We start from the raw sequence: 144,179 nt of genomic DNA, 5'->3' as shown, positions 1-144,179 counted from the left end.
GAAATCCGCCATACCCCTCCTTGAAAATTCAACCAACCGAAAATTCCTTCATTGAAAATTTATCACGCATAAAATCCCACCACGAAAATTACCCCCAGAAAGTTTCCTACAAAAAATTCCACCTGGAAAGCTTTCCTTAGTCTATTTTTATTTGAAAAAAGACGTGATTTTTCATTGTTTTTGATTGTTTCTCAAATAGGGTTAGATATCTCTCCCTCCATTTGTCCCACGGAAAATTCCCTCATGGAAAATTTATCGCGCAGAAAATTCCACAACGAGAACTTCTTGTGCGAAAAATCCCTTCTTCCTCCTACACGGAAAACTCCCCATGAAAATTAAAATTCTACCAGAAATTTCCCAGGGACAATTACCCCCATGCATCTCCTTAAAACTGAGTCACCAAAGAAAAAGCAAGACAAATAAAAAAAAAAATTTATAGGGCTTCTGACTAATTACCCCGAGTGAAATTTATCATGGAAAGTTCATCCCTGGAAACATCCTTTCCAATGGAAAATTCTCCTTGTGAACCACCACCCCCCCCCAGAAAATCCTTCTCGCCGAAATCCTTCAAAATGCCTGTATACATCACAATAACAAATCCTATATATATAAACAATAGGCAAACTTTATAACTTACAACCCTTTCCCCAGGGGCCGCAGAAGGTTTCGTCATACCCAGAAGAAAAGTTATTTGACCTTACTGGACATTTCAACGGTGCATCCGTGATCTTTCTTCTGGCAAAAACCACAGAATTCCACATTGTTGCAGATAGGAGCTTGAACCTCTGCAGTAGGGTTCTCTGATTTTCTGAATTTGATGGTGTGATTTTGATGATGATTCCTTGACTTTTTAAAGGCGTTTCTCCTCTTTTTTGAAAATCCCACAGATTTTCTCAAGCTCATAGCATGTCTTCAGATGTAAAATAAGTAAAATGTCTATAGGTGCATGTCTTTAGGTCTCACCACAGTCCGCGGGAGAGGCCTGTAAATTCTGAAAATCGCCCATTGTTTACGTGTAGTATTTTTTACACGGAGGTGTGCAGACATTTCCGGGGGAGGTGTGCTTGGAGTGGATTTTTATGGGGAGATATTTTTGGGGCGAAGGATATTTCTGGGGGTGAACATTCCAGGGAATATGTTACACTGGGGTATTTGACAGAATCCCTATACGAAATTCTTTTAATTGTCTTACATTCTCTTTGCCAAATTTTTCATGGAAAAATTCTCCGGGTGAATTTTCCAGGGGATTTTTTCCCGCGTTTTGTGTTTTCTGGGAAATAATTTCTGCAGAAAGGGGCATTTCTTGAGTGATTGAGAAACCAATTAGAGACTAAAGTCTTATTCAAATGAAAGAATACCAAGGAAAATTTTTCAGGGTGAATCGTTCGAAAGCAATTTTTCATGGAGGGGGGGGGATTTTCAGTAAGGATGGAACTGTCTGGAGAGAACTTGAAAGGAGGGGAGGTGGACTTTACACTGGATGAAATTTCCATGGAAGAGTTTTAGATTTATCAGCATTATTTGAAAAACGAACAGAAATTATTCTATATATGAAGGGTTGCACTCTCCTCAATACCTTACTCTTTACTCTGAAACTTGAATGTTTAATGAAAATGAAACATGGGGGTCGTTTAATTAGAATAGGAAGCTTTTTTAAAGTGCTAACAGCTTCAGCGTAAGGAGCAAGGTATTGAGGAGGGGCAATCCTTCATATACGGAATAAATCTGCCAAAATTAATATACAAATTTTGCTTTAATTTTTCATGTACGGAGAGCCAAATTCGAACCTGCATTAGTTGTAAAACGTTCAGGAATTAAACAAAAAAAGAAATATTTTTTAACTGAAAGTAAGGAACAATATTAAAAATAAAACAAACAAAAATTCTTCCGTATATGAAAGAGGCTGTCCCCTCCTTAATGTCTAGCTGTTTACGCTGAATTTTTTATTGTTTTAAAAAGTAGAGTTTTGACAAAGAGTCAAAGCTTAGCTTAAAGAGCGAGGCGTTGAGGAGGGGACAGCCCTTTTCATATACCGAATAATTTCTATTCGTTTTTAGTTTTAATGTCACTCCTTACGATCGGTTTTAAAAACTTTTTTTTCATTTAATGGTACTTACGATTCAACTGTGACCGGAAAAAAAATAATTGTAGGAATGGTTTAATGAGCATCAAAACTCTATCCGAAAACTCATTATATTAAATAAAGGTCTGAAATTTTTTTTTTTCTGGTCGAATATCTTCTTCACTTCTCCAGCTGTTTGGCAGTTAGGATTAGCTATTGTGATTTCCAATGACAAAGGTCTTTTGACAATAAACAAAAAAGAAAACAGATTTAAAGAGAAAACATATTTTTTTTTAGATTTGGCAGTCAATAAATATATAAGAAATAGACGTACAGACACAAACTTATTATTTCTGAGAAGGGGGAATAATAAAAACATGTCTTAATTGATAATTTGAACAAGGAGTACAAGGAAATTTCTAAAAATCTAGGATTTCAGAGGGGACAGACCCTGATACCCCTTTGTATATGCCACTCCAATGATCGTCACTATTTATTCAATTTACGGCGATATTTAATTATTTAATCCATTGAAAAAAACATTAATTCCTCAATAAATTATTCCCGGTTTAATTACTTAAGAACCAAAGGTAAGTGAAAAGTTTCAATTTATCCTTGTCGATAGCTTATTTTATAACTAAAATTATAATAAGGTTTCTTTTATTTTTTTTTTTAATTTGATTCTGTTTTACTTTTGTTCTCGATTAAATCAATCATACATCTGACCGAGTACTCATATTCTCCCCCATGTTATTTTTTTAATATTCTAGCTCTTTGATGTTAATTCGGTTTTATATTCTTTTTATCCTTATTAATGTCGCACTGTTTTTACATTTTCACTATTTTTTCGCTAGCGCTGATGTCCTCATCTTGCTTTTATAGGCCAAATATCCCTGACAAGTTTTTCTTCTTTAAATTTCAATGACCAAACTTTTCGTTTATTAGTTGTTCTTATATGAAGTTTTAATATATATATATATATATATATATATATATATATATATATATATATATATATATATATATATATCAGGCATGGCTCATCTGTTTCGTAAGAAAGATCGACATACTCTATGTACGGCTTATTTCAGATATTGAAAATTCCTTCCTAGATGGCACCGAAACAAAAAAATAATTGCTGGATTTGGTTTAATTAATGTGCCTTCTCGGATTCGGTCTTCCAGTGATGATTTATGTAAAAAGACTATCAACTTTATTCACGTTTATGACCCTCTGCAGCCTTTTTTCCTAATTGATACTGGTTAATTAGTCCATGTTGTCTTTTGTTAGTTTGATTTTTTTTTCTTCGCTGTTTATTGTTCTTGTTTTTGTTTAGTTATAATGCTCCGTAATTTGTGTTTTTTATACTTTTACGGGTAATAAAGTTCATTCGTTCATTCATTCATATATATATATATATATATATATATATATATATATATATATATATATATATATATATATATATATATATATATATATATATATATATATATATATATATATATATATATATATATATATATATATATATATATATATATATATAAAAATAAGTTGTCTGTCTGTCTGTCTGTGGATCAGGTGACGTCATGTTTCTGTGTTGACTGATGTCATGAAATTAGTTGTCGTCATTTTTGCTTTGACGGTGACGTCATTCAAGATATTTAAGACATTTGTTCACGGAAAAATGTTTAATTGTAAAATGAGGGGACGCCGGGGGCACAGGCAGGATATATAAATGACGACCGGGACACAGGGATTGTTCGAATAGAAATTACAGACCGGGACACCGGGACACAAATGACGACCGGAACACCGGGACACAGGGAATATAAATGACGACCGGGACACTCAAAGAGAAATTACAAACTGGGACACCGGGACACAAATGACGACCGGGACACAGGGAATGTAAATGACGACCGGGACACAGGGACACATCATTAGAATAATGAGGTATAGATCTGAATACGGATTGTTTTTCCCATGGACAATTATATGTTGCATGTTCAAGAGTCAGTAAACCTGACAATCTATTTATATACACAGACAATGGTACAGCGAAGAATGTTGTATATTAGCATGTTTTACGTAGTTAAAAACATATATTTATATCTATCTCTATTCACAGGTGGGACACAGGGACACAACTACAATGGCGCGTAACTAATATGGCGCGTAGCGACCTACGCGCGCGGGGGGGGCTTGGGGGGCGCGAAGCGCCACCCCAACAGCTAGTATATATATATATATATATATATATATATAAGTTGTCTGTGTGTCTGTCGACTGACGTCACGTTTGTGTGTCGACTGACGTCATGTTGGTCGACTGACGTCATTATAAGGATTGAGCTGTATGTCGTCATGAAGTTGTTTGTCGTCTGACGTCATGTTTGTCGACTGACGAAATTACAGACCGGGACACTGGGACACAAATGACGACCGGGACACTGGGAATATAAATGACGACCGGGACACATCATATACCAATTCAAAAACGAATGTATTCAAGCCGAAGTAGCTGAGCTGGTAAAGCGTTATGTTCCAGGTCCGAGAGTTTCCAGGTTCGAACCTTGGCTTTAGCATTAATACAAAAGAAGAAGAAAACTAAAAAAGGTAAAAACTACAAAAAAACTAAAAAGAAAATACTAAAATACTAAAAAAGCTAAAAAACTAAAAAAAAAGGTAAAAAACCAGCTAGTATAAAACCAACAGCTAGTATATATATAAAAATAAGTTGTCTGTCTGTCTGTGGATCAGGTGACGTCATGTTTCTGTGTCGGCTGACGTCATGAAATTAGTTGTCGTCATTTTTGCTTTGACGGTGACGTCATTAACGGTATTTAAGACATTTGTTCATGGAAAAATGTTTAATTGTAAAATGACTGAAGAACCTACACTGGCAACAGCCGAGGAAGCTGCTCAAAGAGTTTATGCCAAAAAACTTGCTGCTGATAGAGAAAGTAAGAAAAGAAAGCGTTCCGAGGAATCACAAGAACAGCAAGAAAACAGGCTTGCAGCTGATTGAGAAAGTAAGAAAAGAAAGCGTGCCGGGGAATCACAAGAACAGCAAGAAAACAGGCTTGCAGCTAAAGAACGCAAAACCGCGCACTTAGATGAAAATCCACCTGGACAGCGAGAGTCAAAACATATCAAAACTGAAAATGATAGCGATGATGATTGGGTTTGGGATTTTGACTTGGATAAGGTCATCAATGCCTACCAGATTTAAGTTAAAAAAACAAAGGTTCGTCGATATGTACTTCATAGTGACGCTGAAAAATAAAGAAGAAAAAGAAAACTGAAAAAAGAAAAAAGGTAAAAAAAACTAAAAAAAAACTAAAAAGAAAAAACACTCAAAGAGAAATTACAGACCGGGACACAAATGACGACCGAGACAGAGGGAATAAAAGTGACGACCGGGAACCTCAAAGAGAAATTACAGACTGGGACACCCGGACACAAATCACGACCGGGACACAGGGAATATAAATGACGACCGGGACACCGGGACACAGGGAATACAAATGACGACCGGGACACTCAAAGAGAAATTATAAACTGGGACACCGGGACACAAATGACGACCGGGACACAGGGAATATAAATGACGACCGGGACACAGGGACACATCATTAGAATAATGAGGTATAGATCTGAATTCGGATTGTTTTTCCCATGGACAATTATATGTTGCATGTTCAAGAGTCAGTAAACCTGACAATCTATTTATATGCACAGACAATGGGACAGCGAAGAATATTGTATATTCGCATGTTTTACGTAGTTAAAAACATATATTTATATCTATCTCTATTCACAGGTGGGACACAGGGACACAACTACAATGGCGCGTAACTAATATGGCGCGTAACGACTTACGCGCGCGGGGGGGGCTTGGGGGGGGCGCGAAGCGCCCCACCAACAGCTAGTATATATATATATATATATATATATATATATATATATATATATATATATATATATATATATATATATATATACAAAGTGCTCCTGAATGATGTAGCCCTAATTGGTGTATAGTATGTTAAGTTAGGCTGTTTTTGAGTCTGGTGGTGCTCAAAACAAAGATAAACAGTTTAGAAATTTTCCATCTCACCTTTTGTTAATTCTTCTAAACATATGCTCCGCAAATGCTAAGAAGATCGCAGGTAGATACTAGACTGATGGATACTAAACGATGAACGATTCCCCTCCCCCCACTCAGAGTACTTTAAAACACTTCGTAGTAACAAACAGTGAGCAAGAAGTGACTCGCACCTATAGTAACCAAAAAACAGAATTTTGATAACAACTGATCCATCGAAAGAATGGACTTAGCATGCTGATTTAAATATACATAGGTCATTTAGTTTAATGTTACCAATTAAAAGCTAGGAGCCTGAAAAACGATTTGCTTAATTTTCGAAAAAAGGATGAAACACCCTCCAGAAAGGCAAGCAACGTTAATAAAAATCATGAATTTGGTCAGGGCGTATCAGAGAAATCTATTTTGCAGAGGCTTCAAGCTCGCATCTGCAAAAATATGGAACTTTCCATTTCTTCCCAGAAGTAAGATTACGGATATGTAATTTTTTTTTCCAAGAGGAGATCCTATTAAATTGATGGTCCCATTCGAATAGAAAATAAAAGATGTACTATCCTTTTTAAGTGATCACAAGGATTATGTCAAGGAAATGTGGCGTTTTCTGCAATTTTGTGGCACCAGACTATGATTTTGCCTCAAAGGGGACCAAGTTTTTAACGACCAAAAAGTTTGAGATAGTCAACTGATTTAAAAGTATAAAAAAAAACTGTGTGTTAAGCTTCCCAGTTGCAGAGAAAGTAATGCCACATGGTGGCTCATGCTTTCCTGAAAAGCAACGTAGTCTATACAAGAAAAATGGTATTTTTTCAAAATTCTTTAAGAACATCTGCTGAAACACAAGGGCCATTGAATTAGACTTTAGCATAACTTTAGCATATACAAGTGAGGAGTTCAGAAGAGGGCAACTCACCTCATAAACGGAATAATTTCTATTTGTTTTAAGGTTTAACGTTGTTCCTTACTTTCAACTTTGTAAACTTGTCTTTTAAAATTTAACCTCACTGAAATTACTCATAGCCACAGAAAATACCGTTAGTGTAACAAAAAGTTGGAACAAAACATTTGAGTTTTTTTGGAATTACACACCAAACAATACAAGCAACGTTTAGCAAATTTTTGATGCGAGTTTTCCTTACTGCTTACTCAGGCTGTAGCAGTCGGGAAACATTTTTACCCCCTACTGGAGGAATTTCTTTCAGTTTATAACTTGTTTTCAAAAGTACGAAATAGACTTACTTCGGTTTTGGGACCGGCAATTTTAGAGTGTAGGTTTTAATTTGAAGAAAGGAATGAATTTTATCATTAATTAGAGTGTTACTTTATTATCAGGTTATTTAGATCAATCAGAATAATAATTAATATACAAGGTTGATTATTTAGGATTAGATTCATTTGACTATTCATCAAAAATTATAATTAATTTTTAGCATATTTATTATCAAATCGTAAAAATTGGCAAATTCAAATCTATAATGTGGAATCTACAACCTCTGGTTACCGCACTGTCGTCGATACGACCATTGAGAAAAGGATGTTTCATAAAAGGAATTAATGCAATAAAAAAAAATCTGAAATATTGAGGTAAAATTCCAAATCAAAGCTAAAAACATTTATTTTTTGTCAGGTTTTATCTAAGAATTTTGGTGGGATGACTTTGGGGGAAAAGGGCATGGGAGGTTGACTATTTGCCCTCCATTCTTTTTAATCACTTTAAAAGGGCAATATAACTCTCAATTTCCATTAGAAAGAACACTCTCCCGATATTTTAGGAACAAGGATTTGATAGGATTACCCCTGGAAAAAAACCAATAAATATGCTTATGTGATATTTCCTCTGGCAAAAAAATATAATATTTAATATTTTGGAGACGGTAGCTTGAAACCTCAGCAGTAGGGTTCTCTAATATGTTGAATATGATGGTGTGATTTTCATTGCAATTACATGGTTTTTTTTTCTTTGGGGGGGGGGTCCTCCTTTTTTGAAAGTCAGGCAAACATTCTTAGACTCGTTGCTTTTGATGGGTAACAATAAATGTAAAGAATTTTATACATTATGAATCAGCACAATTTTTTTCAGAGATTCGGTTATTATTGAGCTGAGTCGCCCCATATCTCACATCTGTTTATTTTTAAAGCGTAATTATGCAGAAACTTTTTAAGAAAAAGTTATTGCTTGGAGTAATAATATGATTTTGTGTTCTAGATAACGTCTACATAAAACTACTTCCCAAAGGTCATACACACGACCCAAACGTCGCAAATTTCAAATTTCAGCTTATATTTTAATGACTTTCCAATTATTATTTTTTTAAATAATTATAATTAATAATAAAAAATAAATGAACATAATTACACCTAGTTATTTGCCCTATGGTAATCTACTCATCACTCTGATTAGTTTGAATTGATTTAAATCCTAAAATACTAGGGCCTTTTAATTAGAATGATAAGACACTTTTTTAGAAGTACTAAAAACTTTAGTGTGAAGAGCGAGGTATTGAGGGGGGGAGTATAACTATCCTCATATACGGAATTATTTCTGTTCATTTTTAGTTTTAATGTTGCTCCTTCTTTTTGGTTGAAGAAACGTGTTTATTTAATTTAATACGAGTGTAGAAAGACCTGTTTGGTATGATACCCGAGGAGAAGAAAGATCTCCTCAGACAGTCTATTTTGGATAATTATGCTTTATTTTGAAAAGGAAATACAATAAATTAGGTCCTTTTCTCAAAGCATTGCTCAACAAAAGTAAAATTTGGTTTAAAGAGACTGGTTTTAGGGGTAGCAGGTCTCCTCAAATTTTGGTTGACCCTTGGTGTGCTTTGAAAAACGAACAGAAAAAAAAAATCTAAAATGAAACTAAACACCGAGATTAAAATTTAAAACGAGCAAATATTATCCTGTTTGGCACGGTGCTGCCACCTTTTCGACACCTGACCTTTAAGCTAAAGTTCAGGTTTTGTCGCAATTCTTAAAAAACAATACGCAAAGTTTGTTGAATTCGAATAAGAAATATTTCTCAAGAACTGTAAAATTTTATTAGAAAAGGAGGGTGAATCTAACTCACTTAAGGGGTAATTTATGTTTGTTTTAAGTTTTAATGTCACTCTTTGCTTTCATTGGAGAAAAAATGTTATCATTTACTCTAAGGAGTAATTTTTCTTAATTAGTTCCTGCATAAATATACTTTAAATATAAATAGATAAAAGATATTATAAATGTAGTTAAAGAGCAAACATGGAACTAGATAATACTTGCTATTCAACATCTTTTACTTGTATGCTACATCCAATCGTCTTTTACTTGTTCAAGATCGTTTTAAGTCGTATAAATAAAAAGACAAGTTTTTTTAACTGCAAGTAAGGAGAGACATTAAAATTTAAAACGAACAGAAATTATTCCGTATATAAAAGGGGCTGTCTTCACCTCAACGCATCGCTCTTTACGCTAAAGTTTGACTCTTTGTCACAACTCTACTTTTTCGAACAATAAAAAACTTTAGCGTAAAGAGCGAGGCGTTGAGGAGGGGACAACCCCTTTCATATAAACAATTTCTGTTCGTTTTAAGTTTTAATGTCGCTCCTTACTTGCAGTTAAAAAACTTGTTTTTTTTATTTAATTTCTGGACGTTTTTGAATTAATGCGTGTTTTGATTTTGGCTCACGGCATATGAATAATTAAAACGAAGTTTGCACTTTAATCTTTTTGCTAAATAGCTTTCTCGTAGTTTTGATCTTAAGATTTTGATAAGACAAAGGGGTGGGGGAGGAGGTCTATTTTCCCTCCAATTGTTGGTTACTTAAAAATGCAACTAGAATTTTTATTGTTTTTTAACGAACGTTTTTGTTGGTAATAAATATACGTAACTTACGAATCAACTTACGTAATGAGCCACTATATTTGTGTATTTTTATTCCGTATCTGAGGGATTCGCCCCTTCATCAATACCTCGCTCTTTACACTAGAGCTTCAATTTTGTCCTAATTCTTTAAGAATGACCCCCTGAATCACAAAGGCCGTTGAATAAATAGTTGAAATTACTAAAAATACTTTAGCATAAAGAGCAAGGTATTGTGAAGGAGAGTAACCCCCTTATATACGTAATATTTTCTGTTTGTTTCAAGTTTTAATGCTGCTTTTTACTTCCAGTTGAATTTTTTTTTTTTTTTTTTTCCCATTGTTCTTTTTTTTAATAATGCTAGAAAATCCTACGCCCCTTCATTGAAATTCTCTTCCCTCATGATAAATTCCTCCATGGAAAGATCCTCCCATGTAACCCCCTCCCCCGACCCACCCCCACCCCAACGCAACAAAAATCTTCCTGAAAACGTCTATACACTTCATAATAATCATTACTGTATATAAACAATGGTCAAAGTTTGTGACTTGCAGCCCCTCCCCCGGGAACTGTGGGGGATGAAGTCGTCCCCAAAGACATATTTATTGAGTTTTCGACTAAGTTGAACAGAATGTCTATCTTGCAATTTTGATCCAGTGACTTTGGTGAAAACATGTGAGTAGGAGGGGGCCTAGGTGCCCTCCAATTTTTTGGGTCACTTAAAAAGGGCACTAGAACTTTTAATTTCCGATAGAATGAGCCCTCTTGAGACGTTCTAGGACTACTGGGTCGATACGATCACCCTGGGAAAAAAAAACAAACAAACTAATAAACACGCATCCGTGATCTGTCTTTTGGCATAAAATGCAAAATTCCACATTTTTGTAGATAGGAGGTTGAAACTACTACAGGAGGGGTTTTCTGATACGCTGAATCTAACGGTGTGATTTTTGTTAAGATTCTGTGACTTTTAGATGGTGTTTCCCCTATTTTCTAAAATAAGGCAAATTTTTTCAGGCTCGTAACTTTTGATGGGTGAGACTAAACTTGATGAAACTTATATATTCAAAATCAGCATTAAAACATAATTCTTTTGATGCAACAATTGGTATCAAAATTTCGTTTTTTAGAGTTTCGGTAGTTCCTTACCACGAACTATTTGATACCTACTCTTGTTTAGGTCAATGTCTTCTTCTGAATGGAATACTGTAATAACAAAATGTGTCCATCTCCTATTGGATAGAAGGAGACAATTAGAGCCGTTTGTGGGTTAAATTTTATATTTAGAGTACGGGGCTGTCATTCAATTTTTTGTTCTGGTGCAAGGCCCACGACAGCCTAAATTGAACGCCTCTTATTTTCTGACCTTTAAATACTTGTCGAATCCATATCAAACTCGTTTTAAAGCTTCCTAAATCAACATTAGAAAATTTATACTTCAATTTAGGGCTGAACACAAAACTAATATTTGAGGGGGATAGGGGCACCAACTAAGCTTAGGCTCCTCCGTTTGATTTTTCCCCTTCACTCCTATAAATAGTGCAACCCTTCGACCATCTTGGAAGTAACCCAAAGGCTACCCCCGGGTTCCATGTTGCTTCGTTACGTCGAAAACCTGCAATAAAAGTCCTTAGAATCGTAACATAAATATTGCCCAGGCGGTAACACTGTTAGAGGTATCATCATCAGAATGACGCTGAAAAATGAACTTAAAGGAGTGTTCCAAATAGACTCGATTGTGTAGGTTCTTTAAATTATCACTAAATATCGTAGATTCCTACAATACATATTTTCATAACAATACTAATTCTTTGGAATTTTTCATATCATTCCCCAAACATGATGTAATTTTGAAACCATAATTGATAGCTCAGAAGTTAAAACTAATAGCTAAATTATGAAGTGTTTCAATTAGCTATCCGTTATAATAAAGATAAAGGAGAAAATGTGTTCAGGAAACTTTTTGTGCTTTGGCATATACTTGAAGTCTTTTTTGAAGCCTTGTTTATTTAAAAACTTGTTTTAATTTACTTTTTTTAGTTTCTTATTGTTCTGATTAAACGACCCTTGTGTTTCAGGAGTTGTTCTTAAAGAATTGGGACAAAATTCATGCTTAAGTGTAAAGAGTGAGGTGTCGAGGAGGGGGCAACACCCCTCATATAGGTAATAACCATTAAAGGCCAACCCAAGTCACTATATTTGTGTTTTGAAACTCATATACATATTTTTTTCATTCTTCTATTTAGGTAAACTCCCGTACAAACATACGAAGCTAAAGTCAAACAGTTCGTGGTAATGGTCCTAGAATGTCGCAAGAGGGCTCATTCTAACGGAAATGAAAAGTTCCAGTGCCCTTTTTAAGTGACCAAAAAAATTAGAGGGCACCTAGGCCCCTCCCACGCTCATTTTTTCCCAAAGTCTACGGATCAGAATTTGAGATAGCCGTTTTGTTCAGCATAGTCAAAAACCATAATAACTATGTCTTTGGGAATGACTTATTACCCCACAGTCCCCAGGGGAGGGGCTGCAAGTTACAAATTTGATCAGTATTTACATACAGTAATGGTTATTGGGAAGTGTACAGACGTTTTCAGGGGGATTTTTTTGGTTTGGGGGTGGTTGAGGGGAGGGGGATGTGTGGTATGATCTTTCCTTGGAGGAATATGTCATGGGGGAAGAAAATTCAATGAAGGGGGCGCAGGATTTTCTATCATTACTATTGAAAAAACAATGAAAAAATAAACGTGTAAAAGTTTTTTCAACTGAAAGTAAGAAGCAGCATTAAAACTTAAAACAAACAGAAATTTTTATGCATATGAGGGGTTCTTCTCCTCCTAAATACCTCGATCTTTATGATAAAGTATTTTTAGTAATTTCAACTATTTATTCTACGGGTTTTTTGATTCAGGGGTCATTGTTAAAGAGTTGAGACAAAACTTAAGCTTTAGTGTAAAGAGCGAGGTATTAACGATGGGATATCGTTAATAAAAATAAATAATCGCTAATAAAAATGTTTGTTAAAAATTAAAAGTTCTAGTTGCCTTTTTAAGTATTCAAAAAATTGGAGGGCAACTAGGCCTCCTCCCCCGTCCCTTATTTCTAAAAATCGTCTGATCAAAACTAAGAGAAAGCCATCTAGCCAAAAAAAGAATTAATATGCAAATTTCATTTTAGTAATTTATGTGCGGAGAGCCAATATCAAGCATGCATTAATTCAAAAACGTTCAGAAATTAAATTAAAAAATCTAGTTTTTTTAACTGAAAGTAAGGAGCGACATTAAAAATTAAAACGAACAGAAATTACTCGGTGTATGAAAGGGGATGTTCCCTTCTCAACGCCCCACTCTTTACGCTAAAGTTTTTTACTGTTTAATAAAGTAGAATTGAGAGGAAGAGTCAAACTTTAGCGTAAAGAGTGGGGCGTAAAGAAGGGAAAAGCCCCTTTAATACACCGAGTAATTTCTGTTTTTTTTTTTAGTTTTAATGTCGCTGCTTACTTTCAGTTAAAAAAACTAGTTTTTTTAATTTAATTCAATCTAATGCTTTGACGCAATAACTTTATATTGTTAAAAATTTGGAGCCATCAATTGAACTCATTAAATTTTTGAACTTGCATTTTTTGAAATTGGTTTATATTCCCTTTGCCATTAATAATATGATATGCTGCGAAATAGCGCAGCCTAAGCAAAGAGCGACGTGGGTGTGTATTATGTTTTTTTTTTTTTTTTGGGGGGGGTCTGATCATGACAATTCGTATAGAAGGAGTTGTCTTAGAGACCCCGAAAGGGCCTCATTCAATTGAGAATTGAAAGTTCTAGTGCCCTTCTTAAGAATCGAAATTGACTGGAGTTCTACCAGCCCCCACTCCCCACGCCAATGATTTCCCCAAAGACATCCAACCAAAATTTTGGGATATCTATTAACTCGAGCATAGTTAAAAGGTCCATTAATTATGTCTTTGAGGATTATAATCCCCCCCAGACCTCAACGAAAGGGTTATAAGTTATTCTAGGTGCCTATTATTAACATAATAAGGTTTATATGGAAGGGGTTATCCGAAGGGGTACTTCGGATGGGGATCATTTAATTGGAAATATGAAACTATAGTGATTTTTTAAGATCAGAGGTAATTGGAGGGCTTCCAGACCCCCTCCCAACCGGAATAATTTCCCAAAGTAAACATCCAATGAACATCCATTTTCTTCAGCTTTGTTGAAAGGTCTAGTATCTATGTTTTTGGGATGTCAAACCCCCAATAGGAAATTCGTTCATTGTTTAATTGTAGCATAAGCTATTATGAAAAGTATGTGTGTTTGACCTTTACTTTCCACAAAGATAAAGGGCATTCAAATGAACCTTTCAGAAAATGTTGAGGGGAGTGTTTAACTAAATAAATAAAAAATTATGTGTATACAAGTTTTCAAAAGGTTGTAACTCGGGATTAACGAATAGAACAGAAATTACAATAAATGACCGAGTCAAATTTAAAACGTGCAAAAATTAATGGGAATGGGGCTAACAATCTCCACGTCTTGTCAAGACCAGAACATAATTGGCACTTTACTGAAAAGAAAATATATTTAAATTTTTTTACTTTTTTTACTATAATAAAAAAATATTGTTAAGACTCTAAGGATGTGTATTAAACTGACAATCCACCTTCATATTTTTTTCAGTGAAGTGTAAATTTTGTTCTGGTCCTGAGAAGGCATTGGGGTTGTCAGCCCTACTTATATTAATTTCTGCTTGTTTCGAGTTTGATTCGGTTGTAACTTCTGTTTGTTTTGGGTTTCATTTATTTATTGATGGTAATTTGTGGTAGTTTTACATTTGGAAGATTATTTCACTTTACTTCTGCTCATTTTTGGTTTAATGAAGCTCTTTACTCCTCTTTGAAAAACTCATTTTGTGGAAAAGGTTTTGTTAAATTGATCTAAGAAGCCGAGTTAGTTGGTAACATGTTCTACTTCCTCGCCCTCTCTGGAAAAACGAAAATATACAAAAGAAAATTTATGAAATCTATATAACTTCTAGAAGAGGCCATTTTTACTCTTGTGGCTGATAATTGTGTTTTCTGTGATATTGTGAATCTCATTTATCTACAAAGAATTATTATTTAAAGCTTTTTTTTAATAACTTTTTAATGGAAACAAATACTATTTTTATTTTTATTTGGTACTATTTTTTTATTTGACGTGATTAAATAAAAGGTTGGATCAGTTCAAGCACTTTTATGTTCAAGCCCTGACGTAAAGTTTTTTTTGGAAAGTTTACCCTCCAAATCTTCCTTCCCATTGAAAAATCATCCCGTGGAAAATTCCCTCTCCCCTAAGAAAATCCCCCCCCCCAAATACCTGTATATATCCCACAAATAATATTTTACTAAACAATGAGAAAATTTCGTTGCTTAAAGCCCTTTCTCTAGAGCCTGTGCTCTAGAGGTGCTCTGGGTCATGTCATCCCCAGAGGCACAGAAAGTGGACCTTTCAACTGCAGTGTCAAAATATCTATCTCAAAAATTGTGTTTGGATGACTTTGGGGAGAACGGGTTTGGGAGGGGGCCTAGTTGTCCTCCAATCGTTTGGTCACTTAAAAAGGGCACTAGGACTTACTTTCGTTTGAATGAACCCTTTCCTTATCTTCTAGGATCATTGGCTCGACGCAATCACTCCTGAAAAAAAGAAAAAAAAAGACGCATCCGTGATCTTACTTCTGGCAAAATACATACAAAATCCACATTTCTGCACATGGGAACTTCGAGCCCCTGACAGTACGGTTATCTGATATGCTGAATCTGATGGTGCAAGTTTCGTTAAGATTCCTTTAACTTTTTAGGGATCCAACTTTTCAGAAAATCACAGAAGTTTTGTTGATCTCCGAGCTTTTGATGGGTAACATTTAACTTAATGAACTTTATATGTTTGGAATCAGCATGAAAATATATATATATATTTTTTTTATCAGAATTCCATTTTTAAAGTCTCAGTAACTATTGGGCCGAGTCGCTCCTTACTTACTGTTCGTTACCATGGACTGTTTGCTGTTAGTTCAGTATCCGTCTCCACTCAAGGGTTTACCATGCTGTGCTACGGTAGATTCAGGTCTGCTGCAAGTTTAGCAAGGTTGGGTGTAAAACAACCCAGCAATAAAAACGTAAATTCGACAAAAATATAAAAACGTAAATTCGAATTCAGAGTTTTATTTACCAATAAATACAAAATGGAAATAAAAAACTCTTATTCCCCCTTGCAAGGCTTCTTGGCAAGGGATGCAAGGGGGATACAAAAAAAATACAATATAAGCAACAACCAAAAAAGAGAACAATAGATAATTAACATATAAGATGAAAAAGATAACATACCTGATGCCTGGGAGTCAAAACGCTGAGAAGACAATCCTACACCATGAATAAACACTCAGGGGACATAAACTCCTCAGAGGAAAAGGAAAAGGAGAAAAAAGGAAAAACTGGAAAAGGAAAAGAAAAAGAAGGAGGAAATAAAACAACAACGAAACAAAAGCAAAATGATATTATGTTTGATTCATTACTAAATGATCCCTAAGAATCTGGTAGATCTTTATCTTTACTCGAAGTAATAACATGAAGGGGGTTAGGATGGCATCAGACTTAGAAAAGACTGAATCTTATGCAGATTTCAATCCACTGATTTGAACAGGATTATCCCTGCCCATTGACCGAAGCTCTATAGTACAATAAGTATTATAATTTGTTGCAAAATTTTTGTCTAAAATATAAACAGAAAGCCAAAATCCTGATTCTTAAGAAGAGAGACCAAAAATAAATAAATTTCAACTAAAAACGAGCAGAAATTAATTTAAATTATTATTTAATTATTTATTAATTAATTATTATTAATTAATTAATTAATTATTGGATATTTAAACGAAACTTTTTTCCACAAAAGAAGTTTTTCAAAGAAGATCAAAGAGCTACATTAAACCAAAGACAAGCATTAATAAAATTTGTTATTTTAGAAGCTAAAGGTATACAGAAGATTAAAAACGGGTGGCCAAATCAATTTCGGTAAAGGGTGACATATTTTTCTTCATTAAAGGAAAGAAATCCCAATATTACGACGCTGCTAAGTAATCCACTTGTTCCTTCCTTATCAAACACCTTTATTTGCAAATGGAATCAGATGAAAAAGCCAGATTGGAATATTAGCAGAGCAGATTACACCCTTCAAACTTTAGACTATCAACTAACCCAAATGTTATGTCAGTGAAGCAGGGGGTCGTTTTCATTTTCCCATTGTTCCCAGCTGGAGATCCATTCATATCCACTTGTCCTATTCCCCTCAAACCCCCTCTTGCGTCAATTCAATCATCTACGTCCCATTTCGACCATCTGACCCTCCACTACTTAGTGTAATCCCGGGGCGATAAGTTACTGATAGAAGGTGCAGCTAGGAAACGCGTTGTAGTAAATCTAAAGTATAACATCTGGCACAGTTTGATCCATTGATTTAATTTGAATAGCTTTACTTGAGCAACTAGACTGGAACAGATTCTTAGCCCTTTTCTGTTAATTGCTACTTATGACAACGTCGTTTCTTATTTATGCCTTATTAAATCTGAATATATTTGGTATCAACGTTGTTATCTAAAAACTAAGCAGAATTTTTTTCAGTTGTTGAAATCTGGTTTAAAAAGGAAAGGATAGAAATGTAAGAATTACGTAAAACATAAATTTACTGCCATTGGAATATTACTCATACTGCCGCCAAATCTTAAGAAAAAAGTAAATAAACAAAAATATTCTAGTTCTGAAGTTTAACTTTCTTTCAATTTTGCTCCTTGTTTAAGTTACTATTTTTTAACTTTTTTCTCGCCGTAGAAAATCTCCCTCCCCCCTGAGAAACTACTCCCCCTCCAAAATAACAACAACAACATATTTCCCAATAACAAATGCTATATGTGAAAGATGGACAAATTTCGAAACTTACAGCCCTATCTTAAGGGACTAAGGGGGCTATGCAATATCCAAAGGCACAGTTATCAGACCTTTTAACTATGCTGAATCAAATGGCCATTTTCGGCTTAAATAATACTTTAATATTTTCTCTTTTAAATCATTGAAATGTCTTCAACTTAAATCTTCTTGACACCCTGAAAACCATCCTTTCCTTGACCTTTTATGAAATAATTGGTTTCTTTATTTCTGAATTTGATAAAACAAAGTTCTATCAAGCTTCAAAAAATCCGTTATTAGTTTGATCAAACCTCGCTCAGGCACGTATAGTTGAGGGGGGGGGCTCATACTCCGCTAAAATTCAATTTCGTTTGAAAATTTTCCGTTGATTCTTGAATCTTCTGCATAATTTACCTTTTTTGAGGTCTTTTTCAAACTCGACCTTCTAAAATCCCCCCCCCCTACAAAATCTTTGTGCAAGTTTCCAATTTTATGCATCCGTTTCGCAGCTTAAAGCTTGTTTTGTATGACATATCTTGGAACACGTAGGCTACACTGTCGATTAACCCTTACTATCGCATATCAAGTGGATGTTGAGGGGGCAGCTGCTCCCCTGTCGTAAGAAGTTATTCTTAATCATTTTAGGTTTTGACCTCTTTACATACTTTCACAGAAAGCTTGGTTTTCATAGAGAAATGGGACACTTCAAAATAAATAGGGAAATTCAATGGCAATATCTTTTGGGATGAATTTTTTTCTTATAAAAAAAATATTGTTCTTGGCGAGTATTGAATGTGAAGATTCAAGGCCAAAAGATTCTTAAGAAAATGGTTGGATTACTACGAGACTTGTTGGCAAATTACAGTTAGTGCATTACTTATGATACTGGAAGACCAAGTTCAAATTTAGCCTCGGCCTTTGTACGAAAGGGGGAAATATAAGGTTATTTAAACTTCGTCATCAGGACGTCTATCAGACCTGGCAATCGAACCCCAACCAAACTTCGACATAAAGGGGGGTTAGTGTACTGGTTGTGACTTTGGGGTCTATTGTTATTCTGAGCTCGTTCGAAGATGAAACGGGAGATGGTACAAAACTTCGTTTTGTCACTAAATCCACCAGAATGTCACAGCTCAACCAATATTAGTGGAAAGTTAGATTAGGTTCCTAGTTGTGGCGTAAGGGAATTTGCCTCCCTCTTGGGATATGCGACGAGAGGTGGTTCTAAAGTGATTGTCTTCAAGGCAATTGCCAAAAGTAGTTGTTGGATATTATGTGTTTGACTTTTTGTTCTGATTCTTTAGGAAAAACCTAGTTAAACACAAGGGCCGTTAAATTTGAATTAGAAACAGTTCTAAAGGACTTCAGACTTAGCGTTAAGAGCAATTTCTGTTTGCTTTAAGTTTTAATGTTGCTCTTTACTTTCAGTTGATTTATTTTTTTTTAATCTAGTAGGATGTAGGCGTAAGTGGTCTCCTTGTATCTTTTCGGGAATTCGTGCCTGAAACAAACTTTGCGAGGTGGGAGCTCCCCTAAGATTTTTTCAGGGGCATTCATCCCGCATTGGTTGCTGGATATTAACAAAATTTCATGGGAAGTAGGAGCTAGTCTTCTATTTATCCCTTCTGGATATCTTGACCTTTTTTGTGTCCGTGCTCGGTCGGACTTCAATCGAGAAAGAGCTAAATTATTGTCAGCAGCATCCATCAGAATAGCCTATAGAAACTCTAATTAATTTGGTAGAGATCAGCAGCTACAAATATTTTTGTGCCTAAAAGGGCTCATATCTATTACCCCTATTTCCGTTTTTGCTCTACAATTGCGGCAAACATTGCAGAGTTTATGAAAAGCTCCTGGGGCCTTGGCACTGCAGATCTAGTTACTATCACTATTGGTAGCATTTATTAACGAAAATATTTTTATTATCTTCACCATCATCTTCATTACCATCACCACCATCGACAATCAACATTATTGCAATCGTTCTTTTCGATTATATTCAGTGGGCTTTTATAAAATCAGTCATCCGATTGAAACTTAAATCAACATTAAGGGTTAGGGTACATGATTCTAATGAATCATGAAACCTTATCTAGATTCCAAAGTCAAACATGTGTCGCCATTTGAGGGGAATAAAAATCAGTTCCTCTTGTTTGAAAATTGCTTCTATTGTACAAAGGCTTATAAAATTGATTTTCTTTTTCTACTTCCGTATCATTTGTTTTTTAATCAGTTCTATGACGATCAGAAAGGAGATTGTAAATTGGAACCGTAGTGTTGTTTTTTCTATTATGTCAACGATCAGTTGCCTAACCTGGTGAAATGGGACTAGTTAGTTCGGCCAACTCTTTTCCCCACAAAAAAGGGGGAAGGTGTATATTAAACATAGGATGCAATTAATAATGGGATCAGTAGCCTCATCAAGTTCAGCACATCTTAACTACAGAACCCTAGAGCAGGTTTCAAGCCTCTATTTATAAAATGAGAAATCTAGAATTTTTACTACCCAAACAACCAAAAGAAAGTTATCCAGATTCCCCCCCTCCCAATAGCTGGAACGTCACTAGGTAGTTCTGTACATAAGCTTATGAGGCTTCAACTGAAGCAAGTGAGTCAAATGAAGCTCGTTTGGAATAGTTATATTGTGCCACAAATTGACCAGGCACAAAATAGCAGTGTTGGCACGGAGAGGACCAAATTGCTACACAGCCACAGCAGGCATTCTTAAATTATCAATAGATTCAAGCAATTGAACTACGTTCCCTTGATTTTTTTTGTAATGTAGACTATTTAATAAATAATTTAATAATTCATTCAATCAAAATGGTTAGACTCATTTATTTAACCAATGAAAAAAGTAAACATTAGCATTCTTTTTGACATCCTTGACTCACTCACTTTTTAGCCCTTAACAGTAGAAGTATACATTCTAATTTCTGATCGAATCAGCCCCTTTCCAAGTTTCTAACAGCACACCTTCAATGCAATACTTTAGGAAAAAGTAGTTTAGCCTTGCTTATTCGTAGATCCAATAAAAAAGGTAGCAGTAGTATTCCTCCTTTTACTTTAGTTTTCAAAAGGTTCATCTGTATTTTCATTGCTTCCATATAGACTTAACGCGCACCCTTAAAAAAAGCTCGCGGATTTTAAAAAGCGTTTGACATCTGCATTTAATCTTTGTCTAAGGCGTATTAAATTTTCAAAGTGGCTTAGTAGTTTTGACAGACATGTAAGGTTGAGAAATGGACAGCTGGAAGTCTCACCCCTTCCTCTCTCTTTCCGACAGACTAAGATGAAAGTTATGTCTCTATTACTGAATAATTTAGTCGCTTTAAAGCTGTGAAATTTTGATTTGTTTCAAGGTGACATTACCTAACTTAGATATCATAATAGGTTAAAAATGCATAAGAACATTCAGCAGTGCCAATTTAGAAAAATGTTGGGGGGGGGGCAAAGATTTTAGATTTCATCTTTCAAATGAAGACATGAGAAATGTATTTTCTAAAATCTAGGAGGGGAGTAATTTCTTTTTCTTTTCTTTTCTGATTATTTATGCTGATAATTCAAGTTGTATAAAATATTCAGTATATAAAGGGGTTGCCTCCTCCTTAATACCTTACTCTTTACGCTAAAGTTTGACTATTTGTTCCAATTTCTTAAGAACGACTCCTGAAACACAAGGGTCGTATAATTAGAAGAAGTATTTTTTTCAAAAGTGTTAAAAAACTTTAACATGAAGAAAAAGGTAGGGTATTGATGAGGGAGCCAATCCCTTCATATGCAGAATATATTCTATTTGATTCGAGTTTTAATATTGCTCCTTGCTTTCAGTTGAAAACTTTTTATTTAATGAAATAGGAAGTAGCGGTTAGTCTTTAATTTGAAAGCTATTGATCAGGCTTCAGTTTGTTGCCGTCGAAAGTATGAAGTTGGGGGCTATCTAGAAGTGCCATCATAAGTTTAGCTATGATTCTTGAAAACCAAATAAGATCCTCACCAACGAGTGAGGAAAATCAGATTGTTAATTGGAATGGATGGCTAAGAAAAAATAATTGAAACAGGATAGACTTGCCTCTCTATCAATTAGCATGTAACAATACTGTCCTAAATTAAACTTTCTTGCCACCTGTTGGGTGTTAATCACCGAGTTCTAACCAATTATTATTCCAACCAATAATCATTTTGCCGATCGCCAGATCGACAGGGCAGAACTATGCGAGTTCTGGTGTATTACCGAGATCTAAATTTAGTTACTTTGAACTATGTGACATGTTTTCTGAGGATTAATGTTTAAATGTTTTCTGAAATATAGTGATTACTAGGCGAAATATAAGAAGAAGTGGCCAAGAAATAGTAGAAAAATATATTATATCTATATAATAATATAAATTACTTTCTTTATTATGAAAGCCTCTTTCAATGCATAACTAAAGCGGGCCCTAGACGGTCAATCATTTTGATCAAAAACCTCCGTCAATCCATTGACTCAAGCATGATTGACCGTCTAGGAACCTGTTTGACGCTTGAGTAAAGTGTCGACGGTGATTGGTAGAAAGTTTGAATGACTCAATCATTTTGGTCAATAGAAGTGTGTGTTAGATTAGCTTTGGTCGAGACTGATGACTGACTGAAGAGTCGATTGAAGATTGATTGAAGCACACGTTAATCTATTGGTGGAAATGTTTGATCAAAATGATTGACCGTCTGTGGCCTCCTTAAAACCCTCTAGAGCCTCCCTACCCAATGAAGAAGATTGTCTTAAAACACCATGCACCCTAAATGATGATGGTTCAAGCAATCTCCTTGTATTTTGTATTTGCTTGTAACATGCATTTAATACACAGGTCTAATTGATCTTAGATTAGAAAAATACACATTGCTCATTAGGTTACGGGGAATATATTTACAGTTCTAGAAAGCACTCTACCGACGATGAACCTAAATTTATATCATGATTCTAAAAGCAATTTTACCAACTATTAGAGTAGGCTGCAAGAGTCTAAAGTTATTAGGCTCACGTAAAATAAATGAAAAAACAAAACAAGTTTTTCGACTGAAAGCAAGTAGCAATATCCGAATTTAAACGAACAAAAATTATTCAGTGTTTTAGGGGGGCTGCCCCATCCTCAACGCTCTGTCTGTATGCTATAGTCTTAAAACTTTAAAAACACTTCAAATTCAAAGACCTTTGCGTTTCAGGAATCATTTTTAAAGAATTGGGATTATAATTCTAGAGTACAGACGAGGAAGTTTTGGATGGGATAGCCACCATCGCATATTGAATAATTTCTATTCGTTTTAAGTTCTAATGTTGCTCCTTACTCAGCTGAAAAAACTTGCTAGCATTTTTTTTTTTTATTTCATTTCTAACCGTCTCTCAAACCATGCCAGGAAATTCCGCCACCCGTGTAAAATCTCCCCTGGAAATTGTTTAGAAAAATATCTTATTAGTGGAATATTCCCCCATGGAGAATCCCCAGCATACTCTTCCCCTCCAAAAATCAGTATATATCCCGATAAATAATACTATATGTAGAGATAGGTCAATTGCATGACTTACAGTTTTTCAACAGGGGTTATAGGGGTTCATGTGTTCCCCACAGGCATGGTTACTGAACATTTCAACTATGCTGAACCAAATGGGCATACCAGAATTTTGACCGGATGTCTTATTGGGAAAAGGGGTGTGGATTGGGGGCTAATTGCCCTCCAATCTTTTTGATCACTTAGAAAAAGCACTAGCAATTTTAATTTGTGCTCGGATTCACCCTCTCCCTGTCTTCGAGCATTATTCGTTTGATACTATCACCACTGAAAAAAAGAAGAAAAAACACGAATCCTTGACCTTTCTTCTGGCCAAAAACGCAAAATTCCGCATTTTTGTAGTTAGGAGCTTGAAAACTCTACTACAGGGTCCTTGGACATGCTGAATCTAATGCTGTGATTTTTAATGGGGGTAGTCTTGGGACTTCCCCCTTTTTTGAAAATCAGGCACATTTTCTGAATCTCGTTGCTTTTGACACAAAAGTTAAACTTAATGAACGTTATATGTTGGGAATTAGCATAAGAACAATTTTTTGGAGTATTAGTTATTACCAACATTCTTTGTTTTAGAGTTTCAGTTTCTATTAGGCCAAGTCGCTGCTTACTTATAATTCATTACAACGACCTGTTTGATTAGCGGCAATGAACTTAAGTAGCCATGAAAATAGATACTTTACGCCTGAAGACTTAGGAGCAACCTAATTAGAGATTTATCTTAAAGAGCCTTTTGATCTTATCTCCCCTTTGCTGCTTTGTTCCAGCTTCTCGCATATATTTTTAACGCTTTAAAAAACATTTTCTGTTAATTAGCAAAAAAACACCTAATCTATATTTGCATAGACTTTCATATCAGATTTTTGTAGAGGAGTTTCTATATCACTTTCCACTCCCAAAATTGTAGGATTTCAAATTTTCTCTAATTTTGCTTTTAATATTGTGTCCTGTTCAAATTTGAGACACATACAAATTGAAAACTCTGCTGACGTGCCTGCATCATCATCATCATCTTTTCCTTATCGTTTGGTCATCGATTTTAACCAAACCGAAATCCCTGCTTACATGCCTACTTTTGGTCATCGATTCGTTGGTTCAAAATGCCTGTGGTTCATATCATTATCCTATACTGCTATACTTGGCATAAAATATCTGATACACTTATTTTGTTCTATGTTGAATAATCTTGATGAGGAGGTCGATCTTATTTTGGATAGAAAAGAGATACCAGACTTAGAAACAATAAATAATAGTTCAAGTAGGAATAAATCCTTTTATTAGACCGTGGATGAACAATCAAAAAATATCCAGCAAATTTTTTGATTGTTTCGTCACTGTCTAATAAAATGATTTATCCCTATTCGAATTATCATTTATCGTCATTGAAAGGCAGTGTGGTCTTCGAAATTACCTAGTTAGAAACGAATAAACAAGACGCATCTTAGGCAGTTGTAGCGGAGCGGATGTTTTTATTGAAATTCTTAATGCTAGAACATCTCCTTCAAGGTCTTGAAAAAGAAAAGTGAAAATAAATAAAAAAGAAAAAATAGAGTGAAATTACTGATAATAGCTTCAATTAAAAATTCAATAAAAAAGCAAATTTTTTCAACTGAAAGTAAGAAGCAACATTAAAACTTAAAACGAATAGAAATTATTAGGTATACGAAGGAGGTTGCCCCCTCCTCAATAGCTCACTCTTTACGCTAAAGTTTTTTAGTACTTTAAAAAAGCTTCTTATTGTTCTAATTAAACAGCCCTTGTGTTTCAGGAGTCATTCTTAAAGGATTGGGACAAAATTTAAATTTGTCTCCTCACCCGAAAATGTATGCATATATCGCAATAACAAATACTATGGGTAAACAATGGGTAAACTTTATAACTTATAGACCTTTCCCCTGGGGCTATAAGAGGGGAGGTGATTATGTTATGCCCAAAGGCATAGTTATTGGGCCTTTCAACTATGATGAACAAAATGGCTATCCCAAATTTTAATCAGACGATTTTAGGAAAAAAGTGGCGGGGGAAGTAGCCTAGTCGCCCTCCAATTTTTCGTCACTTAGAAAGGGTACTAGAACTTTTCCCGTCCAAATGAGCTCTCTTTTGATATCTTAGGGCCACTGGGTTAATATAATCACCCCTGGAAAAAAAGAAAGAAAAAAAAGAAATAAACACGCATCCGTGATCTTTCTTCTGGCAAAAAAAAAAAATCCGCATTTTTGCAGATAGGAGTTTGAAATCTATACAGTAGGGTTCTCTGATGCGCTGAATCTGATATTGTGATTTTTATTCAGCTCACCTGACTTTTAGGGGGTGTTTCTCCCTCTTTTCGAAAATCTAGAAAATTTTCTTAGGCTTGTAAACTTTGATGGCTATGACCAAACTTAATGAAATTTAAACTTAATGCATAAAAATTGGATTCTTTTATATATCTATTTGTACCAAAATCCTTATTTAAAACCGTTTTTAGAGTTTCGGTTACTATTGATCCGGGTCGCTCCTTAGTTACAGTTTGTCACCACTAACTGTTTGAGCCGCAATTTTTTCAAATTTTTCAATTGGTTGTTATTACGTGTATGAGGGAGTTGCCCCCTCCTCAGCACCTCGCTCTTTACGCTAAAGTATTTGTGAACTTGTAAAAAGCTTATTATTCTAATTAAACGGTCTTTGTCTGTTAGGACTCATTCTTAAATAATTTGAACAGAAAATCAAATATTAGCGTAAAGAGTGAGACACTGAAAAGTGCTGAGATACTGGGTCCATACGATTACCCCTGGAAAAAAAACAACAACAACAAAAACAAATAAACATGCATTCGTCATCTTTCTTCTGGCAAAAAATACCAAATTCCACATTTTTACAGATAGCAGCTCGAAACCTAATCAGTGGAGTTCTCTGATCCTCTAAATCTGATGGTGTGGTTTTCATTAAGATTCTGTGACTTTCAGGGGGTGTTTTCCTCTTATTTTTGAAAATAAGGCAAATTTTTTCAGGCTCTTAACTTGTGATGGGGAGAACTAAACTTGATGAAACTTATATATTTAAAATCGGCATGAAAATAAAATTCTTTAATGTATCTCTTTGTATCAAAATTTCGCGTTTTAGATTTTCGGTTATTATTGAGCCGTGTTCGTTACCACGAACTGTTTGATAGGCTTTTGTAGGTATTTTTACCTATATTGCCTACCCTATCTATGCGCGTGTTTGATTACAATCTTCTCTCGGCCTCAAATATCAGACATGGAGTTTTGGCACACACAAACACAGACGTAGGCCTACTTGAAGACTAGGGAAATATATTTAGCATTTGGATTCTTCAATTCCTTTTTTGTCAATTCATGCCAATAAATTTTATTGGCATATAAATTTTATGCCAATTTCGGAACATTATATCCATGTACTTCTCATAGGAAAGCAAATTTGACTAACAAAATATACAATATGACTACATTGACAAAATATTTCTGAAAATTGTCAATGGGCCACAAGTTGTTATTGTTTTTTAAGTATCTTTATCTAAGCCACCATCAAGGAAAAAATATTCTGAACAATAAAATCAAGGCCATTCTAAGAGAGGAGGTTTCTGGGAATGACCCCCTCCCTAAACAGAATTCCGTAATTTTCAGCATTTTCGTAAAAACGTAACGAAAATGCACATAAACAAATTTACGATGTGTTTTTAAGTGTTTTTTGTGCCACCCCCCCAAAAAAAACTCCCCCCTTGAATGAAAACCTTGGATACGTTCTTGAGTATAACATTGTCGGAGTGTAGACGTTAATAAATTATTCATTATGCTCATTCGCCTTATAAACACTATGCATGTTTGATTAACTCATTGTATTCTCAATACAATTCAACGATGACGTCATTTGATAAATCTTCATCTTTCTGTATTCTCAATTTGGGCATAACATTTTCTATTAGAACCAAACATTTCCCTTCCACAAATTTAACTCACACGTAGATTAAGTTTACTTTTACCCATCAAAGGCTACTAGCCTGATAAAAATTCGCCTCATTTCCAGAAAAGGGAGAAACACCCCCTAAAAGTCACACAATCTTAATGGAAATTACATCATCGGATTCAGCGTATTAGAGAACCTTACTGTAGAGGTTTCAAGCACCTATATGCAAAAATGTGGAGTTTTGTATTTTTTTGCCAGAAGATAGATTACACACGCATGTTTATTTTATTCATTTTTTTTTGTTTTCCTTAGGGATGGTCCTATCGACCCAGTGGTCCTAGAATATTGGAAGAGTACTTATTCACACGTATATTAATAGCTCCAGTGCCCTTTTTTAAGTGACGAAAAAATTGGAGGGCAACTGGGCCCCTTCCCCGCTCCTTTTTATCTCAAAATCGTCCGATCAAAATTTTGAGATATCCACTTTGTTTAAGATAGTTGAAAAGCCGATTAACTCTGCCTTTGGAGATAACACAACCCCCCAGAGCCCCCTGGGGAAGGGTTTATAAGTTATGAAATTTACCCCTTGTTTATATATAGTATTTGTTATTGGAAAGCATACATACATTTTTCGGGTGTGGGGGGGGCGAATTTTCTGCTCGGATGATTTTTCACCGGGAAAATTTTCTATGGGGAGGAAAGTTTCAAGGGAGTGAAATTTTCAGGGGAAATTTTACACTGGGGAATTCACCAGAGTTTCTATACAAAATTCTTCTTGTGTCTTGCTTTCTCTCTGCCGACTTAATTCTACGCAGGGAGATGTCAAGGGTAATTGTCCAAGGAAAATTTTCACCAGGATTGGATTGTCTAGAAGATATATCTTTGGGGAAGAAGGATTTTTCCATGTAGGTCAAGCCAAATTTCCAGGTATTATTTAAACAACAATCGCAAATTATCTATTAAAAACAAGTTTTTTTTTTCAACTGAAAGCATGGAGCAACATTAAAACTTACGAACAGAAATTATTACTTATATGAGGGGGTTTGCCCCTTCCTCAACACCTCACTCTTTGCGCTAGCACTTTCGTACCACGATTTTTCCTGTTGTTTTGGACGAAATAATGAAGATTCTGAAAAAAAGTAAGAGGAATAAACAAAAATGCAAAGCGACTTTTTCCCGTGTTTGTTTTCGAAAGATTGACGCAAAGTTGATAGTAACCTTAACCGCGTTTGTGTGCGACCGCTTTTTGCCATCTTTAATTCGAAAGATTGGCGCTAAGCTTGAAATAAACAGACGAAAAATTTTGCCTAGAACTAATCCAAATCCACTTAAACGGACCATGCGCGTGTTGCGGCCACAGAACGCGCAATTTTTTTTACTGTAGCACCGAAATCCGTTGTGTAGAATTTAAATTTGGAAAATTTTAGCGCTTTAGGAACTGACCGTGGTGGCAACCCTGTGGTTAACCCATAAACAATTTACCAGTAGCATGGGCTATTTTTTAGCTGCAATACAATTAATCAAATCAAACCCATTTACGCTATTGCAAAGCCTAAGCGAGTAGGAACCGAATTCTACCTTTGGCAGATAATTTTACTATTGCCAACTTATTCTTTCCTAGACAAGGGTGTCAACTCACGAAAAATTAGAGAGGGACAAGGTTTCAAAGCTTTTCAAAATGAGATAATAAAAAAAAATATTTCTAAAAAATCAGCAGGGAAGGGGCGTTTTTCATGTTTTTTTAATGAAAAATGTTATTTTTCAGAACCCCGGGAGAGAGGGGGGAATATATTTGTCCCCATTCTCGACCAATTGGCATCTCTGTTCCTGGATGCCTACCTAAAAGGACTTTTTCATTAAAATGTTTTCCAAGATCCTTAATTTCCCTTTTTGTTTAAGAAGTCACTTTCATGCTTACGCCATCTAAAAGACACCACCTTCTGTCAGAATTAAACTTACTTCTCTGTTGGTTTGTTGCAGTTCGCTATCTAACATATCCCAACTGTAACTTGCTAACTGATTAGGACCAAGACATTCAGTTCACATATTATTTTCATTTTGTTCAAAATACATTCCAGTGTAACACAAATACATAAAACATTTCAACAGCAATACGTCAACTAAATAAGATAGGGAGTAAAAAAGAGATAATTCTTGAAAGTTGCACAGGGTAGCTTATTCCTGAGGTAGAGTAGGTTACTTGACTTGTCTAAGTAGCCTACATAAAACGCATTCAAAGAGTTGAACCGCACATGTGACAATATCGAAGGTACAATACCTATCTTCCAAACGTTCTTCAACTATATTCAGAAACAGGGTTGCCAAAACTTTTTTTTTCCCAAAGAATTAGTAAAAGTGATCATTTAAGCATCCTTTCAAAAACTGGTGATCCTAAAACTGACAGGTCAACTTGACTCAAACTCAAACTCCAGAATATTAATTCTAGCTCAATGCTTGCATTGTTCAGGAAGTCAGAGACGTGTTTCACCATAGTTAAGTTTTTGAAAGATAAGGAAAACATTACGCTATCCCAACTGGGGAAACTCACATAAATATTAAGAAAATAAGGGCCAGCAAAACACAAGCACAGATTTTACAACACGAAAACAAAAATCAAAACCAATGAGGATTTTGTCGAAAAAAAAGCAAACGCTTATTTTTTTAAAAAGTGGCCTGATTACATCTTAAGCCATTCCAGTATCACCCAAGGCGAAAAAGTATAAAAAGCACTAAAAGTGCCCCTTCGGCAACCCTGTTGAGAAATGGTTACAGTTCGGACGCAACACAGCGCCAATGCAAATTTTAATAATAAAAAAAATAGTTTGAATAAGAGCTTTTTAGCTTGTCTATCTATAACTCTTTATTACATTAATATTTCACAATTTTGTGTAGTGCTAATTCAGCATACTCAGACCAGACTTCACACTGTGATACATATTTGGGCAAATGACACAAAATTGGTCGTTTAACTTATATGCTTCACGGGCTTGACTCCCCATGGAGGCTATCATCACTTTCAAGAAGTCCATGATAGTTATCATGACTTTCCAACATTGTCCTTTGTAAAGGTAAGAGTTGAGGTGGACATCCATACAGTTGTGCTGAGTCGCTAAGTGGAGCACCATAGGATATCATTCCAAGGTCAGTTTGAGGACGTGTCATATCATAACCGTGCATCTAAAAATTAAAAAAGGAATAGACTCCCAACTGAAATCCAAAGAACGTTCACAACTACTTGTAAAAGTAGAAAGACTTATAAATTTTGATGCAATCCCTTCATTCCCGGGCATTGGGCCTTGTAGGGATATCATGGTGAATTTGTTCAAATTTGTTGTTGTTATGGTTGCAAAAAGTATATTGAACTACAAACACTGAATAAAACCACTCGTGATAAAAACATTCACTTTTATTTGGGCTATCTATTTTGCAAGGGGTATAAGACTCAAATAAAGGCAACTTTTCAATATCGAAATTTTATTTCCATTCAAAGAAGTATTAAACCAAATCCACTGGGTTTTTATCCTTTTAAGTACTTTTTTAAAGCAACCTTTAAATAGCTCTAAATAAGATTATCAGCCATTTCCAAAATGAGAGACTAAAAACATCAAAACATGGTCAAGGGACTCAAGTAAGCACAACTTTCCAAAATAAATGATATTATTCCCATTCAGTGTAATAGTGAACCTAGCCTACATGATTTTACGTTGATTGCTCTTTATTTCATACGAGAATGCTTGTTAACCATATATATATATATATATATATATATGAATGCTTGTATGCATATATATTTCCTTATTATTTCATTGGAGTCTATTTTATCTACAGGTCTACATAATTAATTTAGTCTATTCAATCTATAAGTCTATTTAGTTTTGTTTTCTATAGTTTTTCATTTTATTTATATTTTCCTCTCTTCTCCTTTTTGCTCTTCTCTCTGTGAGTAAGTGATTATTTTTTTTTCTTCTCTGAGTAAGTGGCTCGTTCATTTTCCCCTTTTTTACAGGCCAAAGAGCCTTTGGGGAAATAGTAAAATGTAATATTGTATGTGTGTTTCGTGATGAATAAATCTTATCTTATCTTAACCCGATAGAAAAACTGACTGATAACTCAAAAGATGCTATGTTACACTACTTGAACCACTTAGATCTGAACCTCATTCCTTTGAGTCTTTTTTATTTCTAGGTTGACTCCTGATGTGTTTGGACGTTTTTTTTTTAAAGTTTTTAAGCATTTAACAGCTTAAAGTTCGAAAATGCTGGACAAGAAACAAATTAAAAAATGGACTCTATGCAAGAGTGAAGGGAGAAAATGGCACTAGCATGCAAGCTAGCTTAATACGCATATAATGTGCTAAATTACATGAGAAAAAAACAACTATTTTTCTTCTTTAGTAATTAAGACAGCTAAGTACTTGAACGAGACCTAGACCCTACTCAAGGGTCAAACATAAAGGCCTTGACCCAAAGGCTTACGGTACCTTTAGCATAAGCTATCAAGTTGCCAATAGGGGGTCATTTCACAAAATTTTTGGGGACTAGGGAAATATGCTTCTCAAAATATAGGAGGGAGGGGCTCTGGCTTAAATAAAAAACATATTTTGTAAAATTTTGAAAATTTTGGAGTCTAGGGGTGAAGTTTCTCCCTTCCCTCCCAATTAGCACCTCCGATCGACCACCTTATATTCTTTGAAAAACAATGTTAGAATTTAGATGTCTTTGGGAGCATTGTTATGCTTTATCTTGTTAGTTTAATTTTGTGAGTTGGTCACTCTTTACCAATAATTTAAAGCGATGCTTTTCCATTTAATATGGATTTTTAGGGTTACTTTCTGGTCAAAGAAAAATAGAGCCAAATGTAAGAAATTAAAATTCTGTCACTTTGTTACAAGGGTGCATCCAGAATTTTGGTTCGGTTGTTTCCTCGGGGGGGGGGTTACGAAAAGAATAAGAAACATATCAAAATGTTCCTGACTTTTGTATGTATGTATTTTGTTACATTTTTATGAGTCGCAATAAACTTCGTGAATGGTGGGTCAAACTCCTTTACACCCCTTTCCTCCACCTTGATAGGCCTTGCATCGTGAATCTAAATTCAGAAAGTTGCCTTTTATATAAATTCCGCTTTATTATTCTAACTTTATTCTATTTAATGCCCTCCATTTTAATTAAATCCTCTGGGTTAATCCGATTTTCAATAATTACCTGATTTATTAGAAGCTGGTAATCTGGAAACTCAAAAAACTCTTGTGCTAAATTTGATTTTAAGTTATTTACCTGATTTATTAGATGCTGGTAAGCTGGAGTGCTGGGATCAAGTCGGTCAAGATCTGCATTTAGGGCAAACTCAGAAAGAGCCTTCCATGGAGGTTGGTAGCTGTGTACTTCAATTGGGTTTATATCAAGAGGACTGCCATGCCGAACAGGACTCGTTGCAACAAGAGGAACACCACTCAGAGATGTAAAGCCGAGTTTCCTACCCTCCTGAAATACAATGTAATACAGCAATGCAATATAGTATTTAAATACACAGCTAAAATCTGTCATGATGCTTAAGCTCAACGTAATTTTAAAATTTCACTTTCGAAGAAACTTTAAATCAGTATTTCAACAGGATTTCTGCAATGTTACCAGGCTTGTTTAAATTAAGAACTTGTCCATCATCCAAAATCTGGACTGGAATGGATGTCCAAATTGTCGAATTATAATAGGTGTTCACTATCACAATAGAGTTCTTGAGCATGATTTACATCACAGACAAGTTTTATTTTTAATGAAAAGAATTTTGGAATTATTTTTCTCTTTTTTGATTATAATTTCTAAGTTTCTTTCAATTTTTCGGATCTCACTTTATTTCTAAATAATGATTCTTCAATCTCGTTCGAGAAAATCTACCAAAGCGTGTCTGCCCTTCTTGTAAGGCTATGATCACAAGGCTACTCTGTTCGTTTCGCGGGAATCTTTGACTGCTGCGTGTATTTTAAATATACATTCTAATGACAAAAAACACAACCCTTTTGCTGCCTTAACTGAATGGGGAGGGGTTGAAGAACTATGAGACATGGAGAAAGAGCTACTGGTGCCATCTGTCACTACTCCTTATCAAATTTAATGTCAAGACTGGCCTTGTAGCATCATTTCCGATGATTAATAACTCTTTGGTAAAATCATTCTATAATATCTGAAACCTGCCCAATACAGTGGCTATTAATAAAGACGAAAATATGTGCTTTTTGGGTGACGGTTCATCTTTAAGGTGACATACTTCCCATCACAAAGCCGCAAAGAACCAAAGCATTGCAACAAAAAAAGTGCTGTATAAGCGAAGATTATTGAGAAAGTGCTCAATCATGTACATTCTTTGACAATTATTGTTGAGGTCTTCTTTCAAGGATCAACTAATTAGGTTTACATGTAGTACACAGAGACAGCCGCCACTGCGAAAAAAGGAAATGATTTCTATCAGTATTATAAAATATTGTTTGTTTTTCTACTCTTCTCAGCGTTATTATTCTGTTGCAACATTCAGGTGATGGATAGGTGAATGATCCGCAAAAATAAAGTTTCGTTTCCAGAAAAATGGCTATGACTTTTATCTGGCAACTAAGCTCTACAAAAGAACAAAAACCATCGTAATCTATAGCCATATCTTCGTAAGACTTTTTAGTAAAGTTGATGTAAAAGTCGAGTGCGCGTCACTTGGAGTCTTAGAGAAAAGCCTTCTCTACTATTACTGCTATTGTGAAGTCATAGGAACAGGTCATCTGTGACATAAGCGTAGGGAATGGGGTAGCTGCCCCCTAGAACTTATGAGTCATCTTAGGCCTCGAGTCATGCTGACACTTAGGGAGGAGGGAATTTTTAATTAATCCCTGAGACTCTACAGTTTTCTAAGGGTGCCATTCACTTTTATAGTTTTTTCCCTCCCTTCATAAAGTCTTACCTTTGCTGGTTATAAATTTTGATCTTATGTAGTCAAGTGTGACTAGATAGGGCAAATGATGAAATGGCTTGGACATACTTAAGAACGATCAAGACAGAGAATACCCCTTTTCATTTGCTAAAAATTAATCACCAAGACTGTAACTGTAACTTCAATTATAATTAATCTCTTAAATCTTGCGAGAAGGTCGAAAAGCTGAGAGTTTTGGGTTTTTCAAATATATTTTATGAGGAAAAATTATAGCCCCAGGTCGCTATAGTTTAAAGCCAATATTTTACTAGTCCACCATTTACGGGTGACGGTTATAATTTTGTTGTAATTTTTTTATAACAAAAATTTGATTATAAATTTTAAATTTGGCTATAAATTTTGATCTTATGTGCTCAAATGTGACTAAATAAGACAAATGATGACATGGCTTGAACATACTTAAGAACAATCAAGACAGAGAATACCCCTTTTCATTGGCTAAAAATTATTCACCAAGACTGCAACTGTAACTTCAAGCATAGTTAATCTCCTAATTTTGCGAGAAGGGCGAAAAGCTGATAGTTTTGGGTTTTTCATATATATTTTATGAGGGAAAATTATAGCCCCAGGCCGCTATAGTTTAAAACCAATATTTTACTAATCCACCATTTACGTAGGCTTTGTTATTGTCCTTAGAATTGTGGATGTTAAATTTCTTCATCATTTTTGTTGGAACTGTTATCAACAATTGTTGGTAGTACAAATAAAATTTTTCACTGGTCTTCAAGATGATAAACGCTATTTTGATATCTAAATTCAAAATTTCAGCTATTTTTGGGGCCTGGAGTCATGCTGACATTTAGTGGGGAGGGAATTTTTAATTCATCCCTGAGACCCTACAGTTTTTTAAGGCTGCCATTCACTTTTATAGTTTTTCTTCGTCTTGCGATTTCCCTATTTTAAAATAGGAAATACGATTATTCAGTTATTGTTGGTAGTTTTCTCATTATTTATTATCATTAAAAAAACAAGTTTTTTTAACGGAAAGTAATGAGCGAAATCAAAACTTAAAACGAACAGAAATTAATTCGTATACAAAAGGGGCTGCTTCCTCATCAACGCCCCGCTCTTTACGCTAAAGTTTGGCTCTTTCTCTTAACTCTACTTTTTAAAACAGTAAAAAACTTTAGCGTAAAGAGCGGGGTATTGATGAGGAAGCTGCCTATTTTTCTACCTTCAGAGACCGACACAGGAACCATGAAATTAACCTTAAAAAAAACAAAACTTTACTTTCGGTTCGAACTTCTAAATATACTTTCAAGAATGAACTATAAAATTTTACGAGCGTCAAGAAAAGCACAAGTTTGGGATTCTAAATAGCTCAGAAGAAAGACCACTTGCGCAAAAATTAATTAAAGTGTAAATTGGTCTGGTTGTTGCCTTTTCAAGTAGGCCGTATCACAAGAAAAAACACCTCCTTAACGATAAAAGCAAATTCACTTATTTTGTAATTTTTAAAAAGAGCAGCTCACTTCAAACTGCTTCAATTGATTCTCGATGAAGTGAACAACACCATAACCGTCTGCATCATTAATAAAGGAGTCATCAAACATGGCAACGTAGAGTATATAATAACCTTTCCTCCTAGCTTGTCATGGTGACATAAAAAGGTACCGACACAAAAGAACAGACTGCGGTGATCTTCAAATTAGTAGTCATGCCTGACGCACTGTGACGTACGAGCGACAACCCAAAACACATCCTTGGGCAGAAACTTATCTGATCTTCTAATATCCTCTCTCCCTAGCTAAATGTCTGTCCTTTTTGTGTGAATATGTCCTTCCTTTAATCAGGCGGTTGTAAATGTGCCAATAGCAGTTGTTGCTGTTTGGAACACTAAATTACTGATGAATCATTTTAGCGAATATATATTCCTATGATCAGTCCTCTTTTTGTAAGTCAAAAATAGGCTTATGATATCTACTTAAAGAAAAAACAAAATACTGTAGATAAAACAATAATTGGAATTTAATATTTATTAGTAAAGCGAAAATAGCTGACTTGAACACTGTCCTGTAGGTAATGCGGGTGTAAAAACAAGGGCACTAGCATTCCCCTTGTCTACTGATTTTAATATTTCCCAATATTTTATATGAAGTTCCCTTATTATATGTATTTTCATTCTGAAAAAAATGGTACCTGGGCTAGGATTCAAGTTAGGATCCTTCATTATCGGTGTCTCGTAGTGAAATGAGTCAATTTTTCGTCGTGAAAATGAGTCAATTTTTATTCCCCAGAGTAGAAAATATCATGTGCCAACACAAAAAATATGTAAACCAAATGTCTTTAGTACATCTATGAACAAAACATTTGTTCATTCTTACGATTTATGTTTGACTACTTGGAAAATGTCACTTTTCAGTTTAATGCAAAAGCTAATTAAATCCACTCTTATTTGCTTTGGTTAATTGTTCTGAGCCTTGATTAGAGATTTATTATAATTTTAGATCACAAATGGCTCTAATTTGATTATTACTGGCAAGGTTGCATCCAAAAGTGGGGTGTTTGACACCCCTCCCCCCGTCCTAAAAAATGCTTGTCTGACTCGTAAGAACGTAACAAAAATGCAAATAAAGAAAATTTGGATGCATTAAAAAAAAAATTGTACCTCCTTCCCGAACAAAATCATGGATATTGCCCTGATTACTGGTATTGGAAAACAAAAATCATAAGTAACCAATTTTGTTTTTGTTCAAGCAGCAGCATTACCTTTAATCGAAATTGTTGATTACTCTAAGCTTGCTTTTAGTATTATGTAGTTCGAGACTTTTTCGAGCTTCTACAGAAAACACCCAGCCCCCTAAAGTCTTTCGTGATCAATATAAAAAATTTAAAGGTATGTTACAAGCTTAGACAATCCAGTTCTTTGGAAGGCTTAAATTACTATATTCTGCACATAACTCTGCTAGCAGCTCTAGTTCGTCTGAAATAAAGGCCTCAAGAAGAATTGGTCAAAAGATTAATATTCGGAAAAAGAGGAACCATAAACCCTCCTGGATAAGCTTAAGCTGGGTTTCATCACCCTTCTGGTGGAAGTACTCCAAGTTTTACGGATGCCTATGCTTCCCATAAGTACGGATATGCACAGCTCTAAATAAATGAGAAGCATTCTGGCTGACACTCCCACTCCAGTAAATCTTGACCATCACTATCACCTGCCATTCTTTATGCTCCTAGTTTCATTTTCGTTAGTGGTTACGCCTCTTCATACGGTCTTTTTCATTTAACAATAGCTTTTATATTTTAGCCTATATGTTCGTTACAAACAAACCACCCCCGTTTGTCATAACTGTGCAAACCTGTCCTTTTGTCAGAAAAATCAGAGTAAACTAAATTTATTGATTTCGGAGGTACAAAGCCAAACAGAGGACAAAAAGAATCATTCGACTTTGATCTGTCAATCTTCTATTAATTTTCTGCTAATAACAGATGTACAGAGGAGGGTGCTTTTCAAAATACAGGGCAAAGCGTCGGAATCAAAGAGGATCTTTTCTTTAGTTATAGGGCTTTTATTATCTTGTCTGACAATAATGCACAAGAAGATCGAGTTTTCAGTAGGACAGCCACAAAAAAGGAAGTTCAGGGAAGGGGGGTTTAAATATCTTCTTAAAATCTGGATATGTGTATGCATACATAGAAGGTTGGAACAATTTTTAAATGTTGTACGTGTCATGCAAATAGGGCTTTTGAGATATATGTAAAGATTGAGCAATTAGCCTACAACCCAATCAATCATATCCTTAATTTTCTGTCTTAAAAAAGGAAAAAAAAAGACTAAAAACTTCTATATTATACGCACTGTTTGAATTCATTTCAGTCATGAGAACGACCATTTTGCTAAAATAACTTTGCATTAGTATACCACAAGAAGTGGTATAGCCTACTGCCACGTGGTGACGTTATTGTTAACGTCATTAACAATTTTGAAAGCTAAAAACACACTGCTTTGACATACAGCAAAATTTGGAGATTGACCCATGCTTAAACTTCTATCTGATAGAATGCTATTACAAGCATATATAGGGGGGGGGGGGTTTGGACTAGTGAATATACCCCAAATTTCATGATTCCTATAGTTCTCTCCATATTTCCATCGAGACTGACACATTTTCTGTTTTTTGCCGATCTCTGCCTCCCTTCTCCAAGATATAGTACCCCCAGGAAAAAATTGCCTACTTTCTCGGCTACAGTACACGAATTTTTTGTTGGGGCCCTAAATTTGAAAACCTGAAAACCTGGACCCATTGAAATTTGAAAACCTAAAATTTGGAACCCAGAAAAATGGAAATTTATGCTGAAATATTAGGAAGTTATAAGGAATATTTCTTGAATTTAGATTGAAAGTAAAGGGTCCTGTAAGGGTGTATAAAAAGCTATGTTTGGACACATTAATAAAATTTTGATGACTGGCTAAGTATAGCTGTCTTTCCTTTGCTGTTCAAAAAGGAGCATAAGTTTTTCGCAAATTATAATTTAAACCATTCAGAGGCCATAAATTAGATAAGATTCGTTACTGATTTTGTTCTTAACTCACCAATCATTTGGTGACAACTATATCAAAGATTTTTTAGTGTTTTTTTTTTTTTTATGTGCTCGAGCATAGAGTATGTTTCTAAATGTGCCTTAGAATAGATGTATTCAAAATGACTAATGTACAAAATATAATTTTTTTATGACAAGAAGGCCTCATCACTTTGTTGTATTAATACATACTTTAATGAAATAAATCAAACGCTTTCAGGCTAATATTTCAAAAATATGTAAAAGGAAGAATTTCGTCTGATTGGCTTCTAAAAGGTATATTCGATGCTAACAACAGTAGCACTTTTAAACAGCGCCACATAAGCAATTATTTCGACAAAACTAAATTAAATGGACAACACCCAAGTCCTCCAAATTATTAATTGACAGAATATTAACGACAATTGAAGTTCGTATGTACTTATATATACAAAATATGAATCGTGTATGTGCTCGTAATGTGCTTGAATATATAAGTGCATTCCAAAGCCATGTACCAAAAAAGGATGCAGTTTAAGAATTGAGCAAAATTTTAAGCCAAAAGTGAATTTGTATATTTCATATATGCTTGTATATACAAAACATGCATCGTGCATGTGAACTCGTAATATGCTTGGACTGACAATCGTATTCCAAAGCCAATTACAAAAAAGAATACAGTCTAAGAATTAAGCAAATGTTTTGGGCCTATAGTGAATTTAGGCTAGCTCAAACCTTCTACATCCTTTATCTCATGAACTGTAACAAGATATCTGCTTTTGGTAGACGATGATGTGACGGTTGTATAATGATCGATTTAGTTGCGAATATAGTTGTCAACTTGTGTATCCGTCATTTGATTTGAGAGATGTCAGTCTTTGCAACCAGTCTGTTTGCAAAGGTTTGAAACTAATCTTTGGGGATTAACTTCTTGATTATTTATCACCGTGTATCTTTTACAGAGATCAAGATGATTCGGCTAGTCAGCCAGTCAAAACATAATCCTTTAAGTTAAGTTGCCGACCAACGGTTCTGTCAAAACGAATAATCTGACTGATCCTCTCTTTCCTCTTGTTTTCTTCGGAACCGTTTTGCATCAGGACATCAAATCTTTACCCTCCTGCACATTGACGTTCAAGGCCCTTGCGCAGGGAGGGGGCCTTGGGAACTGGGGCTGGATTCAAAGCTTTGATGCTTCTAGATCCATGTGTTTTTGTTACTCAGGAGGGAGGGTCAATCTTCCTTAAGAAAATAATCTCTATGATGACAATTTTTATTTTATCGCAAAATAACATCCATTATGATAATAATTTAAGAATCAAACATTTTCACATTGGGGGTATTAAGTAGGTAGGGGTATTAAAAAGAGTTTTAAATGTAATCATTCATGTGCAATGTTAGGCTCAAGGTAGTCGGGACAAAACCTAAATAGCCCACTTGCATGCTTTGTGATTTCTGAGGTGAGATTTGTGTGGCAGCGGGGTGTACCTGGCACTTTGAAGGTAAATCAAATCAGCCCAGTTTTTGTTGAGAAAAGAAATTGCTCTGATAATTTATCGCACCCCTGGCATTGTGCATCTCTAGGCCCGGGCCTAGTGGGCCCTTTTGATAAATCCTGGCCTGCCCATGCCGCTTCCAAATCTTGAGATTTTTACTGTACTTTCTATTGAATACAGCTTTCTATAATTTGCTACTTGTCCAAATATGTGTTTCTCCTTCATAGTCATCTCCGTGGAAAGAATTCTTGCGTCTGGGTCTGAGAGGATCAGTCAATTTTTAAAACTTCACAGGATAGCAAAAACAGAGTTTTTGTGAACTGAAAACAGTTCATGGAAACAGTTTTCTCGAAGATTTGAAGAAGAAAATACATGCAAACTTTACGGTATATAAAAGAATAAGGTGCGGGTATCCTCCTTCTAAGAAACAAGAAGACATTGGAAATGAATAAAATTTGTAAAATGAAGATAATTGTCATTTAGCAAGTGATAAAAAAAGCTCCAGGAAATGCTTGTTAGCCCCCTATTCTGACAAATTTACTGGACGAGCTCACAATAATATGGCTTCATTATATTACACAACCATTACAAAGGCCTATAATAGGGTAGATACTTCTTTCATTACACTTTTTTTTATCTTTAATTAAACTCAAAGAGAGAAATGTAAGATGAGTTAGAGAGAAATTTTAGAAGAGTTAAAATGTTAGTGAAAGAAGAAATATAACATTCAAAATTTGTTATTAAGCGTCAATTATAGAGCTTACATTTTCATTCTTATTACTTATTACTTGTAACATGCAAACATTACAGTATGTAATTCTTATTACCATATATTACCATTGCCATATAACCATTTTTATTACCATAAAAAAAAACATAAAAGGTGGAAAATAAGCCTAAAAACTATTTGTATATAATTCATCAGCTACGGTGGAAGCCTTTGAAACGAAACAATAAACAAGAATTAAATTCCAAACATATTACGATTTAACTTTAGTTAAGTTTAAATTAATTAGAAATTAAATTAAATCAAGAATTTTCAATGGATTGTGAATGAAAAAAACTAAATTTTCAAGAAGCTTTCCCATCTAATGAGGCAGATATACTTTTCAATTATATCTAATTTGATGAAGTTCCTACAATTATATCTAACAGAAGCAACGTTTTTCACTCCTTTTATAATTCGGTCTCCGTATTTATCAGGGATTAATTTCCAAAGCATTTATTTAGTAGCATAAACAATCATGTTGTACTATCGGGGTCTTTGACGGCGTCAATTTTCATAAAACAATAGAACAATTCATACTCAAATGACAGGAACAGTAATTAGTCAACAAGGCTACTGATAAAATAAATCCTGTCTTTATATTTAGACAAATATGAACTTTAGGAAAAAAGAAATCAGTTAATCTATCTTCTAATTGACAGTTGTTGCCTTTTTCATATCTTTATCCTACAATTTCTTAAAAAAAATAATCAAGAATTGATGGCGTCACCAGTCTGGCGATGGGATAGCTATATAAACGTGAAGATATCCATATGAAACAGAAATTACTAATATAATCCAGTCTTATTCATTCTCCTGTGTTAATAAGACAGGACAGTCCTTATATATATATATAATAAAAAAACTAGTTTTTTTTAACTGAAAGTAAGGAGCGACATTAAAACTTAAAACAAACAGAAATTACTCCGTATATGAAATGGGTTTTCCCCTCCGCAATCCCTCGCTCTTTACGCTAAAGTTTATAATTGTTTTAAAAATTTGAATTGTGGCAAAGATTTAAACTTTAGCGTAAAGTCATAGAAGAGCGTTCTATGACTTTTAAGGGGTGTTTCCCCCTATTTTCCAAAATAAGGTAAATTTTCTCAGGCTCGTAACTTTTGATGACAAAGACTAAATTTGATGAAACTTATATATCTAAAATCAGCATGAAAATCCGATTCTTTTGATGTATCTTTTAGCATCAATATTCCGATTTTTAGAGTTTCGTCCCCAAAGACATAGTTATAAGGGTTTTTGACTACGTTGAATAGAATGGTTATCTCAGAATTTTGATCCGGTGACTTTGGGAAAATAATTAGCGTGGGAGGGGGCCTAGGTGACCTCCAATTTTTTTGGTCACTGAGAAAGGGCACTAGAACTTTTATTTCCGTTAGAATGAGCCCTCTCGCAAGATTCTAGGACCACTGGGTCGATACGATCACCCCTGGAAAAAAAAACAAAAAAAAACAAATAAACACGCATCCGTGATCTGCCTGCCTTCTGCCAAAAAATACAAAATTCCACATTTTTGTAGATAGGAGCTTGAAACTTCTACAATAGGGTTCTCTGATACGCTGAATCTGATGGTGTGATTTTCGTTAAGATTCTATGACTTTTAGGGGGGTGTTACCCCCATTTTTCAAAATAAGGTAAATTTTCTCAGGCTCGTAACTTTTGATGACAAAGACTAAATTTTCTGATTTAGTCTTTCCCCTATTTTCTAAAATAAGGCAAATTTTTGCAGGCTCGTAACTTTTGATGGGTAAGTCTAAACTTAAAGAAATTTATATATTTAAAATCAGCATGAAAATGCAATTCTTTTGATGTAACTATTGTTATAAAAATTCAGTTTTTTAGAGTTTTGGTTACTATTGAGCCAGGTCGCTCCTTACTACAGTTCGTTACCACGAACTGTTTGATATATATATATATAAATGTCAATCGAACTGTCAATTGAAAAATATTCATCTTTATTTGTGTATATATGTCTATTCATAGGCCTATATATCTTCATCGACGTATCTATATCAGAAACAAGTCTAGATGGAACTATACAATCATAATATGACTTTTTACATTCAATAAGAAAGAGTAATGAGAGTAAAGCACCCACATTTTTTGTGCAATAATTATAATATCGGTTTTCTTTATAAAAAAAAAGAATTCTGGATACATTGTTTTACATTGTTTGCAAAAATTTTATAGTACATAATCATGTGTTCCTTTCAAGGTATTGTAGTAGTAATAATAATTAATTCTATTGCCCAATAAAAACATGAAAATGTTACACTGTGGAGTACAAAGAAAAAGAACAAAAAATTACAATATACACCACATATACATCACAACTTACACAATTGCAATGAAAAACTGTGATTTGGATCAAACAAATTGCGAAAAGCTACCGTAGTTTCCGACACGCCGGGACTCGGGTCAGCTATCGTATATTTGCGGTAAATCATTTGATTACGATCCCAAATCGGAATTCCCAACAAAAATTTCGAATAATTGGAAAAAAACACTATGAATCGTTTTATTTTTTTGTTACCCTTCTCCGTAAATAGCCCCCAAAAGTCACTTAAGATAATATGTGTGGGATCACAAACGAATTATAAAGGCGGCCGAACACAGTACGGTTATAGAGAGCTGCAGCTCTTATAAGAGATCCAAGATCCATTTGTGCTTCTAATCTTAGAATTAAACTCTCAATAAGTGCAGCATGAGTACTTTTCAAATCTGACGAAATCGACAAACCTAGATAAACGCATAGTAAGCACAAACGATGCGGCCGATAATAACTATAATTACCAGAAAATTTCACTACTTCGCTCTTACTCGCTATACAATACAAGCATATACAAGCATATTATTAAGTTGAAATTGTATAATTGTCTTCAGTTCGAGATAACGACCTACTCAAATTTACAACGTTTTTATTTACCATATCGATATCTGCCTCCATCCAAATCAATTTTCTCATCTTTCCCGGCCTCCCTTTCTAAATAAAGACATATATCATAGCTTGCCAAACTTGCTTTATAGTATATATCAGAGAAAAGACTTAAGGGATAGAACACTTTTCCAATATTGCTAATGAAATTAGGCAAAGCCACGCGACCAGAGAGGAGACAGCCAGTCCAGCCGCAAACAGAACTAATCGTCATAATTAAATAAAAGAACGAATGAGCTGTTTTGAATTGAACGCCAAAACTGTTGATTCAGATAATGATTGATTCGGCCAATTCCAAGGGGATTGTTACTGGATTAGTATAGAATTTTGCCTCTGTAATTTATGTTCTTCTGGTTAAGGATGAATTTACTTTCTAAGAAATAGGCTCTATGTTCAGTACACACATAGAGATTGTCCTGGTATTAAAAATCCCGTACGAAATCAAATGGAGCTTAAAACTTATTCAAACAATTTTTTAAATAAGGATTGTTATAGTTGTTAAAAAAGCAATAAAAAGCGTTAGGATATGACACTTTGATTTTTTTTTTAAAGCGTGCCTAAATAATGCGAATACTTAAAATTCTTCTTGAATTTAGCTCATTTTTAGCTGAAATCAGTGAATTTACCTCTAAGACAAAATTTGGGCAGTGGGTTCACACATTAAGAGTCTTTTTGGTTGTTTAAAAAAAAAGCGTTCTTGCGAAGCATATGTTTCCTAAAATTTTCAAATGATTCCGTTATTGCCTCACTCAAAGCTGTATCCATGGGGAGGGCTAGGGGATTTGACCCCCCCCCCCAAAAAAAAATGCTTGTCTGTCTTGTAAAAAAGTAACACAAATGCATATAGCCAAAATTTTTATGCGTTTTTGAAGTTATTTTTTGTTAACTCCTCCCTCCCCGAATAAAATCATTTCGTAACCCCCTACCCCCTAAGAGATCATGGATATGGCCCTAACCTCACTGTATTATGATGTATCAAAGATTAGACATATGACCAAAAAACCATAATTGCAGGTGGATCACACGTGATCCACATGGCTGCCTTGGTCGAAAACTGATTTACGGTAATTAAAAGAATTGCGAGGAGTATGTCCTCAGGTAAATATTACCATTGGAATCCTGGTCCTAATCCTTATTAAATAGGGATTTTGGTATCAAAACCAAATTGTATTTTGCATATAAAATTATATTAAGAAAAACTAATTTCGGCAAGATTGCAACCAAGTTCTTAATCATGCAGATTAGGTAAAGAGGTACGCTGGTTAATAGTTATATTTCTCTCAAGCTCATAAATCCTTGGCTATTTTCCTCTGAAATTCATATTTATTCCCCTTTCAACCCCGGCACGGAAGAATACTGGGAGTAATTTGGTACCGTGCTTTACGGAGCTTCCCAGTAATTAATCTTTCCTTCTTCTTTTTCTAAAGTTTAAATCGCATTTGAATCATCAAAATCTGTTCTTAATTTTAGTTATATTTTGATTTTTACTCCTTTCTATCCTTTTTAATTTAAGTGTTTGACAAATTTTTCTTTTTCAGCTTCATTTCCATTAATTCTCCCTCTCCACTAGGTGTTATCTTGTCCACCCTTATTTCACGAATGTCACCGATATTATCCTTAGATGTCTATCAAACGCATTCTCCTCCTCCACCCCAATGCACTCAAATTTGTATTCTTTATTCCCAATCGTGTAGTTGCAATTGTCTTTAAAACATAATATTGTGTTATTTTAATCTCATGTTCCCCATGTCATTATTCTACTAATGAAACTTTGCTATTGTGTTTGATAATTTTTTTATAATTAACTAGTACATTTGATCCATACTATTTGCAGTTCAGAAGATGCACAAATCCATTATTTATTGTCATATAAAATCATTTTCAAAACAAAAAATTTATTTTATTAGATAAGCCGTGGCAATGAACCACAAACAAGGAGTGACTCGGGGTAATGGTAACCGAAACTCTAAAAGAAGGAAATTTAATAACAATTAAATAACCAAACGAATTAGCTTTTTATGCCGACTCTAAATATAAAACTTTCATTAAATTTGGAGTTGACTGTCAAAAGTTACGACCCTCAAAAAAATTTGCCTGATCTTTGAGAAAAGAGAGGAAAATCATGCTTGAGAATTCTGTGGTTTCAGGCTCATATCTAGAAAAATATGGGATTTTGCATTTGTTCCCAAAGGAAAGATCATAGATGTGTCTTTATTTTTATTGTTTTTCTTCTCGTAGGTGATCATATTAAACCAATAGTCCTAGAAGACTTGGAAAAGGGGTATTCGAACGAAAATTCAAAGTTTTGGGCCCTGTCTAAGTGGCCAAAGAGAAAGTGCCATGAGAAAGTGGCGTTTTCTTCCATTGTATGGCACAAAACTACGGTTTGCCCCTAAGAGGACCAAGCTATTTGCGATTGAAAATTGTGACAAAGCTAGTCAATTTAAAAGCATCGGGAAACTACACATTTAAGTTGCCAGTTAAAGAGGAATTAATGCTGCAATATCAAGCAGTCTATAAAAATGGATAATTTTTATCCATAAATAAAAATATAATCCATACTATAAAATATAACCCATAAATATCGAAAGTAAAACAGTTCAAAATAGGGATGATACCTTTTTATTGACAGTGAATAGATATAAAATTATTTAACTGGATATTTCGAACAACTATACAGTGATCATCATCAGCATGTTTTACTACTGATGATGAACACTGTATATGTGTTCGAAATATCCAGTTAAATAATTCCATATCTATTCACTGTCAATAAAAAGGTATCATTCCTATTTTGAACTGTTTTACTTTCGTCATGGAAAGGCAGTGTGGTCTTCGAAGTTATCTATATCCATAAATATAATCCCTAACTATATAATCCATACTATAAAAGACAAATGGATAATTTTTATTCCTAGTTATTTATTTTATCTTATTTACTATAGGAATGCTTATTTCAATGATAAGCTGATTCACTTGATTGGTCAGAAAACTATGTATAATGATGTATAGTCGCACATCAGATATTACGAGGAAGATGGATAGAGTCTCTGTGTAAGGGGTGGCAGATACATCAAAGAGAACATTCCAATGCCCAAATTTCGTAACTTTCCTTGACCCTCAGATAAATATAAAAAAAGATATAAAGGGAGGGGTAGGAATTATCTCTCCTCTCCCTTCATTTAGCTTGAATAAGCCTGGAAGCTATCAACCTCCCTCTTTACACTAAATTTTACACTGCTTCAAAATACTGGTCATTCCAGCTCAACAACCCTTGTGTTTGAGTGGCCATTCTTTATGAATTAGGACAAAAGTCAAACTTTTGCGTAAAGAGACCGGGGTCAGCCCCCCCTCATATAACGAATAATTTATTTTCGACTTGAGTTTGAATGGTGCTCTTAACTTTCATTGAGAAAATTTGTTTTGTTTGTTAGTTTTTTTTTTTTTTTTTTTTTTTTTTTGTTTTTTTTTTTTTTTTTTTTTTTTTTAATGAAATGTCTACGCAATCTAAAACGAAGAACTGTTGTGTGTTGTTCTGCATAAAGATGATTTGGAGAAACAAATCTAGAATTAAAATGTATTTTTCTTCCAAGTCTTTGCTCAGTGGGTACATTCACAGAGGCCTGCTTTTCCTCGTGGCATGTGGGGACACTAAATAACATTGGAGCCAAATATAATGTTTTATCTCTAACACAAGCCACGATTTATATACTAGGCTAAAAAGGGGCGCACGTAGCTTCTTCTCTAGGAGGGTAGCCGATTCTGTGATGAAAGGGCGGGGGGGCTGAAATTATATTGGAAGTTCACAAGATTTTACATTGCCGGTAAGTTCTATCATAACTATGAAATCTTTCTTAATAAGTAATCACCAAAACTCATAAATCATCAATAAGCTTCAGCATTAATTTTCTTTGATTAGAGCTAAAACTTTCCAAGACATTATGGATAATTGCTTCCGGTTTGACTTTTATTCTGTCATTCCAGATGTTTATTTCCAGCTATTCCAACTATCTAGCTTTTATCAACTGCTTTTTTAGCCATCTACCTTTTTTCAAGTGCTTTTTCAACTATCTGCTTTTTCAGTCACATTACGCGTAAATTTGAAGTTCTGAGGGGGGCGGGGGAGCTGTCCCCTACCCCCCTTTCGTACACCTATGTGGCTAAAATATAAAAGGGATTAATGACCTATATCCTGTAAGTAACTGACCAAAAGAAGCCACGTAAACCAAGGTTACAAATATTGCGTATCTACAAGATCTCAGGAATGACTTTAGGTATCGAGTGGAGATTTTCAGGGAGTGTCGAGGAGAGGGGATGGAAAAATACCTTGAATTTTTATTTTGGGGTAAGCAGAGGTAAATAGAAAGAGACCATATAGCACGAACCATCTAAACAGTGGGGAAGGTATAAAAATAAAGCCTCTAATTTGACAACAATTTTGAATGCTATGAGCCCCTTTTGGACTAGAATATAATCTTGGAGAGCGAGAGATGTAGACCACAAGTAGGTATGTTTATCTAAGGATTCTAAGCTATCAAAACAGGGCATCTGCATTGTCTCTGAAACAGCCTCGAAGGTTTAATATCTTGTGTCACCTTTGTGCCTACCCAAAGCCAAATCGCGCATTTCTTACTACACCGTCACTAGGATGGATTATTATGGTTTAATTTATAGGAAGTTTCTTGCTTAAATCATGTAAGAAGCCATTGCTGCGAAATATTTAAGAAGTTTACGAAGAAAAAAGAAAGAACGTAAAATGAAAGAAGACAGAAGGCGATTAGACCCCTTTATCCAGAACAGTACTATGTTTTTAAAGACCCAAAAAATAGAAAAGGCCAAAATTTAGTATCGGGTTGCATTTAAGTGCGTGCTAATCTGAAAATGCGAGTCATACGGTCTGGTAATCATAATCCTCCTCTTACGTTCAATTTCATGTATTCCCGGTGGCCCTTAAGCTCCCTAGTCTCAAGAGACGGCATGCGGTAGATGTTATACAACGATAACCATTGAAAGCACAATATGACCTATTATTTATGGCATTTCAGTTGTTGTTTGCTTGACATCAAAAGAGAACTTTTCGGGATTAGGAGATCTTTTTCCCTCTGTGACTTCAAATGAGCAGAGTGGAACATCACCTGTTCAGTTAATGAGGGACTTCCACGCAAAGTCTAATGGTGCAATTAAAGCGCGATGCTTGTGTCTGTTGAAGCTAATGGCCATAATATCTTGATTGATTTTTAAATTAAGCGTGATCAGTTATTTGTCCGGTTAGCTAGAAGCATACCTGGAAACAAGAGGAGGTGGGTAGAGAATCGTTTGGGCCAAAGGTTGGTATAATAATGCGCCCGCTAACAGGGAAATAAAAAATGGGTCTAAAGTGGAACTACTTAAAGTTTTTGAGTTATTCATAAAACTGTGTGCCCTTTTAGTTTGAACTAAACAGCAAAATGCAACTAGACCAATGACGAGAAATATTTTTACAGCGTGTACACAAAGAGGTAATATCCCGCGGGGTAGGTAGTCAGCTCTTCTTTTTGCTATCTTTCTCCAGTAAGGGGAATACTGAGCAAGTTCACGCGGTCCTTGTGTATTATTCAGCACACACGAGAAGAATTTGGATCTGCAAATCAGATAATAACTGGTTTATACCTGTCAGTACTCGAAGAAAATTAGCGTAGGATCAGTTGAAATCTACATTGTAGGTACTTTTTTAATAAATATTTAATATATAGAGATGGTATTTTGGTTGGGTTAGGTTATTTTAGACTAATCTAGGTATAATACGTTCTAGTTTTAATATAATGCGCTCTCTTTGGCCCCTCTGCCATAATTCTTAGTTGTAGTTTTCATAATTTTGTTACTATTCATTGTGATTGATATAACTTCACTTCTCGAGTGTATACTGAATAATACACAATTACCGTTCACACAAACCAAATTGTTCATGATCCTGCGATGTGTTTTCGTTTTCTCCTGTGCTAAAAAAACCGCACACAGACTCTTGGTAGGATCCTAAAGGTTCGGGATCCTAAAGGTATATATACTATATTTTATATATATACGTATACATATATATATATGTATATGTATATGTATATACGTATACATGTATACGTGTGTACATATATATATATATATATATATATATATATATATATATATATATATATATATATATATATATATATATATATATATATATATATATATATATATATATATATATATATATATATATATATATGTGTGTATATGTTTATACGTATATATGTATATGTATATACTAGGATCCTTGGTGTGCATGACCGAGTTTATAATAGGACAAACAAGCTTGGGAACTGCAATTAAACATTTGCAGTTCACTCATGCAAAAATAGCATGTTCTGGAATACGATAGCCACTGTCCAGTTGTGAGAGTCATTGAAGCGAAACCCTCTCGTGCTAACACTGAATAAGATACACTATTCATCAATTTTAGAAGTCTAATTGCAACGGTTGCTACAAAACGCTGTCGATTAGCTGATGGATGTTTTCCACCACAGATCATTTCTTTAAATGAATGCATTTTGCAGAATTGAAACCCCAAATCGATTTTTCGCATTTCATTCGGATAATGTACTCCCTCAATTTGTGTGACTTTGTCCACACTGTTTTGTGATTGATTGTGGAATAAATTTGATTCCATTCTACGTCCGATCATTAATTTCAGTGGCAGTTGTATAATGTCGATGATTTGACTCAACATCTGCATTTGTTCCACTTTAGGCCTTTTCAATTTCAATTTTATGAAAATAAACTTCAAGCTACAATTTACCTTTGTAGTTTCACAATGTTTCTTTTTATTTTATTTTTTTTTAACTCAGTATGTTTTTAGAAAGTTTTCTAATCCTGATCCCAGAAATTTAAATTGTCCTAATAATATGACTTTTATCAGCTTCTTAATACTTAAAGCTCTAATAAGTGAAAATGATTAGATATCTCTATTATGAGCAAGTTTTGCTAAAATCAGTTGCCAATTAGAAACAATTTTATATTTGAAAGCATCTTTGAAAATTGGGATTCCCTGATAAATTGTTTTATATGAATTTCTATAAAAATATGCATTGTCAATTAATAATATTTAGACATTTTCAATCATTATTATATTAATGAAAGCTCTATGTTTTTGCAAACAATTGGAGAAGCTGAACCGCACACAGCCAAATGGATACAGTACAATGGACAAAGAGGGTTTAAACCTTCCATTTATCTCATTTTTTGGAAAGTTAAATTGGAAAAACATAGACATTTTCAGGGCTTATTAGTAAATATCTGCATTGTTGTACATTTTAAAGTGTGTTCACACGACCTTGATAAGGGAGGAAATCAAATCAATATATCTAAAGGTTAAAAAGATGACGATTTACGTTTCGCAAAATGATGACATCTAGCTTCTCAGCTCCCCTTACTTCACCGTTTTGTGCGCATAAATATATTCTGCATCCTTAGCTGGGGACAAAAAACTATTCAAAACAGCTACTTAAACAGGTCCCAATCCCTCCCGTAAACACAAGTGGCTCCTGACATGCATTTCCATAGGTAAAAGGGTGCAAGGCACCAGATAGATTTAGCAATATTTCCCTGATTTCTTTTATTTTATGAAATTTGGGCTTTTTTTTATTTTTCGAATTTGGAACCTCTCAGGAAATCAAAAATCCACCTAAATAAAGCTGTAGGATTTTAGGCTAAAACTGGAAACTTTTTATATGGTAATAGCTAGTATATGACATGTTTCAAACTAAATGACCGGACATTTTTCGGCGTAGATTTACCAAATCAGCACTGAAGTGAAAAGAAAATGACAGAAATTCGAGCTTGAAAATTTTTCTAGTTTTCGGTGCCGATTTACAGACGCGGCCCCAAATTTCATCGTCATCATTAAAAAAGATTCTTCCCGAGTTGTTCCAATCCTTAATCGTTTCTTTTTGTCCAGCAGAAAAACCGAAAGAACTGAGTTGGGATCAATCATGTAACTATTGAGAAACTGCAGTTGACTATTGGTCTCCATCACGCTTATTTTTTTCAAAATTTCGCCACTGTACTGCTATCGCCACTGTACTGAATGCCACTGTGGCATTCCGTACTGAATGCCGCTATACTGCTATCGTTTGCCACTTAGCTGCCGAAAAAAGTTACAGGTGACCGGTCCTTAAATTCAGTGAAAGTCATCACGGAAACAGTAAAACATCACGTAAGGGTTTCCCAATGACCTAACTCCAGATTGTATTATTGCAACTTTATATTTTTAAATGCATACTAAGCATTTATTTGAGGATATTTGGCATAAACTCCCATCTCTGTCCACAATCTCTTTTTCTCCTTTTAGTAGTCAGGTGAATACAAGAAGCGCGTGGATAAGAATTATGTTGTCTAACCATTGGCCTAGAGAAAGAGCCTTTAATATTAAATGACACCTTTCATGATAATTATCTTGTGGTTTCAACCTAGCTTGACAGAAAACTAATTTCTATTCGTTGAATAAGCGAGATTTTTATTTAAATAAGGCGTGGTCGATGAACATTGAAAGACGTTCAACCGAAATTGTTGCCTTATATCCGGCATTGCTGATATGATCTTTATCATTCAAATTGACTGAAATGAAGGTAGGAAACAATACGTGATCGACATGTACCTCGTCAGAACGGCTGTCGTAAACTAGAGATAAGTCAAGGAGCTACGCACTTGCCTTCTGCGACGTACAAGATTTTATGATTCCCAGAAGTGCTTTCATCACCGACTTCTTGATTCATAAAACCACCTCTAAGCCTGCATCTGTTTCGACATCTCTGCACCAAGCCCTGCCTCAATATGTGTAGTATGTATGAATTTATACAGTGAGCAACCCCTTCAAATAACTAAGTATGTTTTCTGGCAGTAAGTTTAGCAAATGTTTTAACAAGTTAGATTCTTGGTTGATCTGATTAAGTGGAAACTTGTTTTAAGCGAGGTTTTACGTTTTACCAGTTCTACAAATTGACTATGATTTATTAGAGCCCAAAGGGCATCAAAATAAAAACTTTTTTGTCTCCTGGACACATCTTAGGGTTATTAATTCCCAAAACCCCGAATTGGCTGTTTCATAATTATCAAACTCTTAGGAAAGCACTAAAATTCTGCCAGTGTTGCGACATGAAAATAATTCTGTAAGTTTGACATTCAACTGTAAAAATTAATCACTAATATTGATGATTCTCAAAGACAACTGCGCCTTCAAAGGAAAACTACAACTTCTAAAGCTGTTTGGTTTCATAGGTTTTAGTTTGATTCTTTTGCTTGTTCTTAACCTCATTTCCTTTTTTTTTAAATTTGGTACCTGCTACTACGAAAGTTTTTTTCAACAAAATTGAGCTCTCGATTCTTCTATTTTTTTTTTTTTTTTTTTTTGTATGTGGTAATTAACGATTCCACGGTTCCAACGATTTTATTTTCCCTGTCATTTATACATTGAATACTTTTAACTATAGAGTTTTACTTTCATTTTTACTGCTGTGATTTTATCAAAACATTTATAGGTCTTTTTTCCGTTTAATTTACTCGCAAAAATAGTTGTGAAATGGCGTTTTGATCAAGAAATTTTGGTACTTATGTCATAGTCACGACACTCAAGTTCTGTCGAAAAGGGAAGTTTGGTTAACGTTAATGAATTAAAACAAAAAAAAGGGAGGCCGCCCAGACCGAATTATATTAACTAACCTAATCAAAATACCAACTAAATATTTAATTTTAAAAAAGCTACAATGTAGTTTCCCACCAAGCCGAAGCTATTATTGAAGCTAATAATTAATTATATAATATAAAGACCATGAAAATCAGTTATTGTCTCATGTTCACGATAGAAGATCTTGAGTGAGTTGACTATAAGACAAAAGTACCGATTTTTTTTTCTGTGGATGCATAATAGGTCTATTTTTCATAGCAGTAAATAGTTTATTTTTCCAGCTTTTAATAACATTAAAAAAAGAAAGATAACACCGTCCTCCCGCTCTCTCTCTATGTCTTTTAACATAACACCTCGCAAGTTTCAAGTGACCTCAGCTAGGAGACACTTTGCAGAGATCACAAAATTAATGCACCTCCACTCCAACTGCTCTACTTTAATAAAAATTGTGACTACCTTTTATAATGAAAATCTAGACCCTTCAATTTGTTGACTTAAATAACAGTTTTATCAGGAGTCAAGAGAAAAATTTGCCTGAATAAAATTTTCAAATATTTGCTATTAAAAATATTTCTATATTTTTCAAATATATATCCTCCCCAATGAATCCAAAATCGAACAGTCAGAGCAGCAACATCTGGTAAGTATGTTACAATCCCTCTGTAGCTATTAAGTGAGGGCCTGATGTATGCAAATGTATTTATCATCCTCCATCAGAGGAGCAGTGAAAGGCCATACATAGCAGAGTTAAGTCGATGAAGTACAAATCGCCAAAGTGTAGCTTACCAGGACTAGCTGCAGCAGGCAATTATCCGTAAGAAGTACCTAAACGAGGTTGAACGACCTCTTAGTAGAGGATATCCCAAAACAACCTTATCTCGGTTGCTTTAAGAGATGGCGTTATAAATATTAAATAGAAAAAAGGTGATTTCTAGGACAAGCAGCATTTCATTAGGAGGTGAAACTGAGAAGCCTGATACAAAAAAAGGAGGTTGCTTAAGTTCGGAAAATCCTAGGCTACTTCCAAATAAATTATTATGACCTTGTACAAATTGTGTACCGGTCTGGGCATAATTCTTGCAGGACCTAGCAACTAACTTAGAAATTCAGGCAATAAAAGCTTACCTTATCTTGCTGCTGGATTTGCTTCATAAGGATTTGTCTCTTTTTGTCTTTACATCTTTTATTCTGGAACCAGACTCGTATCACCCGAGGACTAAGACCAGTCATTTCAACAAGCTGCTCCTTCATAAGAGCATCAGGACGGGGGTTTGCTGCATAAGAAAAAAGAAGACAAATGAATTTTTAAAACTGGAAACAAGACTACTAAATTCAAGGTCAAGCAGATAAAAAATTAAAAGCGGAAAGCAGAGCCACCAATCAAGGGATTTAAAAATTTTTGCTTTTTAGTATTTTAATGCATCTAGATGCAGGATGTTTTGAATTATAGTCCAAGGAACAAGATTGCTTATTTCAACAGTCTGGTCGTTCGTAAGAACATCAAGATGGGCGTCTGTGGCACTAAAAATATAATGCAAACACCTAAGTACAATTAAAATCTCGATTCCTAAGTTAATAACCAATATAAAAGCATGTAGGACGGGGTTGAGAAATCCCTACAAGTTAAAAGCAGGAGATTTAGCATTTATAATTTTTTAACATTTAAGAGTCTCCTGACATTAGATTTTTCAACTTACTACCCGAGTTGTACTAGAGGTCTGCCATTTCAACGAATTTGAGCACAGGAGTTTGCTGCATAGAAGAAAGAATACAAATAAATAAAAAGAACTTGAAACAAAGCTAGAAAATGGACAATAATTCATTAAAATTAAGTGGGGAAAAGGAAAGAAATTTTTCCAAGCCCCAAAACAGGGAAGTTGTAAATTTCTTTTTTTAAATGTTTTAATTAGGTTAAAATAGAAGCACAGAGTTCTTCTATTTATCTTTTTCGAAAGTAGGACGAACGCTTAAAATCAATAGATTTTTGATAGACTCGAAAAAAAAAATCGGTAAATGTTTTTCTATATGTGGACTCGGACACGTTTTGAGAACCAAAAAAATCATTCTTCTCGCCTGCTGTAATAAGCAAAATACGGCCTGTGTTCTATTTCTTTATATACCCGCACACCTGTTTAAATTGGCGCATAGAATTTTTAATCAAAACTCAACGAAGGTTAATAGATCAACAAGCTTCAATACAACTAGATCAACTTTAAATCTAATTTTTGAATTTTTAACCTGTGTGTGGGTCAGAAAAATAAACCATGTCTGAGATTTAGTATTCCTATTGCTTGCATCCCTTGCAGACCCATGACTCGCTGACGCAACCTTTACAAGCATCATATTAGTTTCAGGATTGCCGAAAGGGGGGGCATCCTCTATAGATTTGCATGCGCCCTAAACATTCGGAAAACTGCCTTTTCGGTATTTAAGTTTTTTTTTGTATTTTAAGTGAAAAATGGCTCTTTGTTGTATATATACTAAAAATACTAATAATAAAACAAGAATTTCTCCCTTCTTAGATTAAAAAAACACATTTCACTCCCCATCTCCCCCTTGAAATTTTATGAATCGGTGTAATTGCACTGTATAAGAGAATGTAAAACTTAAATTAATTTTGCAGTGTCGGAACATATCCAGTAAAGCCACTTCCATTTCCACACCATGTCCCATTTTTGGCATACCCACAACTCTGTTGAAATTGATATATAACGCATTTAAAAAAAAATGAAACAAAAGTTAATATACCATTAACCATATACCATATAACATATAATAATATACCATATATGATATAACAAGGACGACTGTAGATATCTAATTTTGTTATTATCATCTGTAGGTGTTGCATGGGGAGGCACCACAAATTGGGTCAAAAACTTAGTATGAAACCTTGGTGCATCGGAGGGTGGAGTATTTGTTCCCTGTTTTTCCAGAGCAATATTGTACATAGATAATTTTGGGTACCCGTTTGACTGACCGTCTTTCAAACTATAAGCTACACGGAAAATTTGATTCTATTCCGTTTTCTAGGGCTATAATGAGAGAAAGGTTGAGATGGCTGGGACATTTTGCGGATGAAGGATGACAGATTGCCAAATATCGTCCTTTTCAGCCATCCACCTAAGGCCACAATGGGACTTCTTGAGAGGGGATAAAGAGCGAAGCTCATAATATATTGGAATGGAGGTGGAGAGTGCGTAGTTGGGCTGACCTCAGGTTGTTTGGTGCTGAAGTGATTTATTAGCAGTAGTATTACAGGAGAAATTGCATAGATTTAGAAATTTCAAACAGCAAAGGTCCAAAAATCCTCTTAAGTATGTTCCTGTCGTAGCTTAAAAGCACAAACTGTCTTTTAGATTAGTTTTATCATGTATTTCTAGCTTTATTTTGTAAGCCAAAGTAGATCCCCTTATTTCTATCAGGAAGAAATCATGTTATGTCCTTGGCTTCACATTCCTTTCTGTCATTATCATGTTAATCGGACATGTTAAATGCGCCTATTCGGAGTCTATGAACGTTGAATTCTATAAACTGACTAACTTGCCAAGTTCGTGTCTTGTACATTCAAGTCGACAGGTGATTCTTTCAATATAAAAGAGAGACCCCTGACCTTCCTTTTGTGTTCACATTGCCCCTTTTTGTCTAATTCTTTAATCCTTCTTTTATAGTTGCATGACTTGGTTTGACTTTGAAAAGATGTTTAGGAATGATTTATTCAAGTTGATCCTATATATTTATAACAGTAGTAAATTTAGGCGCCATATTAAAACTTTGCGGGCCATAGGTTTTAGCTTGAACCGGCCAGAAAATATTCAACTCTACTGATCTCTTAGGGATGGTACAAACATTTGAAAACTATCTGAGTGTAGCTTTGCCCCCTTCTTTCTCTAACCTCATGCCTCTGGTCATAACTCAGAAATTTTATAAGTAGATCTCGACTTTTACAGGCAGTTGTGCAGGAGTCTTCAGGCCCTTGCCCCCTCACATAGTGTTCGGCTTTGAAATATTTTCTCTATGACTATCTTATATTTTCTAGGCAAATAACTTTTTTGGCATTTTATAATTTTTGCCACCCTCTTTTCCCCGAGAACAATGGTCCTCCATCAAATTGGGGTCTTGTAGACTCTTCGTATAAGAAAGTGCACACTTTTACACCCTAGGTTATGTCTTAGTACCATATCCATATCCTTAGTACCATATAGAGAAGGTTATGTCTTAGTACCATATCTAGGGGGGCTAGAGGAATTGAGCCCCCGCCTCCCAAAATGTTTTTCCGACTCCTAAACTCGTAACGTAAATGAATACAAACAATGTTTTGCATACCCCCCCCCCCCTCGGAAAAATCCTTGATATGGCCCTACCTAGTACCCTTTCAAACTCTGGGGAAATCACTACATAGTTGTTTCAATCGATATGGAGTACCATCTGGAGACAAAAAAAGGCTCCACATTTTGAATTTCAAAGCCCTCTACTAATACTACTAGCAACAACAACTCACTGTAGGCCCAGGCTGTCTGAGGCCAACACAGCTACGAACGCTCCTTTTCCATACATTTCTATTCAAAGCATCCCACTTTTTACTATCCCAAGACGTTCTTATTTCCCTAAAAGCTTTCCATACGACTCCCCTCCCCGACTCGGGAGCGACCTTCTTTCTGTTTGACCCTAGATTGCCTGCTTTCAAAGCCTTCTCCTACTCAACATTCAAATTATGATCGGGAGCGACCTTCTTTCTGTTTGACACTAGATTGCCTGCTTTTAAAGCCTTCTCCTACTTAACATTCAAATTATGATTGGTGACATTTATTAAACTGTTGAAGCTACATTTGAACAATTAAAACAAATCTTTTCCTGGATGAATTTAGCTTACTTTCAATTTTATTTAACTTTTAAAATAGATCAGTATGCTAGTGTGAAAATACTTGTTTTTATGTGTAAGTCTTAACTTCAGTTCAAATAAGGTTTTTGAACAAGTAATCTAAAACAAATTTGAGTTTTCTCTCTGTTTTTTGAACACTTAATACTAAAAAATTTTGATTCTCAAACATTTCGCGGTAACAGACTATAATTAAGGAACGATTCGGCCCAATAGTTACCGAAACTCTAAAAAAAACAGAATTTTGGTAAAAAGAGATACATCAAAAGAATTTCTTTTTATGCTGATTCCATATATAAGATCCATTAACTTTAGTTTTACACATTCAAAATTACCACTTTTGTGAAAAAGGGAAAAACACCCCCAAAACTTAACGCAATCTGAATAAAAATCAAACAATTAGATTCAGTTTATCAGAGAATTCCACTTTAGAGGTTTCAAGCTCTTAAATATGCAAATGTGGAATTTCGAATTTTTTGCCAAAACCTACCACCAGTAGGTTCTGGCAAAAAAAGCCTCTTTGACTTGCACGAGTAAAGCCAAATAAATTTATTTTCACAAATTTCATGAAAAATCATTGACAAACACGAAAAAAACCTCTGAGAGAAGAACAAGTAAAACGTGAGATAAATCATTAGGGTAGGGGGTTGAAACTAGGTTAAGATAGCGTTTGAGTGTCTAACCTCCGTAGCAGGTCCGAAGTGTGTGTAGCTGCTTTTCGTTTAATACTGTTCGAACTCGAGTTGGTTTGCCATCATTACTAGAACCATTTTTTCGATTGGATCCATCCTTTAAGGATTTTGGACTTATCACTGTTTCTGAACAACTATCTGAAATGAAAGGTAATTATGTAAGGGCTACACTTTCCATTCGAGTAAACACTCATCTTAAACCTTATAATTAATTTTTTAAGAAGTAAGATAAGCTATTTCACCCAATTTTGAATAAGTTCACATTTTAATCAATAGATTGAAACCCTTTAATCACTAGTACATCCAGGAGGCGATTACCAGGCTCAACTCCCCTCCGCTCAAAATATTTCTTGGAGTCGTGAACTGGTCGTAAAAATGCGGGTAAAAAGCCCTTAAACCTTAAAATTGCAAGGAAGTAGTGAGTGATTCACATCTGATTTCGGTATGCCCTAGTGTACTTCCTTCCATTTTATCTGGTTTAAAGTCACTTCAAACAGTGGTGATTTTCGAGAATTCCAACAGCAAGCGATTTTTAATAAATATTGAAGTTCAGAGGGTCAATTGAAGGTCTCCAATCTTTTAACTGGTTAAATGTAAAAACAAGTTTTTTCTAACTGAAAGTACCGAACAGCATTAAAACTAAAACGAACAAAAATTAGTCCATATATGAGGAGGGCTTCCCCATCCTCCCTTTACGTTAAAGTTTGACTTTTTGTTACAATTCTTTAAAAAAGGCTGCTCAAACGCAAGGGATGTTGAATTTGATTGGGAAGTACTTTTAACGATCTTTAACACTTTAGCACAAATAGCAAAGGGTTGGGGAAGGGCCATTCCCCTTCAGTACACAACAATTTTGGTTCATTTTAGGTTTTAATGCTGCTCCTTAATTTCAATTGGAATTTTGTATATGTTTTTATTTAACAAGTATAATGAGCTAATGCGAAATAGTACATAAGAGCATAGTAACTGATAGCATTGTCCGGATGACATACTAGTTTTTCCTTTATTCCACCAAAAATTGAAGTTAAGAGTGCTTTCATGTAATACAGTAAATACCCAGCCACCTCCCCCCACTCTTATTCCGTAAATAAATTCACGGTAGTTCTCCTGATCCGGCTGTACGATTATAAACGACAACATAAATAATTTCTGAGGCAACACTGGCTAATCATGATAAAACATAAAATCTCAAAGAAAGAAAAAAAAAAACAAGGAAAACAAAAAGCCAGTGAAAAATGAATATTTGAATAATTTTTCAACTTTTTCACTGGCTGTTGTCAGTGAAAAACAGCCCGTTCAGCCCGTCAGTGAAAAACCCGGCTGTTGTTGTCCTCCTTTTTGTCCTTTCTTTGTAATTTAATGTTTTATCAACATCAACCAGATTTTTGTGGTTAGATCATCACTGAGAATGGAATTCTCATAGCATGGCCATTAATTTTAGAATTAAACCTATCAAACGGTTTGCAGTAGTGAACCATAAACAGTTTTTCTTGCAAATAGTAAATTGCTTTTAAATCTATACATTAAAAGCAATATATACATCTAAAATCTCCTTCTATCTTCCCACCATCCCTTATACCCAGGATAGGTTTCAGTGTCAAGTCTTAATGTCGCCCTTTACTTACAGTTACTACGTTTTCAAACAGTTCGTGGTAACGAACTGCAGTAAGGAGCGACCCGGCTCAATAGTAACCAAAACTCTAAAAAACAGAATTTTTATAATAACAGTTACATTAAAAGAATCATATTTCAATGTTAATTTGAAATATATAAGTTTCATCAAGTTTAAACTTACACATCAAAAGTCATGAGCCTGAGAAAATTTGCCTTATTTTAGAAAACAGGGGGAAACACCCCTTAAAAGTCATAGAATCTTAACAAAATCACACCATCAGATTTGCCGTATCGCAGAACACTACAGTAGAAGTTTCAAGCTCCTATCTACAAAAATGTGGAATTTTGTATTTTTTTGCCACAAGATATTTCACGGATGCGTGCTTATTTGTTTGTTGTTTTTTTCCCCAGGGGTGATCGTATCGACCCAGTGGTCCTAAAATGTCACAAGAGGGTTCATTCTAACAGAAATTAAAAGTTCTAGTGCCCTTTTTAAGTGACCAAAAGAACTGAACGGCCCCTAGGCCCCCTCCCACGCTCATTTTGTCCTATTTTCACCGGGATCAAAATCCTGAGATGGCCCTTTTATTCAGCATTGTCGAAAAACTAATTTTTTTCTCAGAGATGAGCTGCTTATAATGTATTTCTTTAATGAGCAGCTATCTTGTATCTCTTTCAAGTAATTTCTAAATATCTAAAGTGATCACCTTGCGACAGCGGAGTGGTTAGCGCCACGCCCGGGAAAGTCTGGGATTCAGGTTCGATCCTCCATGTCGCAAGGAAGTTCATTGTTGAAGAAGATGTTACAATTTTTTTGGGCGTATAGACTGCACTAAGCTCACTTTCTCTCAGAGATAAACTACTTAAATATTATATCCATTGACCAAGGTTCAATTGCATGTGTTGCAAGGACTTCAGAAATTGAAAATGTATAATCAAAGATATGCATTTGATTCAGCGAACAAAAGAGCTTTATTTACAGCCACTATCTTTGTATGGTATTAATTAAAAACACAGGTATTTTCAACTGAAAGTAAGGAGCAACATTAAAACTTAAAATATATAAATTATTCCGTATAGGAAAGGGGCTGTCTCCTCCTCAACGCCTCGCTGTTTACGCTAAAGTTTTTTGCTGTTTTGAAAAGTAGAGTGGTAAGAAAGAGTCAAACTTCAGCGTAAAGAGCAAGGCACTGAGGGGGAGGGGGATTCTAGCATTCAATTTTATGCAACTGCAATTGTATTTTCTACTATTTTTACAAAACGAGCAAAGTAACTAAAGGTTTTTTTTTCTTTTATAAATATAATTATTAAGCATCGTTGTTTTATGGCATCTCCGTTGTTATTACTATTTAATTTGGAATCCGGGGAAAACAATACAGATATTCTTCAGAAAGGCATCTCTCGTAATACTTTTTAGTCAAAATGATGTTTATAACCCATTCAATTGGAAAAAACCACCTTCATTCAATTGATTTTGTCCGTTTTCCTATATCTAGTTTGGTTCACAAGCAGTGGCGTAATTTTGTAAAAATCCTGGGGGGGCGTCAAGTTGGAGCCAATTTACCCAAATGAAGTGAAAATGACAGTGAAAAATGAGCCATTTAGCACCGTAAAGGCGAATATATACTAAGAAAATTCACCTGTTTCTTTGGATACTTGAATTATGCAGGCTTATCCTAGTTTGAAAATAATTTTGAAGAAACGAAATTGGAGTGTTGGGGGGTCAAACTGGGGTTGGGGAAACTGGGGTCTGGATGCAGCAGTTACCCCCCAGCTCCATAGCAAATTACGCCCTTATTTTCAAGAAATTGGTTCACGATAAACTTTAACTTTTTGAAAAATTTTCTAAGGAAACACTACGCAAACACAAGGACCATTGAACTTGAATAAGAAGTATTTTTTAAGAACTTTGACACGACGTATAAAGAGCCAGAGAGGAGGAAAGACCAGCCCCCTTCATATACGGAACAATTACTGTTCCTTTTAAGTTTTAATGTTGCTACTAAAAAAAATATTTTTCTCAATTTAATCGAAATAGAGTTATACCATAATTTGAAAATAAGTTCTCAAAATATCAGGAGCAAAGATTGGCTTACAGTACATTTCTAAAGAAAAGACTTGTTCAAGTTTGGTTTAGTGGTTTTTGGCCAAGCCACCAATTTCCGAAAAGCCAGATTGGGCAAGGGCAGATGAATCTGCCGAAAAGGCAGATGAGGCAAGGGGCATTTTTTTTGTTGACGATGGGCGCAATAAAATATTTTTCAATATCTAGGGGGGGAGGACAACTTTTATTTTGTTTTACTTTTTTCTTGAAAAGACCAAAAAATTTTAATTTCAAAATCTAAAGAGCCCACTCCAGGATTGCCACCCCTTCATAACAGCCTTCCTCTATCTTCAACTTTTCTTTTGTACACATTAGCAAATCGCAACAGTGTTTTCTGGTAGCACCTGTCTTTTATGTATATGTTTATGAGCCCTGCTTTTCAAATACTTACTTTATTTTAAGCTTCGAAGATTTATCTTACCACCTTTCCCCAGAAATGAATCATTTGGGAGTATCTTAAGCATTAGCCGTAAAGACTCCGATTCTTCTTCTAACAGCAAGTGTTTAAGTAGCAAAATTTAACCTATGAACTTTTAAAATGCTAAAGCTGTAAGAGGTTAATGCTTAAGCATCAGTTCACAACTTTTGAATTTCTAGCGTTCATGGTAAAACTGAAGAGAAAAATAAAGCTTACTCTCATATACTTCCGTTTTAAAAAGTATGTCATAGTTTCATTTTTTTTTGACGTGTTTCTTACGCCAATCAAACCTTCCCTTAAATATATTTCAAGAAGGGAATCCAAACAACCCCTTATTTTCACCTGTTGCTTTATTCGCCCTTGTTGCTCTGTCAACCTTTGAGCTGGTAAAAAGAACGCAAAACCTATACTTTTTTCTGAGTGTTTCTCCTGTGTGGAATTCTAAGCCAATAATAAGAAAGAAAATCTCTTGGAACCTTTTTTTACAACTAAACTTTATATTTCTTTACGTTAACAATTCTGAAGTAAACGAATGTTTTAAGGTGAAAATTGAAAAATATAAATATTCTTTTCCCCAAACTTTTTTTCAAAAATATTATCTTAGAGACATTCAGATTACGGCCAGAAACGATCAAAACTTGAGAATCTTCGCCAAGTAAGGCATATTTTAAAGTTAAAATCCTTTTGGTTGATAATTGCACGTGCAAAACGTGACAATTATAAGATAATATAGACACAATATGGGATTAATAAATTCAAAAAATGGGATAAATTTAAAATTACATGCTCCACTTTTTTCACAAAAAATTCCAGAGCATTATAATAACATTACATTTCTATGCTTTCCACAATATAATAACAGTTATGCATGCAGCAGCAAAATACACATACAAAAAAAAAAAAAATCTAAGTTCGAATATCCCCTGATTATCTACTACTACTACTACTACTACTACTAACAACTCATATAAGCACCAAGTCACCTAAGGTCAACACAGCTGCACACACTCTTCCCCCGTCATAATCTATTCATAACCTTCTTCTTTACACCCTTCCAAGAAATTCCAATCTTCCTTAAATCTATCTTTACGAACTCCTCCCGTCCTATTAGAGGATGACCTGCTTTTTGTTTGGCAATAGATGGTTGGCCAAATTGGTCAATCTGTCACTCTTCATCCACAGATCGTAACCCAGGCTTGTCAACCTTAGTAAGAGATTCCTTATGATACTCGATATTAAACTGCTTTACCCTTGCTTGTCATACTTGTCCCTACCCACTTCCGTATCGCAAGATATAGTAAAAATAGTATATGCTTTAACTGCTTGTATATGATAATAATCTGCTGCTAAGTTAATGAAAGAAGAAAAAGAATAAAGCTTAAAACAATTATTTGCTATACACTTAGTTAAAGAACAATTTTGTATTAAAAAGCACTAAAATAGGTAGCAAAACTAAAACTTTAACAAAACCACTAAATTTGAATTCATTCTCGAGAATCACTGAATGAAAACAAATACAGGCATAACTTTTAGAATGCCTGTCTTATTTTATAAATTTGAAACTGGGTATTATGCACGGGAGTTTGCTACCCCCTCAACCCGCACTCTTAACACTAAAGTTTCATAGCGCTTTACTGAAAGCATAAACATGATTGCGACAAATGTGTATAACGGGTAATTTAAGGTTTTTTATGTGCCGTTTGCCTTTTAAAACGTTAAAATTGAAAACTGTATTGTCTGAAGGGCTCTACAACAACGGTATGTATATACACGGAGTAATTTTCCTTCAGTTCAATACTAGCTAAATTTTAGCGTAAAGAGTGAGGGGTAGAGGCCCCCCTTTGTAGACGGAGTAATTTTTTTTTAAGTTTCGATGTCATTATTTGTTTGCATCCGAAATACCTGTTTTCTATATAATTGAAAAAAAAAGAACTAAAACAAGTTTAAAATATCCACGTCCCCTTTTCGAATTGTTCAAGTTTAAGTTAAGACATTTTAAGAAAAGGGCATTTGAATATATATTATATGTAATCATATTTGTTTCAGCCATTGTAAGATTTTTTATTTCCCTTGTGTTTAATATGAATTAAATCAGTTAAAATAATTTTTGTATGTTAACAAATACCACGATTTAATAGGCTTAGTGTTTTGGGTGTTTTTTTTTTCTATTTATCAATTGAATAGAAAATGTAGATCCGTTGATATTAGCGTGAAATCAATTCATTGTCCTTTTTAACACATGAATGTAATTGTGTCCTTTTCCGCAGCTTTATGATCTGAAAAATTCAGAATACCACAAAATTACTCGGCTGGTTAACTCTTTTGTGATGCAGCCATGCTAGAAATAAAAATATCCAAATTATGGAAATCCGGAAAAGCAAAAAGCCACATTGTGGGTGACATTAGGACACAAAAGTCAACAAGGACTGCAACCTCTATGACATTTAATACTGTAAATCCTTCATATACACACAAACATCTGTTAGCCCGCTTGAGTAAGAAGGGGGTCTCGCAAGGGCGATCACAGACGTAGCCCCCCTGTTGACTTTTTGCACTAAATTCACCCAGATTGTCTCGCTCCATTTGAGATCAGCTGCAGACCACTTGATGGCTTGTCATACTGATTATGACAGTACAGATGGCATTGATGTCATACTGAGATCTTTATCTCATTCTTGTTTTGCTGAATATCGTGTCAATCATTTTAACTTAGAGCTAATAACCCATACTTACTGACGTTTTCGGTTGACTATTACAATTCAAATTAATCAGAATTTATCATTGGAGCCACTTAAGTTGCACGCAATGGGTATTTTAAGACTATTGCAACAGTCTAATATTTTTTGGGGATTCCGACTCATGCTTGCACACTGACTTATCGAGGGGAGACCCTGGGTCTTCTTCCAATGTTTATACTTGTGCCTCCAGTCCTATTTTTCATTCTTTTTTCAATTACGTTTGTCAATTGGTCAATTATTAGCGCCCTGTTAACTTGCCCTCCCCCTAAGATTGTGCCTGAGGTCCGCCCTGTATTTGCACAATCTATGGGAGAGGGAATGGGCAGAATTCCCGTACGTACAATTTACAATAGCTTTCCTATGGTAGATAGTTACAAAATAATTTATACTTAGAGGAATCTAGGCTATAGGGCACTCCTAGCTATTTTTGTCCCAACAGACTTATGTCAAAAATTACAATTTTATATCCATCAGAAAGCCCTCCCCCAAATAAACGAAATTATTACCAATCCTCTATGTTCAGAGATGGAGGAAATCAAACAGTTCGTGGTAACAAACTGTAGAAAGGAGCGACCCGGCTCAATAGTAACCGAAACTATAAAAAATCGGAATTTTGATACCAATAGTTACATCAAAAGAATCGCATTTTAATGCTGATTTTAAATATACAAGTTTCATCAAATTTAGTCTTACTCAAAAGTTACGAGTCTGAGAAAATTTGCCTTATTTTAGTCATATTATATCAAGTCATAGAATCTTAACGAAAATCACACCATCAGATTTAGTGTATCGCAGAACACTACAGTAGAAGTTTCAAGCTCCTATCTACCAAAATGTGGAATTTTATATTTTTTGCCACAAGACAGATCACGGATGCGTGTTTATTTGTTTGTTGTTTTTCCCCAGGGGTGATCGTATCGACCCAGTGGTCCTAGAATGTCGCGAGAGGGCCCATTCTAATGGAAATTAAAAGTTATAGTGCCCTTTTTAAGTGACTATATATATATATATATATATATATATATATATATATATATATATATATATATATATATATATATATATATACATATATATATATATATATATATATATATATATATATAGATATATATATATATATATATATATATATATATATATATATATATATATATATATATATATATATATATATATATATATATATATATCTATATATATATATATATATATATATATATATATATATATATATATATATATATATAAATATATAAAACATTGAAAGCTATAACTGCTAAAAAAATTTTTCGAACTTCAGGGGGATAGATGCCCAATTGTACTTATTTAAATAAAAATTCTATGGAAGTAAATCTACGGACATTATAAAGCTTAAAAACAAGTTTAAGCTTTTTGCTCCAATCGACGCTGACTAACGACCCTCCGCTTTTAACACTATGGAATAGTTCTTCTGCATCATTGCACTCATATCCAAGTGTTAATCCAAAGGCGTCTCACCCCTACCGTGTCGTGTGATAAAAAAAAGGCGGAATTTATTGACAGTAATTGAAAGATACTGTCTCAATAAGCAAAAAAACAACCAAGTAGCATGTGTTGAAATACAATCGATCTACAAACTCCTGCATAGTTAGTTTGCAAGAAAAAGACAGCATAATATCTATAATAGGCAATGGGACACCCGCAGAGAAGTAGCTCCAGCAATTGTATTGAAGGGCAAGAGGGGTCTTCATCCGGAGAGTCAAGGGGCAAGGGCTATATAATCATTTTTCCTCCAAATTATTGGGGCAACTACCCTCCTTTCCCGACAAAACGAAGCCACTGGACACCCGAATAAAAACTTCTATTGTACAGAAACGTGACATTCTAGGGGAAGGATTATCTCGCCCTGACAGGGTTTAAGTGTTGTTGAAATATACACAAAAAAGAGGAGAAGTAGAATGGGCTCAAAAGGTCTCCTAGGAATTGCCAATACTTAAGTTGTTGGCAATTTTCCCGCAACTCCTCACTTTTTGTTTTGTAAGAAATAAGGGTTTGACGAACTACAGCTTGAAGTTGCTTGGTTTAATGAAAAAGTGTGTGATAATTTTGAAATAACATGCGATAATCAATTAAAATAAATTAAAAAAGATTTGTCCAAAGATTCGTCAGGTTTCATAGGCCGTCAAACAAGCCCTCACAGCCAGGACTGTCGTTTTGGGAGGGCAAGGGGGGCAGTTGTCCTCAATAATTGGAGAAAAACCGTGTATAGTCCATGCCCCTTGACTATCCGGATATGGAGCCCTCTTACCCCCCCCCCCTCCCCCAATAAAAATGCTAAAGCTACTTCCCTGCTCACTGCAATAAGTGTTGTAGCCTATATCTGATTCGAAGTTTCGAAAAATGATATAAATGTGTTTTGATTTTGGTCAGCTACGCTAGATTTGAAGATAGCAATATATTGAAACTTAAGAAATTGTTCTTTCGGCCAAGTATTGCAAGATATCCAACTATGGGCACAGGAACTGGCTGTTGTCCCTTCACAGAAGATTCTTGGGAAACTCATTACCCGGTGGATCCCCTATCAGTTTTGCCCCCCGCCCCTTCAACAATACTTGGCATTCAGTCAAAATGTAGCAACATTAACCTTCAAGATCTTTCGGGATTTGGTTTTTGTTATCTCCAACAAATTAGTAAATTGCTACGCGAAGACTAGGATACACCATTTTGTAGGAACATTGAGGGCATCAATAGGGGGGAGGGGTATATGTGCCCTCTCTAAACTTTTTCAGATCCACATTTAAAAGATTTTTTTATTAAAAATATGTCTTTTGTGTTTTTGTTGAAAACCTTGCAAAAAAAAAACAAAATTTTGTCTGCCAGGTCTTGAAAAACACGATGTGTCCCTGCTATATTCTCGTGACTAGACGCAACTGACATACATGCAAAGCAGGAAACTCACCGTTTAATTTTTTTTTTCGTTACTATTTTTGAATCTTCGCCTCCCCTGAAACCAACTCCTTCACACAATAATAAATAGTTGGCTTGGAGTTACATAACGAATCCAGTGACCTTATTCAAATCCACGTTTATAAAAAGATCTAAATAGTTTGCAAATAGTCTTATTTTGGTACGCCGCAAGGATAGTCATGAAATTTCGGTATGTCGCAAGGATGGTCGGGAGATTTTTCAGGAGGTGACAAGCGTCAACAAAATTTTCTGAAGAGAATTTAGAGAATAATTTTGGCTAAGAAAAAAACCCTATTAACTTAAAACTAAAAAGAAACTATGTTTTGTAAAAATTCGGTACTTTAGAAGACCAAAGATAGTTCTTTTTATAGTTGTTTTATTATAGTAACAATGTTTATTTTCAAGTTCTGTACAGAAAATATGGAGTTTTTTTATTTTATTTACAAAGGGTGCCAGATGACATTTTTAGATTGAGACTGATCTTAGAACAAAAATCGGATAGGAAGAATATACTGTTAGATTCCCCATCTGAGATATAAACCTACGCTATATACAAGATTTTGCTTGTTTTGTGAGTTTGCCATTATCTTGTGTGCCTATTATCTACTACGAATTGGTTTATAACGCTTAAATAAAGCTAATTTGAAAAAAATAATAAAACCATTTTACTTTTGTATATGGCTTATTTCTATACCCAGTGCAAACATTGTTACGCCCTCTTGGCTAAGGTGAGGATTTTGGGTCGGCTATGGTAGGAACAAGGTTTTTAGAAAAAGGTTTAGAACAAAACTAGCATCATTGTCTCTTACTTCAGATGTTTGGAGGCAGCTATGCATATAGTAAGGAAGCAAATATATCATATGCGGAAGGTTAAGGTTTTGACTCCTGCTTCGACAGAGGACGAAGCCACTCTGCTCCCTTTGCCATCGGGCAAATCGGAGTCGCCTTTGCCATCCTTGCCACTCCCTTTGCCATCGGGCAACTCCATTTACAATCCTATTAAAAATTTACCGTTTTATATTTATATGTAAAAGAAAACTTTTATTAAAAAGAATGAGTATCGTCCAGTGTTTGAGGATGCTATTCAATCATCCTAGAATCAGTTTTTATTATTACGTACAAGTCTTTATTCGATGAACAAAAAGACAAGTTTTTTACCAAAAACTAATTGAATTTTCAAGTACTTTTTTTTACTTTTCGTTAAATCAAATATCTTAAGAGCCCCATTTTTCTTTTGTTAACTAGAAAGACAGACTCCGGAATTTTCGGCTAAAAGGGTGTTGACAATCAGTTTATTTAATCGCGGTAGAAAGTTCCTCCCCTTTAAGTAAACTTTCATGTGACCACCCCATCTGTACACAAGAGTTGTTTTCTTAGCTATTAAGGATTTGCCCAGCTTATATAATAAAGGAAGCAAAACAGGCGAAAACAGTCTGTCTTAATCCTTAGCTATAAATGAAATTTCTTGAAAACTTTCGTGAAGATATTTAGATCAGAGACTCGCGCAATGGGGACCAAAGGGCCAAGATCTTCCTCAGAAATTGTAGATTTTCCCGCATTTCATGGAACTTCTTTTTGAAATTGCTGAATCAAACTTATTGTTTCCCCATCCCTTCAAAAAATCCCTATGTACGTGCCTGACTAGTTTCTCAATAATTTGTCATGATACACATCCAAGAAACATGTGAAAAATTCCAAAAGACAACCTTGCAAAAACTTATAGATTTTTCGTTGGGGGATTGAACTAGGGTGCAAGAGCGTAAATTATTTTAAAAAGGATATTTTTGGAAAAAATTCTTCTTGCGAGGCTGTTTTTTTTTACCTGGGAGAGGGGTAGAGAGGCTGAATTAGGAAGACAAGAGGGCGAGACCCAAGTGAAAAAAAAATACGAGAAACATGTCCATTATAAGAAATATGAAAAATAGGATGTTATTGTGGGTTATTATTTAGGGACAAAGGCCTAAAAGCCCCCTATTATGCTTTCTTCTTTTGAATTATTTTTTATCAAACAATCAAATAGTTACAATCCTAGTAGAACTTCATTGTCGAACTTTCAGTTGGAATCAATCTCTGCGCTTATTATCATCATGGACTACAGTATTAAAAACAGGGATCACGGATAAATAAATTTCAAAATTTTGCATCTAAAAATTTCCCAACATTTTATCAGACAACTAATTAATCACTGACGTGAAATAAAACTATGAAAAACGGAGTTACCGTTTATGTAATTAATCAAACATCCTTTTTATCTTGGATGGCGATCAATTTTCATGAACAGAGGGGGTACCGTTGACACCATTATTAAACCATCATGATGCGGCACTAAATATATACTCCTATTGATTTATTTATTGCTAGAGGGGCTTTATCTCTTCTTGTTCATCTCTCTTTGTATTTTGGTCATTATATTTAATTTATCGGTAGCTAATTGGAGTTAAAGCTTTCATCAATCATCATCATTAATCGTTTTATTAGTACTAAAACATTTTTACAAACGTAAAAAAGCTATTCGGCCGAAGAAGCTTTAGCGAGCCTATTCCTTTTTTTATATTCTAGAAAAAAGTTTCAGTGAAAATATTGGGCGTGAAAACTATTAGTAGATGTTTAGAAAACATAGTTCTATAAAATTTTTCTTTAAAGGGCTAGAAAGTCATTTACTCGAGGCTCACACATTCGTTCACAAATTAGCCATATTTACTTCTCATGACAATTTGGTAGGCCACACTAAGCAGTGTGTCACTTTTTCCGAATAATTTATTGAATAGATAAATAAAAATTTTTAGGCTGAATTCACAATTGCTATGAAAGAAAAATCCGACCTTTCTATAGTTATCCCTAAGAAGTGGAGAATATTAGCACCCGTGGCGGCAAACAGCGAAGGAGTATTTTTCCACCCCCTCCCCCTGTCAATATTTGTTATCTATATTCTGAATTTTTTTTTTTTGACATGTTCATTTAAAAATGGCCTTTTGGTGTTTTCTCTTAAAACAAACTGAAAAATAACAAAATTGCCAACCTCTAGGTTTTGAAAAACATATTTTCTACCTCATTCCTACGAGAAAGTGGTTTTCAAACTCTAGATGGACAATTTTTCTTTTTTTTTAATTTATTCAAAAGTTATTTTTCAAAATCTAGCATGTACAATTGACACTATGCCCGTCCCCCCTCAAATTTGCAAGCAAATTCACAAGTTTTAAGTCAGAATTTAAAGCTTTTAAGATATTTTATAAATTCTCGTTGGTCCTTCGTGTGGTTTTCCTAGAAAGCCAGCCTATTCCCTTTAATTAACGATAAAAAATGGAGTCGAGTGGGGAAAATTTTATTGAGAAACAGATAACATACTTGTAAGAAATGTTGTGACTCAAAAACTTTAAGTTCTTTTTACTGGCTTGACGTCACATATAAAAGAACCAATCATGCTTTGCATTTTCCTAAAATTTGAGATAGCAACAACGGCAAAATACGGTAACAGTTACAACTGGTTGGGTGATTAGGCTTTCCCTTTTGATATGCGCTTAAGCAATCATGTAACTGAATTTTTTAGGTGTTGAACCAGCATGTACGCTGAAAGTCGAAGAAGGTACAAAACCTTGTAGAACGCCGGTGAATTATATGAAAGTCATAGAAAATCACTGGAAAATCGCAAAAATCTTAAAATTCGGAAAAGCTAGGCCCAGAAGACCACCTCTACGGTGCATGTCTGTCCATCACAATAAACTTCTTTGTTTTTTATGCTTAGTGCTTTTTGAGACAGGGTTCTACTGGGTTTGGCATCCTTTGCCCAAGGGGCGGGGTTTGATTCCTCGTGTGGCTGGACCGTTTATTGTGTTGCGGAGCAACACTACTGCTTTCGTAGTTTTTTTTTTGTTTTTTTTTGTTTTTTTTCACCGTGATCAGCGACCTGTAGCTCCAAAGTGGTAAGAGTTAAAAATTTGAGATTTTTCAGAGGGAAGGGAAACGTGAAACAGAGTAAAAAAGTTCCAGAGAAGTTCCTAAAATTTCTAACAGTTTTCCATAAAAAAAATAAAACCGTTTTTTTCTTAGAAACTGCGTTCGATGTTTAGCGTCAAGTTAAGACGACCCTAGCTTCGGAAATAAACTTGTTAGAAATACAGTTATGCTGAACTCATGTAGAACTTTCATTTGTCTCTTCGAGAACCGGAGCACAAAATTCCGTAGCTCTTACAGATTTCCCGGAAATAATTCCGGAAAGGTCCATCTCGTTCCGATTTTTTTTGGAATTTTCTCAAATTTTCGATTTTGATGTTTCTTATATTTTTATCGAGTAGTGCTATGAAAAGTATGCAAGAAGAAGTAAAGTGTTCTATATACCAAGTTGCTTCGTTCTCTAAGAAATAATTTTCGAAGTTTCGACGTTCTAGAGGTAACTTCTGTTCTGGACCAGCTAGAATTTTTTTTCCAACGCGGTTCGACAGCTCTCGATCTCCTAACAACTGGAACTTACAATAGTTTCTCCGAAATAAAATTCCTTCTTTGGGTTTTTCTATTTGGAAGTTTTGTCATGCCCTTGGGGCAATTTAAATTTTTTGGTGAATTTGGTTTGTTTTTTATTTTCCTAGCTTAGACCATCAAAAGTTAAGCAGAAAACTATCAGACGTTATTTCCGTATCTCTTTCAGATTTCCCGGAAATAATTCCCGAAATGTGCGTCTCGAAACATAATACTTCGAATTGGCGTCACGTTAAGACGGCCCTAGTTTCGGAAGTAAACGTTTTAGAGATAAAATAATTATAAACTCATATAGAACTTTTATTGATGTTTTCGAAAACTGAAGCACGAAATTCCGTAGCTCTTACAGATTTCCCGGAAATAATTCCGGAAAAGTCAATCTCGTTCCGATTTTTTCAAATTTTCTTAAATTTTCGATTTTGATGTCTATTTTATTTTTATCAAGTAGTGCTATGAAAGTTATGCAAGAAGAAGTGAAGTGTTCTTTATACCAAGTTGCTTCGTTCTCTTAGAAATAATTTCCGAAGTTTCGACGTTCTAGAGGTAACTTCGGTTCTGGGCCAGCTAGAATTTTTTTTCCAACGCGGTTCGACAGATCTCGATCCCATAAGACTGGAACTTGCAATAGTTTTCCGGATATAAAATTTGTTCTGTAGGTTTTCTATTTAGAAGTGTTGTCATGTCCTCGGAGCAATTTCCAATTTTTGCCAATTTTTGTTTGTTTTATATTTTCCTAGCTTAGTCCTTCAGAAGTTAAGCAGAAAACTTTATTTTGTTTTTTCCGTATCTCTTTCAGATTTCCCGGAAATAATTCCCGAAATGTGTGTCTCGAAACATAAAACTTCGAATTGGCGTCAAGTTAAGATGGCCCTAGCTTCGGAAGTAAACGTTTTAGCTCGTTTATTTCTGGACCAGCTAAACATTTTACCAAACTCAGTTTAGTAGGAGCTCGAAATAAAACCAAATCAAAGATGCTTCAAGATAACAATCGAAGCCGCATTAGAAAAATGTCCTCTGAAGGACATAATGGAGACTGTTGCTCCGCAACTGTGTCCCGTAGGGCACAGTTGCACGTGTTGCTCCGCAACTGTGCCCTAAGGAACAGAGCACAGTTGCTGCAACACTTCCTGTTGCACAGGCAACGGAGGTCTAGTTTGATTTGAGACAGCGGTCAGTGGCGTGACTCTAAACTCAGCCGGAGTTGACCAACCTCTAAAGGGGTATCTGGAGAAATATGGGGAAGGTAAGCAGGAAGGGTGCGCAAAAGCACAGGATGGCAGGCCCCCAGCCCCTCCCTGCACTTCCTGGCTGAAGAGCCTTGAAACGGAGATCAGTACCGCCGGTTTGGATTATAAGGTTCAAGTGCGGAATCCTACCCTATCCAGGGCTCTGCATGCAATTTGCGACAAAAGATTCCTTCAAAAACAGAGTAAAACTTTTGTGTTTTGTATGGAATTATTTTTAAAATATCTTACCGAAGCGATGGAAGAACTTGCGAAATATACAAACCAATCCTCAAGATAATGACGAATTGCAGGAGTGAATACATAAGGGGCTATATCAAACTCTCGCATTAATAATCGTCCTTTTTAATACTATTAAAAGTTGAATGAAGTCCCTATTTTGACAATTTGCTTTTTGAAGATGTGCAAAATACCAATCTCCTACTTTTAAAAGCATATCCAGTTGATTTCATAGGCTTTTTCTAAAACACTAATACAAAATGAAACAGGCGCAATAGGAAACCAAATGTTCCATCCACTTTGGAAGGAATATTTTTACCCTCATCCTTGATCGAATTTCAAGATATGCCTGTGACGCATTAAGGAAGGCTTAAAAATTCGTAGAAAAACTAACTTGGTTAAAATCGTTACACAAATCATGAAGGTTTTTCCAAGTGCAGATTGGAAAATATAGTCAATTTTTTTTCACTATTAACATAATCAAAAAAAGAAGAGAAATCTGAGATAAATAGCAGACATCCAATAACCATTCCTGTGAGTCTTTTTTTAAAAACGGGATTAAAATAGTAAATGTTTTGCACTTGACAGTCCCTGAGAAAAAAGAGCCAAGTTTCAAAATTTGAAAGTACATACCCTCTTAGGTTTTATGATGTGTCATTTTCTTAAGAAAGTTTATTTTTGATGCAAATAAAGAATTCCTAATTCATTTCAAAAGTTAGCCAAGCATAAAGATTTAATGCAGCAGAAATGACTCTCCCCTTTATATTTCACACTTCCATTTCTAATCATTTTCCCTAGAATTCTCAGTCCCGCCCCTAAAACATTTGAATCCTTTTAATTCACTTTTCAAGAAGCACTCCCGAGGGAGTATCCCTTTAAGAGGGATCAGGGAGATTCTTCTTTGAGTTCCTAAAACATTAACCTAATTGATTCAGGCTGCAACTTCCCCATCGATCTCTGTATGTAAACTTGTTCGTTTTTCAAAGAAATAGAGAGGTTTGTCACTCAAAAAGACGGTAAATGTGTGAGGAGGTTTTCACTTTTTCTTATTCTTTTGGATTTGGGATTATTCTTAGGAACAAAATCAATCATATTCTTAATACTATGGATATCTATAGCTAAAAAACTTTCGTTTCATATGAATAAAATATATGCTCATAATTTTTTTTAACCAGTTTCCTTAAAACAATTAGGCGTTTTAATTGAAAAAAAAAAACGGTGTGAAGACATATCTTTCAGCTTTGAAAATGTTTTTAGGATGTTGCTTATATTTCTAGGGCTTAGAGAGGATTACCCAAGACAGCAGGGACAATTCAAAATGTGTTTTGTGACACTTGTTGTTAAGATAATATTTATAATAATATATAATTACATTTATGCATCACCCAAATACATCAAAAAGAAAAATAATGGAATATAAAACGTTAAGCAAAAAAGAGAAATTGGAAAAGACATAAACTCATCAAAAATATAAATCACACAACACCAATGAAAAAAATAACGAATTGAACCGTGGAAACACAACAAATATCGATACGCCGTCTGAGACAGCCTAAAGCCTCAATAAGGTTTGGGAGGTGTAACTTTTTCACTATTCTTCGGTTCCGAAATAGTAACGGAAATAAGAGGATTGAAAAACGCTGCTGTTATTCTTATCTATTATTGACCTTATTTAACTAAATACAATCGCCTAGTTGACTCAAGCCATATTTTTTGTATCTCATTTTGGTTTCTAATCAGTTGCTATCTTTTTTTTTCTTCCAAGACGTGTTTCAAAAATATAAAATTTGTTCGGATTTTGATATTTTAATATCAAAATTTATTTTTCTCATGTCGAAGGCCAGCCTACAATGTTTCAAACAGTTCGTGGTAACGAACTGTAGTAAGGAGCGACACGGCTCAATAGTAACCGGAATTCTAAAAAAACGAAGTTTTGAAACCAATAGTTACATAAAAAGAATCAGATTTTAATTCTGATTTTAAATATATAAGTTTCATCAAGATTAGTTATAACCATCAAAAGTTACGAGATTGAGAAAATTTGTCGTACTTTAGAAAATTGGGGGGAAATACACCCTAAAAGTCATAGAATCTTAACAAAAATCACATCATTACATTCAGCGTATCAGAGAACCCTACTGCATAAGCTTCAAGCTCCTATCTAAAAAAAATGTGGAACTTTGAATTTTTTGCCAGAAGACAGATCACGGGTCTGTGTTTATTTGTTTTTCCCGGGGGTGGTCGGATCGACCCATTGGTCCTACAATGTTGCGAGAGGGCTCATTCTAACGGAAATTAAAAGCTCTAGTATCCTTTATAAGTGACCAAAAAAATTGGAGGACACCTAGGCCCCCTCCCACGCACATTTGTTCCCCAAAGTCACCGGATCAAAATTTTGAGATAGCCATTCTTTTCAACTTAGTCGAAAACCTAATAACTTTATTTTGGGGACGACTTAATCCCCCACAGTCCCCAGGGGAGGGGCTGCAAGTTACAAATTTTGACCATTGTTTATTATAGTAATGGTTTCTATGAATTGTCCAGACCGTTTTCAGGGGGACTTTTTCGCGTTAGGGTGGGCGTGGGTCGGGGGATGGGGTTACGTGGGAGGATCTTTCCATGGAGAAATTTATCATGAGGGAAGAGAATTTCCATGAAGGGGGTGCAAGATTTTCTTCCATTATTTAAAAAAAGCAATGAGAAAATAAATATAAAGAAAATTTCACCTGTAAGCAATGAGTAGCATTAAAACTTAAAACAAACATAAAATATTACGTACATAAGGGGGTTTTCGTCCTCCACACTACCTTGCTCTTTACGCTAAAGTAATTTTAACTATTTATTCTACGGCCTTTGTGATTCAGGGGTAATTCTTAAAGATTTGGGATAAAATTCAAGATTTAATGTAAGGAGCGAGGTATTGACGAGGAAACTAGCCCCCCCCCGAGGTTACGCTTCACTCTGAAGCGTAGTATACATAATAAAAATACACAGATATAGAAGTTCGTTACGTAAGTTAATTCGTAAGGTACGTATGCTTATTACTAACAAAAACCTTTGTACAAATTCTTTTCTTTATCAAAATCATCCGATCAGAACTATGAGAAAGCCATTTAGCAAAAAAAAATTAATATACAAATTTTGTTTTAATTATTCATGTGCGGTGAGCCAAAATCAAAACACGCATTAATTCAAAAACGTTCAGAAATTAAATAAAAAAACAAGTTTTTCTTATCTGCAAGTAAGGAGCGAAATTAAAACTTAAATCGAACAGAAATTACTCCGTATATGAAAGAGGTTGTCCCCTCTGCAACGCCTAGCTCTCTACGCAAAAGTTTTTTTTTTATTGTATTAAAAAGTAGAGTTGTGACAGAGTCTACTCTGTTTTATATTCATATATATATATATATATATATATATATATATATATATATATATATATATATATATATATATATATATATATATATATATATATATATATATATATATATATCAAGTACTATATGATGTACCCAGTAAAGACTTTGAAAGATTCGATTATTTGTACTTTATACTTTAACTACCGACCATTCCTTATTAAACTTTTAAATGGACATACGCGATAACACGAGCATTTCACTGGAATTGCGCAGAAGATGTTTAAACTCGAGAATTTACATAAATATATTTTCTTTGAATGCAAAATCTTGATCACTCTGGTATATGTTATAACTATTGGTAGATGTTATAACTTCTTAACGCTTAACTTGCTTAGAAAGAAAAAACGATAATAATAAAATAAGAGCAAAACTATTCTTAAAATATTTTAGCTATTCTTAAAATATTAATTTATTTCACATTAATTAATTTATATTATTAATTATTAATTATTTAATAATATAATATTAAATTATATAAATTTATTAAATAATATAGATTTAAATAATATTTAATAATATATTATTAATTATTTAATAATCTTAATTTATCAATTTTTTAATATTAATTATTTAAAATTATTTTAAATATTAAAAAAAAAGTCGTGGTATATGTCAAAAAATTAAATGAACCAAAGTTTTTGTTAGGAATTTGACATATCCTTAAGCTGTGGTCAAATCAGGAGTTTCATCATGTCACCGGACACATGAAACATTTCTGTTTAATTCAGAGATTGTGAAATTTGTGAAAAAGGATTTTTTTTTATAATTTGAATGAAACTAAAAATTTTACAAAAAAGAATAAAACAAAAATTAATAGACTTTCTTAAATATATTTTTATGTTTCACTTCATTTATTAAATTTTCTTTAGTGACACATTCCAAAATTCAAGCCCATAAAACAGAGGTAATATGCCTTTCTAAAAAAAACAAATGTGGATAGCCCTGACCTGTTGATCATAAAAAACTCACTGAACAGTTCCAGCATTAGTATTTATATCCCTTTAGTCAGTCTAGTTTAGGAGTTTCTACCCCCTTATGTTTTTCCTTAGCGTGTATGTCGGAGAATAATATGAACTCCTAAGGGAAATGCGAGGAAGCTTTTAGGAAGATTACTTTTCCCGACATAGGAAATCTAACGAACTCTGATTGGATAGAAAAGAAAGAGGACATCGATTTGGAACAGTTCTGCGGTCGGTCAATTGTTTGGAAGAAATACTGCTGATTCTACAAGTTATATGAATAATCATGTATGCTCAATTGTCTGAACTTCCACTTCATTCTCTCTAAAGAAGTATTTCAAGTGGAAGAAATTTCAAAAATTGAAAAAAAAAGCTATGCAAAGAATTCTAAAGAACGAGAAATATTTTAAAGAATCTCAATATAAACTAATTTTCACTAATATTTAATTACTTCTAAAAACAATCTCAGGGCTAACAACGCTTTTTTAGGAGGAGGGCCAGATTTTTCCCTACAGTTTAATGTCCCTAGGCTTTAGAATACTTTTTATTGGTATTTTCATTGCAAAAATGCAAAAAAATTCTTCTCTTGGATTTAAAAAAGAAATTTATTGCAATACAGTGTTTCCATTGCAAAAATTCAAGAACTAAATTTCCTTTCCTTAGATAAAAAAAGATGCATTTATTTTAGTCTTTAAAAGAGAAATAAAACTTAAAATCTCGCCCCCCTTACACATGTCGACGAGTTGGTACCCCTTATAACTCTTTGGAATGCATAGAAAATTTCATAATGCATAGTAAAACATCAATCTATAAAATTCAGTTTATACTGTATATAAAGAAAACAAGTTTTCTTCAGTAAGGTACAAATGATGTAGTAGGTTCTTAGGAGTGTTTTGAGGGATGGGGGTGAAATTATTATTTGTGGGTATATCTCTCGGTTTAACTTTGCTTTACTATTCATATTGATTACAGTATGCTTTAGTTTGACTGCTTGTGTGAGTCCATTTTGGCTAGGACTCCTTCCTAAAACCCCAACTTTTTGTATTGAAGAACAGTAGCCTATTTGTAAAATAGTGCGTCAATGACGATAACCATCCTGAGAGAATTACTCCCTTCAATGATTTCTCAAGAATGGGGGGCCTAAATAATCGAAATGGATTTTAGGATCATAATCGCTTTCAAAATGGGTTTGTTTGAATATTTTTACAGCGATTTCCCCTGCTGACACCGACAGAGGGGAGGAGCGGGTGGCCAGAGTCTCCCCCTTGAAAATAAAAAATGGCAATTTAATCCCATTCAAATTTTGGTGTAGCACTTACCCCTTAGCAGTATTTATAATACTCTCCCTCCCCATCCCCTCACGTGTTTGTGCAGGTGAGTATGTGAACTTAGTTCATATGATTTTAAGGAAGCTACTACCCCGCAGTGCCAATATTACTGGCTTCCAAAAATATTCCTCGGAATTAAAGGTGATTAGAGACTAGATTCCAACCCCCTCTATTCCTCCTTTCCAACTTTATCTGAAGCTCACTGAATATTGAAGGGCTGGATTTAAATGTACTTTTGAGGTGTCAGGCAACCTACCAACCCCCACAAAGATCCACTCACTCTGCAGGGTAACAGTTATGTGTATTCTACACTTAAACAACATTTTTTACAAACTACGCGTATCTTTAGGAACGAATATGCCACCGGAGGTTATTATGGCCTCTGAGGCTGGGACGCTCATTATTTTCTAAATAAACTTCACATAACTGTAAATCTACTATACCAGAACTTGATCTTGATAATTTCTTAGACTATACTGCCTTTCCATTTAAGAAAATTTAGGAGAGAAAAACGGGTTTAATTTAAATCAACTACTGAACAAAAATGTTTGATTTAAATTAAACCCGTTTTCCTCCCTTAAATTTTCGTTAACTTTACCTTAAGAGTATTTTGGAACTCCTTGGACCGAAGCTTTTGTTACATGGGAGGATCTTCCCTTGGAGAAATTTTTCGTAGGGGAAGAAGCGCATAATTTTCTAGCATTATTTTAAATAATTATGAAAAAAAATTTTCAACAAAAAGTAAGGAACAGCATCAAAACTTAAAACGAATAGAGATGATTACTTATATCAGGGATCCATCTCCTGCTAAATACCACGCTCATTACGCTAAACTATTTTTAGTAATTTCAACTATTTATTCTATCGCCTTTCTGATTCAAGGGTCATTCTTAATGAATTGTGACACAATTAAAACTTTAGTGTAAAGAGCGAGGTGTTGACGAGGAGGCAAACCTCAAATATACAGAGTAAAAATATACGAATATATAAGTTTCTTACGTACGTTAGATCGTTAGATCATATTTCAATGCTGATTTTGAAAATATAAGTTTCATCAAGTTTAGTCTTACCCATCAAAAGTTACGAGCCTGAGAAAATGTTCCCTATTTTAGAAAATAGAAGGAAACACCCCCTAAAAGTCATAGAATCTTAACGAAATCACACCATCAGATTCAGCGTATCAGAGAACACTACTGTACAAGTTCCAAGCTCCTATCTACAAAAATGTGGAATTTTGTATTTTTTGCCAGAAGACAAATCATGGATGCGTGTTTATTTGTTTTTTTTTTCCAGGGCTGATCGTATCGACCCAGTGGTCCAAGAATTTTGCGAGAGGGATCATTCGAAAAGAAATGAAAAGCTCTAGTGCCCTTTTTAAGTGACAAAAAAAATTGGAGGGCACCTGGGCCCCCTTCCACACTCATTTTTTCGTAAATAACGACGAAGACCACACTGCCTTTCCATCACAAACACCAAAAACAAGAAGAACAATAGGGAATTTTTTATGACAGTGGGAAACAAATCAGAATGAATATTTCGGTCCTATGTCCAAGGACCGTGATCAGCAATACAAATAAGAAAAAACAACTTACAAGAAGATAAAATAAATAAAACTAAAATGAACAGTTTTTCAAAACATTCCCAGCATCCTTACCTCAGCAAAGTTCAACCAAGACTGATAAATAAATTGTTATGAAACGAGGCAATTCATTGAAATAAAAGAAAATGGTTTAAAAACATGTTCTTAATGCCAGCCTTGCTTTTTTTGCTGCTGATCTTATAGGTCTATTTGTGACAGGTCCTCTGTTAATATCTATTGGTTTTATATAATATTTCGTAAGGTCATTTTTAATTAAATTTGTTTAGAGCATTCAGTGAATATTCTCCTAAATCCCTATTTAAGCTAATATTTTCATTAATCTTAAGTCTGATTTCAATTGCTTCTCGAACTACTTGCTTTGTGCCTAGGTCATTGCTAATAAGGGCTAATTCTTCAATAAGTATTTTGGGGCTAGGATTTTCAGACACATTGCTCCTTAAAGCAGAATCAAAAGAAACAGAAGTAATATTAGAATTCAGAGCTTTGGTGATATCATCTTTATGTTGTTGTAGGCGTTTTTCGAAATTCTGGTGGGTTCTCCCTTATATTATACAAGAGCTGAGAGCTCTTATGGCACTTGTGACGAGGCAAGAAGAGCTAAGAGCCAAGAGATCATATGGTATGAGCTCTAATAAAATTCTATGAATCAATAGATTGATTTAAAAGGAAAATAAGAGGCTTAATGCCGGTCAGGATTTAAAATAAGAGCTTTGAGTCACGATGTCCTTCTAAATATAAAAATTCATTAAGATCCGATCACCCACTTGTAAGTTATAAATACCGAATTTTTTCTAATTCTTCCTCTCCTTTTAGCCCCCCCCCAGATGGTCGAATCTGAGAAAACGACTTTATCAAGTCAATTTGTGCAGGTCCCTGACACGCCTACCAATTTTCATCGTCCTAGCACGTCCAGAAGCACCTGACTCGCCAAATCACTGAACCCCTGCCCCCAACTCCCCCAAAGAGAGCGAATCCAGTACGGTTCCGTCAAACACGTATCAAGGACTTTTGCTTATTCTATCCATCAAGCTTCATCCCGATTCCTCTACTCCAAGTGTTTTCCAAGATTTCACCCTCCAACTGCCCCCAATGTCAAAGATCTGGTCGGGATTTGAAGTAAGAGCTCTGAGACATGAATTACTTCTAAATATCAAATTTCATTAAGATCCGATTACCTATTCGTAAGATAAAAATACCCCAATTTTCCCGTTTTCCAAGAATTCCGGTTCCCCCTCCAACTCCCCCCAATGTCTCAGGATCTGGTCGGAATTTAAAATAAGAGCTTTAAAGCACAAGATCCTTCTAAATATCAAATTTCGTTAAGATCTGGTCACCCTTTCGTAAGTTACAAATAACTCAATTTTCAAAATTATGTTCCGATCTGTTCCATTTATGTCAATCTTGTCAGACTTGTGCTTATTTTCCCCACCAAGTTTCATCCCGATCCCTCCAGTCTAGGTGTTTTCCAAGTTCTAGGTTTCACCCTCCCAACTCCCCTCCAATGTCACCAAATCCAGTCGGGATTAAAAGTAAGAGCTCTGAGAAACGATATCCTTCTAAATATCGAATTTCATTCAGATCCGATCACCCGTTCGTAAGTTAAAAATACCGCATTTTTTCTGATTTTTCAAAATGAACGCCCCCCCCCCCCCTTACTACCCCACAGAGAGCGGATCCGTCCCGGTTATGTCAATCATGTATCTAGGACTTCTGCTTATTTTTCCCACTAAGTTTCATCCCAATCCCTCCACTCTAAGTGTTTTCCAAGATTTTAGGTTTCCCCCTCCCAAATCCCCCCCCCCGGTGTCACCAGATCCGGTCAGGATTTAAAATAACAGTTCTGAGACACGATATCCTTCCAAACATCAAATTTCATCAAGACCTGTCAACCGTTCGTAAGTTAAAAATACTTCAATTTTTCTATTTTTTCCAAACTAACAGGCCCCCCACTCCCCCCAGATGATCAAATCAGGAAAAAGACTATTTCTGATTTAATCTGGTCCGGTCCCTGATACGGCTGCCAAATTTTATCGTCCTAGCTTACCTGGAAGTGCCTAAAGTAGCAAAACCGGGACCGACAGACTGACAGACCGACAGAATTTGCGATTGCTATATGTCACTTGGTTAATATCAAGTGCCATAAGAAACCAATAGATATTAACACAGAACCTATCACAAATAGACCTATAAGATCAGCAGCTAAAAAAGCTAGGCTGGCATTAAAAACGTGTTTTTAAATCATTTTCTTTCATTTCAATGAATTGCCTCGTTTCATGACAATTTATTTATCAGTCTTGGTTGAACTTTGGTGAGGTTAGGATGCTGGGACTGTTTTGAAAAACTGTTCACTTTAGTTTTATTGATTTTATCCTCTTGTAAGTTGTTTTTTCTTATTTGTATTGCTGAGGACGGCCCTTGGACATAGGGCCAAAATATTCATTCTAATTTTTGTTTCCCACAGTCTTCAAAAAACTCCCTATTGCTCTTCTTGTTTTTGGTGTTTGTATTCCCATTTTTTCTCCAAAACCGTCGGATCAAAATTCTGAGATAGCCATTTTGTTCAGCATAGTTAAAAAAAAAAACAATAAAAAAAGTATATTTAAAAAAAACAATAAAAAAAGTATAATTTTTTTCAACTGAAAGTAACGAGTAGCATTAAAACTTAAAACGAACAGAAAACTTACTCATATATGGGGCTCACCTCCCCCAAATACCTCACTCTTTACGCTAAAGTATCTTAAGTAATTTCAACTATTTATTCTACGACCTTTGTGATTCAGGGGACAAAATTTAAGCTTTAGTGTAAAAAGCGAGGTACTGACGAGTGGGCGAACCCTCTCATATACGTAATAAAAACATACGAATATAGAAGTTTGTTACGTAAGCTAATTCGTAAGTTACGTATATCTTTTACTAAAGAAAACTTTCGTAAAAAACTATAAGTTCTAGTTGCCTTTTTAAGTACCCGAAAGGGCAACTGGGCCTCCTCCCCCTCCTTTTTTCTCAAAATCATTCGATCAAAATTATGGGAAAGTCATTTAGCCAAATAAATAAATATGCAAATTTTGCTTTAATTATTCATCTGCGGAGAGCTGAAATCAACAAGTTTTTTTTAACTGAAAGTAAAGAGCGACATTAAAAATTAAAACGAACAGAAATTACCCCGTATATGAAAGGGGCTGTTCCTTCTTCAACGCCCTGCTCTTTACGCTAAAGTTTTTACTGTTTTAGAAAGTAGAGTTGAGAGAAATAGTCAAACTTTAGCGCAAAGAGCGAGGCGTTGATGAGGGAACAGCCCCTTTCATGTATGGGGCAATTTCTGTTCGTTTTCAGTTTCAATGTCGCTCCTTACTTTCAGTTAAAAAAACTTATTTTCTTTATTTGATTACTAATAAAAACGTTCGTTAAAATTAAAAGTTCTAGTTGTCTTTTTAAGTATCCAAAACATTGGAGGGCAACTAGGCCTCCTCCCCTACCCCTTTTTCTCAAAATCGTCCGATTAAAACTAAGAGAAGGCCATTTAGCAAAAAAATAGTACGCAAATTTCGTTTTAATTATTCATGTGCGAAGAGCCACAATCAAACATGTATTAATTCAAAAACGTTCAGAAATTAAACAGAACAACAATATTTTTTAACTGGAAGTAAGGAACAACATTAAAACTTAAAACGAACAGAAATTACTCCGTGTACGGAAGGGGCTGTTCCCTCCTCAACACCCCGTTCTTTACGCTAATGTTGTTTACTGTTTTTTAAAGTAGAATTGAAAGAAAGAGTCAAACTTTCAAAAAGTTAGATTGCCTAAATTGGCTTTCTCAAAAAAAGAAAAAAAGGCTTACCGTCATCTAGCCCGGAATTAGAATCATTACTACTATTGACATTTAATCCACCTGTTTCGACACTAAGGGCTGAATCCGTTCCTCGCGAGCTTCCGTTAACTTGTTTCGTTAACTGCAAACTACTAAATGTTTTATTATTGTTTGTCTCACTTCCTATAATATCCGTTTCATGGTCTTCACGACAATACAGTCCGTCACTTCGTAACGCGAATTCGTCACCAGGAACTAATTGCCGAGAACAGGAGGTACAGCGGAAACACTGAACGTGATAAACATTTGAACGTGCACGCATTACAAGGTCAGTCCTTTTAAAGATGTCACCACACTTGGCACACTTTGCTCCGAAAAATCTAGAAAATTTGGAAAATAGGATGTATTACAATAACAATATTTTTTTTTATCAACTATAAAAAAAAATGTGAGAAAATAACTAAGCAGCAAAAAAAAGAAACAAAACAACGAACATACAAAACTACCCATATGGTAACAAAACTAAACACTACAAAAAAGAAAATCAAAACACAAAACTACAGCTGTACATTGAGCCTGATTTATAGATAAAAAAAAAACTACAGAACATTTTGGAGCTGTGTTCTTGAGCAGTTTTGCTGCGCTTAGCAGAATAAGTGCATTACAATTTTTCCAACTATTTTTTTATTTCCCAAATTTTAAGCAGTCAATTCTTATATTTCCCGGATAAAGAGCTAAACCTTAAATAAATTTTTAGTAAAGAGTAGAAGAACTTATGGGAGAAGGGACTCAACTTTACCTCTAAGGAAAGAAACGAGCAGGCGCCCACGTTCAGAAATCCTGTACCCCAGGTGGCGCATGTCAAGAGCGGTGGAAGTGTGCCAAGTGCGACGGGAACAGGGCTAAGCTTCGCCCAAACTGTACCAGACTTGGCAACAGTCGATCCACATGTGGTGGAATTGTGTGGCACACTTGACGCTCTGAGATACACACCAGGTGGCAGAAAAGGGGCGCCCCTCAGAAAAAAATTAATCAGTGTTATCTAGAGTTACCTAGTAAAGTTACAAAGTTAATTATAATAGCCAAGATTTAAATTATAGCTGTACTTATTTGTTATGTCCCAATCTTTCCATTTACTTTATAACGCACCAAAGATAAAACAACCCATTTTGCCAAAAGAGTACATGTTTGTGTACATTCTTTAACCTCACAGTTCTAATCGCTTGCTTTACTTTGCTTTAGGTTGCTTTAGATTGGCGCTAGTACCTTTGTTTAAAACTCTAGTAAACTCTTGCTAGAGGTCTAAGGGTTCCTTTTACTTCACATTACTAGGAACGATTAGATAAAGCTATATTACTGATCCCCAAAAAGGCTCGTTGGCCTGTAAAGAAGTCATCTACTTTTTAACCATAAGAGGACAAAGGAAAGTCAACTGACCTTAATAATTAAGATAAATTTCTTGGAGTTGATCAATTTGCTAAGTAAAAGATAAACATAAAAATATATAGATAAAGTAAAAAATATAAAGATAAAGTAAAAGATAAACATAAAGCTTGATTGCCATTCGATGTTATTTCCAAATATAATATTACTTCCGTTCAGGACCGTATTCAGGAATTTTTTTCGTGGAAGGATTTTTTTCTTGGGGGGTGGGAAAAAAAACTTTTAAAAAACCTATGAAACTTTTTTTGGCAATTTTATTACTTTTTTACGAGTCGGACAAATATTTGGAAGGGGGCCTCAAATTCTAACGTTACTAATTAAGCAGCATGAATGCAAGCAAGGAGACCTTTTAACTTGTCCCCACAAAAAAATCTAGAGAATATTTACAATTGTTTGATTGCTTTTTGTATGTCCGCATAATACGCCTGTATCCAATTTTTTAGTTTTCTTCTGCGAATGTTTCCCTCCTTTATCTTAATATCAAGCACTGTTATTTACTACAACTTGTTTTACGCTATAATAGTATCACTTAGCCATATACAAGGGGGCAAGGCCGTATCCAGGGGGAGGGGATTTGACCCCCTTCTTCCAATGTTAGTTTGACTCGTGAAAACGTAACGAAAATGGATATAAGCGATTTTTATACGTTTTTTAACTTTTTTTGGACCCCCCGAAAAAAAAACTTATGTAAAACACCTCCCGAAAAAAAAAATCCTGAATATAGCCCTGCAACGGGGAGGCGTGGAGGGGTATCAGATCCATTCTTCAAATTTCATGTTTGTTCAGATTGACCTCCTCCTAAACGAATTTTATTCCTGTATGTGTTCTTAAAGGTAATTGGAGTTTCACGGAAGGAAATGGAGCACGGAGTTTTCAAGAGATTGGGGTAAAAGAAGAACGTGTGTGGCCGTCTTGCCTTCCGGCGAATTAATGCTGCAGTGGGTCGATCTATAGTATTAGTCATATGCACTACTTGCCGTGCCCAAATGAATTGAACTGCCTTTTAAACGGTGAACTGAATTGCCTATCAAACCTATTGAAAGAAAAAAAACTGGATCAAAAGCGTCCCAAGTCGATACATTGGGGTCAATAACCATGTCCAATTCAATTAATTCAGAACAATGGATAATTCCATTTCGTAATGGTTTCAAAAGTAACGAGTCCTCAAATAGAAAAAAAAACTTTTTATTTTATGTGCAAAAACAAATGAATGGTTTAAATTCGCACAATTCTTTTTAAAACTGTTAGCACCTGATATCAATAATGCCTTGTCATTGAACTATTTCTCCTAAGATCCTAATACTGAAGCTAACATTGAGCAGTCCTAAAATTAATACGTTGAATAAACAAATACTAACTTAAGATAATCCGTTCTGCAATATGTCTTTCCATTTCGTACATAACAGGTGCATGTCTCGTCAAGGACCTGTCGACACTCGACACATCGCAAGCATGTGGCGTGCCATTCGAGGTCGGGTGAAACTCGTAGGATGTACTGATCCGTGATTTGGTTCCCACAACCAGCACATAAACTTTGCCGCCGGAGTCCTGAAACATTAAACCTGAGTTGTTGACACAATTCCCATATCTAATGCACTACTTTTTTTAATGTAAATCATAGACTCTAGATTCTGGCGGGGAGGGAGATGGGGTCAAAGTCCTTCCTGTCAGCAGATGCTTAGTGGTTTAAACCACCGCTTAAAATGTTTTGAATCCAACGGTTGGATCCTATGTACTTCCAAAAATTTAGTACCAATGTAGCTAAGCTAAGTAAAGTGTTTTTACAGTTTTTTCTCTTTTATTCTGGCCTGATGTAAATGCACCCAAGAGGGAAGGGGGCTCAAGTTGGAGCTCCCATTCTTCTTTGAAAACCGAAAACATGTAAAAATGGTAATATTTTCTCCCCCTCGTTAATATTTTTGAAGACTGAAAGAATTTATTTTTACTGGCGTTATTGAAGTGTGTTTGAATTAATATTTGAAAGTTTTGTATTGTTTAACTTTTACTTCGAAAATACTTATTATAATAATATACCGAAAATAGTATTTCAATTTGGAATAAGAGCGAATGTATGTTATATTACCTTTATTACAATTAATTATAAATTCACTTATATTTCTAATTGCGTATATTAACAAATAATATATTAAGATACTTAATTTTCAAGATAACTTACAATAAAATTCTAATTTTATACAAGGAAATCAGGGAGCATGAATACTATCATTAAGGGGATTGGCTCAAGTCGGAAGTTTGTTTTTACTAGCAATGGCCTTTTTGACCCTTGCTTGAGAACTAATTGATCTTTACCAATCATTCTACGTTTTATTTTCCGAAATAATTTAATTTTATTTATAATTTGCTCTTTAACTAAGTGCTTTTGGAAGTCATTATGAGTTTCACAAGTAAAATTTGTCAGTATTCCTGTACAGAGCAGACAGACTGACATTCCCACTCCCGTAACACTTGGTTTTACCCATCAATTTTTTATTTAATTCATCCCCAGCCAGGCACCGCCGCAAGATTTCGTTTCAGGGGGATTTTGATACAATCCAAAACTGGCGGATTATATGAAGAATAAAAGAAAATAAAAAAAAAAAAATATTTTGAGCTGGTTATGGATCTGAAGTCCTCCCAACCACTTTCATGACTGTGTCTAATCCCTCGGAATAAATGTAGTTTATAATTTATCCAAACTCCAAGAGTAGAGCAGAGGGAACAAGGTAAATGTTCTCTGACACTTAAAGGCGCGTTTAATCTAATTAAAATCCGAGGTTTTACCGGCAATTCACCAATGGTCACATCTATTTTATTCAAACTCAGCCTCAGGAAGAAAAGGTGAACGTATCTTTAAACCATCATTGATGTATGTGTGTGTTTTTTTTGGGGGGGGGGGCAACACCAATATTCTTTTATAGTGATTGAAGTGACTGCTATTTTCAAACCCAACTAAAATTTAATTAAAATCCAATGAAAATTTCAAACGCAACTAAAATTCGTCCGGAATGAATGAAACATTCATGCTAGTGACACATCAGTCTCAGAGGACACATGGAATTCGGTGAATCTATCAACACTCTATGATTTAGCGTTGATTCTAACTGCGCTTTATTTAAGCCTGGCCCTCAGACATAAAAGTTACAATGGCTAGTCAACAAACAATTTTAAGTATAAATCCTCAAGACCAACCGCTGCAAAATCATTTTAAAAGCATTACTAGGAGTACTTAAACCCAGGCACTGTTTATTCCTTCCATACCCAAGGAAGAAGTAGAAGGTTGAAATAAATCTAACTATAACAAAGTAAAACCCCATGTCATACTCAATTGGTTGCTAGTTTATAAGGCCCGCGATCACTATGTTTGATTCAAGCTGCTCTTAAATCTGAATAATCTATAGAGCCGTGTATAGAAACAGGTATTTTTTTCAGTAATAACTGTAGAAATGGTGCAGAGGGGGGGGGTAAACTATCAAAAACCAACTTACTAGTATCAATAAGCTCCTCTTTAATCATGGTTGAGGTCATCATCATTTTGAAACACAATCAAAATTTGTCCATACTCCAGGACGATTGAAATAAATATTCCCTTGATACTACGAAATCCCACAGGGACACACTCGCAAAAAAACTCTATCGACGAAAGGTTTGACTTGCACCCCGGTTGACAGTCGGACTGATATTTGTCGGCCATGAGTCCTCTTCATCCGAGACACTTGAGGGACGGCACACATATCCGTTTAGGCTTGCGCGGTTTCAAAAGCGCCGCCCTTGGGATCATGTTATCTTAGCCGTCTTTCGGTTTCTATTGGCTAAAATCAAGGCATTAACTTTTGGGTGTGTGTGAGGGAAATCAATAAGGATATTTGGAACCAACCAGACGGAGTAATCTTTCTTATAAGGAGCTATAAACTTCTTTTAAAGTATCTTAAGTACAATATATGTGGCAGTTCAGTACAATGTCAAGAGCTTAATGGGCTGTTTTGTTCCCCAAATCTCAGCTAAAAACAGAGTATAATCAAACTAGCACGTAAATTAAACTCGACACTATATATACTTTTTTAGATTTATATCTGAATTTTGAAAATAAACTCATTGTGTTAAGTTGAATTCTGTAATTGGATATATTTTTGTAGCCCTTAGAAAGGACTGTTGACACTACTTGGGATTCAGTTTGCAGATAATAAATCCAAAATTGTATTTATGAGAAGTATTTCTTTCTTCTTGATGAATTATATTTGGATGACATCAGGGGCGTATTCTCGTCAAAATCCTTTGGGGGGAGTTAGAGAGAATTTTAGCAAGTCAAATGAAAATTACCGAATGAACCATGTATATAAAGGTTTATTAAAGAAAAACGCATTTGTTTCTGTGGATGCTTGAGTTATTTAGGCCTACCTTAGTTTTTGCCAATATTTTTAAAGAAAATAAATTTCACCCCTGCCTCATAGCAAATTATGCTTCTGGATCACATATACATTTTATGTACTAGATAAAAAGCATCTCAGAATGGTGTAAGAGCTTTTAGAATTATGTCCGAGCATTTAAAATAAAATATTTGTGCTAAGCTTAATTCCGATATTTGTGATATTTTTTTTAGCCTTTAGAAAGGATTTGTGACATACTACTTAGAATACAGCTTACAGAAAAAGCTTTCAAAATTTTATTTCAAGGAAAAGTTTCGTTCTTCCTAAGACATTTTTTGGATGACATGCACAGGTTAAGCACTAGATATGAGACACCTTAAAATGACGTTAGGGCTCTTAGATTTAAATTTGAGCTTTGTAAATAAAATATTTTTCCTGAGCTTAATTTCCATATTTTATATGTTCTTGCAGCTCGTAGAAAGGATTGCTGATACCATACTTGGAATACATTTTGTAGACAGAGCATGTTTTGGATGCCATGTACATTTTAAGCATTAAGGACGGTGTTCGTAAAGTCGTTCGCAAAGTGTATTTCCGTGAAGTTTTCACCGCTCATATGAGCCTTGTACTTTACGTGCGTTTTGAGCAGCAAACTATTCAAATTTCTAAAGCATTTCATATTTCAGACTGGAATATATTTCGGACTTGGACCCTGGACTGGAATATAGACTATCTTGAACTATCAACACCAAAGTTTCAAATTTTTTTAGTTAATTTTTTTAACTTTTTTTTTTTAGCTATTTTTAGTTAATGGTATTAAAAAATTCACATTTAGGGAAGCAGTTTATATTTGAGTGGCCTAATATAAAAGGTTTGAATTGTTCTCAGACAAGAGAAATCAGCACATCTTCAGTTTCCTGATTCCACATTTCCAAATCTGTTTTAAAGTTTTGCTTTGGAACTTTTTCCTTATTGGTCAACTTTATGAACTTTACGAAAAAAGTTAAGTAAAGTTTAACTTTAATGCTTGCTCACCTAAAGGTTTACGGAAGGTTAACGAAGCAACTTTACGAACTTTGCGAACGATTTTATTAACTTTACGAACTCCGTCTGAGCCGCCCCTTAGATATGAGGCATCCCAACATAATGTCAAGGTCATAGTAGGCAACATTTCCCTTAAAATATCACCTGAAAATAGAATGTGATCGAACAAACGAACACATACCCACCTTCTTAGATTTGAAAATGAAGTATTTTACCAAGCTTAATTCCGATACTTGATATGTTTTCATAGCCCTTAGAGAGGATTGCTGATACCATACTTGGAATACATTTTGTAGACGCAGCATGTTTTTGATGATAGACTATGAACGTTTCAAGCATTCGTTGTGAGGCATCTCAACATAACGTCAGAGCCATAATGAGCAATATTGCTCTTATAATATCACTTGAAAACAGAATGTGACCAAACCAACGTGCACCATACCTGCTTTTTAGATTTTGTGTCTGAGTTTAGAAATAAGAGAATTTGTACTAAGCTTAATTCCAACATTCGATATTTTTTCGTAGCCCATAACAACTTGGGCTCCCATTAGGGGGGACAACCCCCCTCCTCGGCTGAATGACACTGCCTTATATTTTTGTGTTTTTTTTCGAGATTTCTATTATACAACTAGGGTCCGGCTCCGTGCAAGTAAGGGAAGGTCGGTGGCGGTGGGGGGAGAATAGCAGCAGCGGTCAATCATTATTGATTGCCAACATTTTTGTTTAATAAGTCTTTCTCTAATCCCAACTTTAATTACCATCAGATTTGGGCTTATTCACGAGCTAGAAACTCCGTGAGTCGTTGGCTGGACGCCGGTCTTCTTCGTTATTCATCAAGAGAAGTAGAGATCCGGTAGAAACGAAACGGCTGTAGCATTTTAGAACCCTTGCATAATAACGAAACGAAACGGCTGTTCATAATACGTTATTGTTAAGTTATACGTTATACGTTATTGTTATTGATACGTTATACGTTATTGTTATGTGCATAATAACGTTACGAAACGGCTGTAGCATTTTAGAACCCTTGCATAATAACGAAACGAAACGGCTGTGCATAATACGTTATTGTTACGTTATACGTTATTGTTATTGATACATTATACGTTATTGTTATGTGCATAATAACGTTACGAAACGGCTGTAGCATTTTAGAACCCTTGCATAATAACGAAACGAAACGGCTGTGCATAATACATTATTGTTACGTTATACGTTATACGTTATTGTTATTGATACGTTATACGTTATTGTTATGTGCATAATAACGTTACGAAACGGCTGTAGCATTTTATAATCCTTACATAATAATTGAAATATCTAACAGCTAAGTATTCTTAACATAATTCATTATCAAAATTACCAGTTTTTTTTTATCGAGCAACCGTCACCATGGAGAAGAACTGTCACTATTTACATTACAGCTGGGTTGGTAGGAAAATCTTTCCCCTTAGCTTTCATATCATCAAGATCCAGAAGGGATATGTAAGGTGCATCCCCTTTCAATCCACATTGTTTTGATAATGAAGATCTGTGCTCTTAAACACAGGTCAACCAAATGCTTTTTAGCCATGAAGCTGGTGGCAAATTACCTTGCTCATCAGAGGTTCTAACTTCAACCCCATTCCTACCTTCACTGCCATCCTCTCACCCAGTGAATGTCGGACCACAATGGGCTATATTGCCCTTAAAATATCACATAAAAATAGGCTATATTGGTCTCAAAATCTCACTGAAAATAATGTCATGGCCATAATGGGCTATGTAGTTCTCGAAATCTCACTTAAAAATAGATTATGAGCAATCAACAAGTTATTTTCAGGGGAGTTGACAACTAAATCAGCTGAAAAATAAAGTGCCATTGGATTTGCTATTCAATTTCCAAGCACAATTGCTGTTTCTGCAAATTCCTTTCTGGGACCTTGAAACTAACACACGATTTCTGTTTTTGTTTTTTTTTTAGATTGTTTTTTTTTCTGTAAGAATTAAACGCATTATCTAGTTCACGATTTAATATCCGTTGATATCTAATAGTCATTTGTTACAAGTTCCCTCGATTTACTATTATTAACTATAATAAACTAAGTAAATTAGATTAAATTAAAAATGAAAAAAAGACAAGAAACGCTACCAAAGGCTATGATTGGAGTAGCAAAAGGAAATTTAGGAAAACTATGTTAGAAATATATAAGGTAACAAATATATATTCTAGAAAATGAAAAGGGAGAGGGAATGAGGAAAGGAATTACATCCAGGATACTTCAGTATGGATCAAATACCATAGGATACAAGATAGAAAAGAATAAGAATGTAAAACTTGCATTAGAAAAGGATTTTATATGTTTTTTTTATATTATATTGACAACTTTTGAAAAAGACTATTTTTGAAAAAAAGGCTCTGACAATAAACTAAAGTGATTTAGAACTCGGGAAAAACTTTTGGAGAAAAAAAAGATACCTATATGATTACTTAAAGATTAGAAAAAATATAAACGAAAGTGAAACATCGCCTATCCCAAAAATGAATGAAAACTAGCTGAGAAAATTGAGACATTTTTACGTCAAATGCGTAAAATACTTTTTTGACAGGTCTCAAACAATTTGAATTTTGTGACTTAATTTAAATGTTTAAATTTAACCCCCTTTTCACTATTCATTTCTGATATTTACAAAATTGCCCAAATAATTCTATGCTAATAACTTGTGCATTTACAATTAGATCAATGAAGGCAAGGTCAATGAAGGCTCATGAAGCCATGGATCGCCTATATTTTACGGACTGACTTTATCTTAAGGGATGAATATAAAACCAAGTGGCATTGCGAGTTCTGAAATTGGGAGGCTATACAGTCTAGAAAATTAAAAGTCAATTTATAATCTCAGAAGGTTTATTTGATAGCATTTTTAACCATCAACGGGCCAAAGCTGCTGTGGGGGACACATTCCTTGTGTCCCGATCGCTTTCTCTTTGAGTGTCCCGGTCGTCATTTATATTCCCTATGTCCCGGTGTCCCAGTCGTCATTTGTGTCCCGATGGCCCGGTCTGTAATTTCGTCAGTCGACAAACATGACGTCAGTCGACAAACAACTTCATGACGACATACAGCACAATCCCTATAATGACGTCAGTCGACAAGCATGACATCAGTCGACACACAAACATGACGTCAGTCGACAGACACACAAACAAACAAATTATTTATATATATATATATATATATATATATATATATATATATATATATATATATATATATATATATATATATATATATATATATATACTAGCTGTTGGGGTGGCGCTTCACGTCACCCCAACACCTAGTTGGTGGGGCACTTCGCGCCCCCTCCAAGCCCCCCCCCCGCGCACGTAAGTCGTTACGCGCCATTGTAGTTGTGCCCCTGTGTCCCACCTGTGAATATAGAAAGATATATATATATATATATATATATATATATATATATATATATATATATATATATATATATATATATATATATATATATATATATATATATATATATATATATATATATATATATATATATATATATATATATATATATATATATATATGTTTTTAACTGCGTAAAACTTGCGAATATACAACATTCTTCGATGTCCCATTGTCTGTGCATATAAATAGATTGTCAGGTTTACCGACTCTTGAACATGCAACATAAAATTGTCCATGGGAAAAACAATCCGTATTCAGATCTATACCTGATTATTCTAATGATTGCCCTTGAGCTTTGTTGATGGTGATTGCTAATCGAACATTCCCTGTGTCCCCGTCGTCATTTATATATCCCCCTGTGCCCCCGGCATCCCCCTTGTAGTTGTGTCCCTGTGTCCCGGTCGTCATTTATATTCCCAGTATCCCGGTCGTCATTTGTGTCCCAGTGTCCCATTCTGTAATTTCTCTTTGAGCGTCCCAGTCGTCATTTATATTCCCTGTGTCTCGGTGTCCCGGTCGTCATTTGTGTCTCGGTGTCCCGGTCTGTAATTTATCTTTGAGTGTCCCGGTCGTCATTTATATCTCCCGGTCGTTATTTGTGTCCCAGTGTCCCAGTCTGTAATTTCTCTTTGAGTGTCCCGGTCGTCATTTATATTCCCTGTGTCCCGGTTTTTAGTTTTCTTTTTCTCCTTTATTTTTCAGTTTTTTTGCTTTTTTTAGTTTTTTTACTTTTTCAGTTTTTAGTTTTTTTTGTTTTTTTTTATTAGTTTTTTTTTTTTTTTTCTTTTTAGTTTTTTTGTAGTTTTTACCTTTTTTTAGTTTTTTTAGTTTTTTTTCTTTTTTAGTTTTTAGTTTTTTTCCTTTTTTTTAGTTTTTTAGCTTTTTTAGTATTTTAGTATTTTCTTTTTAGTTTTTTTTTGTAGTTTTTACCTTGTTTAGTTTTTTTCTTCTTTTGTATTAATGCTAAAGCCAAGGTTCGAACCTGGAACCTCTCGGACCTGGAACATAACGTTTTACCAACTCAGCTACTTCGGCTTGAATACATTCGTTTTTGAATTGGTATATGATGTGTCCCGGTCGTCATTTATATTCCCTGTGTCCCGGTCGTCATTTGTGTCCCGGTGTCCCGGTCTGTAATTTCGTCAGTCGAAAAACATGACGTCAGACGACAAACAATTTGATGACGACATAAAGCTCAATCCTTATAATGACGTCAGTCGACTAACATGACGTCAGTCGACACACAAACATGACGTCACTTGACAGACACACAGACAACTTATCTATATATATAAAAATAAGTTGTCTGTGTGTGGATCTGTGGATCAGGTGACGTCATGTTTGTCCGCATATGACGTCTGAATTATTTCACACTAATACAAAAGAAGAAAAAAACTAAAAAAGGCAAAAACTACAAAAAAAACTAAAAAGAAAAAAAAAACTAAAAAAGCTAAAAAACTAAAAAAAAACTAAAAAAAGGTAAAAATCTAATAACTAAAAAAAAACTGAAAAAAATAAAAAAAGGCAAAAACTACAAAATATATATATATATATATATATATATATATATATATATATATATATATATATATATATATATATATATATATATATATATATATATATATCTATATTCACAGGTGGGACATAGGGACACAACTACAATGGCGCGTAACTAATATGGCGCGTAACGACTTACGCGCGCGGGGGGGCTTGGGGGGGGGGGGTTCGCGAAGCGCCCCCACCAACTAGGTGTTGGGGTGGCGCGAAGCGCCACCCCAACAGCTAGTTTATATATATATATCTATCTTCTATATATATATAAAAATAAGTTGTCTGTCTGTGGATCTGTGGATCAGGTGACGTCATGTTTCTGTGTCGGCTGACGTCATGAAATTAGTTGTCGTCATTTTTGCTTTGACGATGCTTAGTATATTGTAAAACACATTAATTTGGTTAATAATATACCATTTAAAACACCAAAATGAACATTCTGGAGTAGTCACTCGATGAGAGAGGGTGTCAGAACGGAGAATGAAGGTCCCAGGTTCAAATCCTGGTTAGGCTAAAAAAGGTAAAAAACTAAAAACTAAAAAAAAAAAAACTGAAAAAACTAAAAAAAGGCAAAAACTACAAACTAAAAACTAATAAAAAAAAAAAGCTAAAAAACTAAAAAAACTAAAAAAACTAAAAAACTAAAAACTAAAAAAAAAACTTAAAAAAAAGAAAAAAACTGAAAAATAGAAGAGAAAAAGAAAACTAATAAAATTAATAAAAATAAAAAAAAATAAAAAAGATAAAAACTAAAAAAGTAAAAAGAAAAAACGAAAAAAAACTGAAAAAGCTAAAAAAAAGGTAAAAACCAATTAAAAACTAAAAAGAAAAAAAGGAAAAAAACTAAAAAAAATTTTCATCTAAAAAACTAAAAAAAACTAAAAAAGGTAAAAACTAAAAGAACTATTGAATGTATACCGGGATGACGACCGGGACACAAGGAATATAAATGACGACCGGGACGCAGGGACACAACTACAACGGTGACGCCGGGGGCACAGGGGGGATATAAATGACGACGGGGACACAGGCAATGTTCGATTAGCAATCACCATCAACAAAGCTCAAGGGGCAACAAAGCTCACCATCAAACAAAGACGAACGGGACGCTCAAAGAGAAATTACAGACTGGAACACTGGGACACAAATGACGACCGGGATACTGGGAATATAAATGACGACCGGGACACAGGGAATGTTCAATTAGCAATCACCATCAACAAAGCTCAAGGGCAATCATTAGAATCATGAGGTATAGATCTGAATATGGATTGTTTTTCCCATGGACAATTATATGTTGCATGTTCAAGAGTCGGTAAACCTGACAATCTAAATAAATGACGACACTCAAAGAGAAAGCGACCGGGACAAAAGGAATGCTCGATTAGCAATCAACAAAGCACCGGGACACAGGGAGTATAAATGACGACCAGGACATAAGTAAAAAAAACTAAAAAAACTAAAAAAAAAGGTAAAAACTACAAAGAAACTAAAAAGAAAAAAATATATAAAATACGATGGATATATAAATGACGATGGCGACTCAGGGAATGGTCGATTAGCAATCACCATCAACAAAGCTCAAGGGCAATCATTAGAATCATGAGGTATAGATCTGAATACGGATTGTTTTCCCATGGACCATTATATGTTGCATGTTCAAGAGTCGGTAAACCTGACAATCTATTTATATGCACAGACAATGGGACAGCAAAGAATGTTGTATATTCGCAAGTTTTACGTAGTTAAAAACATATATATATATATATATATATATATATATATATATATATATATATATATATATATATATATATATATATATATATATATATATATATATATATATATATATATATCTATATTCACAGGTGAATATAGATAGCGCGGGGGGGCTTGGGGGGAGGCACGAAGCGCCCCCACCAACTAGGTGTTGGGGTGGCGCGAAGCGCCACCCCAACAGCTAGTATATATACATATATATATATATATATATATATATATATATATATATATATATATATATATATATATATATATATATATATATATATATATATGAATTTAAGACAAAGCGTGCAGCATTATGTCTGAGGGGGAGAAATCTTTCCTCATGTCGATGATGGGATGGCTTAATTTGACTAATCATACTTAATTTTCAAAAGCAAATACACTAAAAGAGCTTTTATCTCGAAACACTGCTGAGCAAAGTAGAATTTTTATTTTAAAAGTCGAATATTATGGGTGGTAGCCCTCCTCAAAGTCAGGGTGACCCTGAATACACTATGAAAAGGGGACAGCAGTCATGAGCGATTGCTCAAACACAAGAATCGGAACAAGAAGTATTTTTAAACTCCTATAAAACTTTAGTGTAGGGAGTGTGAGGCTTAGGAGGGAGCAATCTCCATCATGTAAAGAATAACTCTCATTCGTTTTAAGTCTTATCGTTTCACTTTGCTTTTGCTCGAGAAAACCATTTTTATTCATTAAGCATCTGTGGGTTTCCATTTTTTAGCTTTGGACTATAAACATTTTCATCCTTTTAATGCTATGTCTAATTGTTTGCTATTGATCAAGACAAACTAGCTCAAATAAAAAAAAATTTCTCCGGGACTTTTTTTTTATTTCCAAACTTAGTTTCTAGTATGTTTTTATGATTGCTGGGAATAAAACGTGAACGATGAACGTGTTTTTTTTGTCTGGGATATATTTTCCGCAACAGCTTTACTTTTGATGTGTTTTGAATAGATCATGATTTTGCTTAATATTCAAGAATATTTTGCTATTGTTTTTGGAATGTTTTTTCATTGCCGATAGCAAACTTTTACTGAATCACCTTACCTCAGGGGCGGATCCAGGATTTTCTTTAGGGGAGGGGGGTGCATAGTAGGTTGTTTGGATAAACTCGCGAACAGAGAGATACCCACAATTTAAAAGGAACCTCGACAATTATGCGTCGTAGGTAGGTAGTGGAAATGGTCGTGAATTTAATCCAAACGTATTGAGGGTAAAAGTTCTAATAAATCTGTTGAATTTAAAAAGGTATAAAAATATTGATACAAAAAATATTAAATTATGAAAATCATCCTGCCATAAAAAACTGTTCACCGTCTATAAAAAAAATGATATTTAATATTTTCTGCATAATTTTTTGCCGTTACGCTTCTGACCACTATAGCGAGTGAGTTAAGCTTTTTATTGTCAAAAAATAAAATTGATCTTGAACCATCTTTTGTGGTCATGCACTCTTTGTGACAATTTGTATAGGTCAAACCATTTAGCAAGTCGCCTATCTTTGTGGCATCGCTTATTAACTATGAAAGTAGTGAAGAGTAGGGATTGAGGATAAAGATACAACTTGTATATTCGTAAAAGATATATTAAACATATCTTTATACTAAAATACTTTTTTTAGAATAACTTCTATTAATATACTAAATTAAATACTAAATAAACTAAATTAAAATACTAAATACTTTTTTTAGGAATGTAACAATGAACACAGAACGAAGAGATACATAGAAGACATTTAAAACGAGGGTTTTAAGTATAGGCAATAAAGCATTAACTAATCACTGTTTCTTTTTAATTATAGTGTTTTAACAAACAGTGTTAACTTTGACGAAATCTCAAAAATTTACAAATCAAAATTTTACTTTTCGAAACAATGAAGCGTATTCTTCTACGTTTTGAGGTTCGATATATTTTGCTTAAATTACAGAATTCAGATTTTTATTAGAAAAGTCTATTTCTGTTTTTCCACTCCCGCCATATCTACTTATTACACGGTTGATGTCTACCTTAATATTTTGATGAATGTTAATAATGGCTAGTCTTGTCAGTCTAGAGTCCTGTCAGTTTAGAGCTATTCGTTAGTATATCCTCTTCTATTCATCCTAAAATACTCGAATAAAGACCAAAATAGACAGAAGAATATGAACTTTAATAAAGATGCATGTAGGTATGTATTTCAGACTAAGTATATGAGTCGAAATACTCCTTTAAAACAAATAATTATGTGTTTGTTATTTTGTATTTGCTTGGTATAGATTGGTGATTTAAATTATTAGGGTTTCAAGCTGTGGTAGATTTCTAATTAATTTCTTTTTAATCTTGAGATTTTCAGATATTCAATTCAAACGTTTAAATCTTGATACGTGTGTTGAGCACAAAAATACAAACTTAAAATATGGCTCAGATTTAGCATTAAGTAAGAAAACTGTCCTGTAAAAATCTTGATTTATAAACAACTAATCATGGGAATATAATTGGATGGCATGTATCAAAATAAGGATAAAAATCCTCTAAATATAGCAGTTTAGACAATTTTTTGGCCAAAATATGCAACGCCCATGCAAAAACATAACTATATTTTGTGACTGGTTGGCATTGAGAAGGTGAGAAATTCTGAAGTAGTATTGTAGTTGTATTCCTTTTCCGTGGTTAACTCAAGTTGTGTGAATTTCTACTTTTTATCAAAATTTTATTAGTAAATGTTTGAAAAAAATCGATGTCACTCCACTGATTCAAAATGAGAATTCAGAGACCCATCTATACCAGTTAGATAAAAAAAAATAAACGCATAATTATTTGCCATCTTTTATAAACAATTTTTCGAAAATTTAATTTTCTTACATGATTGCTTCGACCTTGGAAAGAGTGTTTCGACTCATGTACTTAGTTTTAAGTATATAATCATACGAACTTTTATTAAAGTTCTAAAGAGTTTGGCCTTTATTTTAGTTTTGTTTTAGGATGAACAGAGGAGGTGATAATTCATACAATGTATAGCTTTCATTAGATGAAAATAGGCAGTAAAGTGGCCACTATTTCCTCACCAAAATCCAAAACTTAAATGAATAATTTTCGCACTTCTCCTACATTTACTTTCTATTATACGATTACCCTAAAAAACAACAATGTTGTAAAAACCACACCGCTTCGCAAAAAAAGCAAACCCAAAAAACCAAAAAAAATAGCCAAAAAGTAATGATATCAATTTCTTCGCCTCAGTGCCATAGAAAGACTCGAAAACAAAAATTTTGACAGTAAATAGAAGTAAATGTTTCGCTTTTCAGCCCTGTTGTGACAGCACAATCTTGATATATCATTTTGACAGCCTAAGGAAGTTGAGGTTTTATATTCCCCCTCCTTCTTATTAAGAAATTAAGATTTTTGCCTCCTAGTTGACTTTTACAGTAATACGGACAGATTCCCTGGATAGATTTAAATTTAATTAAATACTTTTTGGCGGTATGCAACATTAGTAAAATCTAACAGAGACCGCACAAAGTGTTTAAAACCGTGTTTCAAACTTGTTTGCAAAAAGAAACAGCTTTAATAATCAAAAACTTATGAAAAACTCAATTATTAAAAACCCATTACAAAAAAAAAATAACTTTCGTCCCAACCCAAACCAGAGAAAAAGGTCCCAACCACAAATTCACCACCACATCAGGGAGCGCGCGCCCCCCACGCCCCCTGGATCCGCCATTCCTTATGTCTAATTATTTACCTTGCATAAGGTGTTTACATAACAAAATTGTGTAATTCGATTGCCACGGGGCTATATAGCAGCCCTTCTTGAAGATTCTGAACGGTTTCAAGTCAGCCTAACTCTCCTCCAGGTTTGAATGAGACACTTTAGAACTGCTTTTTGTCATTATTGTCCAGCCAAAACTACCCAAACGCACCCATTATCTAAATGTTCTGTTTCTCAACGAAATCCTGCTTTTCTCATATTTCCTGTTTTGTTCTGGGCGGGTAAAAAATGAGCAGTTTCCCCCTTACATCTCCATTTTTTGTTAAATATCAATCGTATTTTCTCTATTCACATTTTGGTGCGTTTACTACGCCTTGAACACACTAAGGGGTTTGCCCATGAACAGGGGCGTCAGTTTCTATGGGGCAGGGGAGGGATTCCCCCTCCCCAGACCCAAGTTCAAACCCTCGCCCAGGCCTCGGTTTGCCCCCCAGCTGAAATTCAGTTTCTGCAAAATAGCTTGTGAAAATAAAGAAAAGCTTGCATAATTCAAGCATCCAGAGAAACAAGTCAGTTTTCTTTAGTATATGTTTGCCCTTATTGTAATATATGGATCATTTTTTGGTTTTCACTGTCATTTTCACTTGATTTGGGAAATTTGGCTCCAACTTTGCTCCCCTCAGAATTTCATAAAATTAAACCATTCCCCCTGAAACAAATTCCTGCATCTGTTTGGTCTGTATACATTTAAATAAAACAGTTCGTGGTAATGAACTGAATTGAGGAGCTACTTGGGCCAATAGTAACCAAAGTTTTAAGAACAAGAGCTAAGAGCTCACATGGCACTTGTGACGAGGTCGGAAGAGCCAAGAGCTAAGAGCTCATATGTTATGAGCTCTAGCAAAATTCTAAGAATCAATAGATTGCTTTAAAAGGAAAATCAGAGGCTTAATGCCGGTCGGGATTTAAAATAAGAGCTCTGAGTCACGAGGTCCTTCTAAATATAAAAATTCATTAAGATCCGATCACCCACTCGTAAGTTATAAATACCTCAATTTTTCTAATTTTTCCTCTCCCTTTAGCCCCCCGGATGGCCGAATCAGGAAAAACGACTTTATCAAATCAATTTGTTCAGCTCCCTGGCACACCTACCAATTTTCATCGTCCTAGCACGTCCAGAGGCACCAAACTCGCCAAAGCACTGAACCCCACCACCTAACTCCACCAAAGAAAGTGGATCCAGTCCGGTTACGTCAATCACGTATCTACGACAATTATGAGCTTAAAGCGTTTTCCAAGATCCCCCCCCATGTCACTGGATCCGGTCGGGATTTAAAATAAAAGATCTGAGTTTTGAGGTCCTTCTAAATATGAAATTTCATTAAGATACGATCACTCTTTCGTAAGTTAAAAATACTTCATTTTTTCTAATTTTTTAGAATTAACCCCCCCCCCTAATCCCCCAAAGAGGGAAGATCCGTTCCGGTTATGTCAATCCCGTATCTAGGACTTGTGCTTATTTTTTCCACCAAGTTTCATCCAGATCCCTCCACTTTAAGCGTTTTCCAGGATTTAAGGTTCCCCCCACTACTCCTTCACCGGATCCAATCGGGATTTAAAATAAGAGCTCTGAGACACAATATCCTTCTAAACATCAAATTTCATTAAGATCCCATCACTCCTTCGTAACTTAAAAATACCTAATTTTTTTAATTTTTCAGAATTAACCCTCCTCCCCCAACTCCCCCAAAGAGAGTGGATCCGTTCCAGTTTTTTCAATCATGTATCTAGGACTTATGATTTTTTATTACCACCAAGTTTCATCCCGATCCCTTAACTCTAAGCGTTTTCCAAGATTTTAGCCCCCCCCCACAACTCCCCCCAATGTCACCGGATCTGGTCGGAATTTAAAATTAGACCTCTGAGACACGATATCCTTCCAAAAATCAAATTTCATTAAGATCCGATCACTCATTCGTAAATTAAAAATAACTCATTTTTTCTAATTTTTCAGAATTAAATCTCCCACCCTCCAACTCCCCCAAAGAGAGAGGATCCATTCCGGTTATGTCAATCACGTATCTAGGCCTTGTGCTTATTCCCCCCCCCCAAGTTTCATCCCGATCCCTCAACTCTAAGCGTTTTCCAAGATTTCAGGTTCGCCCTCCCCAACTCCCCCAAATGTCACCAGATCTGGTCGGGATTCAAAATAAGAGCTTTGAAACACGATATCCTTCCAAACATCAATTTTCATTAAGATCCTATCACCGGTTCGTAAGTTAAAAATACTTCATTTTTTCTATTTTTTCCGAATTAACCGACCCCCCACTCCTCCCCCAGATGGTCAAATAGCAAAAAAGACTATTTCTAATTTAATTTGGGCCGGTCCCTGATACGCCTGCCAAATTTCATCGTCCTAGCTTACCTGGAAGTGCCTAAAGTAGCAGAACCAGGACAGACAGACCGACAGACAGACATACCGACAGAATTTGCGATCGCTATATGTCACTTGGTTAATACCAAGTGCCATAAAAACTGAATCTTGATAATAACTAATCAAAGAGTTCGTGGTAATGAACTGTAAGTAAGTAACTCAATAGTAACCGAAACTCTACAAAACAAAATATTGATACCATTAGATACATCAAAGAATTAGATTTTTACGCTGATTTTAAATATACAAGTTTTATCTAGTTTAGTTCTACCAATCAAAAGTTATGAGCCTAAGAGAACTTGCCTTATTTTCAAGAAAAGGCAGAAACACCCCCTAAAAGTTATAGAATCTTAATGAAAATCACACCACCAGGTTCAGCATATCAGAAAATTTTACTGTATAGGTTTCAAGCACCTATCTGCAAAAATGCCTCCAGTTTTTGCTCCTATCTTGCTAGAAGAAAGATCACGGATGCCTGTTAATTTGTTTGTTTTTTTCCCAGGGGTGATTGTATCGACCCAGTGGTCCTAGAATGTCGCGAGAGGGTTCATTTGAACAAAGTGTCATAGGACGGAGATGTCATAAGACAAAATCTTTAATAATCACATTTATAAAAGAAAAGAAGCCTTTCGTTACTTTACTCGTTTTGTAAAAACAGTAGAAAATACAATTTCAGTAGCATAAAATTGAATGCTAGAATCCCCCTATTCCCTCAACATTTTGCTCTTTACGCTGAAGCTTGACTCTTTCTTACCTCTCTACTTTTCAAAACAACAAAAAACTTTAGCGTAAAGAGCGATGCGTTGAGAAGGAGACAGCCCCTTTCATATACGGAATAATTTATATTCGTTTTTAGTTTTAATGACGCTCCTCACTTTCAGTTGATAATACCTGTGTTTTTTAATTAATACCATACAAGGATAGTGGCAATAAATAAAGCTATTCTGTTCAAATTCGCTGAATCAAATGCATATCTTTGATTATACATTTTCAGTTCGTGAACACGTGCAATTGAACCTTGGTCCATGGATACAGTATTTAAGTAGTTTATCTCCGAGAGAAAGTGAGCTTAGTGCAGTCTATACGCCCAAAAAAAAATTGCCTACATTTTTTTTTCAGATATCGTAGTTTTCAATATTTTGGAAAAAAAATTAGAACAACTTCTTACTTCTAACGCGATTCCTTGCGACACGGAGGATCGAACCTAGATCCCTGACATTCCCGGGCGTGGCACTAACCACTCCGCTATCGCAAGGTGAACAAGTGAGATATTTTGATAGTCCATGAAAAAGATACAAAATAGCAGCTCAAGAAAAAATACATGATAAGCAGCTCATCGAGGGGTCTGGACCCTCGTCAATGCCTCGCTCTTTACACTAAAGCATGAATTTTGTCTCAAATCCTTAAGAATGACCCCTGAATTCCATGGAGGATTTCAGTTGAATTTTTTCTCTCTTTTTTCAAAATAATGCTAGAAAATCATGCGCCCCCTTCATGGATATTTTTCTTCCCTCATGAAAAATTCCAGTAACTCCCTCCCCCGAATCACCCCCACCCTAGCGTGAAAAAGTCCCCCTGAAAACATCTGTACACTTCATAATAACCATTACTATATGTAAACAATGGCTAAAGTATGCAACTTGAAGCCCCTCCCCCAGAGACTGTGGGGTATTAAGTCGTCCCCAAAGACATAGTTATTAGGTTTTTTACTAAGTTGAACAGAATGGTTATCTAAAAATTTTGATCCAGTGACTTTGGGGAAAAAATGTTTGGGGAAGGGGGCATAGGTGCCATGTAATTTTTTGGTCACTTACAAAGGGACTAGAACTTTCAATTTACGCTATAATGAGCCCTCTTGCGACATTCTAGGACCACTGGGTCGATACAATCACCCCTGGGGAAAAAAACAAATAAACACACATCCGTGATCCGTCGTGATCACGAGAGGTTTAATGTTGTTCCTTACTTTCAGCTGAAAAACTTGTTTTTTGTTTAATACATCAAAAGAATTGGCTTTTTATGCTGATTCCAAATGCACAAAGTTCATCCAGTTTAATGTTACACACCAAAAGCATCGAACCTAAATAAAAAGTTGCCTGATTTTTGAAAAAGGGTAGATCACACCACAAGATTCAGCATATCAATGAACAGTGAGCCAAGTTTTCAGGCACCTATCTACAAAAATGTTCTAGTGCCCTGTTCAAATTGACCAAAAAGAATGTTTCACGGGAAAGTGACATTTTCTACCATTTTGAAGAACCACACTACCATTTGGCCCCATGGAGAAGTAAGTTGCTATCGCTTCGAAATTCTGATATAGTCAATCGCTTTAAAAGCATCAAAAACTGCATATTTACCTTTCCAGTTTCAAAGGAAGTTATACCACACTCTGGCGCATTCATTCCAGAAAAGTCACGTAGTCCACAAAAGATAAATGGTTAATATTGACATTTATCTTAATTAAGTGAAAAACTAAGTTTTTCAAATAGTTAGTGGCAACCAACTGTAAGTAAGGAGCGATGCTCCTCAGTAGTAACCGAAGCTGTTAACAGAGTCTTGATAATAATAGACATATCAAAAGAACTAATTTTAAAGCCTTTTCAAAATTAAATTAAAAAAACTAGTTTTTTTAACTGAAAGTAAGGAGCGACATTAAAACTTAAAACGAACAGAAATTACTCCGTATATGAAATGGTTTGTCCCCTCCGCAGTCCCTCGCTCTTTACGCTAAAGTTTGACTCTTTGCCACAATTCTACTTTTTAAAACAATTAAAAACTTTAGCGTAAAGAGCGTGGGACTGCGGAGGGGACAACCCATTTCATATACGGAGTAATTTCTGTTCGTTTTAAGTTTTAATGTCGCTCCTTACTTTCAGTTAAAAAAACTAGTTTTTTTTATTTAATTTCTGAACGTTTTTGAATTAATGCATGTTTGATTTTGGCTCTCCGCACATAAATTATTGAAATGAAATTAGTATATTTTTTTTTTTTTTGGCTAAATGGCTTTCTCTTAGTTTTGATCAGACGATTTTGAGAAATAAGGGGTGGGGAAGGAGGCCTAGCTGCCCTCCAATTTTTCGGTTACTTAAAAAGGCTAGTAGAACTTTTAATATTCAACGAACGTTTTTATTAGTAAAAAATATACGTAACTTAAGAATTAACTTACGTAACAAACTTTTATATTCTTATATTTTTATTATGTGTACGAGGGGGTTTGTACCCTCGTTAATACCTCGCTCTTTACACTAAATCGTAAGTTTTGTCCCAATTCTTTAAGAATGACCCCTGAATCAAAAAGGCCGTAGAATAAATAGTTGAAATCACTAAAAATATTTTAGCATAAAGAGCGAGGTATTTATCTCCTCCTAAATACCTCGCTCTTTATGCTAAAGTATTTTTAGAACCCCTCATATGCGTAATAATCTCTGTTCGTTTTAAATTTCAATGCTATTCCTTACTTTCATTTGAAAAAACGTTTTCATGTTTATTTTTTCATTGTTTTTTTATAGTAATGCTAGAAAATCCTGCGCCCTTTTCATTGAATTTTTCTTCCCCCATGACATATTCCTCAAAGGAAAGATCCTCCCACAAAGCCCTCTCCCATCAACCCCACCCCCAAACCAAAAAATCCCCATGAAAACGTCTGTACACTTCCCAATAACCATTACTATATGTAAACATTGGTCAACTTGCAGCCCCTCCCTCAGGGATTGTGGGGGAGTAAGTCATTCCCAAAGACATAGTTATTATGGTTTTCGACTATGCTGAACAAAATGGCTATTTTAAAATTTTAATCTGTTGACTTTTGGAAAAAATGAGCATGGGAGGGGGCCTATTTGCCCTCCAATTTTTTTGGTCACGTAAAAAGGACACTAGAACTTTTCATTTCCGTTAGAATGAGCCCTCTCGCGACATTCTAGGACCACTTGGTCGATAAGATGACCCCTGGGAAAAAAAACAAATAAACACGCACCCGTGATTTGTCTTCTGGCAAGAAATACAAAATTCCACATTTTTTAGATAGGAGCTTGAAATTTTTGCTATAGAGTTCTCTGATATACCGAATGCGATAGTGTGATTTTCGTTAAGATTCTATGACTTTTAGGGGATGTTTCCCCCTTTTTTCCAAAATAGGACAAATTTTCTCAGGCTCGTAACGTTTGATGACAAAGACTAAATTAATTGAAACTTATATATTTAGAATCAGCGTAAAAATTCGATTCTTTTGATGTATCTTTTAGCATCAAAATTCCGTTTTTTAGAATTTCGTTTACTATTGAGCCGGGTCGCCCGTATTTCGGGGCTTCTGACATTATTACTCCTTTGCGGAAGTTAGGCTCAAAATTGAAAAAGGATTATATTTTTTCTCTGGGCCCCTTCCACCTCTTAGTTCGTTTATTTTCCCGTTAGTTTTCACCTGTTTTCGCTTTATAGTTGTGTTATCTCTTAGCAGTTCTTTCGTTAGTTGAGTTATGGTTGTGTATATATGTTTTATCGCTCGTATAGTTATGTTATTTTCAAATTATACTCCATAATAGAGAGGCTCCGAACACCCAGCATTGTATGTTAAGCTCTTAATTTGACGTTTTTTTCTAAAGTGACCACATTCGTCCTGCGCCTTTTTCATTGAATTTTTCCCCCATGGCATATTTCTCCAAGGAAAGATCCTCCCACATAGCCCCCTTCCTCAACCCTACCCCCAAAACCAAAAAAAATCCCCCTGAAAACGTCTGTACACTTCCCAATAACCATTATTATATGTAAACACTGGTTGAAGTTTGTAACTTGCAACCCCTCCCCCAGGGACTGTGGGGGAGTAAGTCATCCCCAAAACATAGTTATTATGATTTTCGACTATGCTAAACAAAATGGCTATCTCAAAATTTTGATCCGTTGACTTTGGGAAAAAATGAGCGTGGGAGGGGGCCTAGATGCCCTCCAATTTTTTTGGTCACTTAAAAAGGGCACTAGAACTTTTCATTTCCGTTAGAATGAGCCCTCTTGCGACATTCTAGGACGACTTGGTCGATACGATGACCCCTGGGGAAAAAACAAAAAAAAAAAAAACAAAAAAAAAAACAAACAAATAAACACGCACCCGTGATTTGTCTTCTGGCAAAAAATACAAAATTCCACATTTTTGTAGATAGGAGCTTGAAACTTCTACAGTAGGGTTCTCTGATACGCTGAATCTGATGGTGTCATTTTCGTTAAGATCCTACGACTTTTAGGGGGTGTTTCCCCCTATTTTCCTAAATAAGGCAAATTTTCTCAGGTTCTTAACTTTTGATGGCTAAGACTAAACTTGATGAAATTTATATATTTAAAATCAGCCTTAAAATGCGATTCTTTTGATGTAGCCATTGATATCAAAATTCAATTTTTTAGAGTTTTGGTTCCTATTGAGCCGGATCGCTCCTTACTACAGTTCGTTACCACGAACTGTTTGATATAATAAATTCTTGAAGTTTAATGCTATCCATCAAAAGCTACGATCCTGAGAAACCTTGCCTAATTTTGAAAAAGGGAGAAGTACTCCTAAGAAATCAAGTGATCTAAACAAAAACCACACCATGAGATTTAGAATATAAAAGAACCCTATTTTAGAAATTTCAAGCTCCTATGTACAAAAATGTGGAATTTTGAATTGTGCCAAAAGCAAGATCACGGATGCGTGTTTATTTGTTTTTTTCCTTTGGCTGATCATATCAAACCAGTGAGTAGAAGATAGGGGAAGAGCTGATTTGATCGGAAATCAAAACTTCTAGAGCCCTTTTTAAGTGACCAAAATATTGGAGGGCAGCTACCCTCCTCCCACCCCTTTTTTGCCCAAAATTGTTCGATCAAATTTTGAGATAGCCATATTCTTCAATATGGTCGAATTATCTAATAACTATATCTTTGAGGATGGCTGGACCCCCACAGCCCCCGGGGAAGTGCCCCAAGCTATGAACTTTGCCCATTGCTTACGTATAGCATTGGCTATTGGGAAGTATAAAGATTTATTGTTGTTGTTTTTTTTTGGGGGGGGGGGGTCTGGTGGGGTACTTACATAGAAGGACCTTTCCATGGAAGATTTTTCGTGGGGAAAGGGAATTTTCCATGGGAGGCGAGCTGAATTTCCCAGCATTAATTAAAAAAAAAAAAAAAACATTTTTTTTTCAACTGAAAGTAAGGAGCAACATTGAAACTTAGAAAATACAGAAATTACTCCGGATGTGAGGAGGTTCCCCCCTCCTCAGTACCTTACTCTTTACGCTAAAGTGTATTTTGAATTTGTAAAAAACGTATTATTCTAATTAAGCAGTCCTTGTGTATCAGGAGTCATTCTTAAATAATGGGAACAAAAAGTCAAACTTTAGCGTAGAGAACGAGGTATTGAGGAGGGGGTAACCCCTCATATACAACATAATTTGTGTTTTTTTTAAGTTTTAATGTTGCTCCTTACGTTCAGTTGAAAAAACTGAACCTCGCTTTTTACGCTCAACCTCGCTTTTTACGCTAAATTTTGACTTTTTGCACAGTTTTTTAAAGAAGACTGCTCAAACACAAGGGCAGTCAAATCTGAATGAGAAGTGTTTTTAAAGAGCCTTAAGACTTTAACGCAGAGAGTTAGGGATGGGGAGGGGCAGTTCCCCTTAAATACGGAATAGTTTATGCTCATTTTAAGTTTTAATGTTGCTTATTTCCGTTGAAAATCTGTTTTATTTAATTTCTGATCTTTTTCCAAATAGTGCTTGGAAATACACCTCTCTCTTCCATTTAGAATTCCCCTCCCACGAAAAAATTCTATTTCCACATAGATCCCCCCCCCAGGAATTTCCCAACGGACAACTCGACCAGCTATACATACTTGACCAGGATAGCACTTATATATTTAACATACAGCTTTTCAGCCGAATGCGAAGTTTTTAAAGATAAAAAGCTAAAATATAACAGTAAAATCCTTTAAAAAGAGGCAAGATTACAGCAGGTGAGGAAGGGCAAGTAAACCCTTCCTTAGGTCATCAAAGGGCACATTTATTCATAAGATTTTTAACATAAGACTTTTTAAAACTAGATTACGAAGATATTAAATGTATTGACGGCACAGAGTCTTTAAGCCCAAGGGGCGGCCAATTTCTGAAATCATTTGCATCATATGGTTTGTAAGTCCTGTGGCAAGAGGTTGGCAAGGAATGGAGTTTGCCCTGGGTGGCGAAAAAATTTGTGGCATGGCAGAAGCTTGATACGTATTGTGGGACATAGTTTACTCTGATATTAAAGCCGGTTAAACAGGGTGAGCAGCCCCTCGCTTAGGTCATCAGTGGTAGCTTTGTTCAAACGATTTTTAACATAAGATCTAAAAAATTATGAGTACAATCAAAGCTTTAGTAATTTGAGATTTCACTTCAACAATTTGTAATTGTCTCTGAAGAGGTGTTTGAATCGAATATTACAACGGATATCTAGACTGATGAGCCATAATCTTAAAAAGTCGATTGCTTGTCGCTAAAATAAAAAAAAAAAAAAAAAGCCCATAAGGCGAAGGCAAACGATTAAAATTTTTTAAAAAGCTGTTCAGTTATGGCCCTCACTTTTTTTCGTATCCCCAAACCCGGTTAACTCTGTTAACCCAACTGTTATATTTAATCATAAAGTTCTTACAAAGTGGACAGGAGAAGTGACAAATATAAAATTAAAGACGTTTTTCCCGGATTTAGAAAAATAAAGATTTGGGACCCTACACATTGATCAAACTTGTAATAAATATCAATAAAAAAAAAAAAAAAAGAGTATCCATTATAAGATCTCCAGATAAATCAATCTGGGAAGTTCTAAATAACTTTGCCTCTTCTCTTAAAAATCAGACCAAAATATTCCTCTCGTATGTTTAAACTAAATATGAAAAAGAACTATTTTCAACTGAAAGTAAGAAACACAATTAAAACTTAAACGAACTGAAACTATCCTGTTGGACACATTTTGTCCCAAGAACTGGGACAAAATGTCAAATTTTAGCGTAAAAAGCGAGGTATTGAGGAGGGCCAGATCCTTACATACAGAATAATATCTGCTCGTTCTAAGTTTTAATGTTGCTCCTTACTTTCGATTAGAAAAATTTAATCTATTTTTATTTTTATTCAATTTCTGATCGTTGTGCCAAACAATGCCGAGAAATTGTCTCCCCTGCGTGGAAAATTCTCATAAGAAAAACTCCTCTGTGGAAAGTTCCTCTCACTTAAGCCATCCTACCCGGGCGATTCGATCCTTGCTGAATAATACCAACGGATAATTTCTGGTGGACATCTCCGCCAGGAAAATTTTCTTTAGCCTACTCTCATTTGAAAAAAAAAGCTTTTTTATGTATTTTCTTATCATTCTTCAAATTATGCGGGAAATACACCCCTACGTGAAAATTTTCACTAGAAATCACCCCACCCCACCCCAATGAAAAGCATCTCTTGCGGAAAATTCCCCTCCCTTACGGAAGAATCCCTCAAACAATCCTAACACCACTTAAATTATCTCATTCTACAGATTTGAAATTGAGCCACCAAAGAAAAAGTAAGACAAATGAAAGAACTTCGTGTAGCGATTCTGGCAAATTCCTCCACGTAAAATTTTCCCTGGAAATTCAATCCCCCGAAACTCTCCTCCCAATGGAAAATTCTACCATTGTGACCCCCCCCCAATGCATATTCTCCCTCACCCCAAAATATGTCCATTTACTTCCCTCAAGAAATACTACATGTAAAGAGTGGGAAAATTTAATAGCTTATAGCCCTATCGCCAGGGCCTGTGGGGGCTATGTCATCCCTTGGGCCATAGTTATTCTTCCTTTTAACTATGCTTAACAATATAGCCATCTCAAAATTTTGACCGGATGGTATTATGAGAAACGGGGGTGGGAGGGGGGCTAGTTCCCACAGATTTATGTGTGAATAAGCCCTCTCCCAATCTTAAGGAATCGGGAAGGGAAGGGATAAGGGATTTATTATTTAAAAAAATAATTTTTTTTTTTTTTAAAAAAGACACTAACAAATAATTGTGCATCCCTGATCTTTCTTCTACCAAAAAAACAACAACAAAAAGCAAAACTCTACATTTTTACAGATATGAGATTAAAACCTCTATAGTTGGATTCTCTGACACACTAAACTTTTCATTAAGCTTCTTTATCTTTTCGGGGATGTTTCTATCCTTTTTCAAAAATCGGTCAAATTTTCTCAGGATGGAAATTCTGAAGGGTAAAATTAAACTTAATGAACTTTGTTTACTTGGAATTAGCATAAAACACCAATTCTTTTGGTGTGTCTATTGTTATCAATATTCTGCTTTTATAGTTTCAGTTACTATTGAGCCAAGTCGCTACTTACTCAAAGTTCGTTACAACGAACTATTATATACCTCTCTGTTTCAACCCTGTCAAATAGTAAGATGAATAAATGCCTCATGCTGCATAAAGATGTTCCTCATTTGGCATCTTGGGAAAATGTCAACTTGGTTCAAAAGAATTTCGAATTCTCTCTAGTTTTTTTTTTTTTTAATTTTTGTCTTCTTTTTTAGTTCTTTCTAAGATTGATTTGAAACTTTGTAGTTTTGCTGAGTGATATTGCACAATCCTTATAATGTTTTTTTTTTTTTTTTTCTCAGCTATTGTTTAAATGAAGAGTGCTTTTTGCCTCTCCTTTATATACTATGGACCCTTCATGAGGAACAGTGTTATGTATTCATTCCGTACTTAATTCCATATTAAATAAAAAAGAAGTTTTTTTAAACTAAAAGTAAGGAGCAACGTTAAAGCTTAAAACGAACAGAAATAATTACGTATATGTGAGGATTCACACCCTCGTCAAAATCTCGCTCTTTACGTTAAGTTCAAATTTTGCTCCATTTCTGTAAGAAAGACTCCGGAATCGCAATTCCGTTTAATTAGCGAACCCCTTCATATACGTAATAATTTCTGTTCGTTTTAAGTTTTAATGTTGCTCCTTACTTTTAGTTGAAAAAACTGTCTTTATTATTTAATTTTAGCTCATTTTTTAAATAGTCCTGGAAAATCTGGCGCCCCTTCATGGAAAATTCCCTTCCCCCATGAAGAATTCCTCGATGGAAAAATCATCCCAAGTAACCCCCTCCTTAACCAGAAAAGATCTCCCCTAAAAACGTCTGTATGCTTCACAATAACCAATACTCTATGTAAACAACGGGCAAAGTTCATAACTTGCAGCCCTTCCCCCGGGAACTGTGAGGGATTAAGTCATCCTTAAAGACATTGTAATTAGATTTTTCGACTATTCTGAGCAAAATGGATGTCTTAAAATTTTGATGGATGACCTTGGAAAAAAATGAGCGTTGGAGGGGGTTTAGTTGCCCCCCAATTTTTCGGTAACTCAAAATGGGCGCTAGAACTTTTAATTTCCGCTCGAATGAGCCCTCTCGCAATATCCTAGAACCACTCGATCGATACAATCACCCCTGAAAGAGAAACTTATCTTTTGCAGATAGCAACTTGAAACTTCTACAGTAGTGTTCTCTGATAAATCGAATCTGATGGTGTGATTTTCATTAAGATTCTATGACTGTTAAGGGGTGTTTTCCCCCTTTTTCGAAAATACGGCAAATTTTCTCAGGCTCGTAACTTTTGATGGGTAAGACTAAACCGAATGAAATTTACATATTTGAAATCAGTATGATTCTTTTGATGTATCTATTGGTATCAAAATTCCGTTCTTTTAGAGTTTCGGTTACTATTGAGCCGGGTCGCTCTTTATTCACAGTTTGCTACCACGAGCTATTTAATTAGTAAATTTTATCTTTATCTCCATCTTTTAGAATTATTGTTGATATAAAGTTTAATCTTTATAAGGGCGGATAGTGTCTAAGAATAAAACACTTCACCAAATGGCAGAACGACAATGTTGACGCAGGGATATTCAAGCAAAATTGAGCAGATACAAATATGTTTGAGAGCTTTTGCATGCCAGAAGGTGTTTTGAAAACATTCAGGTCTACCATAAATTCAAGTGCATCGTACGCAAAAAAAAAGTCTTTGGATTTTCTTTTATCAATTTTTGAAAATTTACTTAGGTTGTCAAGCGGGGGGTACTGAAAATCATACAAAACGCATCAGAAATTTGTTTATATTTATTTTTGTCACCTTTTTACGAATCGGACAGAAATTTGGAAGGGGGAGGGTTAGCCTTGACTATGTTGTATCTTAGAGCTGGGTGCTTTTATTACTTGTCTCCCGTGATAAAAGAATTTTATTTAGGGGTAGGAGTGCAGAAATTGGAAAAGTGTATTTTTAGGGAATTATTTTCCAATGTTTTCGGAACCAGAATTTTGGCCAGATTTAAGTAAAAAAAAACATCGCCTCGTTAACAAACGACAACAAATGTCATTTATCCCCAACCGTTTCAAAATACCAGTTGGAATTAAACTAAATCTGTTTATTAAGTCTGGTTACCTCCCTCCCCTAACTGGGCACGGCCTAGTAAGCACCCAATGTTAATCTATCTGGGGTCAAATTTGCAGTGAATATAAACAATTTGGACTGTTGGCTTGACTATGATGCACTTGTTACCTGAGAGGTGGGCGCTTTTTTTACTTGTCTAGGGCGATAAAAGAATTTTATTTAGGGGTAGGAATGCCGAAATTATAAAAAGTGCAATTTTACGCAATTATTTTTCAATGTTTTCGGTACCAGAATTTTGGCAAAATTTTAAGTTAAAAAAAAAAAAAAAAAAAAAAAAAAAAAAAAAAAAAAAAAAAAAAAAAAAAAACATCGCCTTGTTAAGCAACGACAACAAATGTCATTTATTCCAAACCGTTTCAAAATACAAAAATGAATGCCCATCTCTTTTAAACGGTTTTTTTTAAGTAAATCATCATACGTCCCACCTTTCAGGCCAAGAGTTTCTCCAAAGCCTTGGTGCGAGGCTTATTTCCCGTCACCTTGGTGCTGCTATATTTTCCTTAGAATTTGAATCCTTACATTACTAAGATATGACCCCAAAGCTGCTTTAACCCAAGTAAAACTCACAAATGAGTTTTTGGGCCAGGAGTGCGTTACAGGTAGTCCCTGTGGTCAATATGTCGGTCAACTGTGGTCAATATGTGGTCAATATGTGGCTGTCGCTGTGGTCAATGTGGTCCCCCTTTTTCTCTCCCCTTCCATTGAAAAATATTGACAACCTACACAAAATTTTTATAGAGAAGTAAGAGGAAATCGTGAGAATCGGGATGGGTCTTAGGCCTAATGAATCTGCGTACTTGTCTCTTTCAAAAGCTGCTTTTGTTACTTTTCGATGTTTTCAAAACTTTACTTTTCAAAAGCTGCTCTCTTTTTCGATGTTCACTAATTAGAATTTCTGTATTTAAGAGCGACTTTTACCAGATGGCAAAACATTCTGTTCATTAATATTAACCTACATATCTGTCGTTTCGTTTATTGATTAAAAAAAACAAGTTTTTTTTAGCTGTAAGTAAGGAGTGACATTAAAACTTGAAACGACAAGAAATTATTCCGTACATGAAAGGGGTTGTCACCTCCTCAACGCTCCACTCTTTACGCTTAAGTTTGACACTTAGTCACAACTCTACTTTTAAAACAATAAAAAAAAACGTTAGCATAAAGAGTGAGGCGTTGAGGAGGGGACAGCCCCTTTCATATAAGGAATAATTTCTGTTCGCTTATGTGTTAATGTTGCTCCTTGGTTACAGCTAAAAAAACTTGTTTTTATTTGTTTAATTTCTGAACGTTTTGAATTAATGCATGTTATGATTTTGGCTCACCGCACATGAATAAATAAAACAAAGTTTGTATATTAATCTTTTTTTTGGCTAAATGGCATTCTCATTGTTTTGATCGGTCGATCCTGATACAAAAACAGGGGGAGGCCTAGTTGCCCTCCAGTTTTGTTTACTTAAAAATACAACCAAATTTTTTTTTACGAACGTTTTTGTTAGTAATAAACATACGTACCTTACGAATTAACCTTACGTAACGAACTTCTGAAAATACTTTAGCTTAAAGAGCCAGGTATTGTGGAGGAGACGAACCCCCCTTATATACGTAATATTTTATGTTCGTTTTAAGTTTTAATGCTGCTCATTACTTCCAGTGGAATTTTTTTTTAATCCTCATTGTTTTTTTAAATAATGCTAGAAAATCCTGCACCCCCTTCATGGAAATTCTTTTCCCTCATGATAAATTCCTCCATGGAAAGATCCTCCCCCGTAACCCCCTCTCCCCGACCCATCCCCACCCCAACGTGAAAGAGTCCCCCTGAAAACATCTTTACACTTCATAATAACCGTTACTATATGTAAACAATGGTCAAAATTTGTAACTTGCAGCCCCTCCTTCGGGGACCGTGGGGGATTAAGTCGTCCCCAAATACATATTTATTAAGTTTTCGACAAAGCTGAAGAGAAAGGCTATCTCAAAATTTTGATCTAGTGACTATGGGGGGAATATGTGCGAGGGAGGGGGCCTAGGTACCCTCCAGTTTTTTGGTCACTTAAAAAAAGTACTAGAACTTTTAATTTCCATTTCAATGAGTCGTCTCAGGACATTCTAGGACCACTGGGTCGACACGATCACGCCCTGGAAAAAAACAACAACAAACAAACAAACAAATAAATATGCATCCGTGATCTGTCTTCTGGCAAACAATACGAAATTCCACATTTTTGTAGATAGGAGCTTGAAACTTCTATAGTAGGGTTCTCTAATACACTGAATCTGATGGTGCGAGTTTTGTTAAGATTCTATGACATTTAGGGGGTGTTTCGCCCTATTTTCTAAAATAAGGCAAATTTTCTCAGGTTCTTAACTTTTGATGGGTATGACTAAACTTAATGAAACTTATATATTTAAAATCAGCATTAAAGTGTGATTTTTTTGATGTAACTATTGGTATGAAAAATTCTGTTTTTAGATTTTCGGTTACTATTGAGCTGGGTCGCTCCTTACTACCGTTTGTTACCACGAACTGTTTGATTAAATAACAAAAACAAGTTTTTTTTAAATTGAAAGTAAGGAGCGAGATTAAAATGTAAAACGAAGAGAAATTTTTCTGTGTATGAAAGGGGCTGTCCCATCCTCAATACCCCGCTCTTTACAATGAAGTTTTTTATTGTTTTAAAAGTAGAGCTGTGAGAAAGAGTTAAACTTTAGAGTAAAAAGTGGGGATTTAAGGAGGGGACGACCCATTTCATATATGGAGTAATTCTACAATCTAAATTCCTATCCCATGACTATTATCCCACGACTATTTAAGATACTACTTAAATTCCTGAAAGACAATAATGCCCACAACGTCTTTATAGCAAAACATTCTGTTCATCAATATTAAACTACATATCTGTCGTTTCTTTTCTCAATTTTAATGATAAGGCACACGGTACCAACAATAACACCGACACCCCTCTAGTTTTGACAGCTATGATTAATTAAGTAACTAAAATCCACCCTAAACAAATTAAAAAGAACTGGTATTTGGAAGACTAATCCTCCCTGGAAATCGCTCCAATACCTAGCAACTGATCGTTTAGTGAAGCTTTTTGATATATATTACCAAATAAATATGTAATACATGTAAATATTGTATATTGTGTAGATATTACCAATGAGACAGCATATATTATCATTTACAAGTCTCCTGATGAAGACAATTTAATCAGAGCAACTACAGCTACGACAAGGTGCTCAATTCTAAAAGGGATTATACTGAAATTTTACAAATCAAAATCAGTTAAAAAAACGTGCGTTTTAGAAAGCTAACATGATGTGACACTATATCAAGGCTTAATAATATTAAGTAAAAATTATACTTTATTGTCTTCTCTAAAACTTAGGTTATATTTGTTCAGGAACAGCAAGACAGTATACGTCGTTGGATTGGCTCCAGTCAAACTACAGGTAAAGATAAGGTTATCAGCATCTTAAGTGGAAATCAGAGGCGAAGCAGACCTTTAATAAATCAGACCTGTCTGATATTTGAGGTAAATTTACTGACGCTTTTTTTCAGTCATCAGTTTGGCCGTGAACACTAATGATTCTTCATCTTTTTATTTATACTTGGGGGAGTGAGTACGAAGAAATTTGACAAAGAAAAAACTCTTTAAATCTATACAGCTTATGCTACGATACTCGTATTACGATATACGATACTTATGACCGCGTGCTACGATATGTGATACTTATACTACAATCCTCATAATTAGTATGATAAAGACAGCATAATATGCCTTTTTAGACTGCTTTTTAGAAAACAAAGGAACATTGGACGTTTAACAAGGGAACGTCGAATAGAATACGACTTACTTAAAATACTTAAAATAAATAATATAATAATATGATAATAATATAATAAATAATATAGTAATACACAATAAATAAATAATATAATAAATCAATAAATAAAATAAATTACTTAACTTAAAATACGACTATGGACATGGTTCTATTCCTCGCCATGTTCGACTCTGTATGGAAAGTACACATTTGAACAAGGGCAAATTCAGAAGTTGATTTTAGGAGAAAGAACCCTCACCCTCCCAAAAATGTCAAAATTTCTACTGATTATATGGTGGAAAGGCAAAAGCCACTATTGGGGGAGACCAAGTTTTGTTAGTGTAACCCGCAAACCTCAATTATGTATCCCCCCATGAGTTTGAACAACAAAAATGACCCCCAAAGTTTCATATTTTAAATAATGATTAAAGTAAATTTAAGTGATGGTTTAATGCTTTAATGATTATTTAATATTAATGCCAGGAGTCATTCTTAGATAATTGGAACAAAAAGTTAAACTTTAGTGTAAAGAGCGAGGGATTGAGAAGGGGTTGATCTCCTTCATATACGTATTAATTTCTGTTCGTTCTAAGTGCTACTGCTTACTTTCAATTGAAAAAAACTTGTTATTTTTACTTTAATAGCTATTAAAGGACGGATTATTGCAGATGATAACTTAAAAGTTTCATTTAAGGGACTTGATTGATTTAGAACCTCATTGGTATAGATGCACAATCTAGGTAACTTAGTCACAAAATAGGTTTAAAAGAAGGGAGCTAAATATATCCTCGGTTTAGAGGGAGGGGGTGAGCATTAATATAGATTAATCGAAAAAATAGACAATTTCTTTTGCCACCATTTTTCATGTCAGCGATTATACTTAGATTACGTGTTACAAATGACTATTAGAAGAGGAATTCCTCTTATTTGCAAAATTTAAATCTTAAATGGATGAGCCCATTAACACTTATGCTTTCAAATGATATGGGAGTAGGAATCTCCCCCCCCCCCGAACACATAAAGCTTTTTTGGAAAACGTTCAATTAGAAAATTGTTTCCAGAAATTGATCACTTTAAAAATTTAAGCCTCCCTGGAAACTTATGCCCGTCCCTCAACCTGGAAATCTGGTCAATATGAAATAGAATATAATATGCCTCTCAACCTCGTTTTACCAGAAAGAAAGATATTTTGACAGTTTTAAACATAAATGATATAAGGTGACCTTCCCCAATGGTTCCAATCAACTGTCAAGTCTTCCGTAAAGAAAGAATTTTGGGTTTTTAATGAGAAAACCAAATTTATCTGATTGTCAGCAGGGGGCAGGGCTAGGAGAAGAAATCCGTTTAAATCTAATGCGTATCAACCCCCCCCCCCTTAGAAAATTTGGAAATTATGACTTGAAAACGGCTTCTTTTTGGATCTTCTTCCTCCTTTAACTTTCTTCTTTAGCTTTATTTTCCAAATAAATTGATTATTATTATTTATAATATTATTTATAATATTATTTATATATAATATTATTTATTATATTATATTTATATAATTATTATATATATATTTATTATATATATTATTATTTATATTATTATTTATTATATATATATATATATATATATATATATATATATATATATATATATATATATATATATATATATATATATATATATATTATTATATATTTATATAATTATTATATAATTATTATATTATATTATATTATAATTATATATTATATTTATTATAATTATTTATTATAATATTTATAATATTATTTATAATTATTATTTATAATAGGGATGATTATGTCAACTGTTATTAAAACAAAAAACGTAATATTTATTCATAAAGATTTTCCATCAATCCTAATAGCCTTTTCAAGTAGCAAAAACAGTGTCACGCATCAATATAGGACCGTTTTCAGCATTTTTCTACTGGGGACCAATATAATTGCCATTATTGGGATCAAAGAGTCCCACAAGTGATGATGATTATGTAGTAGTTCAGTTTAACCTATCAAAAATCCTTAAGAAAACCTCTCATTCCACGCTATTGCACTTTTTGGTTTTATTTTTTAAATGGACATTAATGGGCCTTTATAATAAAACCATTACAAACTAAAAATTGTGCATAAATAATGAAATAAAAACTCAACTTGGTTTGAAGATTAGCGTAAAAAAAAAAAAAAAAAAAAGATCCAGAAATTATACTAAATATGGAAATGAGCTATTGACGGCGAGTAGTAGCATACGTCTTATGAGTCTATTGCACTTAAAATCGATTGAACTGAAATTTTTTTTGTGTAAAGTTCCCGTTTGCTATCAAATCATTGAGCAAAGCCCAATTTTTTACTAGCTTTTGTGAAGTTTAAATGAAACACTGTTCAAAATGGAACCTAAAATCAGAAATTTTCGCCTCATGCTTCCCCCATCCATACAAAAATCATATTCGCTTTTATCATAAAGAAAGAAAACAATCAAAAATGGGGGTTTTAAAGGTCAAATGAAAATATTGAAGAAAATACAGAAAGCGAATATTTCGAGAGAACAACCTCCTCTCTTCTTCAGCGCGAACAAAATAATATGATCAAGGAAAAAAAAAAAAAAAAATAAGTTTAGAAAGTACAACAAAATACCAATGAAAAAAATTTAAATAAAATTCAATAAAAGACCAAAAATTAAAAGAATTAAAATCAAACACCTAACAAACAATAAAGTGAGTTATTTGCCAATATCCGCGATTTGCACAAAATCCAAACAAATTTGAACTGCCAACGACGGATACTAAAGAACAACTCCATTTCTGATCGTTTTCTTTCTTTATATTATGGTAAGCAAACTTGGTTTAAGAAATTATCTATTAGCTTTTATTCATGTTTCCCCTCCAGGAATATTTAGTTTCTTTTGCTGGATGTTCTTAATCTTGTCTGTGATGCCTATTCACGCAAAGGTGAGAAGGGAGAATGGGATTGTATTTTTCAAAAGATTGGGGAGGGGTGATTTTTCTTATGAAGACAGCCAAAAAAGGTATTTTAAAGCTTGAGTAATAAATCTTGGGGACTTTTGCATCGCCTTTCCAACCTATTGATGCCCTACAATACCATTGCATAATCATTTTTTGAACTTTTTTATCATTATAGAAATAGTCAAATGTCAAAAATTTTCCAATGTCACTTAGTCAAGTTAAACCTTTTTTTCACACAAACGTATTTTTGAGAGCAAATGTATCCCTATTCCTTGCAGTATCTGAAATGAACTGAATTAACTAAGTCAACTATTGAGATATTCTCTCACTTTCTACTGAGACGGTCACAAATCTCATGACAGATTGGACAAAGTTATTAAAGAAAAAACTTTAGGCATATAAAAATAAACCTTGCCGAATCCTCATCAGCGCTTCAGCCAAGGGGTTAAGCACTGTCTGTTGTAGATGTGAATAACTTCATGATTTTGGATATGAACTAAGACCTTTCTCCGACGCTTCCCCCTGTGTATCCAATTTTTGTATATTTATTTATTCACGTCTCTGGTCCAATCCCCACCCCTCCATGCATCTGGTGTATGCGATTCACCTTAAGTATATGACCCCTTGATCGAATTGTACGTGCCCGGTCATCTGTAAAAGAGATGAGCTTGTATTTAGGACTTCTGAATTGTTTTTCATACAACAGCAACAGATGTTAAGAATACCACTTTTACAACGGGGGCTATTTGGTGGGTCCCAAGAGATAAATGATGCTTGCCAAATAGGAATTTCGTGCCTTTTCATAATGATCCTTCAAATTTGTCGTGCGGTCTTCTAAATGCGTGCCTACTCTCGATATAAAATTGGCTAAATTAAGCATCATGTGACAGCTTCATATTAAATATTATTTGGTGGGGAGAGGTGGGAGAGGCAATCTGTATCCAAAAAGGCATATGTCAATTTCGAAGTGCTTACCCTACATTACTAAGAAAATTAATAGAACATCCTAATAGTATCCCTGTTCTTATTATCTGTATAAGTTCCCTCATTTTCCTCCCATTTTGCACAATTGATTATATTTTTTTTTCTTAATTTGTTTTACTGCTTTCATTTGTTCGCTTTGGTGGTTCGCAATTGCTTTTATTCGCTCTTTTTCTTAACAACTTCCTCACACGACGGTTTGACATAATATTCAGTGAATGATTATTCAGTTTTTGCTGTTACGTGTTAATGTATTCATTAATTAGTTTTATATGAAGTTTTGCCTAAACTGTTATATTTTTTGTGTCAAGTTACTCTTCCATTCTCCTTAAATTATTAGCCTGTTTTTGTGCGTTTTTTTAGTTTAACTCCAAAATATGAGTTCAGGGCCTATACTACTACTACTACTACTACCGACAAATGACTGCAGCCCCTAGCCGCCAGAGGCCAACCTATTCATGCACGCTCATCCTTCAGCCTAATCTATTTAAATTCCCTTTCTTTAAACACTCCCAAAAAGTTTCTATTTCTCTTAAATCTTTCCTTACTAAATTCTTTCACCCCACTCAGGGATGACCTGGTTTTGTTTGGCCTTAGACGGTTGGCCAACAAGGACTATCTTTGACAATCTATCATTCTTCATCCGCAGAACATATCCAAGCCATTTCAACCTTTTTCTCATTATAGCCATTGAAAGTGGAACTGAACCACATTTTTCGTAGTGTTTACTGCTTGAAATACGGTCAATCAGTCTCTTACCCAAAACGATCAATATGCAATTTCTCTGGAAAGTATCTAGCAAATCCTCCTCTGTCTGTCGGGGCACTTATGATAGATAATATTTTGAAATATGTATTTTGTCTTATCCTAAATATGTTATTATATCGTAAAACTTCCTGACCCCTCAAGAAGAGCAACATGAATATTATAAAATATTATATTGGAAAGTTTTTAAGTCATCAATCAGCTCGTGGTAACGAACTGTAAGTATGGAGCGATATGGCTCAATACTAACCAAATTCTTCAAAGCAGAGTCTTGATAACAATTAAAAAAAAATAGTTTTTTTTAACTGAAAGTAAGGAGCGACATTATTACTTAAAACGAACAGAAATTACTCCGTATATGCAATGGGTTGTCCCCTCCACAATCCCTCGCTCTTTACGCTAAAGTTTTTAATTGTTTTAAAAAGTAGAATTGTGGCAAAGAGTCAAACTTTAGCGTAAAGAGCGAGGGATTGCGGGACAACCCATTTCATATACGGAGTAATTTCTGTTCGTTTTAAGTTTTAATGTCGCTCCTTACTTTCAGTTAAAAAAAAAACTAGTTTTTTTTATTTAATTTCTGAACGTTTTTGAATTGATGCATGTTTGATTTTGGCTCTCCGTACATAAATTATTAAAATGAAATTTGTATAATAATTCTTTTTTTGGTTAAATGGCTTTCTCTTAGTTTTGATCAGACGATTTTGAGGAATAAGGGGTGGGGAAGGAGGCCCAGTTGCCCTCCAATTTTTCGGTTACTTAAAAAGGCAACTAGAACTTTTAATTTTTAACGAACGTTTTTATTAGTAAAAAATATACGTAACTTAAGAATTAACTTATGTAACAAACTTTTATATTCTTATATTTTTGATTATATATATGAGGGGGTTTGTCCCCTCGTTAATACCTCGCTCTTCACACTAAATCTTAAGTTGTGTCCCAATTCTTTAAGAATGACCCCTGAATCAGAAAGGCCGTAGAATAAATAGTTGAAATTACTAAAAATACTTTAGCATAAAGAGCGAAGTATTTATCTCCTCCTAAATACCTCGCTCTTTATGCTAAAGTATTTTTAGAACCCCTCATATGCGTAATAATCTCTGTTCGTTTTAAGTTTTAATGCTACTTCTTACTTTCAATTGAAAAAACTTCTTCATGATTATATTTTCATTGTTTTTTTTTAATAGTAATGCTAGAAAATCCTGCGCCCTTTTCATTGAATTTCTCTTTCCCCATGAAATATTCCTCCAAGGAAGGATCCACACACATAGCCCCCTCCCCTCAACCCCTCACCCAAACCAAAAAAATCCCCCTGAAAACGTCGGAACACTTCCCAATAACCATTACTGAATGTAAACGTTGTCCCCTCTCCCAGGGACTAAACACAATCCCCTCCCCCAGTAAACACAGTCCCCTCCCCCAGGGACTGTGGGGGAGTAAGTCATCCCAAAAGACCTAGTTATTACGGTTTTCGACTATGTGGAACAAAATGACTATCTCAAAATTTTGATCCATTGACTTTGGTAAAAAATGAGCGTGGGAGGGGGCCTAGGTGCCCTCCAATTTTTTTGATCACTCAAAAAGAGCACTAGAACTTTTTATTTACGTTATAATGATCCCTCTTGCAACACTCTAGGACCACTTGGTCGATACGATGACCCCTGGGGAAAAAAACAAACAAATAAACACGCTCCGAAATTCCACATTTTTGTAGATTGGACCTTGAAATGTTTTCTATAAGGTTCTCTTATACACTGAATGCGACGGTGTAATTTTCGTTAAGATCCTATGACTTTTAGGGGGTGTTTTCACCTATTTTACAAAATAAGGCAAATTTTCTCAGGCTCGTAACTTTTGATGACAAAGACTAAATTTGATGAAACTTATATATTTAAAATCAGAATAAAAATTTGATTCTTTTGATATATCTTTTAGCATCGAAGTTCCGTTTTTTAGAGTTTCGTTTACTATTGACCCGGGTCGCTCCTTACTACAGTTCGTTACCACGAACGGTTTGATAGACGATAGGATAACAAATACAAAAAAATAGAACTTTCAAGTGTTTTCAAAATATGTAGATTTCTCAAGTTTCATGTTATCGATCAAAAGTTACAAGCTTTTTTGAAAAAGGGGGAAACACCCCTAAAAGATTAGGTTATCTTAATGAAAATTACTCCATAAGATTAAGTATATCAGAGGACCCTACTGTAGCGGTATCAATCTCCTATATTCAAAAATGTGGAATTTTATTTACATATAGCATTGGCTATAGGGAAGCATTGACAATTTGGGGGGGGGGTATTTATTTGGAGGGGGACTGCGTTGGATGATACTTACATGAAGAAGTAGATAACTTCGAAGACAACACTGCCTTTCCATGACGAAAGTAAAACAGTTCAAAATAGGGATGAGGGTGAGGGAAGGGAATTTTCTATGGAGGGAAAGTTGGATTTCCCGGTATTATTAGAAAAAGATCAGGAATTAAATAAAAATCATTTTTTCCAACTGAAAGTAAGGAGCAACATTGAAACTTAAAGAGAACAGAAATTATTATGCATACGAGGGGGTTCCTCAATACCTCGCTCTTTACATCGAGTTTTTCTTATGGTTCTCTTTAAAACCCTTTTTATTCTAACTTATATAATTAATGAAAAAAGGTAAAAACGTTTCAAAAAGCTAATATGATTTATTCAATAGCATAATAATTAATATAAATAACCTAATTAATGTATCAGGAGTCACTCTTAAATAATTGGAAAAAATAATTGGCTTCCGTGCAAAGAGTTAGGTATTGAGGAGGGGCAACCTCCTCATGTTAATAATAATTTCTATTCTTTTGAATTTTTAATGTTGCTCCTTATTTCAGTTGAAAAGAACACTGTTTTTGTTATTTTATATACAGAAACTGAAACGTGCAACACTAAAATATGTGGGAAAACATTCATATAAATAAAACTAATTTTCTTGAAAATGAAAAAAGAAAGTCTGTTACTTTCTAGGAATTCAAAAAGAGTATTTTTATTTATTTATTTTTTTTATTGGCAATTGCTAGCAAATCTAACTAGAAGGTGATATTAAAATATATAGAGATCGTTTATAACCTCCATCCCTAAATCAACCAACCCTCACTACGTCTAAATGCGGACATTACGCAACCCTCATCCGGAGAGTCTCGTATGGGCACTAGTGGGTCTAGGGGGTATTTGGGACTACGCTCCCTCCACAAAAAATTTCTGGCCCCTTCGTTCCTTGTTTTTATTTCTGTTTGCACTCTTTTTTTTAAGCCAATTCGGTAATTTGGTCATTTATTATCACCCTTGTCAATACTCCCCCTCCAAAATTCTGCCCTAGATCCACCCCTGCGTAAGGGCATGTATACTGCACCGCAAGTTCCTTTAATTTGGGTTTCAAATGATAGTTCTCCAATGTTGGTAGACATAGGCAAGATTTTTATACTAATAGACAACACTTGTCGATAAATTTGTACTTTTTTTTAACAAAAATGGAATGATGTGTTTTTAACTACTTTTACAGTTTTAGGATTTAAAAATAATATCAAAAGTTATAGCACGTACCATTTTCCAATTAAAAACCTGTAGTAGTCACCAAGCATTGTTGGTTCCCAATGCCTTTGATATTGAGTGTTTAGATACCCAATACCGTGATGTATCTTTTTCTTGTTTGTCACACCATATCAAAATTTCTGTAGAAAAAGAAGAAGAATATAACTGTAAAAATCGAACTTTGAGTGAAACTCGACATCCCATGACTTGGTAGGACTTGGAAGCTCTTCTTCCAAGATTCTATAATTCTTGTCTTTCTTAATTCCTGAAAAAAAATTTTTCCAAACTTCTAATCTCTTTTTATGTATTTATTTATTAACATCAAAGGCTTAAGCTCTGTGAAACTTGTCGTACTAAACACTACAACAAAAGACATAAAAAGAAAAACTTACTAATATATAGTGAAACATACACTTGTTTATATACAGTAAAACAAACAATTAACTATAATTATGTTATGCTGCCTATAAATTTTTTATAAAATCACAGTTCTCCAACTGGGCTTATCAAACAGTTCGTGGTAACAAACTGTAGTAAGGAGTGACTGGGCTCAATAGTAACCGAAACTCTAAAAAAAGAATTTGATACCAATAGTTACGTCGAAAGAATCGCATTTAAATGCTGATTTTAAATATATAAGTTTCATCAAGATTAATTATACCCATCAAAAGTTACAAGCCTGAGAAAATTTGCCTCATTTTAGAAAATAGGCGGATACACACTATATAAGTCATACAATCTTAACGAAAATCACACCATCAGATTCAGCGTATCAGAGAACCTCGTTGTAGAAGTTTCAAGCTCCTATCTACAAAAATGTGGGATTTCGCATTTTTTGCCAGAAGTTAGGTCATGGATGCTTCTTTATTTGTTTTTTTGTTGTTTTTTTTTTGCCAGGGGTGATCGTATCGACTGAGTGGTCCTAGAATGTAGCGAAAGGGCTCATTCTAACAGAAATTAAGTTCTAGTGCCCTTTTTATATGACCAAAAAATTGAAGGCACCTAGGCCCCCTCCCAAACTCATTTTTCCCGAAAGCCACCGGATAAAAATTCTGAGATAGCCATTTTATTCACCATAGTCGAACAACCTAAAAACCATGTCTTTAGGGACGACTTACTTATTTAATTGCATTAATTATTAATTGCAATCAATTAATATGCAAATTTCGATTTAATTATTTATGTGCGGAGAGCCAAGATCAAAACATGCATTAATTCAAAAACGTCCAGAAATTAAATAAAAAAAACAAGTTTTTAAAAAAATGAAAGTAAGGAGCAACATTAAAACTTAAAACGAACAGAAATTACTCCGTATATGAAAGGGGCTTTTCCTCCTCAACGGCCCGCTCTTTACGCTTCTTTAAAGTTTCTTACTATTTTAAAAATAGAGTTAAGAGAAAAAGTCGAACTTTAGCGTAAAGGGTGGGGCGTTGAGGAGGAAAAGCCCCTTTGACATACGGAGTAATTTCTGTTCGTTTTAAGTTTTAAGGTTTCTCCTTACTTTAATTTAAAAAAAAAACTTGTTTTTATTTAATCAAACCAAATGCTTTGTCCAGCTATGGCGTGCAAATGATGCAAATTTACATTCAAAGGAAGTATGGGAGGAATTGACCGCTTTCCCCTCCCCATGTAACCAATGATGTTACTAGTTCCAGGAGATTTTGTTGCGAATTTTTGTCTGGAAAACTTGCTGCACACAGATTTGCAAAAGGCATATCTAGCAATTTCAAGAGTTCGTCGAAGACTACTACAAATTTGCATCGAAATATTTGCTCTCGGAAAGCTATGTGCACTAATCTGAAAATTGTACAAAAGTATTGAAAAAATCTTTTTATATATTGTGCACAAAAAACAGTCGGTTATCATCTTATTTTCGAATAGCAAACTAATTTGTTAAAATCAGTGGCAAACTTGTCATTCCGAAACTAAAAATCCTTCGAATAAAAAAAAAAAACTTCTTCTAATACCGACCAGGGGTCTGCGTTCCGCAAGTACAGACCTCCTGATTTGATGCCTTCAGCCAGGAGGTCAATGCTTGGTTGGGGGTAAATCGTCTGACACTTCCGGTGTTTCCCCCCCATATTCCTCCAGGTACTCATTCGGAGCTGGGTGAACTCTGGATGAGCTTACAACGTCACATCATTAACCCCCGTTCTAAACCAAATAACCAGCGACGCCAGGACTCGAACCCCTGACCTCAGGATTTCAAGTCCGGAGCAATCAGCTCTGTGAGCCGAGCACTCCGTGCTTTTTGGAATCTTTAACTCACTTTTGTTTGGTTTCCAATACCTTCGTTTTCTTGTATGGACCTTTTCAGAGCCGAGAAAAGGCACTTGGAGGTTAGGTAGGAATATTTTTGCTATACATTGTGCACGAATAACAACAGTTAATTCTCATTTTTTTCACTTTTTCACTATTATGCAAAATTACTGACGAGCCAATCCTTCCAAAACCGAATTAAGTGTAAAATAAAAAAGGATAAAAAATAAAGTATTAAGGACAGTGTTTTGTCCTGAAAGTGTCCTCTATGTGCAGTATTTGGTAGTAGGGAATGGCAACTTAAAAAAAAGGTATATGGGTAAACATCAGCAACAAATAAGCTAAATAATGTACCAGACAGCTTATGAAAGCACAGCTTTTTTGAAGTTGTTGTTATCCATGTGAATGAGCAGCCTGTCAATGTTTGAGTTTTTAAAGACAAAACGCGCTGTCAAATTTAACTAATTCGTTTAGCTTAATTGTTTTCGTGGTTAAACATGGCAACATTGGGAAAAATGTGATACTGCTCTAAGAACTTCATAATTTTTAAACAAATAAAAACATCGTAGAAAACATTGGCATTCAGGTATGAATAGAGTTAAGATGGGCCAAGAGGACGAAAAATCACTTTATTTTGATACCCTTGAAACTTTGAATAAAACGAAATAATATATTTCGTTGTAAAGTAAAATTTTGAATAGATTTTTGAATTTAATTTTTTCTCTCTACTTCCGCAGTCTCTTTGTCAGTCTTATTTCTTTTTCTTGTATTTGTTTTGTCGTTGCCGTGAAAAGGAGGTGGCTTAAAAACATTCGGGATTCGTTTCGACTTTCTTCGTTGTCATTATAGATATAGTGCATACACGTAGACCCAATTCTTATCATTCTTGTAAGCAAAAACCAGGATCGGTTTCATCTCTTCTGGTACAGAAATTTTGCTGATTGGTAAAACTAGTATTTATCAATATCAGTATAATTATCATTTGGTATATAAACATTTGGGTTCGTTTCAACTTTCTTCGTGTTATTATAGATATAGCGCATACATATGGATCCAATTCTTATCTTTCTCGTAAGCATTTATCAATATCAGTATATTTATCAATTTCTCAGTATGTATCAATAACACACCCATGTTGGTATCATAAAACAAGCCCTACAAATCAAACTCAATCAGCTCTTTCCATAGTGTTTAACATCTATATCTATGGCTGTTAAGTTTATATTTATCACTATTACCTGGGCTTCACTAAATAACAAACAAATTTGTTTTTTCTACAAAAATTAAATGAAGCTTAAAACGAAGCAAAATTACAATAATTAATGAATTTGAATTTAGCCAAAAACAAGTACACCTTTTTTTAAATGCTGCTCAAACTTTTCAAACTTCCTGGAACAAAAAAAAATCAAAATGTAAATTTGTTTGTAGTAATAAATTTAATTCTAGTATTTCAATAAGACATATATTTCCGTCAGCTTTTTACTTCCTTTAAATCTATTCTTTTGAATATAGAATAATTCCTGCAACTAAAAAATAAACAGAAACAACTTTTGGAGGTATACGAAGCAATATATTCACCAAATACAGGGTATAATAAGCTCCAATTAAAATTGACCAGAAGTTACCACAAATAAGATTAGAGGTTCCTACTTTAAGCAGAATGCTTTTAAGACCATACAGTCAATTCTTGCTTTCATGAAAAATAATCAAACAGTTCGTGGTAACGAACTGTAGTAAGGAGCGACCCGGCTCAATAGTAACCAAAACTCTAAAAAGCGGAATTTTGATACCAATAGCTACATCAAAAGACTCGCATTTTAATGCTGATTTTAAATATATAAGTTTCATCAAGTTTAGTTTTACCAATCAAAAGTTACGAGCCTGAGAAAATTTGTGTTATTTTAGAAAATAGGAGAAAATAACTGAGAAAATAAGGAGCAGAATTAAAACTTAAAACGAACATAAATTATTACCCATATTAGGGGTTCACCTCCTCCTAATACCCTGCTCTTTACGCTAAGTATTTTTAGTAATTTCAACTATTTATTCTACGGCTTTTGTGATTCAGGGGTAATTCTTAATGAATTCGACAAAATTTAAGCTTTAGTGTGAAGAGCGCGGTACTGACGAGGGGGCGAACCCCCTCATATATGTAATAAAAACATGAGAATACAAAACTTCTTTACGTAAGCTAATTTATAAGTTACGTATATCTTTTACTAATAAAAAGAAAATTAAAAGTTCTAGTTGCTTTTTAATTAACCAAAAAATCGGAGGGCAGCTAGGCTTCCTGCCCCCGCTATTTTTCTCAAAATAATTCGATCAAAATTATGAGAAAGCCATTTAGCCAAAAAAAATAAATATGCAAATTTCGTTTTAATTATTCCTCTGCGGAGAGCCAAAACCAAAACATGCATTGATTCAAAAACGTTCAGAAATTAAACAAAAAAATACAAGTTTTTTTAACTGAAAGTAAGGAGCGACATTAAAACTTAAAACGAACAGAAATTACTTCGTATATGAGAGGGGCTTCTTTCTCACCAACGCCCCGCTCTTTACACTAAAGTTTGACTCTTTCTCTCAACTCTTCTTTTTAAAACAGAAAAAAACTTTAGCCCAAAGAGCGGGGCGTTGGTGAGAAAGAAGCCCCTTTTTTTTAAGCCACAGTCAAATACCACTTGCGAAAAATGTAGACTACTCATGTTAGCCGCTTGTAAGCCCAGAAGCCCTTAAATATCCCCTTCGGTCTAAATCAAACGTCATGTGTGAAATAAGTGCTTAGTGAGTTTTTATAAAAAAAAAATCCATTTCCATCATAATGATATTTAGCAATCAACGATAAGTCGGTAGGACTTATCGTTAAGGTAGGACTATCATAATTCCAGGACTATCATAATATCATGACTATCATAATATCATGATATCATAATAATATCATGTATATCATAATAATATCATAATATCATCATAATAATATCATAATATCGTGTATATCATAATAATATCATAATAATATCATAATAATAATATCATAGGTATAATATCATGATATCATAATAATATCATGTATATCATAATAATATCATAATATCATCATAATAATATCATAATATCATGTATATCATAATAATATCATAATAATATCATAATAATATCATAATAATAATATCATAGGTATAATATCATGATATCATAATATCATGATAGTATCATGATCATGATACTATCATGATACTAGGACTATCATAATATCATGATAGTCGGTAGGACTATCATAATTCCCATTTAAAAGACGTAACATGTTTCTTCTACTTCTATTGTTCTAATTTTGACTTAAATTTTTAAGCCTTTCCAATTAAGTGTATCCAAGGAGGTTCTTTGTAAAAGTCTTTTCTTTTCCTGATTTGGGCTCCTTTGCCTTTAAACTGATGTGTCATATCACCCCGATTTTTCCCCCTTGTCCAACTATGATGAAAATTGCGAATTGATTTTAATATGGACTAAATTTACTTTGAGATTTTGTTTTTGCTACTGTATTGCAATAATTGCCTTATATTAGTAATTAGCAGCCGAAAAAATACTTGAATTCTAACTTCAGCAAAAATCAAACTCTATACATTAAATGTGAGCTGAGTCTGCATTTTTTTGTCTATATTAACCTTATTTTTTTTAATCAACAGCTTCATAATTTCTGAAACTTTGAGGTAGAATACAAACGCCAAGATTGCAATATACATTTATCACCCTTTTATTTAGACCACTTTTGCTACGGTAATTCTAAACGATCTATAAGACATTTTTTTATATAGAAAAATTAAATTTAGAGCCTACCATCTAACTAACTGAGTTCAAATGATTGGTTCAATCTTTTCATTTCAATTCTTAACATACTTAGAAAATTCTTTCATTCTGTCGCTTTCTCTGGCTTCCAGAAATAGTAAAAAAAAAAAAAACAAAAAAAAAACATCAGAAACGTTTTTACCTTATCTTGGACGTCTAAAGCCAGCAATCTTCCTTTTACAAACAGCCGCTCTCTGATAATAACCAGAATTATGAAATATATTTTGAAGTGTTTCCGCTCTCCTGCTAAATTAACGTTCCCTAAGTGACCCCGGACCGATTACGAGTCGAAAGGTGCAGCAATTCTATTTTTATGGCAGGTTTGTATTCATATAAAAATATTAAGAAGTTAATTTTCAACTGAAAGTAATGAGTAACAGTAAAACTTATAGGAGCAGAAATCACTCCGCATATAAGGGGTGCTGCCCTTTCCTCAGCCCCCGCTCTTATACAAAACATCACAGTGTTGGACATTATTCAAAAAGCTTTTTCCTGTGATCAGACAGAATCTTAATTTACATTAGTTAGCTGCCAATGTTACATTAGCAGCTACATTAGTAGCTGCCTGTTACATACAGCCAATCTTTATTCTGTAAAGAATCACGTGATTTTATACAGCGGGTATCGGAAGCGTCTCTAAAACATTCAATAGCGGGCTCTGAAGCGTCAGTAAATTTCTGATCCTTACAATAGAGTTCGCGAATTTTGCATGAAGCCTGAAGGTAAGCGAATATTCGTTGTTATAGAGCTTGGATACAGTCAATAGGTTTTATTAAAGATGACAATGCTTGGACACATTTTGATAAGCCTCATGGCTGAGAAATTGGGTTGAAACTTTTAGGAAAGGGGGAAATTGAGTTTTAGGGCGAAAGAGGAAAATACTTCTTTTATCTAATCCTTAAGAAAGTGTATAAGCGGTTAGCTTGTAGCGTATAAACTTGTATAAATTTCGCAGACAACATCCTTCGACCTTTTTTAAAACGAGTTTCAACCGTTTCATACTTATAACACCGATATTAATATCAAGAGTAGCTGCATGTAATCGCTAATTCTGGGGTTTGTCTTTTTGTCTTTTTTTTTTGAAAAAAACTAAAACTATCCTAAGCCTAGGCAATTTCGGTGCTATCGAAAAGAAAATATAATGAAAAAATTATATTTTTTTTTTGCATTCGCCAGTCTCACATTTAAGGATAAAAAACTCCCCATGGACAGGGTAGGAAAAAATGCATTAATAATCACAAGCCTCAAATATAACTCTTTGCTATTAGAGCTTATCACACGGAAACTGGACTGAATCCAAAAGAGAAGCACATAAAATTATGTTGGTTTAATTTTAACTCAATTACTTAGCTTGAACTGCTAGCTCAAAGTATTACTAGTTCCACTAATCGTGCTACAATTATGCTACGACACCTTTTCACACCAAGCAAGGTAGATTTCGCGCTACACGTAGTACATTTCAACCGCGCGCGAGGGACACCACCTGGTTTACACAAAATTGAATAGGAGAGGGGGGCACTCGAATGTATCAAGAGTTTAACAAACTTTTCTTAACTTGTCGGGTTTTAAACCCAGGTATAAGATTGTTTATCAAGCTTGCCGGGTTTTAAACCCGGGCATAAGATTGTCTATCAAACTTGCCGGGCGTGAAGAGTATTCACTACTGTATTTTAGATTAAACTGAACTCCATTTGACCTCTAAAAAATAAAATAAAATAAAAAGCAAGTATTTTCAACTAAAAGTAAGGAGCAACATTCAAACTTAGAACGAACAGAAATTATTACATATACTAAGAGGGTCTCCCCCTCCTTAACACCTCGCTCTTTACGCTAAAGTTTTTTTCAGCACCTTTAAAAAAGCTTCTTTTTGTTCTAATTAAATAGCTCTTGTGTTTCACGGGGTCATTCTTAAAGAATTGGGACAAAAGTCAAACCATAGCGTAAAGACCGAGGTGTTGAGGACGGGGTGACCCCCTTCATACAAATTATAATTTCTGTTCGTCTTAAGTTTTAATCTTTCTTCTTACTTTCAGTTGAAGAAACTTATTTTCTATGTAATCTCTGATCGTTTTTTCGATAATGCCAGGAAATCTGGCCCCACCTCCATGGAGAAATCTTCCTCCCCATGGAATTTCCTCTAGAGAATCCAATCTAGGTGAAGATTTACCCCGGAACATTGACCTTAATAACCTCACGCGTAAAATTGAGACGTAAAAGAGAAAGCAAGACAAAAAAAAAAATGCACAGGAATTCTGCTGAATTCCCCCAGTGTAAGTTTACCTTGGCTGGCTCACCCCTGGAAACTTTCCTCCCCATGGAAAATCCCCTCGTGGAAAACACCCAATAGAGAATTCACCAAAATTTTGATCGAACGATTTTGGGGAAAAGGAGCAGGGGAGGGGTCCTAATTGCCCTCCTATATTTTTTATCATTGAAAAAGGGCACTAAAAAATTTTATTTCTGTTTGATGACCCCTCTCTCGATATTCTAGGACCACTGGGTCGATACGATCACCCCTGTGAAAAAAAAAACGTATAAACACGCATCCGTGATCTTTCTTCCGGCAAAAATAAAAAAATCTACATTTTTCTAGATAGGAGGTTGAAACTTCCGAGATAAGGTTCTCGGATACGCAGAATCTGATAGCATGATTTTTATTAAGATTCTTCGAAATCTTACCCCTTTAAAGGGGTGTTTTCCAACTTTATGGGAAATCAGCAAATTTTCTCAGGCTGGTAGCCCTTGATGTATAACACTAAGCCTAATGAAACGTATATATTTGGAATCAAACAGTTCGTGGTAACGAACTGTAGCAAGGAGTGACCCGGCTCAATAGTAACCGAACTTCTAAAAAACGGAATTTTAATACCATTAGTTACATCAAAAGAATTGCATTTTCATGTTGATTTTAAATATATAAGTTTCATCAAGTTTAGTCTTAGGCTACCCATCGAACAGTTACAAGCCTGAGAAAATTTCCTTTATTTTAGAAAATAGGGAGAAACAACCCTTAAAAGTCATTGGATCTTAACGAAAATCATACCTTCAAATTCAGCATATCAGAGTACCCTACTGAAGAAGTTTCAAGCTCCTATCTACAAAAATGTGGAATTTTGTAATTTTTGCCAGAAGACAGAACACGGATGTGTGTTTTTTTATGTTTTTTTTTTCAGGGGTGATCGTATCGACCTAGTTGTTCTACAATTTCGCGAGAGGGCTTATTCTAAGGGAAGTTAAAAGTTCTAGTGCCCTTTTTAAGTGACCAAAAAAACTGGAGGGCACCTAGGCCCCCTCCCACACTCATTTTTTCTCAAAGTAACTAGATGAAAATTCAGAGATAGCCATTTTTTTCAGCATAGTCGAAAAACCTAATAATTATGTCTTTCAGGACGACTTAATCCCCCACCGTCCAAGTTACAAACTTTGACCATTGTCTACATATAGTAATGGTTATTGGGAAGTGTATAGACGTTTTCAGGGGGACTTTTTCGTGCTGAAGGGGAGGAGGGCATTACGAGGGAGGATCTTTCCGTCTAGGAATTTATCATGAGGGATGACAACTTCCATGAAGGAACTGCTGGATTTTCTGTCATTATTTAAGAAAAACAATGAGAAAATAAATAAAAAGAAAATTTCAGCTGGAAGTAAGGAGCAGCATTAATACCTAAAAAGCACATAAATTACTACGTAAATAAGGGCGTTCATCTCCTCCACAATATTTCACTCTTCACGTTAAAGTATTTTTAGTAATTTAAACCATTCATTCTATGGCCTTTGGAATTCAGGGGTCATTCTTAAAGAATTGGGACAAAATTCAAGGTTTAGTGTAAAGTGTGAGGTATTGACTAGTGGGCGAGCCCAAAACCTGGAGTGCAACTAGACCTCCTCCTCCACCCCCTTTTTTGCATCCAAATCTTCTGATCAAAATTATTAGCCGAAAAATGAATATACAAATTTTGTTTTAATTATTTATGTGCGGTGAGCCAAAATCAAAACTTGCATTAATTTAAAAACGTTCAGAAATTAAATAAAAAAAAGTTTTTTTAACTGCAATTAAGGAGTGACACTAAAAGTTAAAACAAACAAAAAATATTCCGTATATGAAGGGGTTGTCCGCAACGCCTCGCTCTTTACGCTAAAGTTTTTTATTGTTTTAAAAAATAGAGTTGTAGGAATGAGTCAAACTTTAGCGTAAAGAGCAAGGCGTTGCGAAGGGGACAACCCCTTCATATACGGAATATTTTCAGTTCGTTTTAAGTTTTAGTGTCGCTCCTTACTTTCAGTTAAAAAAACTTTTTTTTTTTTTTTTATTCAATCAGCATAATAAGCCAATTCTTTGGATATATCTATCGGTATCAAATTTTCGGTAACTATTGAACCGCTTTTCTTCTTACTTACTGTTCATTACCACGAGCTGTTTGATATTTAGATCTAATTGACAAATTGTTTCTTTGTCTAATTAAATAAAAAAAACTAATTTTTTTAGCTGAAAGTAAGGAGCGACATTAAAACTTAAAACGAACAGAAATTACTCCGTATATGAAATGGGTTGTCCCCTCCGCAATCCCTCGCTCTTTACGCTAAAGCTTTTAATTGTTTTAAAAAGTAGAATTGTGGCAAAGAGTCAAACTTCAGCGTAAAGAGCGAGGGATTGCGGAGGGGACAACCCATTTCATATACGGAGTAATTTCTGTTCGTTTTAAGTTTTAATGTCGCTCCTTACTTTCAGCTAAAAAAATTAGTTTTTTTTATTTAATTTCTGAACGTTTTTGAATTAATGCATGTTTGGTTTTGGCTCTCCGCACATAAATTATTAAAATGAAACTTGTATATTAATTCTTTTTTTGGCTAAATGGCTTTCTCTTAGTTTTGATCAGACGATTTTGAGAAACAAGGGGTGGAGAAGGAGGCCTAGTTGCCCTCCAATTTTTCGGTCACTTAAAATGGCAACTAGAACTTTTAATTTTTAATGAACGTTTTTATTAGTAAGAAATACACGTAGCTTAAGAATTAACTTACATAACAAACTTTCATAACCTTATATTTTTATTATGTATACGAGGGGGTTTTTACCCTCGTTAATACCTCGCTCTTTACACTAAATCGTAAGTTTTGTCCCAATTCTTTAAGAATGACCCCTGAATCAGAAAGGCCGTAGAATAAATAGTTGAAATTACTAAAAATACTTTAGCATAAAGAGCAAGGTATTTATCTCCTCCTAAATACCTCGCTCTTTATACTAAAGTATTTTTAGAACCCCTCATATGCGTAATTATCTCTGTTCGTTTTAGGTTTCAATGCTACTTCTTCCTTTCATTTGAAAAAACGTTTTCATGTTTATTTTTCATTGTTTTCTTATAGTAGTGCTAGAGAACCCTGCGCCCTTTTCATTGAATTTTTCTTCCCTCATGACAGATTCCTCCAAGGAAAGATCCTCCAACATAGCCCCCTCTCCTCAGCCCCACCCCCAAACAAAATAAAATCCCCCTGAAAACGTCTGTACACTTCCCAATAACCATTACTATATGTAAACACTGGTCAAAGTTTGTAACTTGCAGCCCCTCCCCCAGGGATTGTGGGGGAGTAAGTCATCCCCAAAGACATAGTTATTATGGTTTTCGACTATGCTGAACAAAATGGCTATCTCAAAATTTTGATCCGTTGACTTTGGGAAAAAAATGAGCGTGGGAGGGGGCCTAGATGCCCTCCAATTTTTTTGGTCACTTAAAAAGGGCACTAGAACTTTTCATTTCCGTTAGAATGAGCCCTCTTGCGACATTCTAGGACCACTTGGTCGATACGATGACCCCTGGGGAAAAGAAAAAAAAAAAAACAAAAAAAAAAAAAACAAATAAACACGCACCCGTGATTTGTCTTCTGGCAAAAAATACAAAATTCCACATTTTTGTAGATAGGAGCTTGAAACTTCTATAGTAGGGTTCTCTGATACGCTGAATCTGATGGTGTCATTTTCGTTAAGATCCTACGACTTTTAGGGGGTGTTTCTCCCTATTTTCTTAAATAAGGCAAATTTTCTCAGGATTTGATGGGTAAGATTAAACTTGATTAAACTTATATATTTAAAATCAGCATTAAAATGCGATTCTTTTGATGTAGCTATTGATATCAAAATTCAATTTTTTAGAGTTTTGGTTACTATTGAGCCGGGTCGCTCCTTACTACAGTTTGTTACCACGAACTGTTTGATCTTAATTTTTATTGAATATCCCGGTGTCGGTAATGTTTGGTTGAAATTTGTCTCCTAGATTTTCTCCTAGGGTTTAAAGGTACCTTTTTGGAAGATGCTATTATTGAAAATGCTCATTTTTGTATTTATATTAACAAAAGGAAAAAATAAGAACATTTATATTTCCCATTGTGCCCCTATAGGTTTGAAAAAAAAATGCCTTCTTCCTACATTTCGTGAATTTACGCTATAGAATTATCCCTGTGTAATAGTGTATCTAGGATTTTGTTGGAAAGGGGGATTTCTGGCGGCTTGATATGTTGAAATATACTTTTGTGCAAACCTTACAAAACTACTCAAAAACTTTTTTATTATGCATTTTGCTACTTTTTTACAAGTCAGAGAAAAATTTGGAGGGGATTCAAACCCGGTATCTCCCCTCCTATATATGGCCCTGCTCTTATGTAAAGTTAAGATTCAACCTAGTGGTAAAATATTAGAAAGTTAAAAAAGTAGGCATAGTCGACTGACCTCTGAATGTGCCAAATTAGATTAACAGTCTAAAGTCAGAGATTAAATATTCCCAAAATATTTCAATGGACTCACAAAAGAGCAATTCAAGCTGGTAAATCTAGGTAGCGCCGAAGTAACACGAGCATATAATTGGTTTTAATCTGGGACAATAACAAGGGGGTCACACTAGCTGAATAAAACCGACTTTATGTTGAATTAAAAGTCAACACTCATGACAATAACTTTAGTTGATGATGTTAATATGTGCTTAGAAGGAATTTAGTTAAGCAGAGAGTACATGAGCCTCACAGTTTAAGCATTAGGCTAAATGTATGGGTACATATTCAGGTCCCTCGTTAGTTTTATAGAAGATATTAGTCTTCTTTGGCTTTATTCTTTTAGTCTTTTATTAGGTTAGTGTTGGAATTTATTAATACTCTTTTATTAATCATTGGAAATATGGGTTTCGGACGAACTGCAGAATTTTGTAGTAGACTTTCTGACACAGTCTCTTCAAAATCTCAAGATTTTATAGTAATTTCCAAAAATTTCCTACTTGTCCTGTTTATATGTCTTCTTTTTAATTTTGTACCTTCCAGAATAGTTGGCCTACAAAATACATTGAAATTACTTCTGCCTAGGTGGAACAAATCAACCCATACAAATATTTTTACTACTGCTAAAAACTTGCTGCAACTCCAACCAGCCCGAGATCATCACAGCTCCACATAATTCTCCTCCATTCTAACATATTCAAAGCTTCAATTTTTACCCTCTCCTTTAGAGTTGTAATTTCTTATAAATCTTCGTCAAAATCTCTTCCCACCTCATTTGTCGACGAGTTACTTTTCGTTTAGGCACAGCTTGATGGCCAAAAAGCACAATCTTTGGCAATGTGTCATCCTTGAACTGTGAAACCTATAAGAGCCATATTAATTTTTCGTTTATTATAGCCATAAAAAGTAGAATAGAACCATATTTTTGGCGCAGGAATTGTTCGATATACGGTCAGTCGAACAAGCACCAAATCCTTTGAAAATTCCTCGTAAAAAATTTAAGAGACCTTCTACGCCTTTTGAGGTGCCCATGTTTAAGAACCATACTTGCCCACTTTCATTACCGTGTATTCCAACATTCTAATCCTAGCTCAAAGACTTACCTTCAAATTCTAGCAATATATTTTATTAACTATGAAAAAAAACACCCTTGTATATTCTACTTTTTACATAACTGGTTTCACCATATCTACTTTAAATGATTATCTGTAGATAATCTGCCGTGCCCTTCCACGACGACATACAGAAGGGGGAAACCTGCTACACTAACTTGTGATAACTTAAATTAAGCAAACTGATTATGGATATTTATATGGCACGCAAATGTACTAAGAAAAAAAAAAAACACTTCACAAGATAATATGAACAAGAGCTAAGAGCTCATATGGCACTTGTGACGAGGTCGGAAGAACCGAGAGCTCATATGGTACGAGGTCGGAAGAGCCAAGAGCCAAGAGCTCATTAAGATCTGGTCACCTTTTCGTAAGTTACAAATACCTCAATTTTCAAAATTACCTCCCCCCTCCCAATTCCACCAAAGAGAGCAGATCCGGTCCAGTTATGTCAGTCACGTATCTTAGACAGGTTTCTATTCTTCCCATCCAGTTTCATCCTGATCTCACCGCTTTAAGTATTTTCTAAGATTTCCGGTCCCCCCAACTGCCCCCCCCCAATTACGTTTGATCCGGTTGAGATTTAAAATAAGATATCGGAGTTACGAGGTCCTTCTAAATATGAAGTTTCGTGAAGATCCGATCACTCCTTCGTAAGTTA

At 34.7% G+C, this 144,179-nt stretch overlaps 1 protein-coding gene across 1 annotated transcript; it reads right to left on the bottom strand.

The window, feature by feature from the left end:
- Positions 1-29,578: 29,578 nt before the first annotated feature.
- Positions 29,579-91,363, bottom strand: LOC136035526 (insulin gene enhancer protein ISL-1-like). Its single transcript, XM_065717370.1, has 7 exons — positions 91,144-91,363; positions 89,017-89,206; positions 86,246-86,595; positions 59,331-59,477; positions 54,894-55,042; positions 32,664-32,870; positions 29,579-30,564 (listed from the first exon to the last, which is right to left on the bottom strand). Exons 1-7 carry the CDS (start codon positions 91,187-91,189, stop codon positions 30,367-30,369), a joined length of 1,287 nt encoding a protein of 428 aa, XP_065573442.1. The 5' UTR covers positions 91,190-91,363; the 3' UTR covers positions 29,579-30,366.
- Positions 91,364-144,179: the final 52,816 nt, after the last annotated feature.

This window comes from Artemia franciscana, chromosome 14 (assembly GCF_032884065.1).
Source record: "Artemia franciscana chromosome 14, ASM3288406v1, whole genome shotgun sequence".
NCBI lineage: Eukaryota > Metazoa > Arthropoda > Branchiopoda > Anostraca > Artemiidae > Artemia > Artemia franciscana.
Note: the sequence above shows the minus strand (reverse complement) of the source record. Positions and strands in the feature narration are given on the sequence as shown.

Coding starts and splice junctions, on each gene's coding strand:
- LOC136035526 (XM_065717370.1), bottom strand. CDS start 91,189: ATGATGATGACCTCAACCATGATTAAAGAGGAGCTTATTGATACTA. Junction 55,043..59,330: donor ACTTCGGACCTGCTACGGAG/GTTAGACACTCA, acceptor TTTCTTATGCAG/CAAACCCCCGTCCTGATGCT. Junction 32,871..54,893: donor AAATCCAGCAGCAAGATAAG/GTAAGCTTTTAT, acceptor ATTGTATTTCAG/GAGGGTAGGAAACTCGGCTT.